The sequence below is a fragment of the Seriola dumerili genome, unplaced genomic scaffold (genome assembly GCF_002260705.1).
Source record: "Seriola dumerili isolate Sdu_G_001 unplaced genomic scaffold, Sdu_1.0 BDQW01000432.1, whole genome shotgun sequence".
Taxonomy (NCBI): Eukaryota; Metazoa; Chordata; class Actinopteri; order Carangiformes; family Carangidae; genus Seriola; species Seriola dumerili.
In genome coordinates this window covers 2,673,207-2,798,394 of record NW_019174687.1, presented here as the reverse complement: position 1 = coordinate 2,798,394, position 125,188 = coordinate 2,673,207, and the positions used below count along the sequence as shown (strand labels likewise).

Sequence of the window (125,188 nt, the reverse complement as noted above, 5' to 3'; positions counted from 1 at the left end):
GTTTGTACCAGTTGGCGATTGCCTAAGACTGCAAGGGAAGCTCAGCTTCCCCTAAAATGGTCAACAAAATAAGTGGTCAAATATGTACTGTTGTGTGTACATTTCATTGACTAAATATGCGCTAGAACACGTTCATCTTTTGTTCAGAATCAGCTGCTTATCACAGGTAACCGACACGACTTCTTCTCATTCATCCCGCGCAGCGCCACAGTGCTTTACACAGTGTAGACGCCAAGCGTCTACTGACTTCAAATGGGGAAGCATAGAGTGGGTTGTTCCACTGCAAGCGAAACTAGACCGGTCATGTGGATAAATGCTGGGCTTTGTCCCGCTCATCGGACGCTCAGCATCTCTGGGGGTCTATGGGGCAGTGGGCTGGCCGGACGCTCGGCTTCTGCATGATGATTGGATGATCTGTCTTGAAGTTGAGTCCCTTTTGATTGAAAGCGAAATGAGCGAATCAGCGATCTTGAAGTATAAGCATCCACCGGAGCATTTTTCAAAGTTTTTCATTCCGTTGTTCGGAGTTGATCTGGAGACGTTACTGATCCTCAGCGACTTTGTCTTTGTTAAAAATGACTAGCGTTGTGTTTGGCGACTCTCTTCTGTCACTCTGCGAATTTACATATAAATAAACGGACACATTTTATGATGTAGGACGAAAATGAGGTTCCCCTCCTTAATAAAGACCAAGCAGCCGCCACTGGTTTGTACCATCCACTCATTTGCTCTTTTCAAGCTCTTGCTGCTTTAAGGAACAGTTTTCTACTCTGACAGAGGAGGTAAAGAAAAGTGAGCGATGCAACAGGAGCTATAAGCTATAATAGCTTGCTTTGGACTCTCCACCTCTCCATCTGTTCAAAAAGTTAGCGTGCTAATTGGTCAGCTGTGTGTCAGTGTTTCACCAAAGCTTTTACAGCTGTTTATTCCTGATGTGTTCAGGACCGTTTATTAGGGAGTGCTGTAGTAGATGCTGCTTTGTCTGAGAATATGGATAGTAAACCCCTGAAATGTTTTATCATTTTCAGAAAGACTGTTGAAACTAAGGCTTTCATCAGTCCACTGTGGTGGAAGTTACAATGTAAGAAAATATCATATATAAGTAACATAATATCAATATTCAGTCTTTTGTAGAAACCTCAAAACTGTTAAACTTTACACTATTTAAAGATCATAAGGTAAATTTGTAACTTTTTTGTCACCTGCAAACTGTAACATTTACAGTTCACATGCTTTTTTCTAAAGGGCTGATGCCCTTTGAATGTTACAGAATTGGATTTTTTGTAAACAGTGCACTGTCAACATTGGAAGATAGTGTTGTACTGTATAATGTTAGTATTTAGTATTGGAATTAGGGCATAGAGTCTCTGTAGAGGAAAAACACAAGTCTTTTGTCCTGCGTGAACTGAAGTGACTGATCGTACGAGTCACCTTAACAATTTGTGGTTTCTGCACACACACACACACACAACACACACACACACACACACACACACACAATCACGCAATGTCTGTGAAGAAAACATTATAAATCGCAGGAAGTGGAATATGTTGTAAAAATGAGAGCAAGAACAGTGAAACACAAGGAAAACAAACCTATCCGGACTCACACAGACAGACAAAAAAGACACGTATGAATGAAATGACACATCTGCACAGTGGTCTACTTTAAAAAAAACATTTCCTTTTTTATTTTGTCAGAGACCAAAAATAGCCTCTCAAAGTCTACATGCAGAATATTAACATGTCAAACACTTTCTAGTCACATTTAGAGAAGTTACGGCTGCGATGGTCGACAACAAGTAGAAACACGTTGCTCAGCGGAGGGTAGGGGTGGAAGGGGAGGGCGGCTCATCTACGACCTATAGACATTACAGAAAAAACTCCTGTGACAGAAATAAAACTACAAAACACACAGAGAAGACTAACCTCCCTCAGCACAGCCTCAGAGTTTCATCTTCGCACAGATACAGAAAGGAAAAGCAGTGTTCGTGAAATCTGAATCAGGACCTTCCATTGCAGGTAAATTGCTGTACAGGGGGCAAGTATACTCTGTCAGAAAGTGCTTTTTGGATGGTCAATAAACTTTGGAAATCCCCTCCCCTCAAACACCCTTCTGATGTTGGATTGGGAGGTGACTGTCTCTGATCACTTCTGTATCTTTCTGAAACCAATTGTTCAACATTGACACAAGTTTAGAAAGTTTTGACATTCTCTCTTTAGCTTTCACTTTTCATGCGATCCACCAAGGCTATCTGCTTAATTAGCTATCTTGCTAGCTAAACTTAGCATGACTTCCGTTTTTTTTAACTGATAATGGTAGAGCTATCAAGCTTGCATCCAGCCAGCTGTGGTTGAGGACTGATGCTATTGGCTATATTTTCTTGGCATCAGAAGTTTATTCCGGCTAGTTGTAGCTATACTTTGGATTGTTCAGACAGTGAATTACAGCGGCCCAGTCTGCGAACTACTTTTGGAAAGTGAGCTTAACAGTAATATATTAGCAACCTAGGTAATGCTAGCTTGTCACCAGACTGTGCTACACTGCTGATACAGTGGCTTCTTCCATTAAGACTCCTCGGCTCTCCGTTACCTTGAAGGTCAGCATTCGAATTCTGTTCCAAACTTTCGATGCTGGTGTGAATGAACCGGTCGTGTCTTTTTTCCATCGACAGACAAAGAAAGAGATGAGACCAGAGCACAGGAGGACTGGCCATGGGGACTAACTGCTCAAATCCCGGTCAGCTGGTGGACCGCCAAAACATCCATAAAGTCCANACTGCAAGGGAAGCTCAGCTTCCCCTAAAATGTCAACAAAATAAGTGGTCAAATATGTACTGTTGTGTGTACATTTCATTGACTAAATATGCGCTAGAACACGTTCATCTTTTGTTCAGAATCAGCTGCTTATCACAGGTAACCGACACGACTTCCTTCTCATTCATCCCCGCAGCGCCACAGTGCTTTACACAGTGTAGACGCCAAGCGTCTACTGACTTCAATGGGGAAGCATAGAGTGGGTTGTTCCACTGCAGCGAAACTAGACGGTCATTGGATAAATGCTGGGCTTTGTCCCGCTCATCGGACGCTCAGCATCTCTGGGGGTCTATGGGGCAGTGGGCTGGCCCGGACGCTCGGCTTCTGCATGATGATTGGATGATCTGTCTGAAGTTGAGTCCCTTTTTGATTGACAGCGAAATGAGCGAATCAGCGATCTTGAAGTATAAGCATCCACCGGAGCATTTTTCAAGTTTTTCATTCCGTTGTTCGGAGTTGATCTGGAGACGTTACTGATCCTCAGCGACTTTGTCTTTGTTAAAAATGACTAGCGTTGTGTTTGGCGACTCTCTTCTGTCACTCTGCGAATTTACATATAAATAAACGGACACATTTTATGATGTAGGACGAAAATGAGGTTCCCCTCCTTATAAGACCAGCAGCCGCCACTGGTTTGTACCATCCACTCATTTGCTCTTTTCAAGCTCTTGCTGCTTTAAGGAACAGTTTCTACTCTGACAGAGGAGGTAAAAGAAAAGTGAGCGATGCAACAGAGCTAATAAGCTATAATAGCTTGCTTTGGACTCTCCACCTCTCCATCTGTTCAAAAGTTAGCGTGCTATTGGTCAGCTGTGTGTCAGTGTTCACCAAAGCTTTTACAGCTGTTATTCCTGATGTGTTCAGGCCGTATTAGGGAGTGCTGTAGTAGATGCTGCTTTGTCTGAGAATATGGATAGTAAACCCTGAAATGTTTATCATTTTCAGAAAGACTGTTGAAACTAAGGCTTTCATCAGTCCACTGTGTGGAAGTTACAATGTAAGAAATATCATATATAAGTAACATAATATCACATATTCAGTCTTTGTAGAAACCTCAAAACTGTTAACTTTACACTATTTAAAGATCATAAGGTAAAATTTGTACTTTTGTCACCTGCAAACCTGTAACATTTACAGTTCACATGCTTTTTCTAAAGGGGCTGATGCCCTTGAATGTTACAGATGGATTTCTTGTAAACAGTGCACTGTCAACATTGGAAGATAGTGTGTACTGTATAATGTTAGTATTTAGTATTGGAATTAGGGCATAGAGTCTCTGTAGAGGAAAAACACAAGTCTTTTGTCTGCGTGAACTGAAGTGACTGATCGTACGAGTCACCTTAACAATTTGTGTTTCTGCACACACACACACACACACACACACACACACACACACACACACACGCAATGTCTGTGAAGAAAACATTATAAATCGCAGGAAGTGGAATATGTTGTAAAATGAGAGCAAGAACAGTGAAACACAAGGAAAACAAACCTATCCGGACTCACACAGACAGACAAAAAAGACACGTATGAATGAAATGACACATCTGCACAGTGGTCTACTTTAAAAAAACATTTCCTTTTTTATTTTGTCAGAGACCAAAAATAGCCTCTCAAAGTCTACATGCAGAATATTAACATGTCAAACACTTTCTAGTCACATTTAGAGAAGTTACGGCTGCGATGGTCGACAACAAGTAGAAACACGTTGCTCAGCGGAGGGTAGGGGTGGAAGGGGAGGGCGGCTCATCTACGACCTATAGACATTACAGAAAAACTCCTGTGACAGAAAATAAAAACTACAAACACACAGAGAAGACTAACCTCCCTCAGCACAGCCTCAGAGTTTCATCTTCCACAGATACAGAAAGGAAAGCAGTGTTCGTGAAATCTGAATCAGGACCTTCCATTGCAGGTAAATTGCTGTACAGGGGCAAGTATACTCTGTCAGAAGTGCTTTTTGGATGGTCAAATAACTTTGGAAATCCCCTCCCCTCAAACACCCTTCTGATGTTGGATTGGGAGGTGACTGTCTCTGATCACTTCTGTATCTTTCTGAAACCAATTGTTCAACATTGACACAAGGTTAGAAAGTTTGACATTCTCTCTTTAGCTTTCACTTTTCATGCGATCCACCAAGGCTATCTGCTTAATTAGCTATCTTGCTAGCTAAACTTAGCATGACTTCCGTTTTTTTTACTGATAATGGTAGAGCTATCAAGCTTGCATCCAGCCAGCTGTGGTTGAGGACTGATGCTATTGGCTATATTTTCTGGCATCAGAAGTTTATTCCGGCTAGTTGTAGCTATACTTTGGATGTTCAGACAGTGAATTACAGCGGCCAGTCTGCGAACTACTTTGGAAAGTGAGCTTACAGTAATATATTAGCAACCTAGGTACATGCTAGCTTGTCACCAGACTGGTGCTACACTGCTGATACAGTGGCTTCTTCCATTAAGACTCCTCGGCTCTCCGTTACCTTGAAGGTCAGCATTCGATTCTGTTCCAAACTTTCGATGCTGGTGTGAATGAACCCTCAGGCCACTGTAGGTTCGAGACTTTTTTGCTCCGACTTCCTGTTTATTATTTCCACAACTGCTCATCACTGTCTTTAAGTTCTTTTTCTCTTCTTGCAGTTTCAGTTGTAGTTGTTTAAGTTGCTCAGTAATGTAAATGGAAGCAGAGTTAATGCATAGATAATTGGCGGCAAGATGATACAGTGGTTGGTTCTGTCGCCTCAAGGTTCTGGGTTCATGTTGTCCGAAGACATGCAGGTTAATTGGTGACTTTAAATTGACCCTAAGTGTGAATGAGGGTGAATGGTTGTTTTATCTCTATATCTCAGCCCTGTGATAGACTGGCGACTTGTGCAAGTGTACCCCACGTCTCACCCAATGTCAGATGGGATTGGCTCCAGCCCCCCTCAAAGGATAAGCAGTACACCTAATGGATGGATGGATGGATAATTGCCCTTGAAAGTCCTGATTCAGAATATACTGCTCACCTGTCTTCACCACACGAGACGAAACAGAACATTTAAACATTTTGTTTGTGGAATTTAGGAGCGTTCAAGTTATTGGAACAAATCAACTTTGACGATTTTGATGCCTGGTAAAGATATGGCATTAATAGACTTTCATGAAGAGAATCAGCTATCTAATGTGAAATGAACAGGTGAGAATGGGGTTAAAATACTGCTGGAAAACACTGTGACAATTTGACTTTGTAAGTGCTGTCAGCTTCTGCTCTCAGATACCAAACTCTACTGAGTAAGATAGGATGTCTCTGACCTCCCCATTACTGAACATGACAAATACAGTATACAGTTGCACTCATGTGAAGGAACTGAAGGATCCATTTACATAAACTTAAACCTGTCAAGGCGTCATCGCTGGACGCTACTAGAAGGTTTCCTTTGTGATTGACCTTGCAATGATTGGTTTATTGTGAGACATAAATTGTATCCTCAAAAAAAGCTGATACAGAGCAACCGTGCTGAGGTGGGAGGGAGGTGGAATTTATACATCAACACAATTCAGTTATCAGTTTCAGACAGTTTGCAAAGACATGATGGGACTTTGATATAAAACTTATAACTCGACATAAAGAGTATAACAACAGGTTGTGTTACAGTGAAGTCAAGGACACAAGGGAACAACACAGAAAAGGCATTTTCATTCATTGGAAGTACAGTGTCCATCGAGACAGTGGTGAGACCAAATCTGCTGTATGTTTTCTTGTCTGGCTGCCTTTTCTAAATACAGTATTTGTCTGTTATCTCTGCTTAATGCTATGACTTCCTAAGCCATTACGCTCAGAGACGTTAGTTACGACTTGTATCTGATTGCATGTTCATACCAGAAAGAGATGTGGTCTTAAATATTGCCCAAAGGATTATTATCGTGAGGGATTCTCTGTGCTTGGAATGTCTCACAGAGAAGCAAATGCAAAATTAAGACAAATAAAAGAAAGAAAAAACAAGACAACATTTTTCTCTCACATTCATAGAAAAGCCTCGATTGCAGCCATCATCCAGCAACCAAAACTTCTTCCTGTTACATGAAAAGTATCACTACAAGTTTACCTCAGTTTGCAGACAGTCTGACAGGCGACACCCTTCCTTTACAATCCTCTGAATTCAGATTTCGGAACGGAGATCGCAAAAAAACATTCCCGCCTCTGAGCGTTACAATCGACACAAATCTGTTCCTCATTAAAGCAAAAGTGGTTTTTGGGAGAACGTACTCCGAGATTTTCCCACCATCAAAGTGTTTTTGTTCTTTCTCCTGATAAAGACAACAGACTGATTTTAAAATATTACACATTCCTTTTCGTTAACACAGACAAAACACCTCCCACTCAGTCTCCTCCCTTCTTCTGTCCGACTTTGGGTTTTCCTCCACCGTCGCCGGATCTCTGCGGCTCTGAGATGGAGGAGGCGTCGAAGCCGTCAGCTTTTCTTTTTAAAAAGTTTTAAAACTACACCACGGTACACAGTTTTCACAAGTCATGCGAATATACAGGAACTAGAATTTAGAAAGCAATGTTTTAAAATAAAAGTTAACATATAAACCTTGAGTAAAAACTACTTTGAAGAAAATAATAATTATAATAATAATAATAAATTATTAGCTTGTTTAAACACAGTGAAGTCTTTACACAGAATTTCATACCAAAGAATAAGTGTAAACATATCTATATCACCGGCTGGCCCCTTCTCACCTCCTACAAAAATGGACAAAAAATTTAAAACAAACTGCATTTGGTGATCAGCTGCACATTATTAGTAAAAAGTGAAACAGAGAGGGGCATAAAAGTAATCATTTTCAATAAATAGCACATTCCAGAGGAGCAGACATTACTCTGTTAGCCAGTTCACCAAAGGTACCATATTCATAAAGCATTCAACGAAACCTCTAATGAAGCAGTTAAAGTAATTAAGACATTACACATGGTAACAATGTAAAGTGACAGTGGGTTCTGTCGATTCAGCTTCTTCTTCTTGGTCTTGCGGCCAAAACAAACAAACAAACAAAAAAAAAAACAGAATGCACAAATAAATGCGCAACAATTCCATTCAAAGCAGAAAGGAGAGAAAATAAGGCCCCTTAAATAAATATTCTCATTCTTCTTTTTTTTATGGTTTCCCAGGAGAAAAAATAAATGAATACCACACATCTACCGTTAAAAAATGGCATTCCCACGCCGTAAGAAAAAACTTATCAAAAAGAACCCCCGACACACACGGCTATACCATCCTGGAGTTAGTGTCCGAGGAAAAGTGTCCGAGGTTTTGTTTTTGCCGGCGACCTCTGTTGTTTTTTGGACATTTCCTAAAGAGATGGAGAGAAAGATTTATTTTATTTAATACAATTTATTTATTTTCACTGACAGAAATTTTTATATCGTCTTCCTTTCAAGACTTTTTACTGGTGACTGTAAACTTTTTCTGTCAGCTGTTTTATTAAATTTATTTTTAATTTTGAACAAAACAAACACACCCCTCTGTAAAGGTTGCATGACTCGCAGCTCAGAGCACTTCCACAGCTGTCCTTTTTGAATCATATATAAATTAGATGAACAACTGCCTGAGAAAACATCTGGTTCTTTGATAAAAAGCTAAAGGTACAATCATATGAGGACATACAGTAAAAACTGAAGGATGGAAGCCAACTACAACTCCCAAGGTGCATTATGTCCAATCACCAAGTGTGAAATTCTGCTGCAAATGAGTTAAAGATTACACTGTAAATACAATCTGCATTTTCAATTAATTTACTCTCTATTTTAATTTTAGACGAATTCCCAGTTCATACCTCTGAATGGCTTCTATTCAGCTACCTTTGCAGCAGGCTCATGGGTATTGTAGTATTTAGACCCATCCACCAAACTAAAGTAAAATAACTAACAGAGGGGGAAATTACTTCTGCTGTCAGAAGATCCTCACACTAAGATTAGAAATATATGGTGAATTTATCAAAACAACACCAATTTAAGGCATGAGGACCCACTTGCCAGTCAGTCACATGGGGTGCCCCTGGTGGTCTAATGGTTAAGGTGCATTAATGTGCCTAATATGCATTAAGGGATTATCATCAAGCATTATACTGTGTTATTATGTATTTAAGAGTATTTTTTCACAGGTTAACAGCATGGATTAAAACCACTGTGGTGGAGAACACAATCCGTCCTTTCATCATTTCAGCTCAAAGGGATTAAAACTCTTCTGAATTCTGTCTCTGCTGTTTTCACTGACAATACAATATTTTAATGTTGTGCCTGCAATTAACTTTGTAATATCTGTAATTTAAATATTATATATATACATACATACATATACAGTGGATTATAGTATTCCTCCTTATATATTATATATACTTATATATCCCTATATAATTATATATAATACTATATTCCTCCCTATATATATATGTATATATAATATCTATAATTCCCATTAATTCATCCCATAGTTCCCCATTAATTCATCCATTAGTTAATTCCTGTGTTGGGTGAACATTGAAAATGAAGGTAATTTTAAGGAATAAATTACATGTGGCCTCTGATGTTAATTTGTCAGAGATTTTTACCCCTTAAAAAGTAACAGACAGAAAACGCTTTAAAATCCCCTTTGTTTATTATAAGACATTATTTTATCCTTTAATGGACCCCAGACCTGTTATAGACCTGGTAAATACTTTAACAATGAGTAGGGATAACTTATATTCATTCAGAGTTAAAATATTTCAAACCAAACCTTTATAACGTTACAAATATAAATAAGTGGATTTCATGTTCCCCTTCAAACCTACTTTATTTGGAAATTGAGGCCTTTTGAAATTAAGCTTGTCTTAAAGTATTTAGCTTTTAGTGGATGCCATTTTTACCTTGTGATGCACATCACCACGGCGACGATGATGGCAATTTGCACGGCGCCGATGATGGCGGCGATGAGGACGTAGTGCAGTTTCTGTCCACTGGGGACCACGTAGAGGATGTTGAAGTCCTGCGGTTCATCGCACTGCGTACCTTTGTAGCCTGAGTCACATCTGAGGCAAACAGGGAGAGATCAATGAAATGACTGAACACACCTGTCGTAGACACTTTAAACCTGAACGTCAACCTGAACCAGATTAACGAGAGGCCCCAGACAAGAGGTGTGAATGCACCATAATGCACGGGCAGATACAGAAGTATATTAGCTGTATTCTTTTTAGTTTATACTGAAAATGATATTTGAGTTAAAAAAAAATCTGAAAGTGAAAGTATCAAAGCGCTCAGTCCACAGAGAAATGCACACAGCCTGTATTCAGAAACTGAGCCTTAAAACCAGCTGTCAGGACTTCTGGAACTTTGTGATGTCACAACAAAGCAGTCACCACCCTCAGCCATCCCCCAAGCCCCTTCTGAGTGTTTACCTGAAATCTACTATATTTTTATTGGATCACTCAGAAAACAGTCAGCCAATCAGAAGAGAGGATCAGAGCCTCTTCTGATTGGCTGACTGACCTGTTGTTACTAGAGCTCCAGAGAGAAGCCTGAGAGAGGAGATGTAAAACTACATTGAGATGGTTTTTGGTTCTTTGGGTTACATCTTCATATGGATCAACACTTCAAATAAAACACAGGAGAAGAGGAAAATATAGAGCTTTAATTAGTAACAGGATCACTGACAGACCTGCAGGTGGCCATGTTGTACTTGATCTCACATTTCCCGTGAACACAGAAGCCAGCGTAGCTATCGGCGCAGGGGATAGGCATACCGGCGTAGAAACCATCACCATGATCCAGACCTGTGGTTTCTGAACAGGTCGAAGGGAAAAAAAAACACAACGAATAAAAAACATGAGGATGTGACACATGATGTGGCAAATTTATGGAAAATCACATATGAAATATTCAAATTGATGTTCATTGAAAATTAACTCTAGACATATATATAAATTAAAAAAATTAAAAATGTACCACCTTTTTCATTGACTTTTCCGTCCTAAACTCTTGATGCAACTTTCTTTTGGTGTTTTTGAATTTTTTTGTGGTTTTCTACTTCTCTGTCCTTATTTTCTAATAAATCATATGTCTAATCATAACATTAGACATATATATGTATACACACACACAAGTTTTTATAAATATGTTGTTTTATATAAGATTGAAATGTCATTTGGATGTCAAAATTTGGTTAAATGATAAAATATTTCTTTTTTATTTGCTGAATCATTGTCATCCTGTGTCAGCTGCTGTATGAGGGGATAAATTATAAAATACAACTGCTTTGCACATTACAGGATTCTTCAATCACAGAGTTGTCTCTCTTCACTATAATTCACTGCAGCATGAGAGAAACAGCCAACAAAGCAATCTGCACTGCTCATTAAATGACTGATCTGCGATGTACAAAAGTCACATTAACATAAAAAAAGCTTTTAATAACAAACCCTGTGTTGGGGTCTTAAAGTTCACTGTTGGGGAACATTTACGACTTCAGTTGTTACACTTTGTGGATTTATGAGCTTGAAATATTTAATGAAACCTTTTTAAATCATCAGGAATATGAGAAGGCCGATTATGAAGAAGAGTTTAATTGGTTTCACAAGCGCAAGAGCTTCACTATTTATTCACCGTCAGTATCTTATATATTGAGTAAAGAAGATCAGACGAACCGAAGTGTAGTGATGAGTTTTTTTTCTGTTCACACAGGATGATTTCAGCTGCAGTGGTGTTAACCAGACCATTACTTATTACAACTTATCGTTGTTTACTCACAGAACAAAGAGGATACACCTGCAGGAACATGACACCTTCACTGTGATGTCACAATTACAGATTCAGCAAATGAGTCATTTTAACATCCTGGGAATCTGTCAGGTAGAAACCTCCCTGAGAGAAACACACTAATGATCATTATTTATCACATATCTAACTTTTCTAATGGCAGATGATTGTAATGTTACACAGAGGAAATCCAGCAACATCTATGTTTTCTTTATCAAAGTCGATTTTATTTGGGGTATTTTTGTTGCTATTTTTTTTTTAAGACAAACTGTCATTTCATCACACATATTTGGTCAGAAATTTTCTTCATACATTTTATTTTCTTGTGTCAGTTTGATGAACAAACATCAACCTCCAGGACTGAAAAATGAAGCCAACACTGAAGAACCACAAACTGCAGTTCCTCTAATGACCACTAGAGTCTGGCTCCAACGGTGAGTCAGTCCCCATAGACTCCCATGTTAAAATGTCCAACTTTACAGCAGAAATAAATGTGCTGATAATTGACATGTTGATGATTTATCATTTCAACATGCTTCCAGACTTTATTCTTTTTTAACTACAACTGTCTTCATCTACCCATAATCCTTTGTGTTTTAGTGTTTGCTTGGACATTTGTTTGACATAAAGTCCCTCAGCCTCACAGTGATCATGAATTACAGGTAAGATGTTGAGTTTGGATTCTAATGTGGCAATTCATTTAATTAATTTCCCTTTTTAATGTTTGTTTTTCATTTAATTATGACAGTAAATTAATCAATGGAAAGGAAATACATTTACCAGTGTGTATGGTATCTGACTTTATTAGATTTATTCTTATGGAGACATTACACATCTTCCACACGAATCCCCTACAGCTGAAATCCACAATTTCTCCATGTTTTTAACCTTTTTAACCATTGTCTGAGCAGGTTTTCTCTACAGTCCTTGGGAACCTTGAGTGATAGAAACATGAAGTAAATGTTAAATGTTGGGGGGTGGTTTCACTGTCATCATACTCCAACCAGAGGAGGAAACGCTACGGATAAACGGATGTGAATACTGCAGCTTTTGAACGCAACCTTCCTCAGCTCTTCTGTCTCACAGTATTATAGTCAGACGTGCCGCTGTGACCTTCGCTGTTTGTGATGTTCACAATGCAGCAGTTTAATCCGATCCTTCTATTGTCCGTCTCTGAGTCCAAGTGAAAACTCAGAGTGAAGTAAGTGACGGAGCCCCACCCCCCATCGATGTTTCAGTCGATGATATGAATGCACTGAGCGAGCTGCAGATAATAAAACCCTCTGGATTCTGTTTCATCTCCTCTTTGATCTCCAGACTCAATGTTTGCATCGTGCGGCTGGATGGGGAACGCTCTGCTAATCTGTGTGTTTACTTGTGGGAAATTACAGCGTCTCAGTTTAAAGGATGGTGAACTCACAATATTGTCAGTGGCAGCAGAAACCCCCCCCCCCCCCCCCCAGCACATTACTGTGTATTAAGGAGATTTTCATCAAATTTCATCCTTCACTTATTGCTCCTCAGCAGGTTCAGATGCAGGTTAACAGGCTGCTGAGAGGCCACAGGAAGTTTCACCATCAGCTGCATTAAAGTCGGAGGAGTAGATTTACAATGCAGTTACATAATCGGAGTGAAAATGAACACAAAGTCTCAGTGGTCGTTTACGGGCTGAGAGATTTTTGTTAGCCATGTTAGCAGTGCAGCTCCTGGCTCGCGGTCCAGATTGAAAAGATTTACTTTGTTATCCTCAGGAGGATTTGTAATAACTTTGGTGATCGTCTGACCTCTCATCCAGCCTGAATGACTATATCAAAATAATCTCCTTTCCTAACCACTTCTCCTCGACTTCAATGGAAAATGTCATGAATGGTCAAAGAAAGATGTGAAGGAGAACGCATCAGGACTTAGCAAAAGAGAATCCAATTGTACTGGGTCGCCATTGATTGGGTTCTGCTGTTGTAGAACACTGTTCTTGGGATCCGTTCATTTTCCTCATTTGTCCCCATAAACTTGTCCAAGTTGCTATTAAAATAGAGGTTTAATGACTGTTTAAATGACAAACATTCCTCAAACCTGAACGACCACACTGGACGTTTTTTTTAAACCCTCTGATACGACCCATAGAAGTGTCTCCTGAAATAACGCCCCTACTGGACTTGCGTTCTCATTGTTTACAATAATACACACGCGGACTGTACCTTTACTGAGAGCTGCATACCTACCTTCATCGCCATGGTTACTATAATAACGGTCATGGCTTGGTTAGGTTTAGGAAAAGATGGTGATTTGGAAGTACTTCCTCAACATTAAACGTTGATGGATAACAGAAAAAACATAAACTGCTACTTTCACATGGGAATTAAACACCGCTCTCCTGTGTCGTATTGCTGTGTTTTGTTGACCTGTAATAATTACTAGGACCACTTGATGTCCTCCCAACAAAACCTTAATATGGGTCATAATAACCTGCTGCACAGAAGTGATTCCTGAAGTATAAGAGCAAGATAAGGAGAAAACTTTCAATACTAAAGTGAACAACCTTAAAGAGAAAACTTAAGGGTGTTTTGTGCAACTGTCTTTATTTCAAGGAAACTTTAATTAGCTCGTACTGACGTTCACTGCAGCTCAGACAAATCTAAGACTTGTTCTTTCTTTCTGTTCATAGTAGAGCTGCATCTCTCTTTATCGACACCTCTGAGGATGCAGTCGTCTTGTTTCAATAACCTTTGTTTACAGTTGATGTCATTGTGACAGAAATGATGGACAAAACCACAAAAATAAGACTCAAGTTGTAAAAAAAAAACAGGTAGCTTCCTTACCTAAGACATTTATTTTGAAGGGACTGCTGTCATCTTTCTTCCCCAGTTTTTCTTTGTCAGCTGTGGGGGACACAGAGGGACAGAGTCAGTTACACACAGACAGACAGTCACCTTTACACTTCCTGTGAGTGAGTGAGAACAACTCGACTTTTCCAACAACACCGTGGAAAATCAACAGATTTCATCCAGGCGGCAGTTGTTTTTGCTGAGTCTGAAGCGCCGTCACCTGAACGTTTGACTTCCTGTCTGCTGTCTTTTCTAATCTGTGTGTTGACTCTGTGTGCGTGTGTGTGTGTGTTGTGTTTTGTGTGTTGTTCGCTCCTCAAAGCAGACTAAAGGATGTGTAGGATGTCAGAGGATGATTACTCGCTGTCTGGGTCTCGCTTTGTTTGTTAGAGTCAAGGTGGGGAAGGGTCAATCAGAGTCTCACTGTCCGTGTGTATGTGTGTGTGTGTGTGAGAAGGTGGTGGGTGACGACAAACAAACAAACAAAGAAGCAGTGGGTTTGTTTGGTGCATTGTTGTTGTGGTTGTTTTTCTGTCGACAGGCTTCATGTCTTCATGCTGTCTGCTGGAGGAGGAGCTGCTGGGAATGTTAACCAGCACACACACACACACACACACACACACACACACACACACACACACACACACACACACACACACACACACACACACACACACACACCTGAAACACACAAAGAAACAAACACACACTCATCCATTTTTAATGCTCCCATCATGCCTTTTAGAAATATTGACAAACTTGCTCTCTCCTTCTCTCTCTCTCTCTCTCTCTATTCCTCCCCCTCCATCCCTCCTTCCTCTCTCCTCCATCTCCATTTCTCCCTCTCCCACCTCATCCCTGTCATCATCCATCCCATCCCTCTCCTCTCCCCCTCTCTTCACCTCCTCCCCCCTCTTTCATTCCCTTGTCCTCCCTCTCTCTCATTCTCCGCTCTCTCTCCTCCTCCCTCCCTCCCTCCCTCTCTCTCTCTCTGACTCAAAAAACATGAAACATGAAATATTTTGTGATGCCAAAGCTGCAGAAAACAGAATGAAAACACAGATTACATAACAATCTGCTGAAGTAAGAAAAATGGAAACAGTCAACAACAGACAAAACCTGTCACTATGTGGCTAAAAGTATATGGACACATCTGTATAGTTGTTGTATAGATCATCCTATAAGAGGCTGAAATCTACAAATATTTGACATATTTTCATTATTTTTGCTTGAAAATTATTCAAATCAAAATCTTTGTCGATTAGTCGATCAACTAAGCAGTTAATTGACCCACAATTTCTTTTTTTTTTTTTACTTTTTATTTATGAATATTTTCCACATTATGAAAATAAATAGAGAAATAAAGATTCTGTCTCATTGGCTAAATAAACACATTTTTCCATCATTTTTCTCCCAGTTCTTTTTGGAGTCGTATGGAGTAAGTCATCAGTAGGACAGTAGGAAATTCTTCTGAAGCCATCATTTTTTAACTGCGTTTTTACTTGCTGCCAGCATGATCTTCAAGTGATAGATATCATCTTTTCTTAGTCCAGTTGACCCACAATTTCAACCCATTATTTATTTTATTTGACCATTAATTGTATTCATATTTTGAAATGTTTTATTATCTTTTCCTTGTCTTTTACCCATTTATGTAGTTTTATTTATTAACTGTATTTATTTGATTTGAAAAAATCTAATAAAATAAAAAAGAAAATAAAGGTGTGAAAAATGACCACAAGAAAAACCTTACAAGTTTCCTTGTAAAACGATTGAATTTATTTGGTCCTTGAAATCAAACCTTGTGAATGTGGTGATTGGCCTGACGCCTCGAAAAGAAAGCAGATCAGGAGAGAGGGCAGGTGCTCCTCACCTCAGGGTGCTAGACGCCCCTCATGCCCCCCCCCCCCACCTACCACCTCCCTGAGCCAATCAAACGCTTGGTCACCGGCCACCGGCCACCTTACAGCCATAACCACTGACAAGAAATCCATATATCCTGCTGGGTTTACCGTCTCCTGCCAACACCCAGAGAGAAAGAGACAGAGGGAGGGAGCTGAGCGTCTCCCATCAGACAACACATTGTGATTCAAGGTGAGTCTATCAACATAAATCAGATCTCAGAAGATGCTCTGAGGATGTACTGAGACTGGAGGAGCTCTGGGTGTTGGCACAGACCCTGGAAAACATCAGACAGCAAACTGTGACTGCAAATGAGGTTTGTATCCAACACCCCAACACAGCCAGTGATGGATCAGAGGAGTTAACGTGACTTTTTATCTTCTCCCTTCAAAGCTGCTGTGGATATGAAGAATGAAACATATAAATCTGTCTGTGACATTGCTCATGCAGATACTTGGAAAGAAAAGCAATGATAATGATCAACACATATTTGGTAAACAGATCTGTTTACAGAAACTGTTCTGTTCAGGATTCAGAGGTTTGGTCCGACCCCAAGTCAAACACTGCAACAACAACCAGGTTTCTTCAGTGCAGCTGTTAGGCACTTTTATGTAGAGTGCAACTTTTAAAGCACTTCATCTGCATGTTATTAAACTAGAATGGCACTCAGTAGAACACATACCAGAGGTATAGGCAAGGCCAAACAATCCTAGACAGGTCTGTCAGATCCAGTCACAGATCTCAACACCATAAATATGTCAGATTTTTTACATCAACATAAATTGAAAATGAAAGTGCTCTATCCTGCAATGTTACGGAAAGTGATAAAAATTCCTGGATCTGCTGCTTTAACTGGGCCAGCACCAAAATGTAATGGGTTTGTCACTGGCCCAGGACTATCCCTCCACAAAGTGTGGCGCAAATCAGTTCAGTACTTCATGTGTAATCCTGCTGACACCAATCGACCGAAAGATCGACCGAAAGACCGACTGACAGACCGACCGACCGACCAACCAACCGACCGGCCGACCGACCGACCAACAAATGGTCAACAAACATCTGTGAAAACAAAACCTCTTTGGTGGAAGTAATAACATTTTGGGTAATACAGTAATAATACTGATTTTTTCACCATCAAAGTGAGCTAGCTCTGGTTTCTGACAGAGCTGTGGAGTCACTGTAAAACATGTCTGCAGTCACTCGTCTCCACACACTTCCTCTGCGTCAGGTTCAAACAGGAAGCAGATTAATGTCTTTTGGAATCAAAGCTCAGCTTCCATGGAAACAAACTGCACGCTTGGTTTGTGGGTTAATTGAAAACATTGGTGATTAGACACATTAATTTGTCTGACACGGTTTCAATAATGAGGCTGATTTATGGCAGAGATGAAACGGTCACAGTTGTGCAGTCAGCAGTGTTCACCGAAGGTGAAACAACATCAATCCTGCATTTTACTACATCAGCAAGTTAATGTGGAATAATGACCTCCGTCTACAGCACAGCACAGCACCAGAGGGGGGTGGGAGGGTGGGGTGAGGGGGATCTGGGATTCAGGGAAAACGGTTCAAGGGTTTTACACAAGACCAACAGCAGAGGGAAAACATCCTCAGGTGTCACAGGCATAAAGACTCTGAGAGAAGTGTTTAAAATGTTCAATCTATAATTTTTCCGCATTTAGATCAACTGAAGAAGGAAAGGAAGGACTGAAATGAATATGAAGGAAGGAAGGAATTAAGGAAGGAAGGAAGGAGGTTCTATATTAATACTGTGAAAGTATCAAAGCCTCAGTCCACAGAGAAATGCACACAGCCTGTATTCAGAAACTGAGCCTTAAAACCAGCTGTCAGGACTTCTGGAACTTTGTGATGTCACAACAAAGCAGGCACTGCTCTTAGCTATGTGGCAAGCCCCGCCCACCCGGACCCACTATCCAACCTTGCAGGATTTGGCTTCTCTGAGTGTTTACCTGAAATCTGCTATATTTCTATTGGATCACTCAGAAAACAGTCAGCCAATCAGAAGAGAGGCTCAGAGCCTCCTCTCTTCTGATTGGCTCACTGACCTGCTGTTACTGGAGCTCCAGAGAGAAGCCTGAGAGAGGAGATGTAAAACTACATTGAGATGGTTTTTGGTTCTTAAAACCACAAATATATCTTCTTATGGATCAACATTTACAACGTAAATGTGGTCTGATGAAATGTTATTGAGGCATAGTGTGGCTGAATATCTGAATATCAGCTGCATGTTTTTAGCTTTTTAGTTCATGCACATCTGCATCATATGAAGCCCTGTAGCTCCTGTTAGCACCGAGCAGACAGAAATCACCTGCACTACTCTGAAGGGGGAAGGGTGGGGGGGGTGGGGATATTACTGCAACCTTCAAAAACCTGCTCAGAGCAAATCCAAAGCATGTTTCATGTGTGTTAAAAAGCGAAGTATTTCCCTCTGAGATGTGGTGGAGGAGAAGTCAAACCTGCACTGACTTCATTTTGTAAAGTGAATCAGAGAAACCGTCTCACTTTCATCTGAGGATCAGTGAGTGTTTGAGTCTGAACTGAAGAACCACTGAGAGTCTCTGAGGCTCTATAAAATGCTTTTCATTTACAGGGCAGTTTATTGGTGAGGACTGGGCCTCTTTCATAATTCACCCAGGTTATGGCAGCCCATTTCTGAAGCTCAACAAGGCGGGATGAAGGGATTTTCCAATTTGGATTCAATAAAACGACGATAGTGGCATCAGCAGGTAGATTTATGTGTGGTCTCACACACACTCCAATCGAGGTCTGAGATCGACACTGTGAGGGGCTGAAGCTAAATCCACAGAAATCTGTGTTTACAGAATATCATCAAAGTCACAGAAAAAATACAAAAATAAAGACAGGCTGTCTCAATCAATGAAAGACAAAAACTGACAAAATGAACAGGAACTGTTGGAAAAAAATATAAAAACTACAACCCTTTTAGATTTATGGTAAGGACACTGGGGTGCTCTGGATTATATGGAGAGCCTCCCATGTCCACTTTCCCATCATCAAACTATCACCTGGACAGAAAACAGGGATGAAATGAGTTCCTCTCACCAATAAACTAGCTTTTAAGATATCATCGGAATTCATGGCTAGTTCATGGGACTCATCCCGAATCAACACTCCTGCAACAAATGGGAGACAAAAACAACACTCCCCACAGACTGACACTGAGTTCATGTTGCATCCCTGAGATTCACCTGGGACTGATAGGTGGGTGCCACCTCTTATCAAGTTACATGAAAAGGAACATTTAGCCCTATTAAGGTGCTAAACCATCAGGATTCACACTCTTGACTCATTTCTCTCTGACAAGAGAAAACACTCCTATCACCTTTAACACCCTTTCATACCCAAAGGGGGGTCTCATGAGGAACCACAGGCCCCTGCCATAAACCACCCTACATTCCAAGCTGGACTGATAACCATTATTCTACATTTGTAAAGTATGATTAAAATGTCATTGAACTGAATGTCCCATCACCAGGGAACTCATGCATTATTACTCTGGAAAGATTCCCATAAAGTATGGTCCAAAATTCATTTCTGTAGCCCAAAAGGGGGCTGAGATAAGTTTTATCAGTTCTAAGGTAAATATCCACCACGTTACAATACTGCCATCTAAGGGCCACTCTGGACCCTTTTATCTTCTAGGGAATTAACTGATAGACAATCCAATACATCACTTTAATATCACTATTTGATGTTGTAGCTTTAGTCATATATTTGTATGATTACGAATTGTTATCTTTCCGTTAGTCAATGTATTGTGTATTGTATCTATGTGTACTATTACCCATGATGATAATATTAGTTTAGTTGTATATTCCAAACCGCAGCTAGGTAGTTTGTATATGCCGTATATGCCAAAATGAATGGGCATGGTGGGAGTAGAATATGCAACACTTGCGCGTAAAACCAAAATAAACATAACAACTTAAGATTTTATTTCTCTCTTTCTTTATTGAAATGAAGAAAGAGAACGAAAACCTAAGGGGTGGCGACAACTGTTAAGGCCCCCCCCGGCTACACACACCCCGAGGATAAAACAGCTGGATCCTCCAGCGCACTTACTCTTACACTTCTTTTACTCTTACGTCTCGTCTCTTACGTTCTTGTCACTCACTTGCGCACTAGCTCACGTTTGTTTCTAGTCTAAACTTTACTTTGTTACTTTGGTATGAACCTCGTCAAGTTTTCCACGTGTTCTTTATCCTCAATTTTCTTATACTCTTGTGCGCGATTTTTGTTTTTATTACTTCAGCAAGCCAAGCCTTCCAAATGGAATCACACACAGGTGTGTAAAAGGAATTTTTGTCGTTTTCCTTTTCAACAAATTCAACTTTTGTCTAGAAGATTTTGAAGGTTTTGTGTCGTTTGGCCAACAGTAATTCCTTCCAACTTATCTGGCAAAGTAAAGTAAATACTAGCGCTTATTCCGCCGTCAACCTCCGGCCCTCCGGCTACACGCCTTACCAGGACCGCCTGACCAGAACTCGAGAGTGCCTACGGAAGAAAGTCTGCTGGCAGACTGCGCCGACGCTGACCCACCGAGACATTGGCAGAGCCCGTCACCCCTGGCAACGGTCATCATCTCTGAGAGAACCCACTTGGAGCGTGGCGTCCCCGTCACCTGGCAACCTAACACCTAGGCTCCAGCCAAGATCTCAACAGCGCGCCGCAACTCAAAGTAGGCAACTCCATCCTTTGCTCTGAACTGGGTTGTGTCGGAATAATACTAGTCCGGACCTGATAATTTCCTACCGTTAAGAATAAATGCTATACACATAGCCAAATTCATTCTCTTTCACCATTACCATTACATCAGCTGGTAGAAATAGATATTGTTAGTCATAGATTCATGTTCATTATCATTGTTCATTGTACTCCTCCTGTGTTTAGTTAGTCAATAAATATTATCAACGTGACCCAGCCGTTGTGTTTCTTTGAAGTGAAGATCGGAGATTCCTGTAATCGAGAAATCACAACTTTGGATGTGAGATTGATCAAAAATAATCCTTACTTTTAATCAAAATGTCCTCCCTGAGGACTGGTGCCCCTTTCTTTAATGAGAGCAAATTTCAAATTGTGGTATTCACGCTACACCCTCCTCCACTCAGACTAGTTTCAGGTTAGATCCCTGTTTATATAGAGACATAGATAAATATCATAATAGATAAATAAATAGATACTTTATTTATCCCCGAGGGGAAATTCATGTGTCCAGTAGCTCATTAGTAACAATAATAATAATAGTTGTCAATAAAAATTAAATAAAACAATTAAATGAGTCCACTTCCTGTGGCTGAGGTGTTGTATTGCCTGATGACAGTAGGAACAAAGGATCTCCTGAACCTCTCTGTTCTGCATCCCAGTGAGACGAGTGTTGCTGCAGCTGTAGCTGCTTCTCTGTCCTGCCAGAATGTTGTGGAGAGGATAGTTGGTAATGTCCAAGATGGCCTCCATCTTACATTGCATGCGTCTCTCCACAACAGTCCTGAGTGAGTCCAGACTCCTGCCAAGCACAGACCCAGCCTTTTTTACCAGCTTGTCCAGTCTCTTTGTGTTCATGTCGGTCATTCTGCTTCTCCAGCAGTCTTCAGCATAAAAGAGTACACTGGCACCCACTGATGATAAAACATGTGCAGCATTTCACTGCAGACAGCAAAGGACCTGAGCTTCCTGAGGAAAAAGAGCCAGCTCTGCCCCTTCAGATAGATGGCAACCATGTTCAGGGACTAGTCCAGTTTACTGTCCAGGGTCACACCTAGGTATTTATAAGTGTGCACAACCTCAATGTCTTTCCCTTGAATGTTGAATGGCTGAAGGGTGGGCCTAGACCTCTGAAAGTCCATAACCATCTCCTTGGTCTTGGAGGTGTTCAGAAGGAGGCAGTTCTTGTCGCTCCATTCACAGTGTCAGGTTGTGGAGGAGATGCTGTAGGAGAAGCTGCAGCTGAAGCAGTGGGAGGGAGAACAGGTGAGGCTGTGTCAAAGCTGTTGTAAAACAGGCTGAACTCATTGGCCTTGTCCACGTCACCTGATGTTGCCTGGCTGTTCTTCTCTTTATAGCCAGTGATGGTCCTCATCCCCTTCCACACCTCTCTGGTGTTGTTGTGCTACAGCTTCCTCTCTACGTTCTTTTCGTAGTCCTCCTTCTCCTGCTTTAATCTCCATTCTTCAGCTCATGTTGCACACACCTGAGCTTCCCCCTTACTCCAACCCTGAAGGCCTCATATTATATTACAGTGTCTATACAGAAGTGAATGTTGTCCGTGGTACATTCAACAACTCTATCAAGGTCAGGGTCCTTGCTGTTGTCATTTTCCTGTGACTCCAACAGGACATTCCAATGTGTGCACTCAAAACAGTCTTTTAGAGACTCACTGGCCTCCGGGGTCCAGTTCCTGAATGAGCGGGTGGTTGCAGCCTGCCTCAGTACACAGGGCTTGTAGGAAGGCTAAAGAGAAACCAGATTATGATCTGATCTGCCATGTGGTGTTAGAGCTGCCAACTGAACTGCCAACAGTTCAATATCCCAACAGCAGATCTTCTCCTTCACTGTGATGTGACAGGGGCTGCACCATCTATTGTTCACAAGCAGAACCAGTCCTCCATCTTTATTCTTCCTTCTTGCTCTGGCCTCTCTGTCCGCTTGTACTGCAGTAAAGCCGGGAAAATCCACACAACGGTCGGGAGTGTTGTCATTTAACCAGGTCACCGTGAAACACATGAGACTGCACTTACGATATGCTCACTGGTTCTTCACTAGTGCCCACTTGTTAGCCAGGGAGTTGACATTTCCCATGAGGGAGATCGATGGTAGAAAAGGCTTATATCTCCATCTCCTAGCCTTTAGCTTAGCCCCGGCTCTGCATCCACAGTATGGCTTCTTCAGCTCAGCCGGTATGGGATGTTTAACTGAATATCTGGTAAACTTTAAAGCCAGGAGTTTTTCCTTTTTCTTTTTTTTTGGGCTTTTTTTGGGGCTTTTTTTTGTGCCTTTAATGGACAAGACAGTAGAGAGACAGGAAATGGGGAGGCAGAGAGAGGGGGAATGACACGGAGGAAAGGGCCGTCCAAAGAGGGAGTCGAACTGGGGGCCAGCTGCAGCGAGGACTGTAGCCTCTATATATGGGGCGCCTGCGTAACCCACTGCGCTACGCGACGCCCCGAGTTTTTCATTTTTCGTACATTATTTTCTCCATCATCAGACGAAACAATGATGTAGAATAAGAAGTGTCCTTCGGCAAAAAATACACTGATATATTGAAAAAAAAACTATGCTATGAGCTACGAGGACTTGCTGCTACTTCATTCAAAGCACATCATTCAAATTGCTGTGTGAAGTCTTGACGTCACACTGACCTTTGGCCTTTGACCACCAAAACCTAATCACCTTATCTTTGAGTCCAAGTGAATGTTTGTGCCAAATTGAAACTAGTTCTGTCAAGGCGTTACTGAGATATCGTGTCCACAAGAATGGGACAAGACGGACCTAGGTAGGTATGGACAACACAAAAACAACATGGTTCCAGCTCTGACTGTCGCCAGCACGGAGGAATTAAAAAACTGAGGAGAAAGATGACCAAAATGATGCTCTTATGTGACACTGAATGACTGTTCAGCATGTAACACACACCCCCGTTCTCATGACCACATTCCTCTCAGCAGGACGGACCTTACTAAAAAAACTCCTTTTTTTTCATGAGAATCTGTGAATACAGTCCGCTGGTGTTAGAGCCTCACACCGCGCTTCCGGTGGCGGTGAAATCCTCCACCTCTGCCCGCTTGCTCGCGTGTCAGTGAACAGTGTAATCACAGAGAGCTGCACAAACACACCGCCATGATGGAAGTAGGTCAGACACAAACACTCTAAAGGAGAAGTCTGGTGATGTTTTGTATTTTCTGTTATTGTCAGTAAATCCCACAGCGCAGAGTCAAACCGGCACTGAACTGATTCCACTGTTGTTCAAAGCCTGATGTCCCATTCCTCCAGGCCACAGAGCTCCAGTGTTGTCCAAGAACACATCAGTGAGCCACACTGCTCCTTCATCTCCATGAACACACACTTGTGTTTGTTTTTGACTCAGCCCCACACACACATGGTCTGATCCCCTGTGGCTCCATCTCACAACTCTTAAAGGATCTGCTGCTCAAGTCTAAGTGCCAGATCCCACAGGGACCTCAGAGGTCTCACAGGGTCTTTGTAGAGTTTAAAGATTTCCAGTAAGTAACAGAAATAATCATCAGTTGCAGCCATGTTCAAATTCTTGTTTTTTTTTTATGGGAAAAATTAGGAAAAAAGTGAAAAACAGCCAAGTAAAATAAAGTATATGGAGAGGGGTGTCTACATACTTCTGACCATGTAGTGCATGTGGGTGCTGGGCTTATTCAGGTTTATTTAAAGGTCCATATAGTACAAAGGTAGATGTCCATGTGTTGTTTGATGATAAAGCAAGTCTAGGTTCTACAGTATATTAATACTGTGGAAGTATCAAAGCCTCAGTCCACAGAGAAATGCACACAGCCTGTATTCAGAAACTGAGCCTTCAAACCAGCCATCAGGACTCCTGGAACTTTATGATTTCACAACAAAGCAGTCATCCCTCTCAGCCATGCTCACAGCGATGGTTGAAGGGATGGCTATGGCATGATGTGATGACATAGATTCTATACGAAACTTCCTACTGTTGCAGCTCAACTGTCCACTATGGGAGACAGACCAGTTTGTTGTACCCTGTGATACGTTACAGTTACCAGGTAATTATACATTTTTGTCATATTTGACACCGTCATTTCATTTATATTCAATTATATTATTAGTAATTGTATGAATTATGAGCACGTGTTAAAGATACCTGCTAATTTGACAGATTTTTTTCAGTTTATTCATAGACATGTCAGCACAAACTCTTGTTAACCTCTATCCTCTATATACTGACGAAACCATGATGCTGTCCGTGGTGCTGAAGTAACAGATTTATACAAACTCCTTGTTTCATATTAAATTGCCTCTAAAACAAATATCAAGAGCTCTCAGGTCATTTTAAGAGACATATTGCAGCAATGTATTGCAGTGACTTCATTTTACTGAAGTCGCCGTTGTTAAGTTAAATGTTGTTAAATGTGATCTAAATGTGGCAACGTGTTGGAATGTATATGGGCGCCATAGCCTTCACTTCAACTATCGTTGGCTCCTTTCGGAGTAAAACCTCTAAGAGACTGCTGAGCAGCTTCAGAAATACTCAAACCAGCCGTCTAACACCAACAACTATGCCATATTTTTATACCTCCACGCCGGCGACAGCCAGAGCCAGAGGTATATTGTTTTCGGGTTGTCTGTCTGTCTGTCCATCCCATTCTCGTGGACACAATATCTCAGAAATGTCTTGACTGAACTTTTTGATTATTTACCCAGACTCAAGGATGAACTGATTCAATTTTGGGGGTCAAAGGTCAAAGGTCATGGGTGTGGTGACCTCACAAAACACAATTTTGGCCTTGTGGACACATATCTCAGTAACACCTTGAGGGAATTTCTTCAAATGTGGTCAAAATGTTCAGACCAAGGACAAACTGATTAGAATTTGGTGGCTAAAGTTCAAAGTTCAAAGGTCAAGGTCTTGGTTCTCTCACAAAAGGTAGTTTTGGCCTTGTGAATGCAGTATCTCTGTAACGACTTTGGCACAAACATTTACTTGGACTCAAGCACGAACTGATTAGAATTTGGTGGTCTAAGATTATAGGTCCTGGTGACTCACGACTCAAGACTCAAGACTTCAAACAGCAATTATGACAAAATTTCACAGGTCCATGTTGTATATGACTCTGGATAAACAGGGATGTAACCTGAAACTAGTCTGAGTGGAGGATGGAAACAGCCGCTAGGAGGTGATTCTAGATATTTACATTAACCGAAGCTGCTGACCTGTATCTGCAGGACTGTGTACACTGCTGCCCAATGATTGGATGATTGCATGAATAAGCTGGTGTTCAAAAATGTGATATAAAAGCAAGTAAAATAATATAACCCTAAGACATTATTGTGGGACAGTGCATCTGAATGAAACTTAATTCCTATGCCAAGTTAGTTTTCATAGAGGAGCAATAGAAAACATCCTAACAGGAAACATCACACACTGGGACATCGTGGGACAGGACAGTGATTAAAACCACCCAGAACATCATCAGTACCCATCTACTGAGCATCAGTGATAGCAGTGAGATGAGGTGATGAACAAAGCCCAGAGGATACCGAAAAACAGTATCTGCTGCCATGCCACCAGACTCTGGATCCGTTTGTTTCCTCAGGAAAAGAGAATTCATCCTTCACACTCCATCACAAAATATCACAAACAGTTTTACTTTTATGATCATCTATTCATTCAGTTAAATAACTTTTGTTTTTTGTGAGTAGCATGAAGGAACTACATCTGTTCCTTATACAATCCTGCAATGCATAATGAAAATTGAATTGAATCCTGACTTCATCATTCCTGCTGGTTTTCCTTCATATTTTCATCCTTTCATCAGTTTGACGACAACCAGTCCTCCAACCTGATCAACCTTCAACCCTCTGATACGACCCATAGCAGTGTCTCCTGAAATCGCACCCCTACAGCGACAGGCATACCAGACCTTGGTCGTCAAGGTTACAATAATAAACACTGTCGACTGTACCCAGAGCAGTGTACCTACTTTTGTTACTATAATAACAATCATGGCTTGGTTAGGTTTAGGAAAAGATTGTGATTTGAGTTACAATAAGTTCTTTCTCAACATTAGACAATCCCTGTTGTCATGGTTACAATATAAACTGCTACTTTCACATGGGAATGGAACAGCGCTCTCCTGTGTCATATTCATCCATCCACCACGACCTCCTCCTGATGTAGACTTTGTCTCTCTTTATACTACGTCACCGCACTTTTTCCCTTTGCTCCTGTCATCATTACTACCACCACTAGATGTCACCTAGCAACAAAACCTAACTATGGGTCATAATAACCTGTTGTGGGCTTGTTTTTTACAGGAGGACAGTCTCACATATTCTGGTAAATCAACATGTGGAGAAATCCAGAGCTGGACACACCTGCAGCTGATGGTCAGTGAGCTGAGAGGAGACAACAGCATCATCCTGTGATTTAGAATGATGAGATTAGTTTGCCCACAGCAGCTTTAACCTGCACCCAGCTCCCATCACAGTAAACCAGCCCCTCCCTCCTCCAGGTGATGTGATGTGTTTCCTTAAGCTCTGTCTTACCGGGGCACCTGCCCAGGTGTTTGACGTCGATCTGCTCCTGCTTCATGCATGACGCCTCTCTGACCAGACAGGGGTTGTTGTAGGAGTTTCCATCAGTGGCACACACTGGGTTTTCATTGTGACCGCTGCAATCGATGTTACATATGCACCTGAGGGGAGGAGCCAGAGAATAAATGTTCTGTCCTCAGTCTGGAGCCTGAACATGTTTTGTCACATCAGCACTAAATCATGAGCTGAGGCACTCCTAAATGAAGACACAGCTCATTAATTTTCCACAGTCTGGCTGTCTGCAGATAAAAAGAACTACTTTTTAATACCTCAGAGGACGTGCGGATACAGTCCAGAGCAGGTTTCACATTTTCAAATTAATTCACAGATTTCATTCTTACAGACTGAAAATAATCTTTCCAAACATGAAATTTAAAAAGAACCCGAACCCTTTTCCCCTTCACTGCTATTATAGCTTTGTTTCCAGATGCTGCAGACAGCTGTTTTCTAACCAGCTGATGAAAACGTAGCTGATGAAGAGTTTCAGTCCTATTTAGTCGTCTTTTATTATGAAATACAGTAATCTAGTAAAGGTTCTTTAGGTTTATAGGTTCTAGTAAAGAACCTCAAAACTAAGGGTTAGGGTTAAAGGCTGCGTACTGTATTGAATCAATACATGTCATGTCCTCAAAGTACTGTGAATAATGTAATGTCAAGTAAAACAAAACAGTTGTTATATTCTACAAGTGGATTACAGAAGTTTATCAATGAGCAGTAACTGACGAGCTCTGTGTGCTGTGGAAAAATGCAGAAGACAGCAGTGCAGTGCTCTGGTGGTTTACGTGGTAGAGTGCATGTCATTAAAGCTCAATCCAAACTTCTGTTCAATGCACAATTGTGAAATTGAAAGCTTTGTATAACGAGTGTGTCCCAGCAGGTTCATCACTTTTTTCTTTTCAAGTTCTTTTTTACCTTAATTCTGAGAGAGAGAGACAAAGAGAGAGAGAGCGAGAGAGAGAGAGAGAGAGAGAAGATGATATGGTGCAAAGGGCCACAGGTTGGACTCAAATCCAGGCCACTGCGCTTTTATAATTTACTATAATTTACAGCACATTTGTTTATTTGCATGTGTTGTGATTGTTTTGCAGCTCATGTGTTGTCAAATTGATGAAGATGTTTTCTGATTTTGTCTACCTAGTGACAATGGATGTAATGAAGGAGAAGGGGACTGTCACTGAGACTGCATATGTACATCTCCCAGATTTCTGTGCTACACTGCTACTGATGGCCAAGTTGATCTCAAATTATCACGCTGAAAATGTTTCAGTGTGAGTGAAGCACACTGTGGTATGTGTGTGTTTTTTTTCCTGCAGCTGCTTCACAGTAAAGACACTGAAGGAATGACAGTGTCATCTTTGGAGGGGCCTTCATTACTGGATTTATATCACTCTTTCACACTGAAGACTGTTGGAAGTCAAATACTCACCACACGTCCTCTGAGTCTTCATCACACTCTGCTCCATATTTACATGTGCTGCACTTGGTGAACTTCTTCCCGACGTCGGAGCCTGAACCCTCATCGTCTGTGGAAAAGAAACCAACACATAGAGAAACTGCATCAACAAAGTGTGTCAGGTGTTTACAGGAAGGAAACTGTTCAGTGTGGGGCTGGTGATCTGTCTGTGTGTTCATTTTCCCTCACATGTTGAAGAGGACCAGAGGAAGTGCAGTGTTGACTGTTGAGTTTCTTAGATGAGCAGTGGTCGAGACCCTTACTCTCAATTTACTTTACACTGCACTTGCTGTTACCATGGTAACCATGTGTTCTTTTGAGTTATGATGCAAGAAGAGTGGATTGCTTTGATGATGTCACAAACAACTCTTTGATACTTCCTACCCTTGTAGCCCAACCAACAGGAAGCGTCAAGATAGGATGTACGTCATCACATCACACTGTTGCCGTCCCCTCAACTGTTGCTGCTTAAAGTTCCTATTATCATCACTAGTGCAGTGCCCGTGAGATCAGAGTTCTCTATGACATCATCAAAGACGCATGACACAGATGAAAGGCATAAATAATGATGTCATGTAACCTGTCTCATGCACCTGGCTCATCCAAGTAATGATGGGCGAAGTGGAGCATGTAAAGGACGGCATCATCCACCCCAATATGTTCTTTGTAGGTGAACTATAGGGGGTCTAGTGCATGTTCAACCTGTGGCCTCAGAAGGTAGAGGAGCAGCCGCTCCAGGGTCTTCATGATGTGTGATGTGAGGGCCACCGGTTTGTAGTCATTTATCTCAGCCGGTTGTCCTTCTTTAGGTACCGGAACAAGACATGATGTTTTCAACAGGACCGGGACCCTCCCTATTTGTAGACTTAAGTTGAAGATCCTCTGGAGAGGCTCAGCCAGCTGGGCTGCACAGTCAGACCAGGGACCCAGGCATGTGTTGGGCCTGAAGTTTCATTTTGCTATCTGGGATCAGAGTTCTTTGTGACATCATCAACAGAATTTGACCTAGTTCCTGTGACATCAGAGCTCTTTGTGATATCATTAAAGGAATCCCACTTTGTTGCATCTCAATTCAAAAGAACATGTGGTTAACATGGCAACAGCAAGTGCAGTTTAAAGTAAATAGAGGGTTAAGGGTCTCACAAAGCACTCATCTAAAATACACAGTCAACACTGCACTTTCTCTGGTCCTAACATCACACGTGAAGTTAGAAGTCGATCAGCTAAGCGGCTCCTGAGGAAATCAAAATATAGACAGAGAGAGATCTCTCCGTTATAGTGATACTTCAGCATTAGAGCACTAGTTTCAGTACAAGTCAGGGCTGATGCATCTTCGGTTTTCTATGTGAAGTTTGAACAAAAAAAAAAGAAAACACAGTTGCTGCTCTGATGCTTGAAATAACTCAGTGAGCTGTTGTTTGAGGCCTGCACTACATGTTCAGTGATATGGCCTAACATCTGTGTCGGACAACTCTACTGCATCTTTGGACGGTGGAGATCCTCCTGACTCTCCGTCGCCTACGAACAGGGCGAGAAGCCTGTCTGCGTCACTGCTTAAAGTCCATATATCATCACCAGTGCAGTACCCGTGACATCAGAGTTCTTTATGACATCATCAAAGGACACAGATGAAAGGCAAAAATAATTATGTTACATTGACTGTGATGTCATCAGTGCCAGCAAATAAATAGTGTTCACGTTAACATCCAAGTTCTTAATAGGTCTGTGAAGCTCCTTTCTGAGAACTTTGATGTTACATGTATTGGGTCACATTCCTTTGACAACTAGATAGCTAGATACTTTAATTATTATTATCAACAATTACCTAATGGACACATGAATTTCCCGTAAGGGATAAATACAGTTAATACTAAGTTTTAAGGTAAACACAAGAAGTTTGTGCTATAGAAAATGGACCAGACTCAGTGAAGAAAGTGGCAGCCAATTTGAATGAGGGAGGTAGAGTCAGGGAGAGATGCCTTGTTGGGCTAAACTCTCCCCCGCCGGATTAGGCTGTGCTCTACCTCCCCCTACTCCCCCACTCTCCAAGACAATACAACTCACCATACAACTCACCTAAAACAAACAAACTCACCTAAACAGTCAAAGACACACTACAAACCAATTCAAAACAATACAAACAAACAATACAGGCCAACTCACCTGGACTAACCGCATGGTCTCAAAGAGGCTCACACAGGCCACACCCCCCACTTAAAAACACTTCCTCTTCCTGGATTTCTTCCTTGCTTCTCCTAAGAGTCTGTCTATCCTAAGTGCTCCTCCTGCCGGGCCTCCAGCTACCATTATTTCTTCTCATCCAAATCCACTGACTGGATCTTACTGCTTCATCTGACATGTCCTTTACTATTTTCCTCACACTCTGTCCACTTCCTCCTAACTCCCTCACCAAAGAGACAACAGACCTTGCTACAAATCCTCTACATCCTACTTCCACTGGACAAATCCTAACTTTCCATCCTCGCTGCTCTGCTTCTGCCCCTAACTCTACATACCTAAGCTTTTTCCTTTCATATGCTTCTTCAACTGAAGCCTCCCATGGAACAGTCAGCTCTATGAAATATACTCTCATTCTACTCCTAGACCACAAGACTATGTCAGGCCTTAGCTTTGTACTGGCTATTTCCTGGGGAACAACAAGCTTTCCTCCTAAATCTACCTGCATTTCCCAATCACAAGCATCCTCTAAGCTGCCTTGCCTCCTTGCTGTCTTACCAACTTTCTCTCCCTCTTGAACAAACTTGATTGCAACTCTCTTTATTTTAGACCCTCCTAAATCTGCCTGCCTCCGTAAATCTTCAATTCCTGCAGCTAAGCTTTTTAAAACCTGGTTATGTCGCCAGGTATACCGACCTTGCGACAGACTAACCTTACAGCCTGACAAAATGTGCTTTAAAGTTGCAGTACCTGAACACAATGAACATAATGGGTCTCCATTTACCCAGAGTTTTAGGTTCTGGGGAAATGGCAATACATCATATGTTGCCCCTATCAAAAATCTAATACTACTTTCCTCCATACTCCACAACTCTTTCCACCTAAGCTTTTTCTTGTCTACACCTTCCCAATTTAACCACTGTCCCTGCTTAGCCTGGGCCACTGCCATGGCACCCCTTAATATTTCCTCCTGTCTACAAACCTGCTCCACAACTAGCTTTCTCTTCTCTTTGGGAACTGCTCTACTCCACACGGGTTTGCCTGGGCCAAGCCCCAAGCCTCCTCGGCCTATTTGCACATTACCCACAATCTCTGTATGCTTGAGCGTTGCTTCCGCCTCCTGCACTGCCATTCTTGGATTCCACTTTCTCCTCTTGATTGGGTTTGGAACCACTAGTAAACAATAATAATTAAATTAGTCTGCTTCCTTTGGCTGAGTTGTTGTATAGCCTGATGGCAGTGGGAACAAAGGATCTCCTGAATCTCTCTGTTCTGCAGTGTAGTGAGATGAGACGGCTCTGCCACTGCTGGGAGATGGCATCCATGTTCAGGGACCAGTCCAGTTTACTGGCCAGGTGCGCATTTAGGTATTTATAAGTGTGCACCACCTTAATGTCCCTCCCTCGAATGTTGACTGGCTGAAGGGTGGGCCTAGTCCTCCAAAAGTCCATGACCATCTCCTTGGTTTTGGAGGTGTTCAGAAGGAGGCAGTTCTTGTCGCTCAATTCACTTAACGCCATCGTCAGATCACTGTACTCCACTTCCTGTCTTTTCCCGATACACGGCACAATATCATCCAAGTATTTCTAGATATGGCAGGACTCAGAGCTGTATTTAAAGTTCGACGTATACTGGGTGAACAGGAATGGAGCCAGAACAGTCCCCTGTGGAGCCCCAGTGCTGCTCATCACTGTCCCTGAGACACAGTTACCCGCCTGACATACTGTGGTCGTTTTGTCAGGTAATCAACAATCCAGGACGTGAAGCAGGGATCCACCGCAATCCCTTCCAGCTTGTCTTTAAGAATGGGGGCTTGGATGGTGGTAAATGCACTTGAAAAATCAAAGAGCATAATCCTCATGTAACCACCTGGCTAATCCAAGTAAGAATGGGCCCGATGGAGCGTGTAAAGGACTGCATAATCCACTAAAATATGTTCCTTGTAGTTGACCTGTATAGGGTCTAGTGCATGTTCAACCTGTGGCCTCAGAAGGTGGAGAAGCAGCTCCTCCAGGGTCTTCATGATGTGTGATGTGATCCCTGAACACGGATGCCATTTACTGGAAGGGGCAGAGCTGGCTCTTTTTCCTCAGGAAGCTCAGGTCCTTTGACATCTGCAGTGAAATGCTGCAGATGTTTTATCAATCAGTGGTGGCCAGTGTACTCTTTTATGCTGCAGTCTACTGGGGCAGCAGCATATCCGACATTAACACAAGGAGACTGGATAAGCTAGTCAAAAATGCTGGGTCTGTGCTTGTCAGGAGTCTGGACTCACTCAGGACTGTTGTGGAGAGATGCATGCAATGTAAGATGGAGGCCATCTTGGACAATACCAACTATCCTCCCCACAACATTCTCGCACGAAAGAGAAGAAGCTACAGGTGCAGCAAACATCTCATCTCACTGCACTGCAGAACAGAGAGGTTTAGGAGATCCTTTGTTCCCGCTGCCATTAGGGAATACAACCAATACCTCAGCCAAAGGAAGTAGACTAATCTAATTATTATTGTTCATTTGTTATTAACTGTTTTTATCATTATTTTTATCATCAACAATGAGCTAATGGACACATGAATTTCCCCTAGGGGATAAATAAAGTATGTATCTATGCATCTATCTATCTATCAATACACACACACACACACACACACACACACACACACACACACACACACACACACACCAACCTCACAACCAACTTATGTCACAGAGCTTCACAAACCTAATAACAGTATCTTGATGGGAATGCTCTTTATACGTCAGAATTTCATAATTATGTTAACATGATGATACATGAACACAGATGAAAGGCATAAATAATGATGCCACATAGACTGTGATGTCATTAGTGATGTCACAGAGTGAGTTTGTAAATAGAACCCATTTCTCCCATCAGACTAGTTCTTTGTAACAATGCCACGCAGACGCAGACAGGCTTCTCGCCCCGTTCGTAGGCGACGGAGAGTCAGGAGGCCCTCCGCCGTCCGAAGACGCAGGAGAGTTGTCCGACGCAGACGCTAGGCCATCTCACTAAACATGTAGTTCAGGCATCAAACAACAACTCACTGAGTTATTTCAAGGATCAGAGCAGCAACTGCATTTTCATTCTTTTTTCTTGTTTAAGCTTTGACAGAAACCACGTCAACCCTGACCAGTACTGAAACTAGTGCTCTAATACTGGAGCATCTCGGTCTCTCTCTCTCTCTCTGTCTTTATTTCTATTTCAAGAGCTGCAGATCTGATTCACCTCAAACTTTGAATGTGTGATGTTAGGACCAGAGGAAGTGCAGTGTTGACTGTGTATTTTGGATGAGTGCTTTTTGAGACCCTAATCATCCATTTACTTTAAACTTAACTTGCTCTTACCATGTTGACCACATGTTCTTTTGAATTGAGATGCAACAAGAGTGGATTCCTTTGATGATGTTACCAAAGAACTCTGATGTCATAGGCACTGGTTCAGATTCCTTTGATGATGTTACCAAAGAACTCTGATGTCATAGGCACAGGTTTAGATTCCTTTGATGATGTTACCAAAGAACTCTGATGTCATAGGCACTGGTTCAGATTCCTTTGATGATGTTACCAAAGAACTCTGATGTCATAGGCACAGGTTTAGATTCCTTTGATGATGTTACCAAAGAACTCTGATGTCATAGGCACTGGTTCAGATTCCTTTGATGATGTCACAGAGAACTCTGATGAATAAATTGTCCATGTACATGGTGACACCATACTGCGATGGTCATTCACATGGGACAAAATGGGAGAGATTCAAATGTTCTGTAGTATACACTTGCCAGGTACTTGCAGGATTCATTTTGCTGTCTGGTGCTTAAAAATAAAACAGTGCCTGAAAATCAAGCAAATGGTGATGTTAGACATCAGCCATTGTGTTGTTCAGGAGGGTTGAACAACATTTTCAACATGTAGTGCTGTATTGTCAAGGTGCCTTTTTTACCTTCACTCAGGCAACGTAATCATGCAGCATGGTCCTGTGACATGAAGGTTTTCCATTTGTAAACATGTCAATCTTTCCCATTTCTGCATCATCCCATGTGAAGACCATGACAGAATGATCTCACGATGAGACTGAGAGATGCATGCAATGTAAGATGGAGGCCATCTTGGACAATACCAACTATCCTCCCCACAACATTCTGGCAGGACAGAGAAGCAACTACAGCTGCAGCAAACGTCTCATCTCACTGCGCTGCAGAACAGAGAGGTTTAGGAGATCCTTTGTTCCCACTCGGAGAGTCAGGAGGCCCTCCGCCGTCCGAAGACGCAGGAGAGTTGTCCGACGCAGACGCTAGGCCATCTCACTAAACATGTAGTTCAGGCATCAAACAACAACTCACTGAGTTATTTCAAGGATCAGAGCAGCAACTGCATTTTCATTCTTTTTTCTTGTTTAAGCTTTGACAGAAACCACGTCAACCCTGACCAGTACTGAAACTAGTGCTCTAATACTGGAGCATCTCGGTCTCTCTCTCTCTCTCTGTCTTTATTTCTATTTCAAGAGCTGCAGATCTGATTCACCTCAAACTTTGAATGTGTGATGTTAGGACCAGAGGAAGTGCAGTGTTGACTGTGTATTTTGGATGAGTGCTTTTTGAGACCCTAATCATCCATTTACTTTAAACTTAACTTGCTCTTACCATGTTAACCACATGTTCTTTTGAATTGAGATGCAACAAGAGTGGATTCCTTTGATGAAGTTAACAAAGAACTCTGATGTCATAGGCACAGGAGTAGATTCCTTTGATGATGTTACCAAAGAACTCTGATGTCATAGGCACTGGTTTAGATTCCTTTGATGATGTTACCAAAGAACTCTGATGTCATAGGCACTGGTTCAGATTCCTTTGATGATGTTACCAAAGAACTCTGATGTCATAGGCACAGGTTTAGATTCCTTTGATGATGTTACCAAAGAACTCTGATGTCATAGGCACTGGTTTAGATTCCTTTGATGATGTTACCAAAGAACTCTGATGTCATAGGCACTGGTTTAGATTCCTTTGATGATGTTACCAAAGAACTCTGATGTCATAGGCACTGGTTTAGATTCCTTTGATGATGTTACCAAAGAACTCTGATGTCATAGGCACTGGTTCAGATTCCTTTGATGATGTCACAGAGAACTCTGATGAATAAATTGTCCATGTACATGGTGACACCATACTGCGATGGTCATTCACATGGGACAAAATGGGAGAGATTCAAATGTTCTGTAGTATACACTTGCCAGGTACTTGCAGGATTCATTTTGCTGTCTGGTGCTTAAAAATAAAACAGTGCCTGAAAATCAAGCAAATGGTGATGTTAGACATCAGCCATTGTGTTGTTCAGGAGGGTTGAACAACATTTTCAACATGTAGTGCTGTATTGTCAAGGTGCCTTTTTTACCTTCACTCAGGCAACGTAATCATGCAGCATGGTCCTGTGACATGAAGGTTTTCCATTTGTAAACATGTGAATCTTTCCCATTCCTGCATCATCCCATGTGAAGACCATGACAGAATGATCTCACGATGAGACTGAGAGATGCATGCAATGTAAAATGGAGGCCATCTTGGACAATACCAACTATCCTCCCCACAACATTCTGGCAGGACAGAGAAGCAACTACAGCTGCAGCAAACGTCTCATCTCACTGCACTGCAGAAAAGAGAGGTTCAGGAGATCCTTAATTCTCATTGCCATCAGGCACCTCACCAAAAGTGGATCACGGACTGGACAGCATCAAAGGAATCCGCTTTTGTTGCGTCTCAATTCAAAAGAATAAATTGTTACCGTGGCAATAGCAAGTGCATTTTAGAGTAAATGGAGGTTTAATGTCTAGACAACCTGCTCATCCAAGAAACCTCACAGTCAACACTTCACTTCCTCTGGGCCTATCATCACAGATGTGAAGTTTGAAGTTGATCAGATGAGCGGCTCTTGAGAAAATCTGAATACAGACGGAGAGAGACGGATACACAGACAAACATAAAGACTCCTCCATTACAGTGTCTTTTCAGTATTAGAGTACTAGCTTCAGAACCAGTCAGGGCTGATGAAGCTTAAACAAAAAAAAGAAAGAAAAAGAATGAAAATGCAGTTGCTGCTCTGATCCTTGAAATAACTCAGAGAGTTGTTGTTTGATGCCTGAACTACATGTTTAGTGAGATGGCCTAGCGTCTGCGTCGGACAACTCTCCTGCGTCTTCGGACGGCGGAGGGCCTCCTGACTCTCCGTCGCCTACGAACGGGGCGAGAAGCCTGTCTGCGTCTGCGTGGCATTGTTACAAAGAACTAGTCTGATGGGAGAAATGGGTTCTATTTACAAACTCACACTGTGACATCACTGATGATATCACAGTCTATGTGACGTCATCATTTATGCCTTTCATCTGTGTTCATGTTCATCGTCACATTAACATAATTATGAAATTCTGACTTATAAAGAACATTCACTTCAACATCCAAGTTGTTATTAGGTCTGTGAAGCTCCTTTCTGAACTCTGATGTTACAGGCACTGGGCCAGATTCCTTTGACGATGTCACAAATAACAATGATGTCACAGGTATTGGGTCAGAATCCCCTGAATTTTCTGAAGGTCCAGAGGCAAACTGTTCAGCTGTAATCCCTCCGCTCTCCTCTTACATCTGAAAAAAGCATCTTGATTTAACCTGAGTTCCTCTGTTCTTCTTTACCAGCGTGGAACTTTGTATATTCACACTTTCCATCTTTGAACAACACAATCAATTATCTTTGCACGTCTTTCCAGAACAGCGACTTGACTTTGTTTCCAAAACAACCTCCAGCTCACATCAGTTCTGTTCCGGTGAGCGCTGCCGTGCCGTTAACACTGATGACACCATTTCATCTCCACCATCAACACACGACACGGCTCACACACTTTTCTATCAGACACAGATGAGAGTGTGAGCAGACTCCCGGAGCTTATCGGCCAAATGGAAACGCAGCCACACATTATCATCTTATGATATTATTATTATTATCATTACAGGGGATGCGTTTAATGCCATCTCGCATGACAGCGTCCATTTTCCAGCGGAGAGCCGAGTTCGCAGCAGACGAGGTGGTAACAACCAGAACATCAAATATCAAAGCGCCGCAGGAATTATTCATGGCTGCCTTCATCAAGGGAGCCATTTCCATGATTCATCAAGTGTAATTTTGTCATGTAATAGAGGAAACGCTCAGCGCCATCGAGGGGATTGAAATTAATCCACAGCAAATGACAGGAAATGTAATGACCATCCTGCATGCTGTACAAATCCACACCTGAAGTCATTAAAACTTCTATTCAGCCTTAAAGTCTTTGTTGTTTTCTGTAAAAAAAAAAAAAAAGTCAAATAAATCCAGCAGCAGGGGGAGCTCAGAGTAACTAACAAAGAATACTCACCAACAAAATATCAGGCAAGTTAGTGTAGATAACAGTATAGGAAAGAAAAAACATCATTAGCTGTAGCCTTAATTCAGCTGATAGACACATTCTTGTGTTGTTGTAGTGAAATGTGATTTAATGGCAGTTAATTATCCCATAGTGTGACGGTAGATGGCCATGTGTTCTGCTCAGTTTCTGAATACAGGCTGTGTGCATTTCTCTGTGGACTGAGGCTTTGATACTTTCACAGTATTAATATAGAACCTAGACCTGATCTATAATCAAACAACAATGGACTTCTACCTTTAGACTATATGGACCTTTAATCAATTAGTTGGTCCGTCAATGGCAGCCATAGAGGACCTGAGACATGGAGGATACAGAGACATGTCTGCTCTGAAGGAGATGATAAGAAACCTGTAGATCGTTAGAAACAAGGTCATCAGGTTTCTCATGTTTCATGAAAACATCACATATGGAATCAGATCAGAACCAGACTCATGTTCAGAATACTATAGGCGATGTAAATCGTTATTGTTTACATGCCTTAAAACCAGAAGTCATAATTTTTACCCATCAAATGTATCTTATGTTGAAGGTAAAATCTGAGTCTGTACAGTAACTTGAGTCTCCAGATAAATGTATTGGAAGAGAGGCAGAAATAAATAAAGAACCAGAGCCTCACTAGAAATATGAAAGGAGAGGTCTCACTCTGCTGCTGACTTCTTCACACTTACTGTGAGAAAAATATGATTTTAGGAGCGACAACATGATTTAGAGGCTGGACTCTGAAGTGTGTGTGTGCACTGTATGTACGTACGTGTGTGTGTGTGTGTGTGTGTGTGTGTGTGTGTGTGTTCGCCTGCCGGCTGACAGATTGGCCTGCTGTGTGTGGATGTATTGAACATGGAGAGCTCAGTTGGGGCTCGGAGGCTGCCGATCGATTGACTAGGATCTGCAGCAGAGAGGCTCTTTGTTTCTGTTGGACTCTGCTGACAGCAGGACGCTGCTGCTGCTGCTGCCGCTTCTCACAGACTCCACCCAGCGAGACACACTACAACTGCATCGCCCATCATACACTCCTAAAATGTACACAGTCCCTGTCCAGTAAATGAGGATTTGTTGGCCTCATTTAACAGTGCCTTTATAAAAAAGACACATGAATCCGTTTTTTCTCTTATAACAGAGTTTTAACCTAATCTGTCTCTGAGTCTCACTACAACTAAACTGCTTCAGCAAATACATTTTATAATTTATACAAAGGTATTTAGCAAGTCACACATATGTTGATACTGTTGATTTTATATATGTAATGCCATAGGTTTCACATGGGTATTTACACAGGCTTCACACATTAAAATATTCCAAAACCACGTTTCCCATGTGGCAGCACATGTTCCACACTTTCCATGTGATTTTTCACGTTAAATTTCACATGTGCAAAAATCACACGTAAATGTGACCACATGTGGTTTTGCACATGTTAAATTCATGTGGTTTTTCTTTAAGGGATGTTCTGGTGTATTTAGTCAAGATACAAAATGAGTGTTCTCTATAAGAACTCAGAAACCTTTTCTCTTTTCCCTCTGAAACCAACCTCAGCTGACAGGATGAACGAGGAATCATCTGGTCTGTCAGTCTTCAGCAGAACGTGGGAGATACTCTGTGCTAGAATTTCATATACAAATTATACATGTTGCATTTCTGCAGGTACTAAGATCTAGAAACATCTACATCATTAATTCAAACTGGGGCAGAAGTAAAAGACGGTGCAGGTGCACAGGTTATCTGTAACACTGAAAGTGGAGCGCCAGACCTGTTAGAAAACCTTAAGAAAAGTGTGACACGATCCTTTTCCCCCAGAAGACGCAGTTTCACAGGTTGACGTTCTCCACTCGACAGGTGTGTGAACATGTTTGGAGAGTGAAAGACAAACACGGAGCAGAGAGCTGAAGTCAGGCTTCATCATTTATCTCTGAGGCTCGCTCGTCCGCTCCATCGCCTATGCGGGGGCAATCACCGGTTGTCGGCTCCACCCAATGCAGATGGTGGAGATACGTCTCTCTCTGGAGGCCACCTCCAATTAAACCCCCCCCAGCCATATTAAACAACACACACCGCTCAGTGCTCCCAGATGGTCACAAAGTGTCTCTGTTGCCAAACTTGGCAGCAGTGAGGCTTTCAGCTCCACTCCCACGAGACTGAGAATATCAGTAAAAAGCTCAGCACGGCCTTAACCAGAGGACTTAATCTTTACCGAGGGGGTGGGGGTGGGGGGCAGAGGAAGAATAACCGCACCTCAGGTTCCAAACAAGCACTTGACGTTTGTGTAGGGCAGATTAAGATTCAGCTGTAATTGATTTGTGTTGGACTTTCACTCAGAGCAGTAGTGAAGCCGGAAATGAAATCTTTAAATAGAAAAAAAAAAACACACACACACTCACCGTCTCCGTCTCCTGATCCGGAGCCAGGATCTGTGAAAACACAAGAGACACAACAACTGTCAGCTGGTATCACTGTTATCAAACACACAGTCTTCTTCTCTTGTTTTCTCAGTTTGCTTTCACACCTGTGGTTTAGTTTATGTGTTCTTTGCAGCTAGAGGTGCATGTCTACAGAGATTCCACTGTCAGTAGTTGGGTCAATTAACCTGTGGCGGTCAGAAGATTAAAACAGACGGTCTGTGCAGACATACCACCAAGACTTTCTTTTCTTTTAAAGCTCCATATTTTCTCTTCTTCTGTGATTTATTTGAAGTGTTCATCCATAAGAAGATATATTTGTGGTTTTAAGAACCATGAACCATCCTCCTCTCTCAGGCTTCTCTCTGGAGCTCTAGTAACAACAGCTCAGTGAACCAATAAGAAGAGAGGAGGCTCTGAGCCTCTCCTCTGATTGGCTGAGTGTTTTCTGAGTGATCCAATAAAAATATATCAGAATTCAGGTATCCCACAAGGTTGGATGGTGGGTCCAGGTGGGTGGGGCTTAGGTGACTGCTTTGTTGTTCCAGAAGTCGTGACGGCTGGTTTTAAGGCTCAGGCTGTGTCCGAACCACTTCCTAAGCTACTGCCTACTACATACCCAATGAGTACATACTGCATACTGCCCACTAAATGAACAAATTAGTATGCCATTACCAAGCTGACAGTTCGCACCGAAGTATACAGCCAGTATCCCAGAATGCACCTCACCAAAAACCGGCAATGACAGCGATGAGTCGTTGGCTCAGACCTGCAGTTCCATCAGGAAATGGACTCTAACAGTAAAATGTTGGCGCGGACGCCCTGAATTAAGAAATGGACACTGTGTTTGGACTTCCTGGCACACTGCTGCTGCTGCTGCTGCTGCATTAAGAAATGGACGCTGGCTGCTTTGTTCAATCAAATTTCACCTTTTGCTGCAGCATTTCTTTACAAAGTCATGATGAGACTGTTTTTTTTTAGTTCATGGAAAAGGAGGGAGAAACAGTCTGAGAGTGAGCGGAAATGTTAATGACTCTGTCAGGACGGTATTGACTAAACGTTTCAAACTGCAGGAGGAACCTCTTCAAACAGAGGAAAATCTTCCTGGGTGTGGAGAACATTCTTCTGCTAATGAGAAAATCATTTCATTCAAGTCTTTAAGTGAAAAGATAGAAACTCTTCTTCTTTTTTTAATCCTTGAAACAGGACTGAGATCAGCAGGTTGGACGTCCTGTTGTGTCCGTGTTCTTTGGATGTTAATATCTCATATATCCACCTACTAATCGGAATTTAACAAAATAAGAGCTTAACGATGCCAGGAAGACACCACTATCAGTAAAATCCTTCACTGTGACCAGAAACAATTTTTATTTAATTAGAAAACAAAAAAAAGGGGAAAATCATGACACCAAACCATCTGATCAGTGTAGATGCATTCAACACCAGAGATGGAAAAACTGTTGATAAAAACTGAAGCTCCTTTACAGAAGCGTTCACAAAGAGTCACCTGTTAGCTTGTCAGTCAGTGAAACATGAGTTCTAGGGGAGACTGTGGACGGTTGCTACACTTTTTTTATATTTTTCACGGTGACTCAAAACCTTTATATATTAAACTTATATCTGTCTGCTAAGGACTCATTCCATTTAAATTTGATTATACGTGACAGATCATTCACAATATTTATTGAATGAAAGAATTCAGATGTTGCAATTGACCTCAACCCTGGGGATGATTGAAACATATTGAAAATACATTTCACAAATTAACTATAAAATGAAGCCAACACTGAAGTGCTTAAAACTGCAGTTCCTCTAATGACCACTAGAGTCTGGCTCCAACAGTTAGTCAATCCCCATAGACTCCCAGCAGAAACAAACTTGTTTACATTTTATTGATGCTTTAAGGTGCACTATGCATTCCTGCATGGTTTCAGCGCGATTTTATTTTTGTCTCAAATCATAGGCATCTCCCCTTGATCCGCTAGCTGCCTGCCCCCTGAATACACTGTGAAAAAGCGCAGTCTCTGGAGACAACACAGGCGTCACAAACGGCAAACAAACACTAGGGGCACAGGCTCTCCCCCAAAACATAACAAACCACGTTCCAGCCAATCACTGACAAGATGGTTGGGGGAGGGGGTGGGGGTTAGTGCGCGTGCACATATGGGGGGGGGGGCAGTGAGCAGAGGTGATAGAGTAGCATGAGTATCTGAGAGTAGATAGCTGGACTACGCCGTGAACTAGGTCTAACAACTCAATGATATATTTTGGGAAATGGCCGAGGCACAGACACGACCAAAGAAAAGACATTCGGATGAATATATGGCGAGGAGGAGAGAAATGGAGAAGGAACGAACGAAGACCCGCATTTATATTGGGGAATTGATTCAAAGGTGGCGAGAACTCCACCGGCAGAAGGGCTTCCAGTCCGATGCAAACATGGGGGGGAGGGGCGAGCTTGCTCTGTTTTGTTTGGTATTTACTTCGAACGCCAACAGAAGTGACGTCATGCAGGAATACATAGTGCACCTTTAAAGTTATGTATAATTGAGGGCGTGGCCTCTTTGAGTGACAGGTGGGGGACAAGCAGGCACCAAAGTCTTGGCTCCACACACGCCACACTTCTTTGACCATATTTGGAGTAGCTGGGAGTTTGGAGGCAGATTCAAACACTGCCAAGATGGCGACGGCAGAGCAGCTCACTCTGAGCTTCAAAACCGCTCTTCAGAAACCTACGTCCATATTTATTTACAGTCTATATTATAAATAAGCATATTTTTTTCAATACATGCAGCAGCAGATGTTCTGTCTTCCTGGAGGGTCTAACTGAACATGTGCGGTGTGAGTGTCATCACTCTATCATGTTTCTGACTGGAGGAATAAGACTTGTTGCAACCATCCCCAGTCTCCCCTACAACATAATGTAGGGTAAGGCTACGTTTGCTGTGTGCTGAATGAATCCAAAATAGAGACATGACAGTGGATAGGTGAAGAAAAAGAGGTAGAATATATTGAAACTAAGGGTTCAGGTAGTTTAAACTGAATCCATTAATTTCATCCATCTGACAAAAACAAGCTGTAACTGCAGATCTGAAAAGCCCCCACCTGATGATTAAACTTCAAAGAGTTTAGTCCAAGAGCTGAAAATCTGTTATAAAACACATGCAGCACTGTTTTTCTTTCATCGATACTGAATGAAATGGAAAAAAATAACTCCAAACATCTTCATGAGGGAATATTTGACCGTAAATCACAAAGAGCCTTTGTAACGGAGCGTTTAGTTCATTACTGAGAGGTCACATTAACTCTGCTGCAGCTCAACGAATCAACAAATCCTCCCGAGGATTAAAAACTGAGTCTCTGTCGCAGCTGAGGAATCAGACGCCGCAGCAGCAGAGAGTCAATAAAACCTTCTGAGGAAATTAAACATGGCCGACCCTGTGTTTACTGAAGCGGCCCGAAGCTGTGACTGTAGCTCGCTGCTTCTTCTTCTGCTGCTGCAGTGCACACGTGGTTTTTCCTGGTGTCTCTGATGTGAAACATAATGGACAGAAAAACGAGCCCCTGCACAGTGAATCACAACTCAAAGCACAAATTTACCTTATAACTATATATATATGTATATATATATATATATATATATATACTGTAGTTTTTTTTTTGCCCTTTCTGCCTCTTCTGAACATTGCTGATCTCAACAGCGATGAACAGAAGCAGGTGTTACAATTGAATTTATTACAACAAAATGGACCCTTTTAAAATAAGATTCACAGTGTTTCACCACAGGCAAACACAAAGGTCACTTTGTAACCCAATTCCACGTTCAATTTTCTGCTCAGGTCACGGTGGGAAACACAAGGTTTTTCAAAAAGAGTTGAACAAGGCCACAACTTTCATTGGTGTTGTTGGTCATTGACAATGACGAAACAACATTTTGTTTATCTGCAGCTTCATTTAGGGGTCATTTAACACCATTTCTCGAAAAGAACTTTAAAGTTCGCCAAAACCTAAACTATCTGTATGGCAATTTGTGATTGGAGGAGAAATAAGTGTGAAATATCAATTTCATAAAACAGTTTTTGCCTGTGATTCTTCATTAAAGTCATAAAGCAAACATTAACGAACAGTCAGAGGATCAACAAAAGTTATTACAATTCATGTCTTAACACTCAGAGAAACCAAATCTTGCATGGTTGGATGGTGGGTCCAGGTGGGTGGGGCTTGGGGTGTGGCTGCAGGCGGTGACTGCTTTGTTGTGACATCACAAAGTTCCAGAAGTCCTGACAGCTGGTTTTAAGGCTCAGTTTCTGAATACAGGCTGTGTGCATTTCTCTGTGGACTGAGGCTTTGATACTTTCACAGTATTAATATAGAACCTGTACCCCATGTACCCCACGCTTGCCCATTGTTAAGGACAAGCAGTATGGCTAATGATTGAATGGAACTAAGAGGCAGAAACAGAAACAGAGATGACCATGTGCTTGTGGTTATATAATATATTCCTGAAGCACTCAGACATGTATGTGAGAGATATTGTCATGAGGCAGGTATGATTTCCTGAAACCTGTTGGTTTAATGTTGCACAGCTGGATGATCAGCAGCCGTATGTCAAAGCCATACTGAGGCAGACACAAAGCACTAACAGGTTAATATTTTTCTCATCACCCAGCGACTCTGTGGACTCAGGCGTCTCTACAGGCCAGTCAGGGGTTATATTCTCATCCCACTCTAAAGAGATGTGTTTGGGAAACTTATGGTAACATCACAGCGGTGGTGTTGGTGGTGGCGGTCAACTCCATCTGCAGGGGCAGTGGCCTGATTTCCCAGGAGGCACTGCCCGGCGCTGTGCTCTTATTACCCGTTACACTGGGGATCCGGCGCTGCAATATGCCCTCAGCTTCCCTCGCCTCCCTCCTGTCCTCCTGCAATTTCCTCTTCCCGAGATTTATGCTTCCTCTAATTGGAGTGTTGGGCGGCTGTGAGCTGAGGCAATGGCGCAAGAGTTTATTTCCCTGAGCAGGAGAGGAGGAGGAAATGCAGAGAGTCGGCTGCTTTCAGAGAGCACGCCGTGAGGTCATAGGAGGGAGGGAGGCTGCGAACTCCTCGCTGGGATCTGATCACAGGTCAGCGGCGGGTTTAGCTCCAGAGCTGACGGTCAGATGCTCCACACTGTCCTCAGGCCAGAGTTATCACTCTCTAAAACTTGTGTTGTTATTGCTTTGTCGACCGGAGAGAAAGACAGAGAGGATGAGAGAGAGGCGTCTGCAGCTGATTTCACACTGTTAGTTTATAAGAGGAGGATGTGACCTTATGAATCCTTTTCTCCTTCACCTGGGGCTTCACACAACTTTTAATAACCTTGTGAAGCTTTGGTATGAAGTTCTTTCTTTATTCTCTGTATTTAACAAACCTGTGGATATACACCAACTACAGTTTCTACTTTTTACAGAATGTGCTGTGTGGTAGGAAAGTGAAATGAGAAATTGTGGGACATGCTAAAAGATCATTTGCAGTGTTTTGGAAAATGGCTAATGGACCAAGTGCTACATAATGGGTCAGGCAAATGTTAAGCACTTTCCCTCAGTAAGAGTGATTTATATATGAAAAGAGAAACAGGATATGTTTGAATAGGTTTGGGGACCATTTATTGCTCTTGTGAAATGCATGGATATAACAGACTGTCACATTTGGGGGTATGGCTGGACCCAAATGCAACCAACACAAAGGGAGTAGTGCAAAATGTTTTAATAACAAAAAGTTTCTACTAACAAAACACTGGTAATCCAACTGAACAGGAAACCGAAGCACGAGGGTACACAAGGAGTTACAACAGGAGACACAGGGGACAACAACAGATAACACCAAGGACCATTACAGCAGATGAACCCACACGGACAAAGGGGAGTACAGAGACTAAATAGACACAAGGGAGGCAAGGGTGATTGAACACAGGTGAAACACATTAGGGCGGGGCAGACAATCACCGAACAGGGAAACAGGACAAAGACAGGAAGTACAAACATCAAGAGACACACAAGTAAACTGACTACAAAATAAAACAGGAAATAAAAAAATCCAAACAAATTGTCCGTCATGGTAAACCATGACACAGACGAGGAGGAGGAATGAGTACTCGTTGATTGAAACCTTGCAGCAACACGGTTATGCTGAGCTCAAGTTGCTAAAGATGAAGTACCTTTAATTTTTATTTTAATTTGCATCTGGGATTTATGTTGTTTTGTCTGAGAAGTTGTTCTTTGTGATTTTTGTTCTTTTGTGCCAGTTTGTGTGTTTTGACTGATGGGGCACTTTGCTGTTAGTTGTGCATGTCTGTCTGTGTAAGAAAAATGTTTAATAAACATTGTTGAGAAAAAAAGACCAAATTACTACTGGTAACCTTCATCCTCCCTTTCTACGCCACAACCGAACTGTGCTGTGTATTCATGAAACCATGACGCTGTCCGTGGTGCTGAAGTAACAGATTTACACAAACTCCTCATTTCATATTAAATTGTCTCTAAAGCAAATATCAAGAGCTCTCAGGTCATTTTAAGAGACATATTGCAACAATGTTCAGAGCGACCTCAGTTTCCTGAAGTAGTGAAGGAGCTTTTGTTAGAGTTAAATATTGCTTAGTGATCTTTGATTTCCATTACTATGGCAACGCGTCGGAATATATACAGGTGCCAAAACCTTCACTTCAACCGTCGCTGCTTAAAGTCCCTATTTATGTCAGGAGGATATTTCTTTTATTATTTTTGATAGTTTTAAAGGTCCATATAGTATAACCAAACCGGTTGAGGCAGACTTCTGGAATTTTCTGTTGTCACAACAAAGCCCCAAGCCCCGCCCACCTGGACCCACCATCCAACCTTACAGGATTTGGTTTCATTGAGTGTTTACCGGAAATCTGCTATATTCTTATTGGATCACTCAGAAAACAGTCAGCCAATCAGAAGAGAGGCTCAGAGCCAGAGACCTTTAAACCAATCCTCATTTCACTAGGGTCCCTTCTGAAACCTCTGACGGACTCTGGAGGGTCCCAGCTCTGCGGTTTGGGAACCACTCAGCTTTTAGAGAGAAACTGTAACAGTTCTAATCTGCGGCTCCTAATTGAAATTGATCTGTAGTTGATTAACTGGCTCGTTCTCTGAAATCAATCTGACTGATGGTAACATTAGGGAAAAGAGAGAGTGGGGGATTGGGGGCTTGGCGTGTGGTGTTCAATAAAAAATATGATGGTGAACGCTGCAGTAGAGTGCAATTAAAAACATTATTGAGAAACTTACAGTCACATTACAGGACGATCAGCTGAGTGAGTTAACATGAAGCTGCACAGTGTAAATGATACAGTCAGAGCTGTGGCACTACAGTTCCCATCATGCTTTGGGTGAAAACGATCAGTATAACGTTGCTGAAGAGACAGTGAGTTGGTGTGGGCTCCAAATGAGCACAGTTCCCAAACATATATTTAGTTTAACACCTGTAGAGTCATGCTGGATTGTTGGCTCTGTAACCATGGAAACTAGACAGTATTCACTGGACTACTGTTGTTGCTGAAGATGTCTGCTGGTGATGATGGTTGTGAGGATGTGAGGTGAGAAAGATACAGAGGTTCTCCTGTGTATAAATGTCTTTAAAACGGTAGTTCACCCAAAGTACAAAAACACAGGTTTTTCTGTCTGCACCACAACACAATAGAGGTGAATGGAAGTCACACACCTGAAATATGACACTATAAATACAGTGAAGGAATTAAGCCTGAATTGGTCCCTGACTAATTGAAGAGGTGCTTAAGGGGGGGTCATGATGCCTGCTTAATCGCATGAACAACCACCGGCCAGGCTGTCGGACAGTCACTTTGGATATCAGGAACATTTGTTGAGGAACATGACGTCATCTTTTACTTTGGAGGTGTGGCATTCAAGGCGTCACAGATTTGCTTTTTGAGCTTCTGGAAGAAGACAAATAACTGCTATTGGAGTGGATATTACAGACCAGGACCTATGTTAATCGACAGTATAATAAATACTGCACATGTCATTTTCAAACTTAAGAAAGTTAAAGTAAAGTTATACTTTTAAAAATCTATATCACCACCACTGTGGATCATTCTGGAAGTGTTTTGTTCTACAGTTTGTTTACATGTGAAACAAGTTGCTGAAAGGTCTCAAAATCAGTAGCAACTTATAAACTACAAATATATGAAATTTTAAGTTTATAAGTCCAAGTGTTATTTTGTAATTAATGAAAATCTTTCAATTTCCCTCCATTTTAATAAAACTGAATGAGCATTTGAGAAACTTTTACATAACCTGAAAGTGTAGATTTTTTTTAAATTCATATTTTAGTAGGTTCACTGTAAAAAAAAAATAAATAAGGAAAATGATGTACTAAATGTCCTATATTTAAATTATTAAGTTAAACTCAACTAACAAATTAACAAATATATCATTAAAATGAAAATAAATATAGAACATTTAATAAATATATAATGATTATATACATTTTAAATAAATATAAATATCAATAAATTAATTTAAATGTTATGTTATTTGTTTATTATAATAATAATATGATAATATAACTATAATAATAATATTCTAATTATATTCTTATAAAACAACCTGCACATACAATATCACAGATTCACATTTTTGTTTTTACACCATAATATCCCCCAGTTGCCCTCCAACCAAATAAACATTTAATATCGTACAAATAAATAATAATAATAACAATAATAATAACTATAATAATGTTTTTTTAAGTAGCCTAATTTAAAAGGAATTGTTAAATTTAATGGCACCAGTATCTTCTACAGTTCAAATCATTAAACGTGGCTTTATGATGTTTCCATTAGAAGTTATTAAGCATTAAATAGAAGCAGGTAAAATTTCCACTGTGAGTGTTTTTGTTTGATTTTATTTGGCTGAACTGTCAGATTTCCATGTCAACAGTTTTCTTTTATAATTCCATGTCTATCACTTGACGACGAAGGAACCAGCTGCAGGAACATGACTGATGGAAGAAAGGAAGACACGTCACGTCTGTTTTTACGAGGCAGCGGATGAATTATTTCCTCTGACGACACTTTAAGGACATTTTAAATGACTGAAACCTTTAAAACACTGACTGATGTCCTTCACACACTCTTTCACTAGTCGATAAGAATAAATGAAGAGTTGTTATTCCACACACCCACCCCCTGGTTGACCCTGTGTATTTCCTGGCAGACTCACCGGCGGAGCAGGGGCCGTCAGACACCCGCGAGATGAGTCTCTGCTGTTTGCAGGACGCCTGTCGCCTGTAGCACTCGTTCTGGTAGGTGTCTCCGTTCGAGCCACACACAGGGATGTAGTTTTTGTGGCACTGGAAATCAAACACAATCAAATGTTAATTAAGTTTCAATGTGACCGCTGCTCTCCAACTCTCCAACTCCAGACCTGATGATGACCACTCACAGTGGCTGAGAGAGCTGGGCCTCATGAACGCTAAGAGTACTGACCACGATGTGTTAATTCAATCAAGTATTTGAAATTAGGCTGATACTGAACATTGTTTCATTCTTCTTTGTCCAGTTATTCCCTGACATTTCCCTTTAGAGCAAATGACACGATGAGAAAAAGGTGGCGGTCACCCTTTGTTTTGAAAGTCTCTAATCTCCAAACAACTTCCTAGGAAGTTTCTGTAATTTGGTCTAAGTGTAGAGAAAACAGACAAAGTTCTGGGACAGTCGCTTTAGCTAAAGTTGAGTTATTTCAGGTCAGCTGAGTGAATCACAAAGTGGCATAATACAATGCGCTCTGTAGGTGCGCTTGTGCATAGGGTAACGGTAGTTCAGTGGTTGTAAAATGCAGTGCCAAAGGAAATTGCTGTTTTGACAGGAAGACGAACCACTGACAATATTTTACATGAAGCGTACATTTTAAAAGATACTGGATTGCTTCAGTGGGCACCTTCTTAACGAGTCTAAAATTGCTGGCTCCGCCCACAGCAGCACACCGCTCTGCTAGTGTTTCCTGCTGCCTTTCCTAACTGGCAGTGCGCTGATCTGAGTCTAGTGCATGACTTCTTCACACAACCCCAAATCAAATAACCCAAACTATCTCTTCAAAATGAGTGACGGATTATATCTGGTGGTACATTATATCAACTGTAGCCGATTAATGCTAATTGTGTAATGCGCCAGGCTGGATGACCAACCAGGGCAATTAGTATGTAGAATTGAGGGCGTGGCCTCTTTGAGTGACAGGTGGGTGTACATATGCTTGCCGGCATGAACCGAAGTCTTCATGGCTTCTTGGCTACACACACACCCCACCTCTTTGCCCATTTTTGGATTAGCTGAGAGTTAGGTGCGGATTCAGACACTGCCAAGATGGCTACAGTGGTTTCTTCAGAAACCTGCGGGTGACATCACAAAGGCTACATCCATTTTTATTTACAGTCTGTAGGTGAACATGAACATCTGAACTTAATTTCATCACAATCCAGCCAACAGTTGTTGAAGCGTTTCAGTCTGGACTATAAACGTCACCAGAAAGTCTTGCAGCGACATCACAGTCACAGCCCTGCTTTTTGACTGACAGGCGATCAGCAGGAAGTGCTGCACGAAGACACTACAGAGATCAACACTCAGCTACGGAAACAAATCAACAACCTCACAGGTTGTCATCTTGACTTTTTTACTTTTCATATACAAGAAAAAAATAAACAAACATGACTTAAAAGTGCAAATAAAAAAAGTTTGTTTCTAAATAAAGTTTATCTTCTCACATGCAAAGAAACTTTGTTGTTTCAGAGGTCAGAGGTTGAGGACTTTACAACAGGACTTTAAAGGCAGAAACAAGGTATTTTATTGAATCAAACTTCAGTGGGCGGAGCCACAAAGCCACGGATGATGTCAGAGAAAGTTAAAAGGTGCAAGAGGACGAAGCTGGTGTTATAAATGTCTCCATCTCTGCTGGTGACAGAGGAAATGTCGGTAACACAGAAACAAGCCGTCAGTTATGTAACATGTGACGTCTTTAAATCAATGAGCATCAAATATGATGCGACTCCTGCAACAACCAGAGCACGATCAACAGTTTCTCTCATTCTGCAGGAAGCTTTGGACAAACTAACCCGACTGCGCTGCAGCTGCCAAGGACACATATCAGCGCTCAGCAATCCATACTCTATTAACTCACAGCCATCAATCATTTAGCAGGGATCCCCTGCAGAGACGACCTCGGTGACCTCTGTGACAGGCTGCACAAACACACAGTGAAGGTTTACACTCTGTATGACAGACATAGACTCCAGTTACGTCTGCAGCAGCTGCTGCTTCATAGAAGTTCATTAATGATAAAAAAAAAAAAAAAAAAAAAATTCAGTCGGTGAATTCAGATTGCAGAGCAGGCAGGGACAGATTCATGTGCTAAGAGCAAGTTCTGGAGCAGAGGCAGGATCAGAGTGTCGGCGAGCAGCAGGACGTCCGTTCGCTTGTTATCTTCAAAGCTGCTCGTGCTCAGTTTTTGGCGGTTTGTCTCCTTCACATCCAAACTCCAGCTGAGGGAATGTTTTTCTTAGATATGAAGAAGTGAAGCATCATCCTGTCAGGCTGCTGCTCCATTCGCTCCGTCAGCAGTTTGGTGAAATATACATCAGTTTGCCAGAGACAACATGGTAATAACATATTTGTGCTTCCCTGCAGTGTTCACTCCTCCCACAGACTGTGGCAGGTGAACACTGTTAACACTGAGCTGCTGTGGTTCTGACAGCTGCTTCCGTTTTGGATTCATGAAGCATTTCTTCTCAAACCTTTTTACTCTCCTGGTTATTTTTTGTTAGTAAAGACAAACCAGGAGAGGCAAACCAGGCAAATTCTTGGTGCCCCTAAGGAGAATAGGGGCCCCTGATGGCCCCTCATATTGGCACATTTTGCAATGACAACTATAAACCCCCTTAAACCTCCCTTAAAGACACTATACAGACACTATACTGCTGCTGCTCCAAAACCCCCCTTAGTGGGGCCCCTGATGATGTGTGCTGTAGCTAGAGTCTATGATGGCCTGCGCATGAGGCTTTTAGAGGGCATCTGTAAATTGTAGCATATGCAGATAGTGTGCATGTGAGGTGTTTCAGGGACATCTGTAAATTGAACCATCTACCAAAAGCCTGTATGTGAGGCATTAAGTTGACATCTGCAAATTGTACTGTCTACCAATAGTCTGCATGTGAGGCGTTTAGAGGCATCTGTAAATTGTACCAACTACCGAGATCCTGCATATGAGGAGTTAAGGAGACATTTGTAAATTATAGTGTCTACCAATAGCTGCATGTGAGACATTTGTGGGACATCTGTAACTTGCAGTCGAACGATAGTCTACATGTGAGGTGTTTAGAGGATGTGTAAATTGTAGCATCTACCAATTGTCTGCATCAGAGTCAAATTGCTCTTTGCAGTTTTATCACTGATCACTTAATAAAATGTAGTAATGTGACTTATTGACATTTACTCACTAAAAGCTCACAGAGTGTTTATCTAGAAGCAGAGCAGAGTACAAAATCCTGAGATCTGAACAATACTGGACCTTCACAAACACACAAACACACACACTCACACACACACACACACACACACACACACACACACACACACCTGCTACTGTTCTGTTGTAATTACAGTCACATTAGAGAGAAATATGGCAGCCTTCTAGACTCAGTGAGAGGAAGAACAAACAGTTTCATCAGACGCTGCAGAGCGTGGCGTTCACGATCTGAGGTGAGGGTGTTCATCGAGGATCAGCTGCTGTCTCTCAGAACAGCCAATCACATGAAGTCATGTGTTTCACACAGCGGCATCAGTTTAGTCTGTACAGCTCTCTGCTGGAACTGTGTTGCTCAGAGGCCCTTTGGCAAAGCCTTGACAAGTTCAGTTTACTGCCTGTGAAGAGTCCTCCTGATGGGATCATTAGGGAAATGTAGGGCACCGTGGTTTTGGAGTGAGTCTATATTATAGACTAAAAGTCAGAACATTTTGCTGCTGCTGCTGCTGCTTCGATTTTGACCCTTGCTTTGGGGCGGCTGAGGCTCAGGAGGTAGAGTCGGTCGTCCTCTAATCAGGAGGTCAGCAGTTCAATCCCCGGCTCCTCCAGCCCACACGTCATGGTGTCCTTGGGCAAGATACTGAACCATCAATTGCTCCTGATGGCCGTGTCTTCAGTGTGTGGCAAAAGTGCTGTGTAAGTGCAGTTCATTTCCCGAAAGTAAAAATGTGGGGCATCCAATCAGAATGTATCTCCCAGTCAATAGCCTGTTACAAAAGAGTGTCGCTTCGTCTCTCCTAATCATTATGTCTCTGCTTTGGTGTGGTGACCTGCTGCTGTGTTTGATTTCAATCTCAACTTAAAAGGAGAATGAGCTGTGATGATGTACCACCTGTTCCTCTGGTAAAACAGTTAAAACGATATGGAATAAGTTGGGAATTTGAACCTGAACATCAGAGTACAGAGTAAACCTGAACCCTAAGATCCGGTGAGACGAACCTTCTGCCACATTCAGTCCAGGAAAACAAGGATGTGAAGATCGAAGAGGCTTCAACTTAAGTGACAGATGGAGAGAGCAGAGCTCATTAACAACACTTTGAGTCAGCCTGAGTTTCTTTGTTTGTTTGTGCTGACTGAAAGTCGTCGTCTTCTGTTTAGAGAGGCAAATGGAAAAGTTTTAATGATCAGGATATAGATGGATCCTTGCTGCTTCCAGCACAGACGGTTTATTTCGATGGAAATTTAACAGATTAGTCCTTTAAATGAGTGACTACAGAGTGGGAGTGATGAGTTTCAGTCAGTTGGGGGATGTTTGGTATTCTGACTGTGTTGCCCTGCCTGCAGGTGGGCGGGCGGAGCAGATGGAAGGAGGTCCATCAGGAGCAGGAGCAGACCTCCATCAGACTCTGAAATCACTTTGATGAGACTCTGTCATCGAGAAAGATGAAAACACACACATGTCAAGGTGTGTGTGATGTACACACTGTGAGTGATTTACATTCCAGCACACACACACACACACACACACACCTGCAGAGAAACCATAATATGTTTCAAGCTTATTTTAGCAGCGCAGAGGATAAATGTGCTGCAGACTGCTGACTCAGCATGTACACTCAGATTTAGTCTCCAGCATTAAGAGGCTCCTTCAGCTCTGAGCTGCCTTTTACTTTCATGTAGCAGAAAACACAAAGTGTTTACACATTGTTACGATTCATTGTTGTAAATGAGCAAATATCACCTGAGTGCGTCAATCTCTTCACGCGCGTGTGTTTATACGTGTGACTACATCATACCAGACAGGAAGTGTGCCTTTAGCCAATCAGCTTTTAACCCCCCCCCCCCCCAAACATCTGGATCACATGCTGAACTGACTGTTCACAAAAATCTCCTTTCAGAGGCTGCATTTAAAGACCATGATGAGGGCTGTCCCATTTCCAAGGCTCCTTCAAATGCAGAATTTGTTTCCCGGGCAACAAAAGCTCCAACAGGTGGATGTTTTGTTGCGCAACCTATCCCAAATTTCATTGCATACCGTAGATGAATCACTTTTCAAAAAGAGAGTACGGTGGACTGCAAAACAGCCGAGGATAAACAGGAAATCCTCTGCAGACCAGACCATCTCACTTCGGTTCGACTCCAGACTTGAGACACAGCTTATGTACAACAGCAGAGCCAACATGGTCTTTAAGAAGATGCACTGCTGTGTCCATCAGTGTCCATCCAGCCTGTCTGGACTCTGTGTCTCTATAGAGTCAAAGTCCTGAACCCCAAACACCTCCCTTTGACTCCGCCTTCTTTTATTCATTCACAAAACAAACTGTTTGAGCATGATCCAGGCAGTGGTGACGTTTGTCAACAAGAAAGAAAGACAGAAAGACAGAAAGACAGAAAGAAAGAAAGAAAGAAAGAAAGAAAGAAAGAAAGAAAGAAAGGGATCCATCCAGACAACTACAGATCAGCTCCAGCTTAAAAACCCTCACATTTATACTTACACTCAGCCTGAACACGATAACATGTAGACTGAACTTGTATAAACTGTGAAAACGCAGATCATCTAGACCTGGTCTGATGTGGTCTAGCTGCAGAAAAACACACCGCCAATTCTACTGTGTTTTCATGAATTGAATGAAGGTGTCACAAACTGTGTTTTAAAGGCAGTGAGGAAGAGGAAGTAATCTGATGTACCTGGAACTGGCAGACACATTTGAGCTGAGCGCCGTCGTCCCTGCAGACGCCTCCGAATCGACAGGTAGAGTCATCGCAAACCCTCAGGTCGCTCTTCTTCTCTGACAGATCTGCAACAAAGAGACGAGTAAAGGGGGTGGGTTAGAGAAGACCACAGACAGACAGACAGACAGACAGACAGACAGACAGACAGACAGACTCCTAACGTCCCCGCTCTGCTCACTCTCAACACAGGCCCAGACAGGTTTCTGAGTTTATGAACAATAAACACTGGTGCAGAGCAGATGACTGTTTATCAGACAGAGCAATAAGGCCTCATGTCACAGAAACACAGCAGACACCTGGGCTACAGGTGAGTGTGCGTGCTGTGTTTCCACCAGGGAAATAACAGGTAAGCTCAGAGAGAACACACATCTGTGATCTGAGGGAAGGTCGATAATGAGTCCAGTTTTCTTCTAGTAGCAGAACCAGATGAGATTAGGATTTAACATCAGATTCCAGCTCCAGAGTTAAGAAAAAAAAAGGAGTCAAGGTGTCAGTCCTAAATTTAACTTTACATTAAAGCTCCATATAGTCTAAGGTAGATGTCCATGTGTAGTGTGATTATAAAGCAGGTCTAGGTTCTATATTAATACTGTGAAAGTATCAAAGCCTCAGTCCACAGAGAAATGCACACAGCCTGTATTCAGAAACTGAGCCTTAAAACCAGCCGTCAGGACAAAGCAGTCACACATGGCCTCTGGGAAATGAGAACCTGAGATCCATCATCTCATCTGACTCTGTATGTGACATAACTTCAGCAAAGTTTCCTCTTGAACTTTCGGAGTCAGTTCCTGAGCGCTCTTTACAGTTTTATTACTTATCAGTTAACAAAATGTTATAATGTGACTTATTGACATTTATTCACTAAAAGCTCATGGAGAACGTTTTCTTTTCTGGAAGTAGATTAGAGGACAAACACACACACACAAACACACACACACACACACACACACACACACACACACACACACACACACACACACACACACACACACACTGCTGTCTTGTCTGATAATAACAGGTCTCCACAACTCAGAAATGTGCAGCCAACTTAAATTATCCACATTTTCTTTGAGATAAAAGCCACAGATTCCTGCCTCTCTCTCTCTTTCTGTGTGTGTGTGTGTGTGTGTGTGTGTGTCACAGACCACAGCTGAGTGTACTTAGAAGAGCCGTGTAATGGCCTGTAATTACTGTTTGCAGACCTCCCCTAGTCCTAAAAATGGCTGCCGCCGGCCGCAGTAACAACCTGCCGCAAAAACCCTGAAGCTGGGCGCCTGAAAGGGGGACACACCGAGATCTAAACCTCCAGCTCGGAGACTATGAAACCAGGACTGAGGAAACAAGGGAAACCAGCCACGGGCAAGAGACAAAAACACATGAAGGAGGAGTGATAAAACGTTTTTACGGATTCTGTATTTTCCAGCTAATTTCCTGGAAACTTTCCTATAATTTGTCTGGTATTTAGCTGTTAATTACAAGGATGTTTCCAAGAACAGCCTCCAGGAAATTAGCTGGAAAATAAAGTGTTACCACCATTTGTTAAGAGGTTCATCCCATACAGAAATGTAATATATGACCTATATGTCCCTATATCAAGAGTGATATGTCACCTATAAGGGAATATATTATCATCACATATATATATCCACTGGATATATGAAGATATAAGTATATAACATATATGAAATGCCCATAGTAAAATTTGTATCTATACATGTATTAAAAATATCTGTGTGATGAATTTTTATACAGCACACATAGTGTTCTATGTTAAAAATATGTGTTAACATTCTATATTTAATCTATTTATGCAATTTTATTAAAACAACATACATGCTAAAAATCTATATGTTTATTTATGTTTTTCTTATTCATTTCTCATTAATTTTAAACATGTCTAACTTCACATTCTAGGAAAGTCTCAGACTTTATATAATATCAACATATACTGACAGGCTCTGGGATGGATATATATTTATGTAACATATGGCTGCAATATAAGCACATAAATGTATGTATTTGTATAGGCTAGGTATGTCAATATACGGAATTGCATTTTCTAATAGGTTTCCTATATAATTTATATATATATATGTACATATAAAATAAAAATGTATATCATACATGGAAATTCAATATATGTACATATAGCAGACACAAGTCAGTGAATGAAATCATTCAAAACACAAACTACTTGTGTTCATTCACCTGCTGCTTAATGCTACGCTAATTACAACCTGCTACATCCATGGTATCATTTAAAATTACTGAGCTGGATGTTTGTCTGATGCTGCATCATATTCTCAACATGATGAAAATGTTCATGAAGTCAGTCTTACATTTGATAATGTGATCATAGTCGAGTGATCTATGTAGGAGCAGTGGTTACATCACCTTAGAAACGAGCTGCAACTTAACTGTGCGTCACAGGTGTGCTCTGGTACTCTGGTACAAACAAATAGCACTACACCCATGGTGGCAAGCATACTCTCCTGTCACTCATTTTAACATGGGAGTCTATGGGGATTGACTGACTGTTGGAGCCAGGCTCTAGTGGTCATTAGAGGAACTGCAGCTTTAAAAACTTCAGCACTTTTAAAACTGCTGGGTTGAAAGTAACTCAATTTTGGTTATTTTGGTAACCCAGTGCTGGGTCCCAAGCAGGGTTGTGTTATGTTCTCTACCCTAAAATGGGTACAAATGACTATCTTGTTGAACTAAAGCTACCTAAAAGTGGGTTGAAAAAAAAAAAAAAAAAGATTTCAAATTCATGTTTCTCATACCAGTCTTTCCTTTGGTGGCCTAAATTGCATAAAAATGGTGGACTGCGAAGAGTGATGCAGCCTGCGTTTTCGGGGTGCGGCTTCAACCGATCATGCTGGGTCACTATACTTAATGTAATGTTAAGTCAAACCTACCCAACCTATAACCCAGCAGCATTGTTTTAGTGTGAGTGTTGGCTTCACTTCAGGTTGCCACTCTCCTGGAACATGCACAGCAGTGATGTGACCAGATTCAGCCCAGTTTAAATTTTTGTCACTGGGTCCATGTGTGTTACGGAAACCTTGTCTTCAGTCCTGTGCAGGTCCACAGGCTGTTCATGGCTAATTAAGTCCAACCAGCAGCCACATCCATCAGCAGCTCAGAGCCTGGAGGCCGACAAACACTGTATGTGTGCGTGTGTGTGTGCGTGTGTGTGTGTGTGTGTGTATGTGTGTGTGTGTGTGTGTGTGTGTGTGTGTGTGTGTGTGTGTGACAGGGAGGCGAGTGTGTTCTGTTTCCTGTTTTCAGTTTTCAGAAAGCCAAATTTTTAATATCCAGACAATTTAGGATTATGCTGAACAACAAGCAGCCTCCAGCTGGCGACAGACTGACATGCAAATGAAAGAGTCTCTGCTGTGTTCAGACCAAAGAGTATGTGCGTGCGTGTGTGTGTGTGTGTGTGTGTGTGTGTGTGTGTGTGTGTGTGTGTGTGTGTGTGTGTGTGTGTTTTAACACTGCATGCCTTATCTGAGGAATGAGAAGCTGGCTGCTGATATATTTTCTGTTATTTTGTGTGTGTGTGTGTGTGTGTGTGTGTGTGTGTGTGTGTGTGTGTGTGTGTGCGTGTGCTCGCACATGTGTGTGTGTGTTGGTAGTCAACCTCGGCCTTGTTGTTTTCAGGTTCCTTGCCCTCATACATTTTACAACAGAAACAGGGATTTGAAATGCACATAATTCCCTCTTTTGGACCGGAGCAGAACTAAAGAAGCTGACGGAGCGTGGCAGCTGCCGCCGCCGCCGCCCACGGGCAGATCCACCTCCTAGATCCCCTGAGCCCGGGCTCGGTCACCATGGCCACCTAGCCGGCCCCCAACCCCCAACCCCCACCTCCCCACAACTGCAGCTGTAACTCCAGGAGAAACGGACGTCAATGCCTCATCTTCTGTCTGCTGCTCTGACACCTTTTGTTTCAGATGATGTTTCTCTGCTGCTTTCACTCACAGGTCAGCTGTGATCACGGACCAATCAGCTGATAGTTACAGAGTCACTGATCAACAACTTCTAAGCAACACGTGTTGTAGTTAGAAGCCAGATATCCAAGACTCCAGCTTTAGAGTAGAGCGAATGTTGGCTCAAATGTCTGGTGATTTAGACGATTCAACTTCAGTTTATTTAAAGTTCTAATCTGTAACTTCTCATTATTAAATGTCTAAAAACATATAGACCTATGTTCTATATGTTGTTGAGTTGTGTTCTTACATTAACACAAATGTTTCCATCGATTCTCAAACCAGAGAAATCTGTGACTTTAATCATGGTAATGATACATGTTGTTTGGTCACCTCTCAGTGACATCACATCCTCTATGCTCAGTGTGTTTGTCTGACAGAAGCTCAACATTGACTTTTATCTAGTTTTAAGCCACATACACTTTTTACACCCTGGTGGTTTTCAGCTCTATATTTGAACCAGATGAAGGATTTTAGTCGTCGGACGTCTGGATCTGAAGTTATCAGAGAAACAAGCTGAGGAAATGTTAGACAGCTCAGCTCCCAGCTGCTGGAGACGTCCTGTGTTCACCAAAGCGCGTTAGTGAATCAGTGATTATTAAAGTGAACATGTTTCATTCAGTGTTTCTACTATATAGCTGGTGTTTTTTGTGGAGAGGAGATGAACTCTGTGGATAATTTAGCTGCTGGTAAAAACCTCCTGAACCACTGACACTGAAGGAATCCAAACCAGGAGAATCAATAGCTGTGAAAACAACAACTCCCATGATCCCACGCTACTTCATGACATCACCAAACGCTGTCTTTTGTGAAGTAAGTGAGGTTACGGACTGTGCGTTTAAAGGTGTAATGTGTAAGATCTGGCCAGAATTTTAGTTTAAAATGTTCAAAAAATGAACTAAGACTATCAATAGTGAAGGAGCCATAGTGATGATGTCAAGACCAAGACCTCCATCTATTGTATTTCAGAGATATCTACTGAAATGAGCATGCTAACCAACTAGCAGCATCCCGGGCTGTGTTGTAATACCACTTTATGACACTAGATGCTGTGTGAGTCAGTGTAGCGTCTAGTCTGCCCTCAATCCCACAAAGAAGAAGAGCTTCGTCCTGAGCTTGAAGTTACGCTACAGCTCCCGACTAAAAAAAAAACTCCCGACGAACATCACAGAAACGCACAGATGTCTGAAGCACCTAGAAAGAGATCTTTATCTCCATCCCAAAGAATCGCTCCGACAAGAAACCACATTCACCGACAAAGAAGAAAACACGGGTGAATCCTGGTGTGGCTTCCCACCGCTGGAGACAGCTCCGGGTAAAGAGATGCAGTTTGATGCCGAGCTGCATCTTTTCTGTTAGACTGCTGAGTAACATCTAATGTTGGTCTGTAGCGAAAAGTATCATTAGTGCAAATGACAAAAACTTCAAGTGGCATAAATGTATGATTGATGTTGTCGACAGATGTTTTAGCGATGTAGCAGAATTTAGTCTGTTCCTGCGGCTGTTCCTGCTCCTGATGCGTCAGTAACTTTTCTTTTACAAGTGAGACAAAGAGACTGTTTGATCCAGAACCAGCGGGATAATTTATTATACACACACAACAGACCTAACATGTTTGAATATAAAGAAGTAATTGTCCTATCACATGTTTGTCTGTATCAGGACCAGAATTCCAGTCCAGTCCTCCCCAGTGATGGACCAGCACCTGCCTTTTCTTCTGCGTCCGGCCTCATCAACCATCAACAACCACATTACAGTAACACCTCAGAGTATTATCCCTGCACAGAACACATACTGTCTCTACTGTGATCTTCTGCACATCCTGCTCAGCAGGAGTTTTGTCAACACTTTTGTACATAGTTTTTTTCAGTTTAATTTTTTTAATATGTGTATCTATGTATATTTATCTTTTTGACTGTTGCAGTATTGATTGTTATTTCCTGTTAATATTTTTATTGTATACTGCATCAGAAACAAATACACACAGGGAGAACAGCTGGTTATCAAAAGAGAAACCAGCTGAATGTTTACCAAGAGCACACATGAAAAAAAAGTTGGAGTCACGACAGACTGGTAAACCGCAGCAAGTCCACACCACAGTCTATAAATAAAGATGGACATAGTTCCTGTGATGTCACCCACAGGTTTCTGAAGAGTGGTTTAGAAGCTCAGAGTGAGCTGCTCCACTGTCGCCATCTTGGCAGTGTCCAGCTAACTCAAAAATGGATAAGGAGGAGGGGCATGGGTGGAGCTGATATTTTGGTGCATATGTTCACCCACTTGTCACTCAAAGAGGCCACACCCTCAATTCTCCATAACTTTAAGCCTTAATAAAATGTAAACAGGTGAGTTGTATAAGCAGTTGTCATGAAGGAGGAAATTAGCTCTAGAGACCAAAACTGTTTTTGTACCAGGCTGTAAACATGTTTATTTCTGCTGTAAAGTTGGACATTTTAACATGGGAGTCTATGGGGATTGACTCACTGTTGGAGCCAGACTCTAGTGGTCATTAGAGGAACTGCAGCTTTTGGTTGAGATGTCACTCAGCCCCACAGGAAACTTAACAAAGACTCATCACTGGAAATACCCACTCACTCATTTATTCACCTCCGCTCTGCTCCTGACAACAGATCATTCCTGAGCTGTTTGACATCAACTCAAAAGTGTCGGTGTTTGAAAAGAGACAATACACACACACACACACACTGATATCTCCACAGTGAGGTTTTCATTTCATAGAGGAGTGAAACCTTCTCAAGGACTGCTGTGCCGCATCGATTTGATTTTCTCAAAGCAGTGAATTTATCCCTCGCAGAGACATGAAGCAGGAGGGAGGGAGGGAGGTGGCGTGACATTCATGTAAAATACCAACATCACTGATGCATGATGGGACTTTAAATCCCCATCCTGCTCAAAGACACAAATGTTCTGAGTCTGTGATTTTAAAATTTCCCTTCAGCGTTGAAGCTGCATGTACATTCAATGTCTATGACAAGTTATGAGCAACACTCAGAGACCCCATGTTGGACTGGCTCTTCAAAATATAGAGGGAAAAGACGGAGCTGCTCCTCAAACCTCATTAAACACAGTGAGAACATTTTGTCTTAATATTACTGGTGTTTCTCAGCTGAGCCTACTGCCATGCTGCCTAATTACTCCATCTGAACCACAGTCTGACTCCACCTGCCGGCACACGGGAACCGTTCACACCTGCTGAACATTCACAGGCTGCAGGGGAAGAGCCGAAACACACACACACACACACACACACACACACACACACACACACACACACACACACACACACACACACTAACAAGGTGTCTAAGGTGACGTCCTGGATGACTTCCTCCAGGGTTTTATCTTCATAATATTTATTTGTCACTGAGTTTTTGTCGAAACATCAGCGCTGTGTGAAAGAGACAGACTGAACATGCCTTGCATGCAGAGAATGTTGCATTATGGGTTGTTTGTAGCCTTACAGCAGTGTTTCTCACACTTTTTCAGACCAAGGACTTAACTATTAAAATAAAAGTCATGGACCACCTAACTCCTCCAACATCCCCAAAACCAATAGGGTTACTACTTGAGTAGTATTGTGGTGGGGTTGTGCAGAAGAATGTCACCTGGGACAGTTTTACTTATTAACAAACCCTCTGAACTATCGTATTCCTACGTATAAGTGCACCTACACTTAGTTCTGTCTGATTCAAACTGCTGATCTGCGGAGTGATACAGTGCGTACCTGAGTTGTGCTTGTGCGTGAGAAAGGTGAGTTGAACAGTTAGTTGAACAGTTCACAGACTGTAGTGCAGAAGAAGTGAAAATATTCAAAATAAATCAGCATTTGAACTGATATTAGCTTCTTTTTTTTTTTTAACTAAAACATGTTTTTTTCTGCTGACCTTGTCCACAGCTCATCACTCAGCTTCTGTACCTGTGCTGCTGCTGCTCCTCTAAACTGAGAGGGAGCTGATTTGAATCTACTGCAGCCAATACACTGACTACAGATAAGTACCTCACACAACCCCACGTCAAACAACCCGAACTGTCACTTTAAAGTTGCTAGTCAGTCAGAGCTCAAAGTGTTTCATTAACCTGGTTCAACCTGCAGGACCTTCTGAAAGGCTGCTGTGACGTTTTTTGTTGCTGAGGAGGAAATAAATTTGCAACAAGTGAAATCCAGTTCACAGCGTCTCCTACATCTTTACAGCTGAAACGACAAGAATCACAGCTGTGACAGATGTTGAGCTCAGAGACACTGAAGTCTGAAAACTGTTAATGTCAGAGGAAATGATTCTGTTTTTACTTCTCAGCATGTTTCATGTTTGACTGAGAAAAGGATTCACAACGAGGACTCTCGTCTCACAGGGAAACTTCCCCAACCGCACGAGGGTCAAAGAGTTTCCTGTTCTAAAAAAGTCTACTTTTTAAAAAAAAAAAAAAAATTCTATCAAAAACAGATGTTGGAAAACGGACATACTATATTCAGCTGCCTGTTTGGACAGTCATGCATGGGAAACATGTCTCCTAAGTGGCTTGTAAAAATCTGAGTATTTGCATGAAATTAAAGTGACCACTGAAGGTGCTGTGAGAATGATTCACCTGTTCACCAGCTTGTCAGATCAGGGAGGAGAAACTGCTTCAGTCTCTGGTTATCCTGCAAAGTTTTTGGTGTTAGGTAACTTGGCTACATTCACCATCTCCTCTGTCGGAAAAGGAGGAAATAGATGGTACAGCAGTTTTAGTATCTGTTGTTTTCAGGTATCAATGGAAGAGACGACTACGAAATCAGGACTTCCAAAAAAAAAAGATCAGAATGAAAGAACAAAGGCAGTTAGAAGCAACTTGCCTGGAAGTGTGGTTAGACAGTAAAACATACCCTCAGACAGTTCACAATTTACTGTTTACACCAAGGTGTTCATCCCATTAACATCTCGTGTTGTATTAGTCCACGGTGGGCAATGATCCAAATGTCAGGGCTGCTTTATGGTTGCATTTTTGCATCGTTTTCTGATGAACTAGGTTGATTCATCACAATCTTAAAGCTCCATATAGTCTAAAGGTAGATGTCCATGTGTTGTTTGATTATAAAGCAGGTCTAGGTTCTATATTAATACTGTGAAAGTATCAAAGCCTCAGTCCACAGAGAAATGCACACAGCCTGTATTCAGAAACTGAGCCTTAAAACCAGCCGCCAGGACTTCTGGAACTTTGTGATGTCACAACTGTCACTACCCTCAGTTATGCCCCAAGCCCCGCCCAGCTGGACCCATCAGCAAACCTTGCAGGATTTGGTTTCTTTGAGTGTTTAGCTGAAATCTGCTTTATTTGTATCGACTCACTCAGAACACAGTCAGCCAATCAGGCTCAGAGCCTCCTCTCTTCTGATTGGCTCACTGAACTGTTGTTACTAGAGAGAGGAGATGTAAAACTACATTCAGATGGTTTTTGGTTCTTAAAACCACAAATATATCGTCTTATGGATCAACACAGAGTAGAAAATATGGAACTTTAAAAAACCATGTCCTTTAAAATTTCACACACTAAATCTTCTCCACAAACCTCAAGGCACAAGCATGAAAATCATCTCTTCAGCCTGTCTCAGTGAGAGGAGGTCACATCGTTCATCTCATCGCGTGATAGAACCGTTAAAATGCAGAAAATAATCCTGGAGTCTGGTTTGAAGTCTCCACTGTAGCACAGATTGTATTTTTCATTTTTCCCTGCCTGATGAGAAGCAGATGTTTTGAAAAAAAAGCAAAAACTCAGTTCTGTGACAAACAACAGTAACACAACACTCCACGCCCATCACTGTTCACACGGCCACTCTGTGAATTTCCACTGTTTTCATGGGTAAAACGTGAAGCGTAGGGTCCCACAGAGGAGGAGTGGTGGTGTGCTGTGACGTGATGATGGATGTGAGGCCTGTTTAGCCTAATAAAGACTAACCACTGTTCCTGGATCTGCTCTAAACCTCCTGACCGCAGCAGCTGGATGAGTTCCTGTGTGAAGAGCTTTTCTCTGTTCTCCTTGGCTGTTTGAATAAAACATGAATCCCTGCTTCCACCCTCCTCCTCCTCCTCTACCTTCAACCTTGTTGCTATAAGCAACAAAGGAGAACAACACAGGATGTAAACATCCATACTGTAAGTCATACAGTGGTGATCCAGCTGCTGCCTACTGTTTTCCAACACAGGTTGCAGCTGGTTAGATATTTGGATGTATTTTACCTACAGCCTCCATTATTTTCCTTTCATTTTATATGTAAGTACTACATATTTACAAGGTCCCATATAGTCTAAAGGTAGATGTCCATGTGTTGTTTGATTATAGATCAGGTCTAGGTTCTATATTAATACTGTGAAAGTATCAAAGCCTCAGTCCACAGAGAAATGCACACAGCCTGTATTCAGAAACTGAGCCTTAAAACCAGCCGTCAGGACTTCTGGAACTTTGTGATGTCACAACAAAGCCCCAAGCCCCGCCCACCTGGACCCACCATCAAACTGAGTGTTTATGTGAAATCTGCTCTATTTTTATTGGATCACTCAGAAAACAGCCAATCACAAGAGAGGCTCAGAGCGACTGATTATCACAATCACACTGTGATCACTCCTTCTCCTATGGATCCTTTAAGTGTTGATGTTTTCATCGTCATGGAAATAACCTCAGCAGACCACTTAAAAATAAGATGAAACATGAAGTTGGAAGGAATTGAACCTCAAACCCAACAGTGACACTGAGCAGCTGCTGCAGAGAGACCTGCTGTCTAATTATCACCTCACCCCACCCCCCCTCCTCCTCTGTAACTGCGACTCATTTGTCCAGTTTTGTGTTTTTTCCTGGAAGGCAGATGGAGTCGCCCGGAGGCCCGGCCGACGCTTGGCTCGTTTGGCTTCATCAGCTGTTGCTGCAGATTAATCTTCACCTGTGAAGCCGAGAGTGCAGCGGCGAGATAACGGCTTTGATGTTTTATTCATGTCGAACAGATCAGAGGGTTCACCAAAGACTCCTTCCAGGTTCATTCTGGAGTCTGACGCCAAGGCAAAGCAGGAAGTAATTGACCTCCAGGGATGTCTCTCCAACACGAGTCAGGTCACGCGGGCCTGCTGGCAGTTTGGTTTGTCACTAACAAGACAATTAAACCTCATATCTGCTTCAAAGAGTTTACAGATTTTATTTAAATATTGTCATAGATCCACACACACCCTGGAAACTGTAGAAGGAAAACACCTGATGGATCTACATCCTTTGACAAGTTGATAAATTAATATTACATGTGCACTAGTCATTTCCCAGGAGTTAATCATTTGGACCTTCCAATATCTTCATGTGCTCTTTTGAATTATTAGTTGAACATCATGGCCTTTCTTTTTTCTTTTTCTTTTTTTTTTGCAACATCACTTTACACAACAGAGTTTTTATAAAAACCTGCTCTGGTCTCAGAATTTGAATTGTACCCAGCTTCTAATCTTTATATTTTCCAAACAAACCTACAACCACAGAGGAGACAGAGCAGAAACTAACCAACCTGTTTTGTCATTAAGGTATTTCTACAGCTTAACTGAAGCAGACTGAAGCTGGACTCGTTTTCCAGCTCAGTGCATGTACGAAATGAAGTATTTCATTCGCCTTACAGCCCACAGCTGGCGGTGCTCACCTGCAGTGTGTTAGCCGAGGAATCCGACAGAGCTTCATGTTCCTACTGGAATCATCCTGCTTTACAGAGATTTAAAGCTCCATTTTCTCCATAACAAGATATATTTGTGGTTTTAAAGTGGCTATATGTAAGTTTTTGCTATAGCTAAATAGCTAACAGCATTAGCAGCTGTTTACTTACCAATCTAGAGGAATTGTTGTGAGTTCAGCATCAAATTTCATTCTTTTACTCATCAACAGCTGTCTCCAGAGGTGGAAACAAACACCAATGTGAACTCTTATTTCTATCACGTCTTTTCTTCTACTGAAGTTAGCATGCTAACCAGCTAGCTCCCGTCTCACCACCTTCCGATAACGAGTCACTGCAGTGTCCACTCTGTTCTGAAGAAGTAACTGCTTAGAGGATGTATTATAACCTCTTATCTTATCTTAACTACAACAATAGCTGTTATTGCTAATATTGGCTATGTAGTGATAGCAAAACTTAGAAATGTCTCTAGTAAGAACAGATCGGTGAGCCAATCAGAAGAGAGGAGGCTCTGAGCCTCTCTTCATCTGAGTAAACACTCAGAGAAACCAAATCCTGCAAGACTGGATGGTGGGTCCAGGTGGGCGGGGTTTGGATTGTGGCTGAGGGCAGTGACTGCTTTGTTGTGACATCACAAGCATTTCTCTGTGACTGAACACTTTGATACTTTCACAGTATTCTTATAGAACCTGGACCTGCTTTATAATCAAACAACACATGGACATCTACCTTTACACAACATAGGACCCTTAACATTTACTGCATTAAGTCATTTTGATTTACGATCCTGATAATTGTAGTCGTCATAATTATTGATATAGATGCTAAACAATGTTTGAGTGATCACAGATGATGTTGCTCCTGTCATTGTTTTTAATTATAAACATTTCAGCATTAATAAAACAAGCGAGCACAGAGAGAACTGGTCAAATGTTTCTTCTATTCACTCCTGTTTTATTCAAGACATTCTCCCCAAAGCCGTTTAATACTTTTAAAGCTTCATTTTAAAAATGGTGCACTTATAAAAAGTGCATGGGAAATGAAGAGAGACATCCTGAAAGGAGCAAAACGCTGTTGATGTTCTTCGCTGATTCACTGGTCGCAAAAATTGTTGTTGTCAATGTTAATGGAAAAGCAATTTGCAGACGTGAAGCACTTTAAACCATAAATCTGGCTATATTTTATTTGCAAGCGGCATTCTGCTCTGCCTGACTTACGCTGCCATTATACAGGTGCATGTTATGAGCAGTAAAAGCAGCAGCACACCCTTTATTTTTCAGTCAATTTGGTTTCAACCCGACGGAAGGCTAAGCAGCAGGACCCACACGCAGGAAGTGGATGGGGATCAGGTTGAGATTTGGCTTCAATATGAAGATTTTAAAGATTTTTTTTCTGGCTGTCAGACAGTCCCTCTGAGTACTGTACATGTGTGTTTCATTTTTCAACATTTCTGTGGCTGGACTCATTGTTTTTTTTGTTTTTTTTTTAACTGTTAGCCTAGCTCCAGTAAACATCTCTACTGTCTGTTTTACGTGTTACAGGTTACATGCTTCCAACAAAATCATAACAACAATGATTGTTTCACTTTGTGCATTTAAATGACCTGAAAAACTACTAAATACAAGTTCTCTGAAAACATCCCAGACGTTATCTCTGAGTCCTGACAGGAGACGTACAGACAGCGCTGCTGCATGACAGATGTTAATTATGAAGTAGGATCTTATTTAAAATACACATTTCTTAATTTCACTGAGTGAAATATAATCATAAAGTTACTGTGTTTCCATGGAGACGTGAGGATTTCATGTTATATATATTCATTATAGGAGCCATTAAATAAAAATAAAAATCTCTCTGTGTGTGTGTGTGTGTGTGTGTGTGTGTGTGTGTGTGGACAGTGGAAGAATCATGACTTGATCTCTGACACCTATTATCTAAAGGCCTCCATGAAATGGCTTTCCAGCAGGCTCATTAAAGAGAGAGACAGTGTGCGTGTGTGTGGGTGTGTGTGTGTGTGTCGGGGTGCGCGCAGTAAATTCAGATGATGGTGTGACTCTGAGCTCAGTGAATGTTGGAGAGTTTTAGCTTCTTTGTCACGGTGACGGAGTCTTTTCTTCAGTCATCTGTACCTTGAAATCTCCACCTGCTCCTTGCGTTTGAAGGTCTCTGAACCTCTCCTCTGATGCCACCCCCCCCCCCCCCCCACCCCCAGACCGACACAGTCCAAAGCACTCAGGCCAAAAACTAAACACAAAAAGCAGCACAGAGGAAGAACTGCAGGCGTTTTCATTCTCTGTGCTCTGTGATTGGAGGCAGCTTTTTGTCCTGTGTTGTCAACAGTAAAGGGTTCTTACTGAGGACAGGAAGGTAAACCAGTCTCTGCAGACCAAACCTCCACCAGCCACTTCCCCCAAAACACATGTTTAGAAAAGAGCAGGACTAACAGCTCCTCATAGAGAATGAGGCCCAGTCAAGTTCAACAGCTGCAGCTGTCAGTGACAAACATCCACATCTGTCCATTTCACTGTTCAACTGTCTTCATCATGTGTATGGACAGATGTGCTGATCCAGGGAACAAATGTTTCTCTAGAGCAACGATGCAGGCTGAGGTTGTAAAACAGGACGGTGCTGAATCCTGAAACAGCGTGCAGATTTACTCAGTGAGCATTTTTCCGATGTTCATCGTAGCTTCCCAAAAGTCAGCTATCACACGACCCTTTATGGCAAAATACTGGAAAAAGTACGTTTATTCTCAGATCTTATCGTTCTTTTGAAATTTTTCAGTCTGGTTTTCAAAGTCATCACAGCTCAGAAACTGCTCTTCTGAAAACAACATTAGGATGAATTCAGATGGACTAACTGAAAACTGGGTAGGTGTAACTGGGACTGCTTTAGACCAAGCATCAACCTCTGTGGCTGGAAAGTGAAGTTAACAGTGAAGAACCAAAACCTGCAGCTCCTCTAATGACCACTAGAGTCTGGCTCCAACAGTGAGTCAATCCCCATAGACTCCCATGTTAAAATGTCCAACTTTACAGAAGAAATGAACATGTTTACTAGGGCTGGGGCGACAGGGAGGAAGTAAGATGGCTGCTCTAGTCAGAGCATGGACTCCACCGAAGAGCAAGCTGAAGCGAAAAACCCTCACCCACAATCATTTAAAGTGTGGGAGTATTTTAAGCAGAGACCGAACAACATGGTGTTCTGCAAATTAGAAACGGCTTATCACAGCAGTACTACCGCCGTGCTCGAGCACTTGGAGCGGAGCTTTATTTTGGACAGACTTCATATTAGACTGTAAAACACAGATTACCAGTTAAGACTGGACTATTTTTTGTAGGTGAATAATAACCTGCAGTGCACACTTTTCTTGTCATATTTGTTTGTTTTAACCCTCTTAAGCCCGTGGGAGCGTATACGCTTCCAAATTTTACGTTCTCTGTTGTGCGTCAATGTTAAGCTTGTGTTTCCAGTCGGACACGGACCTCCCCGACCAGGCCTACTGTTTGGCTGTCGGAGAACATGATAAGCAAGTTTAACGCCACGTCTTGCACTGCACGCTATTGTTGTCTTTTTCTAGCCCTAGTCTCGGCCGCCATGGTGCATGTAACGCCAGCTGTTTACTTGTACCCATCCCTACTACAGGCATGCCGTTTTCTTCTCCTTAAACTAGACGACTGGAACTTTCAATCATGCCCCTGACCGTCCATGTGTCTTCACTGATTTAGATCGAGACACTAACATTGAAAGTTACTAAATATTTGGAGTAGTTTTACCGTTTTTCTGGCTTATTGTTGCTTTCTGTCTGTGTTTATTGATTGATTCTGATCTGCATTCTTTGCCAGTGACATTTAGCGTCACGTGACTGAATCAGACATTCCTATTGGCTCCAGTGAGCGAGGTCACAGCCAATCAGAGTGTCTGATTCAGAGGCTTGGCCTGCCTTGGCTTTATCAGAGATGGTAGAGAAACTGAAACTCTTCATTTCCGATTATTCCCTGTATCTGTGTGACGTGGGTTTCTCCACCTCCCCGCCCCTTTAGGAGACCAGCAGCAGGTCTGAGCGGATTCATTCCAATGGGCGAAGTGAACGAGATCACACATTATGACAGATTCATATGCTCCATAGGCACCGAAATAAATATCGGATCCATCTTTCACAAGCCACACGTCTTCAGAACATTCTGACATCAAAAAGACATTTTTCCGACGAACAGATCCGGAGAGAATGAACTTTATTGGAGCCCTGCCTCTGTCTCAGCGCCGTACTCTCACGAGATCTGTCAACTGCCGACATCGTTTGCCAACAGATAACCAGATGTTTAGATGGACCAGAGTTATTCTGGGATTGACTTGCTTATACGTGAAACCATGGATTAAACTTTAAAACTTAAATAAAAGTTGTTTCATTGCTTAACAATTGCTAAAACAGATTATTAGCCTATTAAACTGACATTACTTTGTACTGGGCTGATCAGATGTCGTTAGTAGATAAAGAAAACAGAGGCAAAAAAGGCGCAGATTTGCACTGTATCCGTGTTGTGTCGTCTATTGTTGTATTCTTTTGGCAGGGACAAGTAATCCATCAGTTAGTGTTAATATGCCTGAGCTTTGTGCAGCAACAGGCTGTAATAACAAGAAAAACAGATCTGTCTTTTCTTTTCTTTCCCAAAGGATGCAGAGAGGTAAGTCTAGACAGGGAGAGATTTTAATATTAGCTACTGTCACATTTCATGCCAGTTGCCTTGGCCTGAGGGAGGGGCTGAGGGACAACGCCCACTTAGGAGACCGGAACTGTGTCCCATTTCATACCACTGGTGCTGCCTGTAATGCGGCATCTTCTGTATAGATCCTTGGTTTTATACCCAGACTGAATGGGAGCAGTGCCTTTTTACTCTGATATCAAAGTGAGGAGAAGTTGTTTCGAGTTTATTGAAGTGGCAGAATAAAGACAGAAGGATGTGACAGTCACATATTTATACAGCGGAGGACTTGGAGCTGATTTTTCAAGGACCAGACAAAAAACTCCCATAAATACTGCTCCAGAGAATGAGCTTATCTCCTGAACAGATGAAGATAGAAACTTCAAATCACCTCTAGAACAACTCAAACAAATAAATACAATTTTCTGTGTTGAATTGTTTCTTCTTTATTATGGTTTACAGTGTTTTTAAAATAGGGACAAATTCAAGGTACATTTTTTTTTGTTTTATGGGCTATTTACCTCTATTAAACTGTACTGGAGTCTTTATTGAGTGACATTTATTATCAGCTGAGGTTATGCTGATTCTAAATATGTGTAGCACTTGGTGAAACTGTTAAAAATTACAATTTTATTAGGACCAACACAAAGGTATAAAACAAAATATTGAAATATAAATGACAAGTCTTTAAAATAAATTTTGGGTAAATTTGTTGTTATATTAATTGAGTAATAAAAAAATTAATCTAATTAATGAATTAATTAATTAATCAAAAAAATAATTGATAGATTAATCGATCAACAAATAATCCTTAGGCCCTAATGTTTACAGCCTGGTACAAAAATCAATTTTGATCTCTAGAGCTAATTTCCTCCTTCATGACAACTGTTCATATAACTCACCTGTTTACATTTTATTAAGGCTTAAAGATATGTATAAGTGGGGGCGTGGCCTCTTTGAGTGACAGGTGGGCTAGCGTTTGCTTGCCACAAACTGGCATGGACCAAAGTCTCAGCTCCACACATGCACCTCCTCTTTCACCATTTTTGGATTAGCTGGGAGTTAGGGGCGGAGTCAGACACTGCCAAGACAGTTACGGTGGAGCAGCTCACTCTGAGCTTAAAAACTGCTCTTCAGAAACCTGTGGGTGACGTCATTGAGACTATATCCATCAGTCTGACCTGAGGGACAGAACATTCTCTGTATCAATAAGTAATGTCTTCTGTACCTTTGCAGTTATTAACTGTGGAGTTATTTAGGGTTCTAATCTGGATCCTTTACTCTTCTCCATATACATGTTACCGCTGGATCAAGTTGTCTGCAAATCCAATATGACATATCATTTATTTATCCGTTATTTATCAGTCACCACACTCACTGCCTGCCTTGCTGATATAAGGTGATGGTTTGCAGTGCACCCATGCGGCCAGAAATCAGGGAGTAATCTTGGAATTAGACCTTAAATTTAATAAACAATATCAATATCATAAAATCTGCCATCAGTCAAATCAGAGTTTTACCAAGGTTTACCAGGTTTTAATCACCTGGTCTGTTATGGAGAGGAGGATAATGTTGGTGAAGACAACAAATCCCATGATCCCACGCTATGTTACGACGTCAACAAAAACACCATGTTTTGTTATTGTTTTAAATGAGAGACCCCTAGAGGCAGAAGTTACAGACTGTGTGTTTAACCAATTAAATGATGGACAACAACATGACAATAAGATTGTTACAAAGTTTGTTAAACACTGTGTGTGTGTGTGTGTGTGTGTGTGTGTGTGTGTGTGTGTGTGTGTGTGTGTGTGCGGAAGGAACGTAGTAGCAAGCCAGCTCTCTGGTGATTTGTCTCTCTCTCCACCTCCAGATGTTTCCATCCAGCACTTGGAGGATGTGAAACCAGCAACCTGCTTCACCATCATCACCATCATCCCCATCTTCATCGCCCCCACTGCTGGCTGTGAATCAACTTGTGTGTGAGCCTCTTGAACTGCCTCCACCCCCGCAAACCATCGTCTAATTTGCATAATTATAGCCCCATAACTTCATACAGTATAATTTGTCTCAATACGACAACGGCTGGTGAATTAACACTGCAGCGAAGTGCAGCTTACACTATGTCAGTCTGTGTTGTTGTTGTTGTATTGTGGCGTTTCTCTGGCGGGGAGCAGTCGTATTGCAGCTTGCCTTTTGTTGCACGGAGCCACTTCACCCTCAAACAACTCTGGTTTTTATCTGTAATCACCAAAACCTTTGTTCGTTCATCTCAGCTATGAAAAAAAACAACATCTATGTGAAAACAAGTCACTTTCTGATCGGCAGCCGACTGCTTCACATTTTCTTCTTCAGTCTGCTGAGCTGAGCTTTCCAGATCTGATCCTCCAAACCACACCGAGAGGCAGATTTGGCCTCATTAAGAGCAGATTGTAAATGTAACATTGCTACAGACGTGAACTGATGCAGGAGGAAAGATGTGGATCCAACAGGAGGAAACAGACAAGATGGCGTGTTAACTGCCAAATATTTACAACTGAACACTGCACATTAGAGAGGAAACAACGTGACAGATTGTGTTTGTGGTCAGGGAAAAGACAAATGTTTGAAGGTTCGATACAAACACTACTACATAAAAGTCATATCCAGATGATGAAAACATAGTTATTCTGTTGGGTCGTTGACTCCCAATGGACTCATTAACCATACCAGGTCAAAACGTAGTATAAGACTGGACCATGTGGTGTTTGCATTCAGTCTAGTGTCTGTTCTCTTCTCTCACACATACAGTATTTTAATACAGATTAATTCACAATGACGCTGTTCTCATTCACATGGTTCTCTTTCTGTTGTTACATGTTAACCAACAGTCACTTCCAAGCTACTGCTAAAATCCTGATGTAATAACAACATTGTCTTACAAAATCTCCAAACACTTCAGTTAAAGACAAAGACTGAGCTGTGATTTCAGCTGGATTTACTGCAACATGATAACTCAGAGAGAAAAGTAAAAGTGGTCAATAAATCTAGCGACAAAGGCACTAAGTTGGTAAGCCTGCGTGGTTGCATCAAGCATCAGCATCCGGAGCTGAAACATTTAACCCAACACTGAAGTGCAATAACCTGCAGTTCCTCTAATGACCACTAGAGTCTGGCTCCAACAGTGAGTCAATCCCCATAGACTCCCATGTTAAAATGTCCAACTTTACAGCAGAAATAAACATGTTTACAGCCTGGTACAAAAACAGTTTTGGTCTCTGGAGCTAATTTCCACCTTTATGACAACTGTTGACTCACCTGTTTACATTTTATTAGGCTTAAAGTTATTGTATAACTAAGGGCATGATGTCTTTGAGTGACAGGTGGATGAGTGTATGCTTGCTACAAACCAGCATGCACCGAAATCTCAGCTCCACACACACCCCTCCTCTTTGTCCATTATTTGATTAGCCGGGGATTAGGGGCGGAGTCAGACACTGCCAAGATGGCAACGGTGGAGCAGCTCACTCTGAGCTTTGAAACTGCTCGTCAGAAATCTGAGTGACGTCACAGAGGCTATGTCTATCTTTATTTACAGTCTATGATTTGTACCAAATCATTTTGAAAAAGTACCGACCAATGGGGAAACTCCAACACTTGACCAGCCGACAAATGGTATAACTTCATCACTCACTCACTCACTCACTCACTCACTCACATTTGTGTTTGTAGGACTCGCTCCACTGTTGCGGTCATGCCAAAAAGCGGGGTCTGAGACTTCCTGACTCTTAGTGTGTAGGAGTGTGTAGAAGCCATTTGTAAGTTTTGCTATTGCTACATAGATAGCGTGTTTAAATAGAAGAGGAGACAGCTGTTGACAGTTTGATGCTGAACTCTCAATGTATTTTCTAGACTTGTAAGTAAACAGTTGCTAATGCTATGGATCCTACATTTAGGACAATGCAACAAACTAGATATCACATGTTAATCATTGAGCTTCAGAGGCGCTGGTAAGTAGCAGTTTGGACATAGCCAGGCTAGTCGTTTCCCCCCGTTTCCAGCATATATGCTAAGGTAAGCTAACCACATACTATCTCCATCTCTGTACTTAACCTACAGACATGATCTGAACATCTCAGTCTCGGAAAGATGTTTGATTTGAGTAAAAGCTAACTGTATGGTTTCATTTACTGCACATTGCTCAAAACTGTTTATCTGTACTTGTGGTTGTGGTCTACACTGAACTGCTATCTGCTCAATTAAAAGGTTTTCCTGTCCGACTCTGTAGTCCCAGTGATTCTCTGAAGTCTCCGATTTCTGTCTGGTTGCGGTTTGCCTCTTGCCGCTTGTTTATCACAGTAACTCAGCTTCTTCACTGAGGTTTTATTCTTTCAGCAGCCGACTGACCACAACGGGAGTGGTTCAGTCTAAAGCTCCCTTTTGTCTTCCAGAGGAGACGGAGCGATGCCTCATGTCAAGCTAAAGCTGTAAAAGCAAATTGAACAGTGCTCACATCACAATGGGGAGGGGTGGGGGGTCATGTGATGCTGCTTTAGAATCCATACCAGGGTGAAAAAATTTTAACCCATCTCCGCAGAGTTGTTAACACGCTGACAGTGAGATTTATGTGATTGCTCGGGTTAAGAGATGATGAGGTTAAAGACTTGGAGCTGAGAGCAGAGGCAGAGTCTGACAGATGGTTAAAGAGGAAAAAAGTGAGAATAAAAACAACCTGAGAGCTGGAAATTGAAAATGCAAATGCGGGTGGATCCACAAAACCAAGACGACGCTCTGCTCAGCTGTCAGGTGTCTCTGACTTCATGACAGCTGCGTTAAACAAAACGCATCAGCTTTATAATTAAGGTTTCTAAATGTATTGTTCCTGCCGTGAGGCTGAATGACTCTCTTTTTTTGGTCTTTGTGTTTCAGGCTCCTGAGGAGCAGTGGCAGGCTGTGACAGATTTCGGGTCGGTTGTGAGCTCATGGCGTCCTGACAGTGGCGTCCACGAGGCTCATGAACAGTCCCAACATGCAGAGAGGCAGTAAACAGTCTGTGAGAAACGCCTGAAGGAGGACAAAAGCCCCTCTCAGACTCTGTTTGGCTCTGTGTGCAGACTCTCTGAAGAGCTTTCCACTGTAAAAGCAGCACTTCACCCCAAAAACAAAGCAGATTTATTGCAGGCAAATCACACAGACAGAGCAGATCTGAACAAAAACTCAACACTCTACAAAGTTAAGAGCTGCAAACCCTGATTTTTATGGTGTTTATGGCCGACACTTTTACAGCAATAGCCATTCAGCGTATTTACATCCAGCTATGACCTCTGTGTATGTTCATCTGCATTGTCTCTGGTGAAGGATTCAGATGCATAACCATGCACAACATTTGCAGCATCTCAGTTTGTGTACTTCCATACTCACACTTGATATTTTGAGGGTTGGCGATCTGGCAAGAAAATCACATGGCAATCATCTTGGGTAGATTCCTGATCTGAATCACAATCCGTTTTCTGTTTCCACTCTGGTTTTATTGTGCAAGACTATGAGGTGGTGATACACATTTTTCCGCCACTTTGATGCTTCTTTCGGGTTGTTAGTCTGCTTGCTGCTATTCTTCACCCACAATGCTGCCTTCTCTTTATGAACTGCCACAACCAATCTCACTTTTTGCTCAGTTCATATGGAATATTCTTTTGGACAGCGCTCTTATTTATTTATAAGGTGATTTATGGAAGCATGGACAGACTTTAACTCCACCCGTCTTAGACTGCAGCTGGTGATGGTGGTTCTTGCTCTGCTCAGGTGGAGAAGTGCTACATGTGCTGCTATGCCAACTCCGCCGAGGCTGCAGACCAGAACAAGGACTGCTGTCATATGCCAAAGTAAGTCTGCGCCCACCCCTAGTTCACACTGACGAGTATGGCAAAGTACCGGTATGGTTCACTCAAAACGGTGAAAAAGTTGATTGTGGAACGGTGGACACTCCTCACCCTCCAAAGTCGCCATTTTGGTGGGAAGGGAGGGAACACCATCGTATTTTCAAATAAGTGAAAATGGCTGCCAAGGAAGTTAAGTCATTTCTGCTGATTGCACAACAGCAGTGTCTGATCTGAGAAAACACAGCCAGGTTGAAAATCACACACTACACCAGTGAGTCTACTGTGTACACAGAGAACGACACGTGAGTGCAATGACTGATGTGTCCGATCTAGGACACAGATACAGAAGAACTGATTCATGTATGTGCCATACATGTTGTGGACGACAAAATGAGTTCAGTATTTCAGTATCAGACGAAGTTCTGCTTTATTAAACAAGACTAAAGCTGCGCATCTCTTCAGAACTGCCTGTTGGACAGTCGGACAGATATGGAGAAAAACCCTCCAACCCACCACCGAACATTGGACACCTAATTTCGGAAGCTGTGTTGGACCTTTTCTGCAATTTTTCCTGAAATCTGATCACACCCACGTCATGCTGCGATTGGTGAACTGGACTGCTCTATTTTTTCATTCCTTACACAGATATTTCTGTCACGTTTCATGTGCAGCAATATAAATGTCTTCCAAGAGAAACTGTCTGACAATGTGCACCATTATTCCCGTTTTTATACCATATCATGTGGACATCTTGAGGAAAAGCTACTGAAGCCACTGAAGTCATGATGGAGTCATGACCGTCTGTACATAATTGTTTTGTTGAGATGTTTCAGACCCTTTGAACTGGTCATTAGCTGCAGCTTTATAACGTTAGAATATACTCGCTCAGCACAGTGGATTTTCATGGTGCAGTGAGTGAAATGGAAACCAGCAGCAACCTCAAGGTCAGGAACACACATTCACAAACCTCACATGCTGAGTTACGTCTTGAAAACACGTCAAAACACGACTCAAAAAACGCAGCTTTCACCCTTCATCAAACCGGCTCATCTTCCTCTCTCAGCCAACACACTGACAGATTTATATGTGAGCCCCCCCCCTCCCCCCTTCCTCCTCCCCCCTTCTGCCTTGTTGCAGCATTGAATGGATTCTCCCGAAGACTCGGCCAGGCGAGACTAATCAGGTCCCATTCCAATTCTGGGCACAGCGGAGGACACCAGACCGCGGTCCCCCGAGCTCAAACAGTAAACCAGCAGGTGATATGCACTTGATGCATTTTAATTGGTGCACAAAGAGATCCAGAGCTGTGTCTGCGTGCGTGCGTGTGTGTGTGTGTGTGTGTGTGTGTGCGTGCATGCGTGCGTGCGTGTGTGTGTGTGTGTCTGAAGGAGCCTTCAGACACTTCTGTGGGTTTAGAGATGCACAGGAGCTGACCCCGGCTCAAGCTCGAGGCTCTTTGTGCATCCGCGATCAATGGGGAGGGGAAGCTAACCCTGAGCGCCGTGGCAGCTAATGGCTCCACAGCAAACTCGCAGCGACAAAGGCTGAGGAGGATGAAAGAAGGCCGGAGAGCTGTAGACAGGCATACCAACAAACCACTGTGAGGATGATGTACGACTGCTGCAGAATTAAAACAGAGCAGCACTGAATTATGAAGAACCTCTGGCATGAAAATATTCGTTCAATCAATTCCTGCAGAATAAATAAATGTCTGAATCGGCCTCCGTGGGTTATTTTGTCATACAGAATTCATCACCATCAGATAGATGCAGCTCTTTATCCTCCAGCTAATAACAAGAGTGACGGGACATAAAGACAGGGGAGGCTCTCAGCTCACACATATTCACCGGGAAAATGTTGATTGATTGGGGGATGTAGGTTCAGTCATGAAGGAAGATCTGTTACAAAAGTCACCAGAAGATGTGCTAATATCTCTGCACGTGCAGGTCTCAAATTTCACCTGAGTAAAATGTTCAATGTGGAAGTGAAGAACCGAAAATATTAATGAATAAAAAATATGTCAGTCGTGCATTTAAAAGGGGGACAAATGAGTGGCTTCATTAAGGGATTAGAATATAAAAAAGGTATTTTTAGTTAGTCTCTGCTGGTTTAGAGGATTTCAAGGAGAAAAAAACCTGTGATAATTTAAATGCCAAACATTAAAACCACCCCTGAGTTTTAACCTTAATTAAAATGAAAACTCTTTGAAGGTACAAAAGGTTTTTAATGGAAAAATTCATGGTTTAATTAATAGATTATATTAATATATTTAGGAATTTCTCTTTGGATTTCACCATAGTTTCACAGGTTTTATGGGAGAAAACCCCACGACAAACAACTAACTAATATATATAGTATAAAGCCACCCTGGTGTTTGCACCTTGAGTTTTTTCATGGGTTTTAAAAAAAAAAGGAAAATTAATCGGTTCAGGGACTTTGATAATAATGAAGTATTTTTAATATATTTTCTGAGTTAAGAGGTTTTAAAGAGACAAAGATGAAAACTCAGGAACATTTACCAAATAACATTAAAGCAAGCCAAGAATTACAACTGCTGCTAACTGGAAAATTCATGGATTAATAATTATTGGGGTATATTAGGGTATTTTAAAACATTTTAAAGGGGTTTAGAAACATTATCATTGACAACTTAAAGGTCCCATATCGTATAAAGCTAGATGTCCACGTGTTCTTAAAATGAACATGAAAACTGACCATATTACATTAACATCACACCCTGAACTGAGCTCTAATTAAAAAATGAAATGCAAAATTAATTAAGTAGTTCATGTATTAAGTATTTTTAAATTGGCTTTCCATGTGGTTGAGGAGGTTTTTAATCAATAACGCCACCCCTGAATTTAAATCTTTATCAAAACATAAGGTTTCTTAAAGGTACAGCTGTTTTCTCATAAAGTGTTAAGAGAACACTTAATAGATTAATTAATAGATTATGCAATTTTAAGGAATTTTAATGGGTTTTCTGCAGAAGAGAAGAAGAGAGAATTAAAACCAACCAAAAATATATAAAGTTCCCCCTTAATGTGAACCTTCATTAAAAATTAAAGCCCTTTAAAACTAATTCAGAAGTGGCCTTAATGTTACTAACCCCATCCAAAACACCACAGTATAATCAAAATACACTATAATCTGTTAATTAATCCAATAATTAATTCACATATAAGAAAAATTTGACCAAACAGATAATGAACACCAACATGTCTGTTGGCTTTGGAGAGATAAGTCTTAGTATCAGAGTATTTTGTGATATCTCAGTTTGGAAACAGCTTTTTAATGTTCACAGTCAGCTGATGTTAACAGGACGTCTCATCTATTCACAGCAAACTGACAGGAAAACACTGGTCCACATTCAGCTCCACATCTCAGACACACTTTTAACCCGGAGCTCAAGTCTTTAGGAAACAGGAAGCGCTTCACTCCTGAGCCTGATTGTGGAGGAGAAAAGCAATTGCGCTCAGCAGCAGTGGAGGCAAAATGCGCTGATCTGGATGTGATCATGGTTTAGTGAGACCGAGAGGCTGAAAAAACAAGACGACAACTCCTGCTAATGCAGACACAACATGGTGAGAGCGAGGCGCCAGGCTTCTCCTGTTACCATGGTGTTTACCACAATGCCAAGCTCTAAGTAAGGGATGTGGTTTCACTGGGAACAGAGAATATGAATAAGTGAATCCCCTGAGGCCGTGGTATTGAAATTTAAAAGCTGCAGTAATCAATATTTTTCTATCAGCAAAAGAGCTAATGAGAGGTGTCGCTCACATTGACAATATCTGCAGCTTTTCAGTCTCTTTTAGCTCCTAGTTTTGGCTTTGTGGCATATTTCCTGTCTGGTTCAGTCTCAGTGTTTTCATCAAACAGCAGCAAACAGCAGACAGACTCAGTCAGAGAACAGCTGGTGAACATAGTGGAGCATCTAGCAGCTAAAGAGCCAGATATTTCCCTCAGGAGCTGGTGGAGACCAAACACAGAGCAATAAGACAGGGAATATTGTTGTTAATACAGAAGTGAGACTCTCCTGTATTTAATGAGCTGTGGTTCAAAGTGGTTCTCAAACTTTTTCACATCAAGGACCATGGAACCACATCTGTCCCCCCCAGGAACCACCTCAAGGACCCCTGGGGTGTCCCTGGATGCCACTTTCAGAACCACTGCTCTGGAGAACAGTTTATTGAACTACAAAAATACAAAGTGATGCATCACTTTTCACTCGCAAACAAACTTTGGCAGAGTCCAGTCAGCAGCTAAAGCTTCACTGGACACGTTAACACAGTCAACATGAATCATCTGCAGTTGATGTGATCTACCACCACTGAAGAAGAAAGACACAGTGAGAGGCTGCTGATGTTACCTGCAGGTTTTCTACATCATCCTTTACAAGTAAAAAATAAAAATCAGAGTTAAAAGGTTTGTTAGTGTCAGACTCTAAAGCTCCACATTTTCTTCTTCTCTTGTGTTTTATTTGAAGTGTTGATCCATAAGAAGATATATTTGTGGTTTTAAAAACCAAAAAACCATCTCAGTGTAGTTTTACATCTCCTCTCTCAGGCTTCTCTCTGGAGCTCTAATAAAAACAGGTCAGTGAGTGAATCAGAAGAGAGGAGACTCTGAGTGACTGCTTTGTTGTGACATCACAAAGTTCCAGAAGTCCTGACGGCTGGTTTTAAGGCTCAGTTTCTGAATACAGGCTGTGTGCATTTCTCTGTGGACTGAGGCTTTGATACTTTCACAGTATTAATATAGAACCTAGACCTGATCTATAATCAAACAACACATGGACATCTACCTTTAGACTATATGGAGCTTTAATGAATCTGGATATTTGGTATTTAGACTACAGAACCTAGAGTGAGCACAGGTTAACCTGTAACTTGCCAACCCCCTCGTCCAAAAAGTCCTCCAGATTAAAAGGACAAAATATGTTTGTAACCACCCTACAGAATAAAACAGTTGGTCTGTCATTGTGTTTGTTGGGTGCTGCATCAGGTCACATCTTAGTGACCTACCCTAAAAGTTATTTTTAGGGCATTTTGTTGCCTTTATTCAGTTAGGACAGTGAGAGATAGACAGGACAGTCAGGGAAGGAGAGAGGGGATGACATGCAGCAAAGTGCTGTGGGTCGGCCTCGAACCCATGGCCACTGTGGTTAGGACTAACCCTATGTGGTACACACTCTCATCAGGTCAAATGTAAGGTAAAAATGCACACACCTTCATGCTCCATTAGTTATATTTCTCAGTGTGATTTCTAATTGATATCCACCATGTTTCTGCTTTTATTCATATAATATAGATATTTAAATTAAAACGTTACACCAGCTTAAAGGAAGTGTGATTTATGTCATCTCTCTCCTGTTGTGCCTGGATGAGCCACACAGGGAGGTCAGCCTTCTCCACTGACACCAGCTGAATTTGCAGAAGCTGCTCTCAGAATAAATATCCGCCGGCAAAGGCAAAAACAAAGAATCCGACACATGAAGAACAACGTCATGTGAATAAAAAGAGACTCAGCTGCTCTCTGCAGTGAACACGTTGAGAGCTGAGAACGTTGAGAGCTGAGAACGTCCTTCGGGAGCTGGAGGTCTGAGAGTAAAGAGCCGTAGATCAGCGGTCAGTTGATAAAACATCATCTCCTCCTCCACGTGCTCCCGTCTCAGAATGAAACCAAACACTTCCAGGTTCCCAACAGGACATCAGTGGGACCATGTGACCTGACCCTTCCTACAGAATTTAATCATATATAACATGCAAGGCAAGTTTTCCTTTTTCTTTCTTCCTTTAATGCTGCTATACTTTGATCTGTTTTACTGCTTATTTAACTGTTTTATTCTGTTCTGATTGAAAATATTTAAATATTTGTTTATTCATTTTCTGTATGTGTGTTTTGTAGCGAGTACATCTTCATTTCATTGTGCAGTCCTGTGTTGTATAAAGACAGTAAAGGAGGCTGTTGTTTTACTGTTAAACACTCCGTGTTGGACAATTAACACCACAGGGTGTTAATTAATGTGTAATAATAAATACAGGAGGACAGTTAAAGACAGATTATTTAAATTGTACTAAACAGGAGTCTACAACGCTTTGAATCTTATTTTTCAAGAGTCTCTTGAGTTAGCTTCTTTAATAATGTCATGATTACTTGACCTCAGTGAGAGCAACTGAGCCGCGCTGTGTTTACTTCCTGTTTTTCTATTTGTGGTAAACTGATCTGAAGTCAGCACTGCCGTGTGGAATGTGACCAATATAATACCTCTTCAATTACTTCTAAAAATAAGGTAAGTTAATGTAAGGTCTGACCACTGCTAATGTTGTTGAAAATAACTCAGGTGTCATCAGCAGATGTGATAAAAAAAATGTCAAATCATTCATGTGCAGCATTTTAGCGGCAGACTTTTTGCCATTCAAATGCATTTTGGGTGATGGGATTACAGACGGACATAAAAGAACAGGTGTAAATGCACAAGAGTAAATGTAACTGTGTTGTCAATCCACATAAAACAAGTACGTGGTTGGAAATATGTCACTGATCGCACGCCGAAAGTTTCAAACCAGTGAGGTAGCAGCTAGGCAGCTAGCAGCCTTTAGCAAAACAGGCAAAAACAATAACGCAGCTTCTCAGATGTCTACCATCTTCTTCTAGTCTGCTTTTTTTTCTTCCTTTTCTTGGACCTGTGCAAACGAGAGGAGGATGTGACGTGAGCTGGACAAGATTGATATTAATACTGGTATAAATGTAATCAGGGGCCAGTTGCATAAAACACCTTAAGTTTTCTACTTAAGTCTGACACTGAAGGTTTAATTTCTCTTTAGCTGAGGAATTACTTCTTTGCAGCAGTGAAAGAGATTTTACAGCAGTATAATTCTACTGTTTCCATGGAGACTGTTGTTCTGCTGCCATTAGCACTTGTGATACCTGTTATTCACTTTAGGGAAGTCGGTAACATTAAAGAAGCAGCTATCAAATCTTCCTGCTGTTCTGACAGGAACTTCATCAGGAACATCACAGTTCATTTTCTTCATTTATCAACACAAACTCAGACATGATGCTGTTTTTTATCCCTTACCTCGGTCTCTAAGGTCTTTTGTGCGGTTTCACTGACTTTAAGTGATTCCTTAAGTATAAGAGCAATATAAGGAGAAAACCTTAAATACTTAAGTGAACAATCTTCAGGAGAAGACTTAGAGGTCTTTTGTGAAACTTTTTTTATTTTAAGGAAACCTTAACTCAGACTTTAAGGAAATTCTTAAACTTAAAGCTCCATATAGTCTAAAGGTAGATGTCCATGTGTTGTTTGCATATAAGGTCTAGGTTCTATATTAATACTGTGAAAGTATCAAAGCCTCAGTCCACAGAGAAATGCACACAGCCTGTATTCAGAAACTGAGCCTTAAAACCAGCCGTCAGGACTTCTGGAACTTTGTGATGTCACAACAAAGCAATCAACTCACTCAGCCACAGCCCAAGCCCCGCCCACCAGGACCCACCATCCAACCATTGCACGATTTGGTTTCTCTGAGTGTCTACCTAAAATCTGCTGTATTTTTATTGGATCACTCTGAACACAGTCAGCCAATCAAAAGAGAGGCTCACACTCTCGTCTCTTCTGATTGGCTCACCGACCTGTTGTTTCTAGAGATCCAGAGAGAAGCCTGAGAGAGGAGATGTAAAACTACATTGAGATGGTTTTTGGTTCTTGAAACCACAAATATATCTTCTAATGGATCAACACTTCAAATAAAACACAGAAGAAGAGGAGAATATGGAGCTTTAAATGGTGTAACTGGAGAAGGATTTAGACTTTTGATAAAAATATACATCGGTCACAATTTAGTCTTTGCAGTTTTGTCCTGATTTTCCTGTTGTGTGTCTTATGTGCCCCACCACTCTGTTCATCGCTCTGCTGTGTGTTGACTGTTTGTCAGCCTCAGTACCACCAAGACAAATGACTGTACTGCCACTGCTCTCCAGATATAAGTGATTCTGGCTCCCTGCAGATTGGAAACACACTGCGGTTCAACCCATCCTAACATACGAACCAAACCTAAATCACCTCTCTTGTATTTAGCATTTTAATGAGCCCTATTTCTTTAATCGGGCCTGTGTTTCACAGGGAGAGACATGTCTTGGTGAAGGAGAGCAGCAGCAGTAGCAGCAGTGTGGAGGCCGGAGTCACTCTAAATCTGACAAATGAGGCCTCCGCAATTTCACTGCCTTCATAAACCTGCCATTCACGCCTAATCTACAGAGCAATCGACGCATGCAGTATTACCTCGCGTAATTGACAGCCCACACATTAAGCCAGTGTCACAGAAATCATTTTAATTTTCTCAGCGAGGGGGAGGAGGTTGTCGCCAAATCTTAATTGTTCCTTTGGTTGGAAGCCCAAACGCCCTGGGAGTTTAGGACGTGTTAGTTGAGCGATGTGGCGACGGCACAGGCAGAGTGTAAGAGACGATGTCGGGATGATGTCAGGAAGATGGGTTTTTGTTTCACCTCGTTTTGTATGTGGGCTGCAGGGACTGCTGCGTCAGTGGGCAAACCTGCCTGAACACATAGATAATAAGACAAAGTCTGCAGAGGCTTTCAGGTGATGCAACACCCCCTCCCTGGCAGCCATGTTGGAGGTCCTCACCTCTTGTTGGCTGTGTTTCTGATGCCGCTTCACTTAATGCATTTCTGCTCCTTGCTCATAACCCTCTGTAAATGGCTCTAGTCTCAGATGCTCATCCATCATCACAGTTGTGGTGCCATTCATCCACATTACATGACACAAAGTGAACTTAAAGACGTTGTAACTACTCAGTGGAAAGCTGTGTTTGGTCTCAGCGCCGTGCACCAAAGCAAAGATGTGCCTGCTGGACTTGTTCAGGATTCATAAGTTAAATTTCATCACTTTGTGCAGAGACAAGAGTAGATGCAAGTACAAACAAAACCAACAGGAGCTCCTGGTCACTCAGGAAGTGATCTGAGCTGTTACAAACATGCACAGAGTTAGTCCGACCTCAGACTGCCTCATCATGTCCAAAGCAACTCACAGCTTTTCTCCGCACATGGACACTGAACCACATTTCTGGTTCATTATCTTGCTTGAGGACACTTCCATATGCGGACAGGGAGAACTGGGGATCAAACCGCCAACCAATCTGACCACCAAGGATGGCCAACCTGCTCTACTGCTACTGTCTGTTTGGGCCATTTCTCCAGTCAATGTAAAATTTTACTAAGCAGCCCTGGTGTTAACGTGTCAGCCCGTGGAAATGGTGTGAGACACGAGCTGTCTCTCAGATCTAGGGATGTCACGATACCAGATGTTTGGTAGTCTGTACCACTACCAATGAAATTCCACTCCAGTTTAAACTGACTAACATGGTGAGAGACCCATGGTGTGAAAATATTCATTTAAAAAGTCATTGTTATGTTCTGACAGACTGGATGGTGATGACAGTAGCCTGCTAATGCTGTGAGCACCCAGCGCCCATTATGTGCTGTCACTATGTAAGCTGAGCTAATGTTAGCCTTTGTAAACGTTGAGTGTGGAGCATTGCTACAACTAAACAATATAAAAATGATTACATTGCAATTCTAACAACAAGATCATGCTTTTTGTGTACAATTTTGTTGAGATATTCATGATCCCAGAAGATGGATCCTCTGACTTTTGTTCTGGCGCCACCATGATCACAGTAATGATGTTGGTGGTGTGAGTCTGCAACAGACAAAAACACACCTGAAGAAGCGCTCGGTTGAATGATGTATTTTAAAAAGGTTAAAATTCTCACAGTTAATAGTGGTGAAAAGGTCAGGTAAATTGTTTTTGAGCAGGATAGTGACTCCCTGTCATTTCCTGCACTGCTGTACTGTACTGTTCTCTAGCTGACCTGACTTGTGACCCATGACCTCACATTGGAGGAGGTGGCAATCAAAGAGTAAGGAGACAAAAAACATCATCCCCTACAGGAAGTGAGGTTTCATGTTCCTTCAGTAGAATCACCGTGAAAATAATCTGAAGTAACGAGAGCGAGATCAAAGAAGTGGATCAATCATACACTCGCTGCTCCACACGTCCTCACCTGCGGTCGGAAGGTGTCAAGATTTACATTTTTAGGAGAGAACTCGATCTGAGGCTGCGGCTGACTGAGATTAGCCCCGTTTGAAGTGCAAACATGAGTGTTACGTAGTGGCTGAGAGCCGGCGCTGCGGGGCGACGGAGACGAGCTAGAGAACAACGGGGGCGGGGGGGGGGGCTCTATGTGCACCTGAGGGCCTGCAGGCTACAACACACCTGTAGAGCTGCCAGATCACCTTACTGTGAGTCACTGCAGCATCCACTGCTAATCAAACACATGTAGAGGCTGATGAGTGCTCCTTCCATGAACGCTGCTGGCCTCACAGATTGTGGTTTTAGGTGTTTGCAGGTTTCCACTACAAATCACTCGTCTAATGACAGGACAGTTCTGAGAGTTGTTCTGAAACAGAGGCAACACCCAGGAATAAGAGCTCTCTCAGCTCCTACACACAAAACCCCCAAATGACAGATGTGAAAAACTTTTTTTTGTCTTTCACTAAAGGAAACAACACTTTGGTCCCAAGCCAAAAACCTCAACAACTACTGGTTTGATTTGGTGTGAAAGTTTGTTCAGGTGATCCTCTGACTTTGGTTCTAGTGCCACCGTGGGGTTTATATTCATGTTTTCAGTGCAGTGGATGAATCGTTGGATGGATTGTGATTAAATGTGGTTCAGATGTTCATGTTCCCCTCAGGATGAACTGTAGTAAACTGACTTTTCATCTAGCACCTTCATCAAGTCACATTTGAATTTGTCCAATACTTTGGTTTATGACCAAACAACTGCAGAATTAGTACTTTGTAAGTAAGATGGTGAATGTGGTTAACATTGTATCTGCATTGTATCTGCTAAACATCGGCATTTGAGCATGTTGGCATGCCCCCATTCGCATTTAGCACTAGCTAATGTATGGCTAAGGTACATACGTCTTTTTGATTAAAAAGCCAATCTAATGTCAAATTTATGACACTGCTGCTATAAGAAGATGAATGTACATCCAATTATCATATACCAGATGTTCCCAACTAAGGGGTTAACAGGGGAGGAAGGCAGAAATATATTTTGCTGCACAAAATAATCATTTTTTCAGATTTTCCTCTAAATTGCTTTTTCAGCAAAATCCAACTAGAACAAGGAGGAAAAACAAATTCGTAAACAGATGCAAGCAGTGTGTAAGTGGTCACAGGTTGACGGGGCTGGGGTCCCCACAGTGTTTGGAGTGTCCCCACAGCTAATGCTAATGAGCCAGTTCTTCTATTCATTCAAAACAAACCACAAACTGGATTCTACTTGAGAATTTAATGAATTGTAATGATTAAAACTGAAATATTCAGACTTAAAAGTCCCATGTAGTATAAAGGCAGATGTCCATGTGTTGTTTGATTTGAAAGCAGGTCTAGGTTCTATATTAATACTGTGAAAGTAATTAAAATCAGCCGTCAAGACTTTTGGAACTTTGTGATGTCACAAAAGAGCAGTCACCGCTCTCAACCATGCCTAAAGCTCCGCCCACCTGGACCCACCATCCAACCTTGCAGGATTTGGTTTGTTTAACTGATATCTGCTATATTTTTATTGGATCACTCAGAAAACAGTGAGCCAATCAGGAGAGAGTCTCAGAGCCTCCTTTCTTCTGATTGGCTCAATGACGTGTTGTTACTAGAGCTCCAGAGAGAAGCCTGAGAGAGGAGATATAAAACTACACTGAGATGGTTTTTGGTTCTTAAAACCACAAATATATTTTCTTATTGATCAACACTTCAAATAAAAGACAGGAGACGAGGGAAAATATGGGGCTTAAATATTCACTCAGAAAGTGAATCAGAGAGTCAACATGTGAACAAACAACAACAACGACAACAAACAATTCCAGACAGTTTGACATAGACAGACTCTCTCCTGACAGACAGCTGTGGCTTCACCCGAAGAGCACCTTGACTTTTCAACACGTTTTATCCTCCAGGCTTAATTAAACTCCGAGAACCATGGCAGATTTAGAAAGTACACATGCAGCCAGTTGACAAACAGCTTTTATTGCCTCATGAAAGACAATTAAAAGCGCCTGTCACCCTGTAGCACTGCAGATAATTGGTTTGCCCTAAACTCAGCCGGCAAAACTGATCGGTGGATAATTCCTTCTCAGCTGGAGCGAAGCGGCGCTCAGAGAAAGTGAAGCGACATCAATGAAAACCCTCCGCAGGCTGATCCAATCTGGCCTTCAAAAATATAATCTGTCATACACACTTGGTCCTGGCATTTCGTTTTTAGGATGCTCCAACTCAAAATGAGCAGGCAGTTTCTCTGACTAAAAGAGCACCAAGACCTCATGGTGGTTTTATCCTTGAGGATCAATTAATGTCCACAAGAGGTTTTATTTAAAACTAATATCAACCACTACAGAATCTATCTGTCTCTCCTCTACAGAAACCTTGACACATGTTCCCCAAAAATCATTTTGCTTCATTTTTCTTAGTGATTCTTTGACTTTTAAAAACGACTTTATGCTGAGATGAACACTGAGAAAAACTGCACTGAAAGTCATCAAATAACACAAACAGTCTGGCCATGCAGCAGCTAAAAGCTAAATGCTAACGTGGGCATGCTAACATGCTCACATGTAGGTACAATGTTTATCATATTCACCATCTTCTATTCTGCAGGTGCTTGATCATAAACCAAAGTATTAGACAAATTCAAATGTGACCTGATGATGGTGCTAAATGAAAAGTCAGTATGACTACAATAAATACAATGAAGTCACTTACAGTTCATCCAGAGGGGAGCGTGAATGTCTGAAAAGACATTTCATTAAAATCGTTCTAGTAGTTTTCAAGATATTTCACTCAAAACCACAAAGGTGAACCTCATGGTGGCGCTACAGGAAAAGTCAGAGGGTCACTATTACTAGTATTCATCCTCTGTGGACCATAAAAATCTGTGCATATTTTGGTTCCACTTGAAAAAAAAAAGAAACAATGTACAGAGGATAACCAAAGTTTGTCGGTTTCACACACTGCATCCTTGCATATCTACCAAATTTTAATTTCAGGCATCATCAGAGTTATTAGGATTCATCCTCTGGGAACCATGAATGTCTGCAGAAAACTGCATGGTAATTTCAATCTGGACCAAAGTGGTCAGCCAAATAACCAATATGGCCATCCTTAGAGTTATGACGCTAGCAAGGCTAAAACAGCAGCAATGTTGATTCTGATGAGAACAACCTATTTGTTACCTCAATATTTTACACCACAGACGACGTGGAGACCCGAACATCACACCACATGTGTTCATGTGGTCATGATCATTAACCTTCTGCTCTAACAGCCTCCACTCTTCTGGTCTGCAGAGATTTACTCCCATTCAGACACCAGAGCATCATGGAGGTGCGATGCCGCTGATCAGGTCTGGTTCACAGTCGGTGTTCCAGTTCATGCCAAAGGTGTTGGTTAGGTTTCTGTGCAGAAAAGTCAAGGTCTTCAACGCCACACGCCAGCTTTGTGTCACGTTGAAACAGGAAGCAGACAAACACAAACTATCATTGTTTTAGTTATAGGAACTACAGGGCTCAAATATCCATACATAGAGTTGTCCTCAAACTTCATAAAACTGATTAGATGACAAGTAACAATCCAAAGTGTGTCACCGTCATCAGTCTATACTAAACCTGTTAACATGCTCTATATTTCCCTCCAGACTTCATTACATAACTCAGACGCCTTTTAAGACCATGAAATTATGAAATGAACTCGACACGCGTCTCCAGACCTTCTGACAAGTCTCTGTTTACCAGATCGATGCTGCCGGGTCTCACAGGACTTAAAAACCTGCATTTTGTTTGAGGGCTCCTGTCAGTCATGTAAGTGACGGGGAGTTTGAGCGGGTGATGATAGCGAACAGAGAGTCGAGCTCTGACATCTCCGAACCTCCAGGGACGACAGGAAACGTCCTTGACTGAGACGCAGGAGTCAACAGCCGCCACGGGAGGAGGTTTCCATCTTTAACTTCCTCCAGCTACATGAAAAACAGACCTGGCTACAAAGACACTTCTGCTTCCGGATTAGACACTTTATAAAGCCACAGAATAAACCAAACACAAAACTTCTGTGACGACACTGAAAAAATATTCCTATCATGGCATTTATGTCTGAAACCAAGTCATTAAATCTAATTTTTTTTAAAAGCAACCTGCCTCATTCTTGTCTGTCGGTGAAAGACTCTTCCTGCGTTAATATTTTATATAGACAAAATATCTTGGGATGATGGATTTTTTTTTCAGTGTTATCATCAGAGGAATATCTCAGCCTTGATATGTCATGATACCTAGTTCAGATTTAACGGTGGAATGTACTTTAGACGTGAACATTTGTGGACATTTTGTCCTGATGTGACTGTACGTACAGAGAGGAAGAGTCTCTGAAATGAACTTTTTATGAGGCGCAAAAGACAGATTCTGAGTATAATAATCTCAGCACCACCCACTGCCGCCTGTCCTCGTGTTTATTAAAGCAAGTGAAGTGTCATCAATCAGCCGCATCTGCATGGAAATACTTAAAAGTGTCTGATATGTAAAAACCTGGGGGTGGTGTCATTACTGCGCCAAAAACATGATTAATGTTGTTGTTTCTGCTGGTGTCTGCTGCTCTTTGAATACATTGATATTTTTTCATAAGGAACATGTTGTCGTTTATCATCTGTTTCTGCTCCATCATGAGGAATAAAATGCTTGTTAAACAGTGTCACATACACACATATACACACACACACACACACACCTTCAACATGGTCAGTTTACATTTCTACAAACTGGAAAAGATCATTAAAAAAAATAAAGTTTCCCTCCTGTGTTTACGCCATCAGTTGCCTCTGTTTGATAAAGCATTGTTGTAACATTTAATATTAGTCATATCAACAGTGATATCAACAGACTATATTAAGACCATTTGCAAAAAAAAAAATACCTCAGGGTCCTTTTACCAACAATTTCTGGAGCTCAAGAATCAACTTTTATGCTCAATATTCAGATGTGTTTCAGGTCAGAATCTTTTGAATAAGTATCACAGGATATATTTTAATTACATCATATCAATTACTCAGTTTATTAACTTTCTATTTAAAGAGCATTCCATTTTTCACTGCTGGCATTGCTTCTTGTGAGGACTGAATATTTTCACATGCAGGACAGAAAGTCAAAAGTTTATGAAAGGTAAAATGACAACTGAATAAAAATGGAATGAATTAATAAAAGCAAAGTAAATAAGGAGAAATCACATCAAGAGAAATGCTGTCAACATGCTGCAAATGGCAAACACAAGAGAAACACAGAAAATCACCCATTTTGATAACTGACTCCATCCATCCATCCATCCATCCATCCATCAAACCGTCCATCCACCTGGTTTTGGTTGTTCAGTTGTTGGGAGCTCTGTCTCAGAGATTTCAATCTCCAATACAATGAAGTCAATGACATTTCATTTGGTTCTGGCTCAGAATTCGGCGGAAACATTTTGCAGAGACAATGTCCTGGTTGTTCTGAACAATGCTCAAAGACGGGCTTTCACTGAAGCCACTTCCAGCTGAAGAAACCGTTTCCCTGACAACTGCTCACACTGAGGTCTGGGGATCGTCTGAAGCACCAAGGACACAGATTCTACAAGTTGCTTCTCAAGTTTATCACTTTCAATAACGTGCACGTGGACAAATAGATATAGAGACAATGGAGACACTCCAGCAGGTTTCTCATGATGTGAACCGAACACTTAAAGTCAAACACATCAAACGCAGCAAAGGCTCGGTATCAACCGTTTGTTAAGGTTGTTCTGTAACTGAGCATCCCGCTGCCAGGCCGATCATCCTGGTTACATGTTGCAGAATACGCCCTCCGTTTATTTACGTGCTGATTTCCCAGCAGCACAAAGGGCCATTCTTGAGAGCCCACCGAGGCGTCCTTATATCAGTGAATCCCAGAAAGGCAACAGCAACACTTTCCACGCCAAAGAGCCTTACATCCCACGGCGTTTCCTCGAAAACTCCCTCCACATTCATAGCTCTCTACCTGCTCTTCACTATTCTGCAGCATCCCTCCTGGGCCACAGAAGGATTACTGTTGTTCTCATCATCAGCTGCTCTGGATGAGAGCCCCTGCTAAATGGCCTGAGTGTAACTTGTAAACAGCGTAGACAGAACATCAATATTCATCTGCAGCTCCGTTAATGTCAGAGCTCCTGTTGAAATTTTAATCATGCCTGCTGCGGGATGTCTGCCGTGGACATGGAGTTTCCCTCCACCAGACGTCACGGCAGGAGGTGAGGAGGGCTGATGAACACGGATGAGCCACCGAGGCAGAGAGATTTCACAAGTTTGTAAGGGGCTCTCCCAGGAGGCGAGCGTTTAAAAGCCTCACAGAGGGTCACATTATTCAGGAGGTTTTCATCTATCCCGGCGAGGGTGAGCGCGCTGCTTCCCAATTACTTCGAAAACCATCTGTGCTGTCGTTTCCTGTTGTCGCTACAAGGACTAGTTTACAGATGTGTTTTCAGGCGACATTTCAGCAGAAATAACACAGATGTGGAGTTTGGTTTATGACCGCTCTCGATTCATAGCTTCACACTGTACCTGTTGGGGTTCATCCAGGCACTCGGCCAAGTTCTGCCATTTTATGAGATTTATTACAGAAAGTAAAGATGTGTAACTTCAGAGTGGAGCAGTGGGGCTGGGAAAACCTACTCAAGTAAAACCTCAGAATGAGTGATGAGTGGAGTCTGAGGCTATTTAAAGTGCCGTCCAGTTTGTCCCTGCTCCTGTGTCTTGTGAACAAGTTTATCGTCAGTCATGTGACTAGTCTATGAATTGCCAGACTGTCCCTGACAACCAAATCCACATCGAAAAATCAGTGTTGCATATTTGTCAGGTCATCTCTCTTTTATGCGCCATTTGAGTCAATACTATATTTCCATTTATGATAAGTGCAGCAGATAACTGTAATAATCTTTCAAATGGGGATACAAGTATCAAAATTGTTTTTTCCCTCTGAGGCCATTCATTTGAAAATTCCCATTAGCCAGTTGAAATTTTAAAAAGCCGCCATTTTCCAAGATGGCCACCATGTCCAGCATGGGAAACATTTATTTTTAACACAGTTTTACCCATTGAACAGATTTAAATGATTTTGTAGTTGAATCCTATGTTTTTGACTATGAGAATTTAATAATTCACAATTCTTAATGCCAATTAAACAATAATTTAATCATTTTTATACTGACAACGTTTTTTGGCCTGTCCCTCACTATGGTTGTTCTAATTCAGCAGGAATTTTAATTTGTAAGGCAAGGCAAGTTTATTTGTATAGCATATTTCAACAACAAGGCAATTCAAAGTGCTTTACATAGAGCATAAAAGGCATCAAGACAGAAAATAAAAACAACACAAGTAAAAAGACATTTAAATACAATTAAAAAGATTGTAAAACTGTAAAATGTAGGTAAACTATTTCATTTCATTTTTTACAGTGTACCAAATTTCGCCTTCAACGTTGTTAAAATGCATGATTTGACACCTAGGTCATTCATATGGGAAAACTGTGGGTGAATTTATTGCAAAAATAAAATTTCCTTGCCAGAAATGTCAGCCATCTTGAATTTTTTGTGTGTTTTATCAAAAGAGCAATACCCAAGGTGGATTTGTGCCAAGTTTAGTACTTGTATCCACATTTCTACTGAAATGTGCAGTTATCTGTTGTGCTAGAAGCCATTCTAAACAAACTTCTCTCATGTCTTTGCAAAGTCATTTCACAGACTTCATCCTCCAGTCACAATCTTAGATGACGTGACCAGTATCTGTGGTCAGTCCCAGCGTACGGACACATTTGGGGAAGTATAAAGAACTTTGAATCCCAGATTGAATTGATGATAACTCAGTGATTCCTTTACTGTCTACTTCTATCACTTCTTTTCTTCTACTGAAGTTAGCATGCTAACCAGCTCGCTCTGGTCCATCTAATCATTTTCTGATACCGAGTCACTGTAGAGTCCAGGCTGCCCTGACGAAGTAGCTGCTCAGAGGACTTATTATACCCTTTGAACTTGTAAATGTAACAACAACTGAAGCTAAACAGCTGTTAATGCTAACATTAGCTATGTAGCAATAGGAAAACCTACATATAGCTCCTTGAAATTAAAATAAAATGTGAATCGTGGCAGCAAGGCCTGGTATTATTCAACCCATCAAATCTGAATCATACCTGCTGGATGAGACTAACTGTGCGCTACGAGAAGCAATCGATACAATCACAATCTAAGAGACTGTGGAGACGATCAGTCGTGTCAGATGTATATCCCGAATCAATGCCTCCATGCACCACAAAATGACACATCACAAACATGTGGCGCACAGAGCTATGGTCCAAACCAGCTGCCAGAAAGACAAACATGTGCAGAACATTCACAGCGGAGATTAGAGGCAGAGATTCATACCCATTGATTTCATTTGTTCTCAGAGTGCTTCACAGACGATCGACACCAGAGACGGACAGAACGTCAATAACCGAGTGTTTCAGACTGAAGATGACTTCTGTCTGTCAGGGCAGGTCACCCATAACTGTTTGTCCAGGTTGGACTGCTGTGATGGTGGAACAGTTGTCAATGTGCTGATGTTTTCTATTACTAAACTTTGACTGAAGATGTTTTGGTTCCAACTCAGTTTGTCTTAACAACAAATATGAAACAGTTTGAGCTGAAGAAACATTTCCAACTCTTCACTGATTCTATTTTGGTAAAATAAAAGATGGCAAATCTGACACAATGGAGATAACAGACTCAGCTGGAAAGCTGAACCCACAAACCTGCAAAATGACATTTAGTGTGGTGAAGTGAATCTGAAAAGCTCCAGCTTCTCTTTAGAAAATAAAATGTCAATATATTTTTAATACAATAGTTCGGAGTCCCAGTGTTTAATATGTCTGTCAGAAGATATCAAGATGTTTCCTACTAGAGCTGCAACTAATGATTACTTTCATTATCAATTAAACTGACTTTTTTAATAGTTTCTAATTAATTTTTGATTGTTTGACTAATCGATAAAACAACTAACCAATGCAGCTCTATATCAAAGCCTGATGTATCTTCTTCCTCTGAGCCATAGAGTTCCATTGTTTCCAAAAACTATTAAAGCTCCATATAGTCTAAAGGTAGATGTCCATGTGTTGTTTGATTATAGATCAGGTCTAGGTTCTATATTAATACTGTGAAAGTATCAAAGCCTCAGTCCACAGAGAAATGCACACAGCCTGTATTCAGACACTGAGCCTTAAAACCAGCCGTCAGGACTTCTGGAACTTTGTGATGTCACAACAAATCAGTCACCTTCCTCAGCCTTGCAACAAGCCCCACCCACCTGGACTCACCATTCAACCTTGCAAGATTTGGTTTCTCCTGCGGCTTGGCTGGTTGGCGAAAGGATACAACCATGAGGTGGTGATTCTAGTTCAAAATGAAACTAGTGTTTTAAAGATTTACATCACATTACATTTACATCATCAATAGGAGCCAATGGACAGAGGAGGGAAGTCAGAAAGTGAAGAGATGGTCTAGCACACTGTTGGGTTGATTCTGCACACAGGATCTGATGACAATAAGAAAAATACATAATATGTTGGCTGCTGCTTGTATCTTCACCTCATCTTCACCCAGGCGCCATGTTCTTTGCACAAATTTGTATTTTTTGGCTAAAGTAACTACAAAAGTTGGAAGCAAATGGGAAAAGTAAACTCCAGGCTTCAAATCGTCCTCTGAGGGGTTTATAACTGACGTCAGACAGCCCATAACCACACTCTCCACACACTATGTTTTACAGTACGGCCATAATACCAGTGAATAATGGTTTGCTATAAATACTTGATGTTTCTCCAGGGCTGTGTTTTCCCTTCAAACTCTGCACACATCGGCCCACTGCTTCCAACAAAGTGCCACAAGCCATTCTGTTTCCGTTTCTCCTGCATCTGTAAAAGCCTTCCTTTCTTCTGTTGTCTGACAAACAACGGTTCTGAGAGCAGCGCAGTCAATTATCTGGTATCAAGACTCGGTACAGTGCAACATGGAGCGGCCAGTGTGTGTGTGTGTGTGTGTGTGTGTGTGTGTGTGTGTGTATGACACTTTCTGTGTTATAGGTATTTGTGTGTGGGGTGGGTGTGTGTGTGTGTGTGTGTGAGAGAGAGAGAGAGAGAGAGAGAGAGAGAGCAGGGATCAGGATGGCAGCGTCACTCATCTGTGAGGAAAACGCTCCACTTCTCAATGCAAACAGCACAAGAAAAAGCCAATTCAGTGGTTCATTAATAAAACATGGCGGAAGCAGGTTATTCCAGACACTCCAGAGTGACAGCTAACACTCATTTACATGACTGCTGTTTTTTTCTTTTAAATATTTAATTTAAAAACTCTAAAGAGAAAGAGCAGGACAACACTATAATGAATTCATGAATATTATATATTAATGCAGCAGGATACAAACATGATTGCAGATAGCAGGGTCTATAATCGCTGTCAGGATATATTGCAGGAAGGCTGAGTGACAGAAACACTTCTCTACCTCTAATATATTCATTTAAGCTTTTTATTAATGGAGATTTGTACCTGTTGTCCTAATATATCTAAATATAATGCAGTGTTACCTGCTGAATATACATGTACATATAAAGTGGTTCAAATCAGCTCCACCAGCTACAGCATTATATATATATATATATATATTCAGCTTAAATGTCAGTGCATCAATAATAATAAACTATTTCTCTGAAATACTATGACAGGGGCCAGATTATGTAATGGACACTTTTACTTTTATTACATTTTGCTGATAACATTACACAATATTGCGTAGGATACCGTACTAGTGAAAGTAGACCAATATTTTTATGTTGTAGTATTTCTCAGTAATCAATGCAGTTACTAATAGTTTGGACTTTTAAATGTGAAAAAATCATTTCAAATTAGGGTTGGGCGATTAATCTAATTTTATTTCTGATTACGGTTTTGGCTTCCAATGATTATGAAAACAAGATAATCGAGATAAAAAGATTATTGTGCCACATTTCGTTTCACAACAAATTTCACCCCGTTTAGTTTTCAGTAGGTTGTAGAAGTATACTAATGTTACAACATAGTTGATCTAATTTATTTTTATAAATTTTTATATTGTATTAATTGTCTATATTAGGATGTAAAATATATTTTTAATGTATTTTTTATTAGTTTTTCCATTGAATTGTAAAGTTAAAGTTTAAGAAAGTGTTATCTGAAGCAGTCCTGAAGTCCTATTATCTATCTATTCCTCAATTATTTATATTCCTTTAGTTCATAAGGGTCCACAGATCAAAAGAATCAAAAGCATTTTTCATAAAAGGTGAATATTGTCATGTGAAGTGACAGTCGGATGACACATAAAAATGTTCAAGTTTCTGCTGGGAGGCTGTGAGTATGTTTGCTTTTGTTAGTTTACTGCCCAGTTATGAACTCTTAACCAACGAGTGAGCCAGCTAACTTTTTCTCTGCCAAGAGACAACAACGAAAAAAAAATAAAAACCTAATTGGATAACTATATTTTGTTGGTTTTAGCTTCACTTCTGAAGCTGCTATAGCAGCCAGCGCAACACTATTTTTAATTACAGTAAAATATGGGGACATTTTGGGCGACAGCTCCAGCCACCAAAGGCCACCAAAACAGGGGACTGTCCCTGGAAACTCTAAGGGCAGAGGGACAGTTCATTAGTGATGTAAAGGGTGCCAAACCATTAAGAGTTTCATATACAAGTGGAAGGACTTAGGTTAGAGGGGGCCCGTGTAGTGTAGCCAGTACAGGAGTAATCTGCTCTCTCCTTCTTTTCATCACAGTTCTGAATTAGCTGCAGTTTCTCGATTGACTTTCTTTGGAAGACCAGTAAAAAGAGTGTAAGAAAAGCTGTTTTGATCAGAATCTAAGATGACACCCGGACTTGTTACTTCTATTTTATTCTGCTTGTTTAAGTTTCCAAGCCTGGTAGAAAGTGTCTCTTTTGGCTTTGGGGCCAACTTTAAAACATTACTGCTCATCCATTGAGTGACTGCAGACAGGCAGGTGCTGAAGTCAGGGAGCATAATTCACTGATGTCATTTGGCTCGAGGGAAATGTAAAGTCTATAAAGCTCTTTGAAACCACCTCCTATATGAAATATAGGATATGAGACTGATATTAAGATTTGCCTCGTTTTACAGCTAAAGTGACTTGTTCATCTTTCATTTGTTGCATCCGCACGTGGTATTTATCGTACTGCTGCAATGAGTTTATTTGTGATGAATACATGTGCTCAATAAATAAAACTGTTGTAAAACACTGAAATTTAAATTAGATGAAACACAAAAAACATCCAAATTTTTATATTGTGGAAACTGAAATTTCCATTTGCCACCACATAGTATTCATATTAAAACAACGTATCATGACCAAAACTGTCAGTGACAAACTAATAATATTTAAAAATGCCAAGATAAAGTCGCTGTGGTTGAACATCATCTGACCCTCAGAAGCTTCTACACGTCTCCAGCATTAACACAATGATGATAACATGCAATAAATGTCATAAACTCCATCCCTGTCAGGATGTATTGATACTGCAGCAGGTCCAAATACCTTCAGTTACCTTCCAATACTCAATATTACAGACATAACATTGATTTTCTGCAGGAACATTAATGAGACTCAGATCTTTCACTGGGCTGGAAACTTCAGTGCAGAGCACAAACACACCAACAGCAACATGAGACACTCGATCGCAGAGAACTCTTCTATAATTAGACTCATATGATTCCTCATGAGGTGCAAAGGTCACAATAAACTCTGACACACAGGAAGTCACAGGAGACATCTTAAATCCACATCACTGGTTTCTCCCTGCAGTGTGAACCCACAGGTGCAGCTCGTTCCCTCCCATATGAAAGTGATTATTTTACAAGGTGCACCCACACCAGACGCATCACACAGCAGCAGCAGCAGCAGCAGCGGCTTTCTTACCTGTGCAGTCCTTCCCTTTGCCTTTGCACTCCCCGCTCTGTGGATAATAAGACGCCCGCGCCTCAGGCAGGTAGAGCAGCAGAGACAGCAGACAGGCGGACACCAGGCACCGGATAACCCCGCCGGGACACCTCCCAGGGCCTGACACCATGATCATAATGGAGGTGATGATAATGATCCAACCTCCAGACACCGGCTGAGACAGTTCAACTCGGTTTTCGGTTCAGGTGCAGAGGCGTGCGGACAGTCTAGCGTTGTAATCCCCGGTGAAGCAGCAGAAAACACCCCGGCTGCCTCGCGCTGTGCCCCGCTGAAAGCAGAGCGCCAGAGACCGGAGAGAGAGAGAGAGAGAGAGAGAGAGAGAGGAGCAGACAAAGTGCAGAAGTCTGTGGTGACGATGGAGGAATGTGTAGACAGCTCCTCGCCTGATTCCGCGTTCAGGAAGCCTCGGAGGCGGTCCGGTTCGTCCAGGGTAGAGGCAGAGGAGACAGCGGCAGCATCCTCGCCGTCCGTCCGTCCTTCCTCCGCACCGAAGCTCCGCGTCAGATTTTGTCTGATACAGATTATAATTGTCGGACGTCGAACACGTAACGACCCCTGCACGTCCCGATCCCCCAGGACGAGTGAGTATCACGGCGCTCCGGCGGCGTTTTCCGCGCGGTATATATGAGGATGTTCGAGGCTCCGGCGGAGCGGTGCGGTGCGGTGCGGAGCGGAGACGCGGTGCGTAAAGAGAGCAGCAGCTGCAACCACAACAAAGAGATCTGGACTGAGGAGGAGAGGACAGACAGGCTGGTCACGTGAGAGGATGCAATACACACCCCTCCACCTCCACGCCCCTTACGCACGCGCGCGCACGCACGCACTCCTTAATATTGAATGGAACCTGCAAAATGCAGAAAATAGGATGATCAGGGATGTACATGTTTTAGGAGTAGGGCCACAGGTGAATTCTTTTTTTTTTTTAGAATTCCGACTTTAAACTCAGATGTGACAATGAAGATGCCAATTGGATTATTGCAGTTTCTTTTTAATTACCTTGACCTTGCTGAGCTGAAGAGCAGCAGGAGAACAGGTGTGCTAACTGGCCAGCTCACACAGGTGACCTGAGTGTTCTTTGTTCTGTGTCCTGAGCTCATTCTCTGTTTGCCCTTCACCTTTGTCCCTGAGTGTGTTGAGTGAATTTATTTCATAATAGTTCCTCAAGTCATGTTGATTTTGTTGTTAAGTAGTACATCTCATCTCCTTGGTTTGTTCTCACATGGTTATATCGCCCATTTAGCGTGAGAATGTATTGATGTATTGATTGATGTTTCTTTCATTTGTAGAAATATAACCACTCACACCTGACTGACGGCAAGCAACAGATTAAATACTTTCAAATGGAACCTGCTGACTGCTTCTACTGCTTTGCTCACATTCAAGTACAAGTAAAAATCCAGTATAATCCTAGAACACATACATGTGCATAACTTCCACCTGACTCAGTTAGTAATGGGAAGTGAAATGAATTTTAAGTAAAATTGTTACTCGGGACTGTATTTTGAACGGCTGCCTATAATGTCCTGTAATGGAAAGTTGCGAGGCAAATGTACTTTAAAAACCTGTAAAATAAATATGCAGGAGAAATTCAAGTTTGCACATGTGAAGAAATTGTGCTTGTGTTGAAGAGATTTGTATATGTAAAAAAAAAAAAAAAAAAGATTGATTTAAATTTGTGAACAAATGACATTAGTGGTGAGGTAACACAAAGACACTGTGAAAGTGTCTTTGTGTCAACATCTGTGTACAAATACAAAGCAGAAAACTATGAGGGACCAAAAATTACATAAGTATAATAAAATAAATCAATATATGCCGAAATAAATAAATACACAAATAAATGTAAAATAAAAATATTTTGGTAATAAAAACTGCTATTTCTGTATTTTTACATTTATTATTATTATTGGCCCACTGGGGGCAAGCTAGCCGCTAGCTGCCTCCCAACTGGATATTTACAATAAAAGCTTTAAATGGAGAAGTGCCAGTTGTAGTTCCCTTTATGTTACTCACCAAAACAAAAATTATACACAGTAAATGAGTGCATGAATAAGAAGTCACTATTACCACCTGTAAGATGAGTTTGCCGTTCCAGTGAGTGTACAGGACAAAGGAAGATAACTGCCAACTGAGTATAGCCTCCATGTTGTCATGATATTTTCTACCAATTATGCTGTACATAGCAAATGGACTGAATGGTTACAATAAACTCAATGGTAAAGAAATGACAGTGGAGTTTGTCTCAAAACTCTGTGTGTGTAAAATGTAAATCCACAAGCGTAGAACTGAGATCCACAAATGCTTTTCCGCCTCACAAATAGAAATTTTATTCACAAATATCTGTTTGAAAGTTGTAAATGTTAGGAAGATATTCACAAATACTTCCCATTTATTTGTAAATGAATAAAATGTATTTACAGATATGATTTGTTTGTATACTTGCAGATCTGCTTTATATTTGCAAGATATTTTTGTGAGTTTACAAAATGTATTTTTTTGTATTTGTGGAAGGTGCTTCATATTTACAGATTGCACATTTACACACAGATTGTCAAGTTGTTCACACAAATAAAACTGAGACAAATCTACCTCCACACAAATATTAAAAAGAAGCAATTGTATTTTAAAAGTAAAAGTCTTGTAATTTTTTTCAAATGTTTTCTGCTGGGGTGATGACAACACTTGATCTGGATCCATTAGAAACACAGACCAGAGCAGAGACTCTACCTGAGTGTAATATGGACAAAGGTGGAGACAGCTCCATCACTGGAGTCAGAGCATTCAGGGTCAAATAGACTCCAATACAAGTGAAAGTTGTTCAGTCAGATTTTTTATTTGAGTTCATGTTTAAAAAAAATTTTTATTGAAAAAAAACACATTGCTGGATTGTTCCACATTTACAGAACCTAATGACAACAACCTGCTGACTGACGGACTGTAGCTCAGGGGTCTCCAACATGTGGCCCTGCGAGCTCCCCCCTGTTTTAGGGTCGCTCACCTAAAGGTTCAGAGAATAAAGTACAAACCATGGATGCATAGTTCAAACTTGAAGCAACAAAACTTCATACAGTAAGTCTACTCCAAATGAACTAAATCAAATACACAGGCAGGAGACCAGTTTGAGAGTTTTGATACGATATGTGAGTAAATGTAACCAGTAATATAAGACATGAGGAACTCTCAGCCCCTTTGATTTGATCAAAGTTTGAAGACCTCTGCTGTAGAACCTGGAGAATGAACAGCCTGTAGAAGTCATCTGACCATCCACATCATAAAAACAGAAACTACGTCACAAACCTTGATAAACCCTGTTTTCTCAAGTTGGACAATTCATTTTTTTTAGTCAGTGATGAAGCGTGGTGGTGGTGAACACAGCAAACATTTCAAACTAAACCTTCAAATACAGACTTCAGATCAGAGCAGGGTCTCTGTTGAAGAATCTTCTGCCTCATCTTTATCTAACGTCGCCATGGTTACGACACTGACAGGTTCAAACGTGACTGACGGTGGAGGAGTTGGCTGTGATTGTTTTTGTCCTGTGATAAACACAGTGTATGGTCTGTCACATTTTTCAAAATAAAATAAAATTTATTCCACTGATAAAAAGCTTCAAAGTAAGAGTCAAGTTTATCAAAAAAATAAATAAATAAATAAATAAATACTCAAGTAAAGTGCAGATATTTCAAAAATATAAAGCAATGAAGTAAATATCGTTAGTTACTGTCCACCCCTGAATATGGACCCAGTCTAACTCGAGTCCTGGTCCTGGTCCTGATCCTCAGACCTCTGCTGTGTTTAGATGATGTAAGAACAGATCGGTTTGTTCTCATGTGAAATATTTAAAATTGCGGATTTCATCATCACCACTATGTCATCACCTGAGCTGGTTGTTTAAACAGGACCCAACATGACTCATTAGACCCCCTCCATGTTGACTGGATTAATATTTACACAGCTCAGATTGGCTCGCGGCTCCATTTTGGGCTCCACTGGCACCACACCAAGACAGACTGGTGGACTCATTTGGCACACCGCCTTTCATCCAGCTGCTGTTGGTTTGTCGTCTCTCTATCACGCTCAGACTTTAGATTTTTCCTCACATCATCCAGAAGCAGCAGCAGCAGCGGTGGCGGTGGCGTGGAGTCCTCTGTGGTGCTGTTGGACACGGTTGGTTCCACGCCGGCGGCTCTAACAGCTCTCCCGGGCGCTATCACCGCCTGCCAGACAGCGGCGAGCAGCGCGCCTGTTATAAATCACTCACAACACCGCTGATTAGCTTCCTGGACGGAGGCAGAGACCTTCCAGAAGGTGTGGAAGGAGACACCACAGCAGAGAGGAAGGAGTCTTCCCTGATTCACTCCACTTCAGGCTGACACTGGGCCAAAGATCAGAGAGGCAGACCGGCGCCCGGGCAGGTTAAAACCCCACACAGATTGAGAGACTAATGACTGAGACGGTCCTGAGCGAGGCCCAGACCAAAGCTGCTCAGTGGCTGAACGTAGAGCGAGTGAAGAGGTTGTGCTCACTGGGTTTGTAAAAAGAAACCGAGACAAATGAAATATCGTGAGCAGCAGACGAGGTTGCGCTGGGTCGTAGACGGTTTTGTGGGTGGACTTGGTTTCTAGTAACCAAGACCCAGCTCATGACACATTGAGATACATTTATCAAGTGACTTCACTGATCACACGATTGATCACACGTTTGATCAGAGTAGGAATATCCAATCAGGGATATAGATCAACCTGACATCTGCCAAAGAATGTCTATTCAGAGGTTTGATGTTCTGCAAAAACGTGAAGGATAACATATAAACAGAGACACTCTGCTGGTGGTGGACGAGGAAGATGATGCTCCGACAGTGAAGATGAATGAATGACATTAAGAGGACTCGTGTGACGGTCCTGCGGTCCTGGTCTCTCGTCCGCTTCTCTGATCTGCTGAAAAGGTTTTGTCTTAATTTCTCACTAAGCTTCATCAGCTTTGGTTTAAACTGAGGCCCGGTGGTCGTCCGGCAGTCGCTGTCAGATTATTCCTCCCACCATATGTCTCAATCCCACAACAGAGAACCACAGCTCACCTGGCTCCGACCGGGCCTGTTCTATATTCAGTAACGGTGGGTGATTTCCTGATCGTCTCTCAGGAGGGTTACACTTTGATACATATTTAATGAATATTTACTTGTGTTTAAAGAGCGTTTAGTGTTGAAGAAAAATAACTATTTTCCTTTTAGTCTAGTATTAAATTGTGTATTTATATAGGAAACTGGAAATTATTTGTGTCCTGGTACTAAATGTTGTGTTAGATTAAGCCTTTCTCTATTTTTACATTGTCTGCTTTTTACTTCAATTTTTACTACTTTTTATTTAATTCAATGAAAACTTTGTATTTATCTGAAAACAAGATGAAAACTTTAAAAAGAAGAAACTAAACAGTAAAATGTAAAAAAAAACAAAATCCACCTATAAACCTCTGATAGGAGGAGCTGTGTCCGACCCTTGAAGTAACTTCGTGAAACCAACGATCCACAGTGATCGGTCGGCGGTGTGGAGGCGAGAAAGGAGCCAGGGTGTGAATTTGTTCCCCAGCTCAGTAACTTCTCATTAGTGGACAGACGTCCCCCCCCCCCCCCCCCCCATCACACGATGATATCGTATATAGTGATATTTGGGCCAGACTGTACCGAGGCATAAAATGTTGAATACTTCTCATGAGAACAACTGAGTGCAACAGTGTGAATGTCTGTTATCCACACTTGTAAAGTTCATGGTAGCAGGAGGACGCAGTCTACAAAGTGTGGCCCGTCATAGACCAAGAAGGCCAAATGGGTTAGGGTTAGGGTTAGGGTTAGGGTTAGGGCTAGGGGAAATGAGACGGTCTGGTCTATGGAGGATTTTTGTTTCGCCTCCCCAGCTGTGCCCGTCCTTACTGTTGCATCGCAAAGTGCGGCTCCTGTCGCTTAGCAACCTTGACAATGTGCTTTTTTTTTTTTTTCTTTACAAAAAGTTAAGGTTTTAAGGTCCTCAGTTTTAACAGCTGTAACGTTAGCTATTGAACTGAGCTGAAACACAATACTAACATTTAACAGTGTAATCCTCAGGCTCTCATTCAGTGTTGTTTGCTTCCATTACCAGTGCACGTAGTGAATCTTGGGATAGGTTGGGCAACAAAGATATAATAAGATTTTCAGAAATAAATTCAAAGCCTGTGGTTGTAAATCACTGTCTGGAAACCGGTCAAGAAACCACGCCTCCTCTTTGTGGAGAAAAGATTTTCAATTGGAAATAAAATCTGATCATGTCGAGAACTCGTGCACAAATTTCATCAATGTTGACATTTAATAAACATGAATTCTGGCCGAGCGTTTCAGGACATAAAATTGTCCTTGTGACTTAAAGGTCTCTGCAGGTGCAGCCTTCCGTGTCATCCAGAGTTTCACAACTGTGAAATCTCCCATACAGAAATGTTATATATGGCATACAGTATATGTCCCTATACCAAGAGTGATGTTGCTATATATGTCACCTATATCATTATCACATATGTACACCCTCTGGATATATGAAGATATGAGTTTATAACATATATGAAATACCCATAGTAAAATTTGTACATGTACATATATTAAAATATCTGATGAATTTTTACATTGAACACATGTTAATATGATGTGTTAACATTATACATTTAATTTATTTAATGTATGTTTTTATTAAAACAACATAGGCTACATGTTATATATGATTTTCTTATTCATTTCTCTTTTAAAATTTTCAAATGTCTAACTTCACATTCTGGGAAAGTGGTCTCAGACTTTTGGACCGTACTGTTTATAATATCAACATATATTGACAGGCTTTGGGGTGGATATATGAAACATATGGCTACATTATAAGCATACATACATAATTGTAAATATTTGTATAGGCCAGATATATATGTCAATATATGAAATTGTTCCAATTTCTAACAGGTTTCATATATAATTTTAAATGTTTACATTTAAATTAAAATGTATATTTCATATATGGAAATTCATTATATGTACATATATTACATTTGTATATGGGCTGAACCTTTGTGTAACCTCGCTGCTGCACACATTTTATTTAGACACATTCACACACTTGAATTCCTCGAGTTTCTTCACTGGCTCTGAGGCCTGGACGTCTCCTCCCTACATGAAGACACAGGGGCTTTGTTGGTGGGCCGCCTGCCTGCTGTAATGGAGTGTAAATGGGAGGGGTGGAGGGGGGAGGAGAGAGGGGATGTCGTGTGGATTGCATGGCACAAATGGAAAGAGAGGGATGGCGAATCAGCAATACTAATTCGATTAAGCTCCATGATAGTTATCTCTAATTGGCTTAGTGCGTTTGTTGTGGATTGGCAGACACTGGGAGTCTGTCGTCTCGCAGCGGCGTCACTGCGAGGATGTCTCGAAAGATAATTTAAGAGCAGGAAACACTGCGCTGTTACTCCAGGAAAAATTAGAATGACTACAAGTCCTGCAGTAAAAAATGGAGTCAAAGAATTAGTGAAGTACTAAACTGAGCATGAAGCTGCAGAGTGAGATAAATAAAGTCAAATTAAACGTTTGCAAACTAAAGCAGTGATGATCAGAAACTTCCACCTGAGGGGAACACGGCTGCTTTCAAGGGTTTTAGCTCTGATCCTGATTGTAGCGTGCAGACTCTAATTTCCTCCACCATCTGTAGCACGAGCTCTTCCACCAGGGACTGTCAACCCACTCTGCTGCTGATAACAGGGGGGGGGGGGGGGGGGGTGGCAGAGAGGGGTGGATAATCCAAACCATCCTGCAGGGCTGTAGAGGAGGGGGGTCGAGTCTAACCCTTCGCTAATCACCACACATCCCCTCAAGTGCTGGAAAAAAGTCTTAACGAGCCGTTTAATCTGAGAATCTGAGGTTCTCCTGGAGACAAGTGATGCAGCTGAGACTCCACTGAGGACACACAGGTCGTGTCCTCAGTCTGTCTTTTTCTGTCTATCTCTGTGACATAACTCATTTAGGAGGACACTGGTTGGTCTTTAACCTTTCCTAATTTGTTCCGTTAAATCTGAAAACAATTCGTTCCCCTCCAGTTACTGAGCTACAGAGCAAACATGTGTCCCAGTCTGTTTTGTATATCAATAATTTAACCAAGTGTAATATTCACAACAAGGACTGTGTCTCTGTGCATCATTTTATACCTTTTTTTTACAAAAGTTGAGTTGGAATTTTTAAGTTTGAACAATGGTTGAACAACGGTTAAGAGTTTAAGAGGTTGGGGCGTCGTGTGGCGTAGTGGTCTAAGCAGGCGCCCCATGTGTAGAGGCTACAGTCCTCGCTGCAGTCGGCCCCGGTTCGAGCCCCACATCGGACGGCCTTTGCTGCATGTCATTCCCCCTCTCTCTGCCTCCCCATTTCCTGTCTCTCCACTGTACTATCAAATAAAGGCATAAAAAAAAGAGGTTAACAGTGAGCAGAAGGGATGATGTATCTTTGCAGGGCCAAACCAGATGTTGTTGCACCCTGGTTTCCTCCACAGAAAGCCAATGGGATTTTTACATTGTCTTTTGGATTATTACAGTGAATGAACTGTGTGACAAACAGCAGTTTATGATACTGACAGGATAATCTTCACTAATGAACACCACTTCATGATGTTTGAAGCCTAAATACAATCAGCAGAAGTAACCAGAATCACCTCCTGGTGGGTGTCTGCCTCCTCCACTCAGAATTTTGCGAGGTTACCATGACCTTGACCTTTGACCTTTAGCCTCCAAAATCTAATCAGTTCATTCTTCATTCCAGGTTAACCTTTTTGAACAAATTTGAAGAAATTACCGTTTGAGAGGTCACTGTGACCTTAACCTTTAACTTTTGACCTTTGACCTTTGACCACCGCTCTGTCAAGATGTTACTGAGAAATCGTGTCCACGGGAATGGACAGACGGACGGACGATGGCCGGACAACAAAAAAAGCTAATGTTAGGCTATAAACCAACTACACCATGGTCACATGACTTCAGCATCTCCACCACTAAACTTCACCTTGTAGTTTGCTTTAGCTCTGTCCTCTCCTACAAAAGCCTTTCCTCTCACACAGTTAGTGACAGTTTGTATAAACTCCAGGCTGTAAAGCTGGACTGGTGAGTAGATCAGTTTTCATGTTCAACGTGATGATGATGTTTAACGTCCCCGACAACCTCTGTAGTCTCATTTACACACTTGTTAGCAGCCGGCCTTTTTTAACAGACGTGAAAGCTTCAAGAAATCAGGACTGGAGTATTTACTGACGTATTTTATGTTGTAGAATAAAACGTGAAAATGTCTTGAGCTTGTGTTAACCACAGACTTTCAGGCATCTAACCAAAAACCCAGACTTCAGGAGGAGGGAACAGGAATGCTAACTAACTTCCAGGTTTTAGGACTCATTCCTGCGGCACTCTGTTTAGCCTTTTACAACTTTACTACAATATAAAATGTTCTATGTGATGAGATAAACGCCAAAAAAGGAACATCTGCTGCAGAGCTGAGCTTGATCCAGACATCAATTTCTTTTTTTTATATTTACAAGATCAATATCAATCTCAGAGTTAGGGTGTGGTTAGCCTAGCTTTGCAATGGTGGAACACCAGTTTGTGTTTCCATCCATTCAGTGCGCCTGTGAAAGTGTCTCTGGCTGTAGCGCAGGGTGTCAGCGCAGCAAAGCGACTGCCAGTGTCCTGCAGGAAGATGAAAATACCTTGTTTAGAGAAGGATTGTTGTCAGGTTGTTTTGAATGTTCCTTCATAAGACAAACAAGATAGTTGATGCTCAGTCAGTGGATCACTGTGTGTGTTTCTGTAATTTGTCCTTGTGAAGGAACTTGATACTGTCAGAGTTGCAGGTTTGATTCCCTGTGCAGCTGCAGACTCTTATAACAGGACACCTCAGCCTGCAGAGCTGTGCTCCATCTATTGAGCTGCAGTGGAGAGTAACTGTAGAGTTATCTTCCTGTGCTGGGCGGTGGGGGGGGGGGGGGGCTGATTTTACATAATTAATGACTGCAATAACATTTTAATAAGCTGACCCCGTCCTCTCCTGAAAGACACTATAAAAAGGCGATAAACTGACTATATTCATAAAATATCACAGTCCTGAAAGTGCATGAGTGACACATCATGAATCAGTTTTTATGTGGCAGTTGAAAGTGTCATTTTTAAAATGAGACATTAGACAAAATGATTGGGAGTTACGAGGAAAAACAGTTGATTTATTCTCACGTCCTTCAAGTTTTCACTCCATGTTCCAGCTTTCTGCTTTTCCTCCAGCATATCTCTCTGGGGATTGTAGTTTTTCAGAGGATTTTATTTATTTACTCACAGTTTTCCACATTACAGATGATGAACAAACACATTCAAACATACAGGAAGTCTTGTTGGCGAAACACTGACACTCATTCAGGAGCTGAAGGTGGGCGGCTGCTCTTACTGTAAGTGGGCGGAGGCTTTGAAGGTTTCTCATAGGCGGAGGTCAGGTTTTGGTGATAATCTTCAGACATTTGAAGAGTTAAAAAATGACTTTGATCTCCCCAGGACAGATTTTTTTTATACACTTACAGCTAAGACATTTGTTAAAGGAGTGAAACTGATGGCTAAAGTGAAAATAATGCACAAATCACTCAAGTTGCAAACACTCCACAGTGAGTTGGTCTGTTGGAAACCAGTCAGTAAAAATCTGACATCACTCCTCCTTCCATCAGAGCGTCAGACTGAAGCACGCACGTCTCCGGATTTTCAGACGGATAATTCAATGTCTGGTCGGGTTCATTCACCCCTGGCCTCCTTCTCCTTTTACCCACATCAGAGCTTGAAAAGGAAATGACTTTTTCCCTCCAACTATCGCCGAGCCACCGTGCTAATTGAAAGCTGAAAGCATGAATCCTTTCAAAAGAAGCCACATTTCCATTTCCATACAACCTGTCCCGATCACAATAGTCAATGAATCTCATTTCAAAAATTAAATCAAGATGAGTCACAGGGGACGTTCGGCACAGGAGGATCATTCGTAACTTTACCTTTGATTTCATTCTGTCTTCAAATTAAAGGATGTGATGATGTACAAATCAAACGACTCTGTGACATTCAGACTTTAATGATGCTGATTACTGTCAGCTCCTCATGGATCACAGAAAACAAAGGAAAACCTGTGAACCTGCCTAATGTTGAATGTTTCTTTCAAATTACCCACATGACCTTTGGATGTTGAATAAATGTCAATGAAATATGAACGCCTGCTCCTCAAAGACGGCCGACTGTGATGCTGAAAGTACAGGTGAGATCACACCTGCAGCTGCTTCCTGAACTCAACAATCATTTCAACGACATTCATAAAAGCCACTGTGATTTATTTATTCACACTGTGTTTCTGTTGATGGGAACCAAACCGACAACAGGTCCTTCAACCTGAACAAATGTATACCTCGACCTGCGGGAGCGTCTCCTGAAACAGTGCCTCTAAGGAACCAGGGGTACTGGACCTTGGTTGTCATGGTTGCAATAATAAACATGCGGAGTGTACTGCCAGCTCCATGGTTAAAGTAATGACGACGTCAGCTAAGCTTACGGAACAGTCATGGTTTGGTTAGGTTCAGGAAAAGATCATGAGGTGCGTTCCGATCACCTAGTAGTTCCCTGCGAAGTGGACTGCACAGGGTATTCAGCCATGTTTCCAAACTGTCATCACATTAATCAAATCACATTAATTCACAAGTTACATACATTAAAATAGATGACGTTTTGTAATGGTATCAGTTTTTGTTTTAATATATATTCAATATTCAATATTTTATTTCAGTAGTGTAAAATGTCCATAGTATCAGCAACATGTATAAGAGGTGTTTACATCACCAGGGTGACGCACGGAGGAAGGAGGAGACTGCGTTGGTGACATTGCAGGGTGCTCCGAATGGAGGAATTTTGTCGAGGGAAGTTTCCTTAACTGATATTCCCTGAGCAGGGAGTACTGTTTATGTACGCAACCATGGTTTGGGTTAAAGTAAGTACTTCCTTAAGATTAGATGACCTTTGTTGTCATGGTTACAATAATAACAACATGGCTAAGGTTGTGGAATGGTCATGGATAAAAGAAGCAACAACTGGTTTCACAAGGGGGAAACCAGCTGTTGACCCATCCATCCACTACAACCTCCTCCTGACATGGTCATAATTACTAACGCCACTAGATGTTGACTAGCAACAAACCATAACTATGGCTTGTAATAACCTGCTGCACAGACAACCTATGGGCTTGTGTTTTCAGTCTGCTGCAGCTCAGCTTCATCAGACCTCCACTGTACACTTGCGTCCTGTTGCATTAAAAGTCTGAATTTCATGAACAGCTGTGAAACAAAGCGTAGTTTCATATGTAACCACAGATTCAGAGGGTTATGTGGGCTATGAGTTTTTTAGCCTGTTTTTGTTCACATTTTGGCAAACAGAGTATACAAAATTCACTATTAGCAGCTCCTGTTTGCTGTGTAGCCACGGATATAGAACATTTTGATCATGACGTATATATTTTCTACAGTGCACCTCACGTACCAGCTTTGTTCAGACAGTATATCCAGAAAATGTTAGCTTTATGCTATGGTTTTCAAGATGATATACACATGGTATTTATGTTTTAATGGATCTAAACAGCACATTTGAGATGTTTGAGGGCTAGACAGAAGAAACTGTGCTTTAAAGCAAATGTTAAACCGGTAAAACCAATCAATTACAAAGTGATTGCCCTTTATTAATGACTTACTAACATTTATAACTGCAGACCTGACCTGGCAACCCAGTTACAAATGTTACACTTCTTATTTATGGCTTATAAATGATCAGTAAAGCATTAGTAAACAATTTATTAATGCTTCATAAATTCATGAATAACTGCTTATAAACCCTTAATAAATAGCGCCTTATCAGAATGATGATAGTTTTAAAGGTCCTATATAGTATAAAGGCAGATGTCCATGTGTTGGTTGATTATAAAGCAGCTCTAGGTTCTATATTAATACTGTGAAAGTATCAAAGCCTCAGTCCACAGAGAAATACACACAGCCTGTATTCAGAAACTGAGTCTTAAAACCAGCCGTCAGGAATTCTGGAACTTTGTGATGTCACAACAAAGCAGTCACCACCCTCAGCCATGTCCCAAGCCCCACCCACCTGGACCCACCATCCAGACTTGCAGAATTTGGTTTCTCTGAGTGTTTACCTGAAATCTGCTACATTTTTATTGGATCACTCAGAAAAGTCAGTCAGCCAATCAGAAGAGAGGATCAGAGCCTCCTCTCTTCTGATTGGCTCACCAACCTGTTGTTACTAGAGCTCCAGAGAGAAGCCTGAGGGAGGAGATGTAAAACTACATTGAGATGGTTTTTGGTTCTTAAAACCACAAATACATCTTCTTATTTTTGTTGCTTCTCTTCAGACTGTGACACCTCTGCTGTTTATCTTCAAACACACAAACCCTGTCCAGACTTGTTTCCCATCATCCCCTGCTATGCATCCCCGTGGGTGTGCAATACTTGCCTCTTCGCTTGATCATCATCATTCATTTTTTTGGCTCGACTGGGCAGTTGATCCAATATTGAAGTGGAGTCGCTCGAGACCTGCAGATTTAATCCTTCAATACAGCATGAGTGTTATCGACAGAGCTCTCCTCACAGCAGCACAATCCAGTTGTTTTGGGTTGTCATACCGCACCACCCACCCCCAGCCACCGATCCTCCGCCTCCACCTCTTCCACCTCCCCTCCTCCCACCAGCTCCATCTGAATCCTCCTCCTGGTGACAATCGATTTAGCTGAGCCACGGATCAGAGAGCAAGCTTACCAAAGCAACTCATATTGATTTGACCCCCCCCCCAGTTCCCCCAAGCCCCCAAACATGTTATGAAGTCAATTCAGTCTTGACCTATAAGAAACAAGTCTCCCACGTAGTAATCATGGATCAGAGAAATAGATATAGCCTGGTAATAACACGGTTGGAGAGCTGCATCAGAGGCTCAGAAAACACTGAGTGCTGCAGCTCAGTGATAAGGATTCATGAAAATAGACAACACAACTGTCTCTAATTGGCCCTCAGGGATAAATAAAATTAAGTGAACTGAATTAAAATAAAAAAGTGACTCAAAGCGGGATGAAAAATGCCCCCTCAGATATTTTATATGGCTGATATTTTTTCAAATGCACAGTATGTCATATAGAGATTTCTGCTGCTTTTCAGTTGTAGTTTTCAGCCGTGATTCATGACTCAGGACACAGTCAGGTTACTCCAAAGTCAGCACGGGTCCACTGCTGTTCCAGAATCTGTTTTACATATCTGCTTTAATGTTTGCCTCTGCTCTGATACAGAGGTTGTTAATGTTGGTTTATTCCTATCATTTGGTAACATACCGTTATCTTTGTTCACCTTAGTCACTTAAGTCACCTTTCAACAACAAGGCAATTCAAAGAGTATTAGCTAATGTCACAGTACTGTAGCTTATATAATGTAACAGTAGCTAAGCTAATCTGTCTTATCAAACACTTACCTCCTGCAGGCTGGAAAATGTAGTTTTCCCTATAGAGAGAATATTGGCTGTTGTCATCATGGATGGATCACACTGGATCCCAGTAATGACTTGTCTCCAAAAAGTATAATTCAATGAAACATCTATAAAAACCCTTTATTCTTTGAGCACAGTTAACAAAGAAAATCCATAAGTTCACCAATATATGGCTCAACAGTGTTAGCTAACAACGCCAGGTGAGTAAAGGTGTGGACCATTTTCTTCTTATCGTGTCCACAAGACAGTCAGTTACAAGGCTTGGCTAGATGTGGTTCAGCCACAGCTGAACACATTTCTGTCCCTTCTCATTAAACTCTGCTAAGTCCGATGCTGTGCAGGGCTGTTCCAGCAGGGGGCATATCAGGAGGTGTTGCATGGTCTGTGGTTCAGTGACACAGTCACACACAGCGTCCCCATCATTCAAATGTCCCCATTTGGCGAGAGTGGCTTTTGCACGTCCAACACCAGATCTTAGTCTGTTTAAGCATTTCCACATTGTGTAGTTGGTATCAGCTCCATTGTTGTTTCTGGTGGAAGGTTGTCGAGTCTTTCTTCCCACCGAGTGACTCTTTCACTGCTTGTGCTCGGTGTTCCGAGGGGTGGGACACTTTTCAGGAAGCTTTTTCTGGACTTGAGGCGGCTTTTGGCTGGTACATGGCCGAAGAGAGGATGTCTTTGGTCAGTGGACTGTTGTTGCCGCTCTTTCTTGCTTGCTGCTTGTCGTCGTATCTCTGGTGGGGCTATTCCTGCCAGGATGTACAGGCGCTCTGTAGGTGTTGGTTTTAGGCAGCCAGTGATAAGACGGCAGGTAGCATTTAGGGCGGGGTCCAACTTCTTGGCATGGGCAGCTCACTCCCATACTGGGCAAGCACACTCTGCAACTGAGTAGCAGAGAGCAAGTGCGGTTGTCTCAAGCGTCTGTGAATTAGCACCCCATGTTGTGCCAGTGAGTATGCGGATGATGTTGTTCCTCGCACTCACTTTACTCTTAGTATTCTCAATGTGGGTCTTAAAAGAGAGGCATCTATCCAGGGTTACCCCTAGGTAGACTGGGTGCTCACAGTTCCTGACCAGCTGACCTTCAGTTGGCGCTTAGCTTCATGATTTCGCAGGTGGAGGGCACACACCTGTGTCTTAGATGGGTTTGCACGTAGGTGGTTCTCTTCATAATAAGGTGTTAGCTCTATCAGAGCGTTGGAGAGTCTGTCTTCCATGATTTTGAAGTCAGTGGCTTGTGCACCTATGCCAAGGTCGTCTGCATAGATGAAGCGACGGGTGTCTGCACTTTTTGGTTGGTCCTTGGTGTAGATGTTGAAGAGAAGTGGTGCAAGCACACTTCCCTGTGAGAGACCATTCTTGAGTCTTTGCCACCTGCTTTTCTTTCCTCCAAGTTCAACAAAGAAGTGCCTGTTTTCAAGCATGCTTTCAATCAGCTCTGTCAGACGGATGTCTCTTGTGGTCTCCAGGATCTTGCTGAGGAGACATCTGTGGTTGACTGTGTCATAAGCAGCTGAGAGGTCGACAAACACCACACCAGTTACCATCCCTTCCTCATAACCATCTTCGATGTATTGAGTACTTGGCTAGTTGTCGACTTACCTGGGCGGAAACCTGCTTGTTAAGGGATGAGGTGTTCGTCAACCAAGGTGCCAATTCTGTTGAGGATTAGACGTTCAAAGAGCTTATAGGTGTGACTCAGCTTATAGGTGGACCAGTGCAGGAGTGCAACATACAAGAGCTTTGGCCAAATGTGTGTCTTTACACTTTATACACTTCACAGATCAGACAGGCTGTTGTTGGGCAGGATGTCAGTAGGACTACAACTTTTAGGAAAACACACCGGTCACTGTGGAGTGAAAGGACGTCCACATTAATGTGATTTTGGCTGCCATGAGCAACACAGCGCTGCAGAAGATTTTCTACTGTCACAGCTCATACAGTTCATGTTAGCAGTTTAGCTTCTGCCATGCCATTAGCCTGTTAGCAGGCTAACTGCTTCACTAGCTGTGTCCCAATTGGTCCATGAAGAATTTTCGCTTTGCGTCGCCAGCTGTTCCTGCCGTTTCTATCACGTCGCAAAGCGTGGCACCTGTCACCTCTCACCTGTCACCTAGCAATCTTGACAACACATAACTTTTTTTCACAAAAACTTTTTGTTTTAAGGTCCTTGGTTTTAACAGTTGTACCGTTAGCTGTAGAACTGAGCTGAAACACAATGCTTGCATTTAACTGTGTAATCCTCAGGTTTTAAGACAAAGCTAAGTCATGGAAGTGACTTGTTAGACGTGCCCTGATTGAATAAACCTACATTAACAAAACACTGGACAGCTGACTCTTATCACTTTGTCTCAGTGTCCGATGGTGACCGCAGAGGTTGATGGGAATCTGTTCATCTCGGCAGTCATCATCACACTAAATGATATCGACAGCTGCTGTGTCACAGCTCAAGTCATCAGCTGCTCAAGGACGCCGCTGTGTGACCGCGGCCTCTGTTTGTATGTCAGGCAGGAAACAGAGCAGAGTCGACTGTGAGGAAAAGGGTGCACCATAGTTCTAATAATAAAATTATATATTATTATTAATAATATACAACTGTGGTCCTGAAACTGCAGCCTTCTGTAGGCTACTGCAGAAACATAGTATGCCCGATCTTATATTAGCAACATTAAACTACTAAATTATAACAGCAGGGAAATTTGTATTAAATTAGTGTTATAACATGTTATTTCTTCTGTATATATATATATACAATATATAATCTCATCGTCCTTGTGTCTTACGTCTCTCCAACCTTTTAAATAGCTGGTCGAGATCTAGTGACTGCAAAAGCCATAGCATATGATTCCATCTTTATTTTATCTGGTAATTACCTAATTATGCTAATGACATAAACTACCGAACATGCAACTCTTAGTGACTGCAAAACAAAATGTAGTATTTGGGTGGAATAAACCTGTAAACTACATGTACTTTGATAAAAAGTAGTATTTGGGTGGAATAAACCTTCAAAAGTACAAGTACTTAGACAAAAAGTATTATTATTGGATGGAATAAACCTTTTAAACTGCATGTACTTGGACAAAAAGTAGTATTCGGGTGAAATAAACTGCTGCCTCCAGTACCGCAGGAACATACTATTGACTGTGAGTCGACTTTGAGAGTGAAGCCAAGTCAGGTCAAAACCGTGTGTCTCCCTTCAGAGACTGTTTAGACGTTTGATGTACACTCACAGCTCGTCACAGTGGCCATGTTTAGCACACATTAAAAGTTCATTTTTAAAATGTAGATGCGGAGCAACAAAGGGCCCCTGGCTGTGGTGCTCCTGTCAAAGTCCGTACAGATAATGAAGATGAATTTACCACGGTGCTGTCAGAGCATCGATCACTGTGACGCTGAGGAACGTACCACGAGCTACAAACAACAAAAAAAAGGTTCATCCACAACCAGCAATGACACAGACAAAACGATGTCGACGTGAGCTCGAGGCGGGTCAAACATGTCATGTCATCTTGAAGGGCGGGAAACCTGCAGAGGTACAAGAACAACTCTTAGCAGAGTTATAAGTAACACATTGTGAGGAAAATGTCCCAGATTCACAATGTCAAAGAGTAAAAGTTCTCTTTATGAAGAAGTGCTGTCAAATGAATCCCTCTTATCTTCAGTCTTAGTGATATTGTAAGCTTTGGAGATGAACGAGTCTGACCTCCGGCAGACTAACTTAATCATTTACCTAATCGCTCACACACATTCACTTCATTCTTATTCTAGTGCTGCACCATCAGCTTCCTGATCACTGCTCAATATCAGTTTATTACCCACATCGCAACAAGTCTAGCAAATGAAACCAAATAAAACACCTTTTTAGGTGCTTGTACTTTACTGGAGTGCCTCCATTTTATGTATCTTTATACTACTTTTATGTAACTTTACAATTTTTTTAATTAAAAGTTCATTTATTTATTCACTCATTTATTCATTTATATAAATAACTAGCTATAGCTAGTCATTTATTGATTGGTTCACTTATATTTCTATTTACATTTATTTATATATTTTTACATTTACATTATTTATTAGGTGTATTTTTTAAATTCATTTATGTATTTATTTATTTATTTATTCATTTAATATTGATTTAGATGTCATTCCATACCAGTGATGCAGAAAGTATGACAATGGCTTGACAGGCAGTTTGAGATAAATAAAGCTATATTAAATAGAATGTTAAATAAATGTTTTTTTGAACTGTGAATCATGCAAAGCTACTCTGTCTGGGAATAAAAATATACAGCTGGAAGTGAGCACAACAGGTCCCCTTTAATGCCACTATATTTCCCCACATGCTTCTGAATCACTGAGTTGAATAATTGTTTGAATGTCAGACTCGTTTACATATTGAGTGCATTTCTTGAGAACATGGCATGAAAAAAAAATGGCGCGTGGGCGGACAGTTTCAGCTAAAAGCTATTGTGCTGTCTCTCACATGTACAATGACTCAAAGTCTGAACAAACAGCTGCGGTGTAAGCTGACACAGCTGGCACCGGAAACACAGCTGAACATCGGAATAATAAGTATAATGAGTAAGTGATACAACAGCAGCTCTGTGATCAGTCTGTCTGTCAGTGCAGCAGCTCACCTGAACATCTGTCCAGCCATCTAAATCAATATTAAATAAATAAATAAATGCATAGATAAATAAATACAGCTAACTGAAATAAATAAATAATGTGATAAATGTAGAAATATATTAATAAATGTAAATCTAAATGTAAAAGTGAGTCAATAAATAAGTAAATGGCTGTATAAATAAATTAATCAATTAATTAATATTTTTCATTTGAAAAATTTCATTTATTTAAAGGGACTTTAATTTTATGATTCCACCTGTATTTATTTCCAGAGACTTTTACAAATTTACAAATGCCACATTTTGTAAGATTTTGTATAGATCTAAACCCACAAAGTAGAACACCGATTAGTCCTTTATTGTAATATTAAAGAATGGTGGGGAGTGGGGCCGGTTACAGTGACACACTGGATAACGGCTCACAGACAGGGATCCACTGAACCGGGCAGACAGGTGAGTCAAACGGAACAGGACTCAGTTGAATTGAGCAGGCAGGTGAGGCAAACAGGCAGACAAAGTCCAGGCTGGCAAGCTGAGGTTGATGATTGCATGATGGGAAGCAGGTGAGCATGGAGACTGGAGGGAGCAGGAACCAGGAAGCCACGCCCAGCTGACACACACACACATGCAGACACACGCATACACAAATACAGACACAGACGGCAAACTAGGGACAAACAAACACATGAGGGAGGGGAAAAATAAGCAGAGCACAAGAGAGAAAGAAAACACACATTTATTTCCCTGCTCTTTTTAATTCCATCTGTTGTACTCAAATCAGGGGTCGTGGTCATTCAGCCCTCGAGATAAGAACGCCCCACGAAATAAATATGGCATTTGGAAATAAAAGTCTCTGGAAAAAAAATAAAAAGGTCATTTTAAAAATTAAAAGCAATTTATACATTATTGAGTCCTTATATATATTTGAATTTAATGCTGCTGGGTGTAGAACCAATGCCAGGACCCCCCTACCCCCCTACCCAAACGAAAGGCTGAGACCTGCCCTGTGTGGATAGATACAAGCTGGGGAAATTAGATGTAGCACTTATCTTAAGAGCTGAGGCCCACTGAGACAGAGATAGTGGAAGTCGATAACAGAAGGTGGATTTCTTGTGAATCTACTTAGGAAAATCTCAGTCGTATAAGCTGTTTATTTTCACTGTCCCCCCTCCTCCAAACAGAAGACCCCCACCCCACCCTCCCCACCCCCCCCAGCCAGACACAGAACGTCTTTCTCTGCTCTGATTATTTGTTTTATTGTTTGCACCTGATACGAACTTTAATTGACATAAATTGCATTGTTACAAATTATATAATAGTGAGGAGTTAATTCCATTGTAAATAGAATCAATATACTCAAGCATTTACCTTTTTTGGCTTGAGGATGGGTCGTTTTTGTCATGGTTTGCCCTGATGGACACTTGAACTATGTTTGAACACATTTGGACATGATTTGGAATTTGAGTCATTCATTTCCTGTTTTATTTTGGAATCACTTCCGTTGTGTGTCTCATGTTAGAGTTTTTGTTCTTTGTTTTTGTGTGTCCCTCCAGTGGAATTGTCTGCCCCGTCATAATGTGTTTCACCGGTGTTCAGTTACTCTTGCCTTCCTTGTGTCTATTTAGTCTCTGCGCTCCCTTTCGTCTTCATCAGTCCGTCTGTTTTTGATCTGTTGAAATCCTGTTGTTCTCCAGTTTTGTTCCTGTTCCTTCAGTGAAGTTTCGTTTGTCAAGCTCCTGAGGTTTTGGATTTTCTGCTTTTTGTAAGTTTCCCTTTTGGTTTTAAAGACACATTTTTATTCCACGTTCACTTGGACTCAAGGATGAAGTGATTAGATTTTTGTGGTCAAAGGTCAGTTTGACTTCACAAAACACTTTTTATTCATTACCCCATATCACACAGCAATTATGACCAGATTTGACACAAATGGTTCATATTTTCTATGTTTCTAGTTTTCACTTACACCTTTTGTTTGTCTGTTTTTGTGTTCAGTGTCTCCAACCATTTTGACATTTTAAGCTTTTAAAGGCGAGGTGTATTTTGAGAAGCAGAACTGAATAAGAAACCACTGAGTCGTGACACTGATAAAAAACAAATGCATGTCCATAGATATATTTATCTGCTGCGGGTCAGTAGAAATCCTGTTTGTCGTCCCTTTGATCACAGTAAAAGTGACGAGCCTGTCGTGAGGTTCAATATTCACGTTTAGTGGTGATGTGTCTAACGAGACCAGTGAAATACAAAGCATCGTGCACTCAGCTGTCACATTTAAACACTGAGACGGAGACGAGCCTGAGAGTGTTTGATGTTTCCCCGACAGAGAGGAATATGTTAAAATAAGACATCTGCAGCGCAAAATACAATTTCATCATATCCTGTCATAAAAATTTCATCACATCCATCATATTAAAGGCCTTAAAAAGAAAGTTGATGAAACTCTCAGACACACTGTAAAACCCTCTCCCTGTGAAATAATGAGTGTCGATGCAATCGTCTGTATTTTAACGGTAAGTGGGTCATTCTCCAACAAAATGAATCACAGTGTTCAATAAAATTTAAAAGATGAGAATGTCTTCATTAAACAAAGTGTCTTGCTTTGTAGATTAAAGAAAGAAGTCATTTCGTGCCGTTAAAATAATCATAAAGTGGGCAGAACAACAAAGTGACACCAGAACGACATTTTCTTTTATCTTTCCTCAAACTGAGAACTCTTTATTTATTTCACATTTAGACTTAAAAACAGTCGTTAACTCGCACAGAGTTTCAGCATCTCGTTTCTCTGCTTACTTTACAATAACACTGATGTAGGGACGACTGGGGACAGTTGCAACACTTTCTGGGTTTTTTTTGCATTTCTCTCATTTTCTCAGAGACTATTTGTTCTAGACCAACCAAACTTTTATACATTAAACTTACATCTATCTGCTAATGACCAAAACCATTTAAAGATGATTATGTATGACATCGCATTCACAATATTGATTTTAATAGAAGAATTCAAATGTTGCAAATGACCCCAACACTGAGGACAGTTGCAACATATTGAAAATGCATAAAATTTCGCAAACTTTTGCCTTTTGTCCCAATAAGCATAGTATCGTGGAAATGTGCATTGTTTTACAATAAATATTTTAATATTATTTATTTATTTAATAATATTTATCAGAGAACAGTTATTGAGTTTTGTTTTGCGCAGAACAGAGAACCTACCATGAGTCAAAACGGGCACAATTGATCTATTTTATTGCTTAAGAGAACAGGCAAATACATTATAAGAACACAAGAAGATAACAAAATAATTCTCCAAAATAACTTGTTTTTATTTTTCTTGTGTTTAATGATCTTGTCTATTTTGAACAAAAAATGTTGAAACACTGTTGCATGGTCTGTTGTGTTTTGGCTGCTCAGCTTGGGGAGAGTTACAACTGTCTTCAGCCTGTCAGAACATGGCAGAACAGAGTGTGCTAGCTGGACACATGCTAACCAAATCACTTAGAACTCAACAACACAATTATTCAAACTCAGTGAGTTTTGATTCATTAAAAATAAAAATAAAAAAGCTCAGGAGAGTTTGACAAAAATACAGATCATGAAAAAAAGATGACTTGCATGTGCCGTTTGAGTGTCAGCACTCTAGCAGGGTTCTGGTTGGAGGAATAAGACTTGTTGCAAACGTCACCACTCTCCCCTACAATAGAATGAAAATAAAAGCAGGTGATATAACATTGTAAAGATGACTCTCTCTCTCTCTCTCTCAGTAACAACAATAACAACAAATGACAGTTTCTCTCAGCCGCTTTGGGACAATCAAATGAAAATCATTATTCAGAGCAAAGTAACTAAGTGCATTTACTCAAGTACTGCACTTAAGCTCAGCTGTGAGGAGTGTAACTGTGCAGGATACCTGAAGAAATGAACATGAGCAACAGAACATTCCCAGAGATGAAGACGTGTTCATGAGTGTAGAGCAGGCCTATTCATTTGGCGGCCCAGGGCCACATGCGACCCAGACGCAATACCCGAGAGCCCCAGCTCGTGGTTCAGACAAAAAAAAAAAAAACAAGAAAAAAAAAAAACAGAGAAAAACACATTTTGCGAGAATAACTCGAAATCCCTACAGTACTTCAGACGGTGAATGCAACACTCCACGTAACC

General features: G+C 41.5%; 1 protein-coding gene across 1 annotated transcript; it reads right to left on the bottom strand.

Annotated features, from left to right (window-relative positions):
• Positions 1 to 4,406: 4,406 nt before the first annotated feature.
• Positions 4,407 to 102,129, bottom strand: tmeff1 (transmembrane protein with EGF like and two follistatin like domains 1). The gene is made up of 10 exons (XM_022761875.1): positions 101,781 to 102,129; positions 56,376 to 56,485; positions 50,397 to 50,526; positions 41,137 to 41,166; positions 29,089 to 29,185; positions 27,615 to 27,763; positions 14,415 to 14,474; positions 10,499 to 10,622; positions 9,708 to 9,869; positions 4,407 to 8,153 (listed from the first exon to the last, which is right to left on the bottom strand). The coding sequence occupies exons 1-10, from the start codon at positions 101,935 to 101,937 to the stop codon at positions 8,069 to 8,071; spliced, it is 1,104 nt and encodes a 367-aa protein (XP_022617596.1). The 5' UTR covers positions 101,938 to 102,129; the 3' UTR covers positions 4,407 to 8,068.
• Positions 102,130 to 125,188: the final 23,059 nt, after the last annotated feature.

Bases quoted from the DNA above. Each gene is read 5' to 3' on its own strand.
- tmeff1 (XM_022761875.1), bottom strand. From the start codon at position 101,937: ATGATCATGGTGTCAGGCCCTGGGAGGTGTCCCGGCGGGGTTATCCGG. The intron at 41,167-50,396 runs GTGAGTCTGCCA...GTGTTTTCACAG, and splicing joins TGACGGCCCCTGCTCCGCCG to ATCCTGGCTCCGGATCAGGA. The intron at 9,870-10,498 runs GTCTGTCAGTGA...TGTTTGCCTCAG, and splicing joins TACAACATGGCCACCTGCAG to ATGTGACTCAGGCTACAAAG.